At 45.2% G+C, this 134,809-nt stretch overlaps 3 protein-coding genes across 15 annotated transcripts in view; 1 reads left to right on the top strand and 2 right to left on the bottom strand.

Annotated features, from left to right (window-relative positions):
* CLBA1 (clathrin binding box of aftiphilin containing 1) overlaps nucleotides 1-10,498 on the bottom strand; it is a 16,195-nt gene extending 5,697 nt beyond the window's left edge. Inside the window, exons 1-4 of one of the 10 annotated variants that reach the window (XM_090141751.1) lie at nucleotides 10,378-10,487; nucleotides 9,255-9,360; nucleotides 6,919-7,002; nucleotides 3,282-3,766 (exon numbers count right to left, since the gene is read on the bottom strand). In XM_090141751.1, the coding sequence (XP_089997877.1) occupies nucleotides 3,282-3,722 (441 nt within the window). In that variant the 5' untranslated portion in view covers nucleotides 3,723-3,766; nucleotides 6,919-7,002; nucleotides 9,255-9,360; nucleotides 10,378-10,487. Of the gene's footprint in view, nucleotides 1-3,281; nucleotides 3,772-3,863; nucleotides 3,964-6,918; nucleotides 7,003-9,254; nucleotides 9,361-10,377 lie in introns of those variants that run through there. The other 9 variants (XM_090141754.1, XM_090141756.1, XM_090141753.1 and 6 more) reach the window with 9 other exon arrangements.
* A 48,039-nt stretch (nucleotides 10,499-58,537) lies between these two features.
* On the top strand, nucleotides 58,538-119,033 carry AHNAK2 (AHNAK nucleoprotein 2). 3 transcript variants are annotated; one of them, XM_090141743.1, is made up of 8 exons: nucleotides 70,436-70,826; nucleotides 80,132-80,255; nucleotides 91,651-91,721; nucleotides 92,338-92,427; nucleotides 93,136-93,192; nucleotides 93,757-93,898; nucleotides 94,624-94,805; nucleotides 95,655-119,033. In XM_090141743.1, the coding sequence occupies exons 2-8, from the start codon at nucleotides 80,246-80,248 to the stop codon at nucleotides 118,047-118,049; spliced, it is 22,947 nt and encodes a 7,648-aa protein (XP_089997869.1). In that variant the 5' UTR covers nucleotides 70,436-70,826; nucleotides 80,132-80,245; the 3' UTR covers nucleotides 118,050-119,033. The 3 variants fall into 3 exon arrangements, with proteins under 3 accessions (XP_089997868.1, XP_089997869.1, XP_031461415.2); XM_090141742.1 differs by lacking the exons at nucleotides 70,436-70,826; nucleotides 80,132-80,255 and adding an exon at nucleotides 58,538-58,631; XM_031605555.2 differs by lacking the exon at nucleotides 80,132-80,255.
* Nucleotides 119,034-122,210: 3,177 nt separating this feature from the next.
* PLD4 (phospholipase D family member 4) lies at nucleotides 122,211-134,162 on the bottom strand. Of its 2 annotated transcripts, XM_031592891.2 has the most exons (11): nucleotides 134,027-134,162; nucleotides 131,263-131,352; nucleotides 129,546-129,751; nucleotides 129,066-129,249; nucleotides 128,545-128,665; nucleotides 127,593-127,720; nucleotides 127,219-127,419; nucleotides 126,711-126,850; nucleotides 124,946-125,111; nucleotides 123,936-124,032; nucleotides 122,211-122,549 (listed from the first exon to the last, which is right to left on the bottom strand). In XM_031592891.2, exons 1-11 carry the CDS (start codon nucleotides 134,027-134,029, stop codon nucleotides 122,341-122,343), a joined length of 1,545 nt encoding a protein of 514 aa, XP_031448751.2. In that variant the 5' UTR covers nucleotides 134,030-134,162; the 3' UTR covers nucleotides 122,211-122,340. The 2 variants fall into 2 exon arrangements, with proteins under 2 accessions (XP_031448751.2, XP_089997870.1); XM_090141744.1 differs by lacking the exon at nucleotides 131,263-131,352 and having other exon boundaries at nucleotides 134,027-134,158.
* Nucleotides 134,163-134,809: the final 647 nt, after the last annotated feature.

Below are 134,809 nucleotides of genomic sequence, written 5' to 3'. Positions count from 1 at the left end.
GCCTACTAGCAGTCAAGACTCCTGTCTAAGCAATTCAGTCCAGGCCAAAACCAACATATGTTCACACATCAACTCAAAGCTTGTTTTACTAACAGTATTTTTACCACATCTAATGCAACCAAGTCTAACATAAATTATAGTTACTAATAAATAATTGCACTGTACAAGTCCTGTAAAAGCTGTACAGTAAAAGCTGAGGTCGCCATGTATCTGGATGCATTTGCATCAAATGTTTTCCAGCTTACATTAAGAAGTTTGGTCTGATTTACAAACTCATTCCTCTTCCAGCAGTGATAAGGAGGTTTGCAGGACAGACATGGCCACGAGTAATGTAACCTCATGTAAACAGGACAAGTGGAAGTAACAGGGTTATCCAAGGAACAGTAAACGCACAAGCAAGGGAAAACGTGCATAACTGACATCCTATCCTAAAGGGATGTTGTTGTGCCACCTCATTCAGAAGCTTTATTCCTTCAAATAAGGAGATATTCAAGTTTTCTAAATCAAAGTACTTAATTGCATTTAACACCCTGCAGCGTGACTGCAGTCCAGGAGCAGAGAGTCCAGCCAGCTTGTTTTCCCTGCCTAGCAATCAACAATCTGATCTGAAAAACAAAACTGTGGATACTTTGACAGGTTGGCTTTATTGGAATGACTGAAATAAATTGAGATATTTCCAGTTTCATTATACTGAACTCAGACAAATGCAGTGAATAGTGGAAGTACTGAGGGCGTGCACAGTCAGCAGAGCTGGCAGAGGGTTCTGTGCTTCTGAGCATGCTCCCAGAAGTGCAGCGTAGCCCACACTGCCGTCCCTGAAATTCAGCTCTTACTGAACTGCCTTTCCTGATGGGTGACTGCAGAGACACTCAAAAACTCCTGGATAAAACCCTCCAAATCTCGCTCAAAATATCACAAAACTTTAAGCTGATTTGCAAATTGCTTTAGCGAACTTAAACTATATGGAGGAGAAAAGCATTTGAAAAGCAGAATTCCATGACAGAACACTTGCAGAAGAACTAACAAAGGAAAGCAGAGATCTGCCTTGTTTGTCATTTCTTCCTGCAGCCTGTGATGTTGCACAGGCATGCACACAAGCCACTGGAGTACAGCTTATCAAGCCAGATGAAGAGCTCAGTTTACAGGAAAACCACAAGATCTTTTCTGGTATTAATTTTGTTTTTATTACTGCCTACTTCAGTGTGTGTTTTAACACAAAACGCTGGTGATTTCCATTTAACTTGCAGCTTCGTACTGATGATAAAAATACAGATGCAAAAATTTCAAATCTGCTTTTTAAAAAAATCCTCTATACTATAAGTGCTCTATCAGAGCACTTGCTTAACCAAGTACACTCATTCCTCTTACAATGGCTTGAACTTAAAGAACACAAGAAAAATCCTTTAAGTCCTGTGGGTCAGTCTTTCCTCCCGTGTAACTAGCAATAGGAAGAGAGGGAATGGCCTCAAGTTGCACCAGGGGAGATTCAGGTTGGACATTAGGAAATACATCTTCTCTAAAAGAGTGGCCAGGCACTGAATGGGCTGCCCAGGGAGATGGCGGAGTCGCCAACCCTTGATGTGTTAAAGAAACGTTTAGATGCTGTAGTGAGGGTCATGGTTTAGTGGGGAATATTGGTGGTAGGTGGATGGTTGGACTGGATGATCTTGGAGGTTTTTTCCAACCTTGGTGGTTCTGTGACTGTCGGCGAAGTATCCTGCTACTGCAAGGAAATGGTGATTGTTTTCATTTTTAAGTAGGGGACTCTGCTCCTGACTGTTATAATTTAATTAACTGATGCAATAGCTACTGGAGGTCAGACCTCTGACCTCAGATGATCTTTAGATCCTTTCCAACCTTCCTCTATTGACCATACAGAAGGACTGCACCCCAACCCGAAGAGTTTATGATCTCAAACAATATAAAAAGCACAGAAATGAGTGACAAACTACATGTGTGTTCTACTCCCAAAGAAATCTCCAGCAGCACTGCAGCTGCTTCTCTACCCTAAGAAAAAGATACCTTAAGTGTGTTAACTCTGCCTGAAGCTCATGTTGGATATTTCCTTCTGACTTCAATAAAAACACACACACACACACACAATTAAAGCAAAGGCTACAATTAGATTAGTATGTACAACTTTTAAGAACAAAAGCATACAATCTGTTATATTTCTGCCCTGGTTGCCACATACTCTGCTTATTCAGCATAAGACTGCATGTTTGAAATTCCAACCCTAGAATTTAACTTCTATTTATGCATACCAGCAACTCATCACCAGGTATGTTGTGATCTCTGTTCTACCAATGCTAGACAGCTCACCCCATGCTCAGCACTGAGCTTTCCTGAGTAAAGCCTCTGCAAAAGGCAAAGCTCCACAGGGAGAGGGAAGCCTGGCTCCACAAAACTCTGTTCCCTCCATGTTAAACTGATCTTACAACTATAAGCTGTGAGCTGTGAAGTACTATTAGCTCCATGAAAGCCTGAGTTGACTGCTCTCTTTTTTCCTCACATTTTAATTCATAAAAGTAGTAATAATGAAGTCTTGCCATTTTGTTAGTATTTCATTTCATTTCATTTTTCTTTTGTTAGTGTGCTTACCTGTGCCTGGTAAACATTAAAACGCATCAGTCTCAACAAGGTAGAACCCTTATGCTGAACAAACAACTTAGTAAGCATTCAGATTTTAGTTCCAACATTGTACAAGAGAATGTATCCCATGATAGGAGAGGAATGGTATTAAATTACTTGCTATTCATTTTCTTGTATCATATTAACTTCTACCCACGATCAGTCCAAAATGCCAGAAAGACTGCTGGGTTATTCAGGCAGCGTACTACACAACAGAAGCTAATGTTTATGTCAGTTTCTAACTCAATTTTATGTTGGTTTATTTCAAGAAGCTTGCAGGCAACATGCCCACTCTATTTTTGTTACCTGCCTTCCCAGCTCTTTGCTTCCTATGCTCATTTTGCCTGGCTTTGAACTCTCACATGCTTTAGGGCCCATTGTTTCTGAAGGGCTATAACCCATTCCTGGTGCCCAGAAGAAAAGCAGTGTGTTACATTCTTCAAAGCTCTCCAGCAGGACAACTGAAGTCTTTGTCAAACACTGGAAAAGAGTTGCATTTTGTTCCACTCGAGTTAACTAAAAAAGCAGCCTGACAGATTCTCTCCTTGGACAGAGTTATTCTCTATAGAGAAGACATTCAGATACAAATCTTAAGATGCAAGCAGCAGTAACAAAACTCTTCTGGTCTCTGGTTTACTGTGAACACTTACCTCATCCAGAGAGCTGGAAGCCTCACTGTGTAGAGATGGCTCAGAACAGAAGTGACCAGCAGCAGCACTGCAACATCCTCTGCTCACGCCTGTACCACCATCAGAAGTGTTTTTTGACTTCAGCAAAACGTCAGGACTGGGATGGAACCTCTGCCATTTGCCCAAGGATTCCTCGAAGCCCTCAAACTCCCCCCAGGAACCACTGGGCGCTGAGGTACAGCAGCTCTCACCAGACCCCTCACAGCTCCGCCTGTCGCCGTTCAGCACTGGGAGGCTCTGCTGCGTTACCTCGAGGTGAGTAATTCCTTCATTATTTGTCCCTGCGTTTGAGTTCCAGCCATTCTCACCGCCAGACATACCGCCCACCTGCAGCTCTGTCACACACACCTGGCGCGATGCGTCTGTGCTACTGCGACTTCCCGACTGCAACAGGTTCTGCATCGTGCTTGGAAAACCACCCCCACTCAGGCATCGTTTGGTGAAATCTGTGCTGAGAAACAAAACAAAACCAAACCAGCAGTTAAGCTCGATTGCATTAGAACTCTGAATGTTTCTAAAACATGACCAAGTTCTTCGTGTTACCCCTTAAATATCCCCTAAGTCACAGCAAGACGTCCTTCAGCCTCTCCTGCAGCATTGGCATGTGCGTGTTGTTCGGTCTCACTCCTGTGTAAGCTGTTGGCCCGCAAGGAAAGAATAGCAAATAAATACTTCTGTGATTAGGGCTGCGTAGGAATGACCACCGCGAGCCGATAAGGCAGCAGAAAGAATGCTCAGGTTAAAACAAGCACATTCCAGCACTGCACAACCAAAAAATCACAGCAGTTTGGAGTAAATTTCTGATAGCACAAGAAAAGCATGATGGTAGTAGCAATATTTCAGGAAACGTTTAACAGAAGTTGTTGGATATTCAGGGAGTGCTGGAGCGGGTGCAGGAGTCACAAAGAACACCTCCTAGGCACTACCCAGCCCCGTAGTTCTGCCACCCAGCTGGTGCTGGCTGCAAACAGAGCTCTTTTTGTCTGCCTGGGCTTTCCAGGTCCCAAAGATTACCCAAGAGGCGAATGTGACCTGCGGCACCGCAGGCACCCGGAGCTCAGTTCTGTGAAAAGCAACAGCACTCCAACTATTTAAGCAATTAAGGCTGATTTAAGAAGATTGATTTAACATCTGTGAGTTACACACACAATGCCGCATTTATTGCTTTGGGTAGATCGCGTCTCCTCCAGCACCCTTCCCACTGCTAAGCTGCAGTGAAGAGATGCAGTCACTATTAGATGTTAGATAGTCCTCAGATGGAAAAATAACAGAGGTTTTTCCCAAGTTTACCCCAACACAAGGCACAAATGGCCACGGGCACAGGCAGCCCAGATGCAAATGGGGACCAGGCTATGGGGCAACATAACACTGGAGATCCAGGGTTACGTGAGGGGCTGAGCTGGTTGGCAGGGACCTGCCTGACCTCCTCGTTCCCATCCAACCTATCATCCATGTTCTCTCTAAGCTCTCCTCCTTCCTCAGCTCTCTGCAGCCATCCCAAGCACACTTGCCCTGAGAAATCCCCATTCCTCCTTATTATAATATAAGGTAGAAATGTTTCACCCAGAGGGCTCTGAGGCCCTGGCACAGGCTGCCCAGAGAGCTGCAGGTGCCCTAGAGGTGCCCAGGGCTGGGTTGGACGGGGCCATGGACAGCTTGAGCATGGCAGGGCTTGGAACTGGGTGATCTCTAAGGTCCCATCCAGCCCAACATGGTTCCCTTCCATTTCTCTGGGTTAACAAATTCCTCACTCAGTGTTCCTGGTCCTCTACCACTCCCCATTGCCTCCCCCTTCAGCACACTGAGTTGGGACTACTGGCCTTCCTGCAGGCAGGAGTCAGCTCCCACCTCCTAGAAAGGACCACGAGGTAGATTTTAAAGTCAAGGCACAAAGAAGAAAAGTTCATGTTTCTAGTTTCTTGCTCCAAGCTGTCAGGCTAAGAACATACAGGTTGATGATGGCGATTTGTGTTTGTTTTCAAGCTAAAACGCCCACATAATCACAAAATTCCAAGATTCTGACTTAGGGAGAAACACAAACAAATAAAAAACAAAACTCCACCCTCACACAGGAACATAAACCTGTGATAAAATGATAGCAATAAGCCAACTGCAGACTGTCAGGATCTTTCCTTCCCCCACCTCCCTCCCCATTTTGCCCTGTCAGGCACTTGTATAGATGGGACTCCACCTGCCCATTGTGTCAGATAAAGCTGGAAGCTGTGGGTCAAGTGGCTGTGGCCATCCCACCCCACAGCCTGAGGGGATCATCCCTTCTTGCCCATATCTTGACGAGCATTGGCAGGGGATGGCGGTTTCTCCAGGGGGAAAACACAGAGAAAACCCCTCAGGGTGTTGGCACTCCCTGTCCTGGGTTTAAAATCTGGGCAGTCCCAAGCAACAGAGGATGGTTGTAAAGGCAGGGAAAAAGGTTTTCTGGAGCGAGGCCCAAAATAAAAAGCATTTTCTAGGCATTACAGTGCGTGTTTTTCAGCCCAGGCACAGATATGTGCGCTCCCCTCCCACACATCTGACTCTCATTTCAGGCTGTAGCGCTTTATCTGAGAGTGAGAGGCTGAATTTGGGAGCGATGCCCAGACTCAAAGCCAGAAGAACTTTACTGGCAGGTCTCTGAAAGGCTTTTTTTTTTTTTTTTCCTTTATTTTCTTTCTGCTTTGGAACCATTTCTTACCCTCCGTGGCCATCCCGTGGCAGCCTGAGGAAATCCGACTGGCTCAGTGAGACTATGATTCAGACTCAAAGCATCTGACACTTGTTAGGACAGCATCATTATCCTACACTGCAGTAAGTTTGTGCTTTACAGGCCTCAGTGGTTTTTAGGGGAGCTCAGCTTTTTTTTTTTTTTTTCCCAGCTGCTGAGATTGTTTAGCACAGCTTTGTATATCCACCTTTGTCTTCTCACAGCAAAAGGCAGCAGGCAGACTGTGTGAAGACAATGATGCTCCCTTTTTTGTACCACACTTTGCACCTGGAGAGGAACGGACTCACGGGTTTTGCAAACCTGCCTCTGCCTTGCCAAGCTCAAGCTGCCTTTAGTTATGTGAGCAGCACAGTGGAAGAGCAGCTGAGCATCAGAGGCTGCCCCAAGTCCCAGAAACCTGCAGTGCTTTGGGATACAGCCGGCTGCACCATCTGCTGGACATACCTACCCCAGCCTCTGCTTACCAGCAAAGGCAGCCAAAAACATGTGAAATCACCCCCCCAAAAAAACTGCTCAGGTGTGTTTTGTTTTAAAATCTGAAGCATGGCTGCCAACAAAGTCGATTCTGTTCGATCTGTCTGAATTTGTATCCCTTGACTCAGCCCAACTGAGCTGAACTGTTGTTAAAATTCATGTAATGAGTTCAGCGGATAAGGCTCGTGATTTTGTCTGACATACAACAGTCCTTGGGATTTACCCCATAACTCCTTCAAAAATCAAACAAAACAACAGTCTTTATATAAACTGCCAGTATGCTTAAATGCTTCAAACATGGACTGTAAGCTTATATTTAGACACTTCAATGTATACAGCAAGTAAATCAGAACCTCAGTATTCAAACACCACTACAAATGGCTGAATTAACTGAACACTCACCTGCAGCTTCTGCTACCACAATTCCTACTGGAAATTTGAGTTTAGAATAACTCTGCAGTATATGTACTTTTTCCTCATTTTGCCCTGAGGGGGGAAAAAAAAAAAAAAAAAAAAAAAAAAAAAAAATTGCAATAAAGAACCTCGATAGAATAGCTGAAAAACATTTACTTTCACAGAGATGAGTTCTAAGCACTGGTTTAATCGATCAGCTGTGGCTTCATTTGGAGGTACAGTTCATAACCCCACTGAACTCCCTCCTGGAGAAACAGCGACGTTGCCATACCTTCCAGCTTTGCATCATTTCAAAACATAAGTAAAATGCTTTGGCTTTTTCCTGACTGAGTAACAAGAATAGCAACACTTCAGGGCAAATTTTGCTTCTCCCCAATGCTAGATGGGCCTGGGTTTCCTGCAACCCCTGCAAAATAATGCTTTGTGGGATGGAAGCAGCTGGCATTAATGAGGCACCTACAGCAGTTAGAGTGTCTGGGCTAAAAGACCAGCCAGAACGTTTTCAACAGCAGGTGGCAGCTCTCCCTTATTATCTCTTGTATGCATGTAGCAATATACTGATACTCCTTCTGAGTAAGGGAAGTAATTCATCACCTCTACACACTGTGTTAAAGAGGTATTGGACCACCTGCTTTATGTGCTGACAGCAGAAAGGCCATTTCACTGGTGGGCTGCCAGTGTAGAAAGGTACTTTGGGAGTGGAAGACGAACAATAATGCACCTCCCAAAGACACTAGACATGCAAGTGATGTATGTGCCCTGGCTTTAATGGCTCTGTTTAGCAATTTTGTCCAGCTTAGCAGTGTCATTTTGAATCAAACCTTGCAGATGCTTCTGTGGCTTTTCAGAGTGATTTTGAAGAGCTCAAATTAAACGTCTTCTGGGGAGAGGCAGTAAAATGCAATTACACTCTGGAAGCTCACGGATACACTACCTTCCAAACCTAGATGTGGGCTGCATTACTTTATGAACCTCCAGGATGTTACCTACCTACAGAATCACAGAATCACAGAATGGCCAAGGTTGGAAGGGACCTCAAAGATCATGAATCTCCAACCGCCCTGCCACATGCAGGGCCACCAACCTCCACATTTAATACTAGACCTAACATGTGTAAAAATAAGACTCAAACCATTCAGAGTTCCTGCAACATCCTGGGGTGGTTATTGTGCCATACATAAAGCCTTCAACTCTTTGCTATCACTCCATCACTTTCTGACACTTCTAGATGGAAATCCTTTCCTGTCTTAAGCTGCTTTCCCTTCTGTTGTCAATCCCACCTGCTGAATCCCTCATTTCTTTTATCAGATCTCATTTTTTCCACTATCCATCTACAATCTTCCTTTAGCTTCCTTAGAGAGTTGCATCTTGGGGCACTAAGGAAGTGGTAGTGCTTGTTAATCTGCATGCCAGGCTCTTGTGTAGCAGAAATCTAATGGCAGAAACAGGAGACTGCTGTATAATGGCAACCTCGTGGCAGTTGCTGTTATGAGACCACTGGCAAGCAATAGTCCATAGACTTCAGGAGAATAAAAGTAACCTTCTTGAAGTCCCATTGCACAACAACCATCATAAACTGCTATGAATGCCCCCCCCACTATGGATGGCTTTGCCTCACAACCACACAACTACCACTGTCTTCACAGGATTGTTTAGGTCAGAAAAGACCCTTAAGATCATCAAGTTCAACCACCACTTAACACAAATCCATCACTAAACCATGTTCACAAGTGTCACATCCACACATCTCTTATACACCTCCAGGGATGGCAAATCCTTCACTTCCCTGGATAGCTTTTTCCACCACTCTTCCCGTGAAGGAATTCTTCCTGCTATCAATTCTAAACCTTCCCTAGAGCAACTTGAGGCCATTTTCTCACATCTTATCACCTGTGATCTGAGAAAACAGAACACTGCAACCTTCTTTCAGGCAGTCGTAGTACCCATGCTTAACATTCACTGCTCCTTGCTCTATTATAATTTCATATTAAGCTACTGTTCTGTGTCTTTTTCCTGCTGATGATCTGAAGTCATCATTGAGCAGCTCCATAAATCCAACAGGCTTTGCTGCCCACATGATTTTGTTGGATATCTAGATACTCATTTATTGAAAGCATGCCTTGTAACTTCTACCAGTGCCCTGCATGCACTGTAAATTGAGTTGTGATCCCTGCAGTTTGCAGCTCACTAATCCTCTGTTTTAATGCCTGATTAGGTCCCAAATCCATTATTGTTAGTGAGATGTCAGAGCAGGGCAGGCAGGAGGACTTCATCCTCTTGGCTAAGAGTTAAGCTGCTAAAGGTACACCTGACTTGTGCCTTACCCTGTATTAATTAGCTTGCCAGGAAATTTCATTAGTGCTGTTCAGTGAAGATGCTGAAAGGTCAGGTACTCAATTAGCAGTGCTGTGCTTCAGCATTAACAAACCTCTAGGAAAAAAAACCAAAATCAAACATACCATTAGCACAAAAACAGTTTAAAAAAACTTGAATGCTTAATGCAAGTAACATTTGAAAGAATACTGAATTCTATTATTAGCATCTCTGAAGAAGATGCAAGAGATTACAAGGACCTTGGCTCTATATTCCCCAAGCGAGCTTCAGGTGAACCATCAGGTATAGGAGTCTTGCTCTTGTGCTACCAATGCTATCACAGCCAAAGCTGCAAGAGGGCAGCACAAGTTTTTTTTTTAATGGTTTATTTGCTGCACTGCTGAGGGCTCAATTCTGAGAGCTAAACAATTCAGCCAGAAAATTAGAGAACCTCTGCTGCCACAGCTGGGTCTGGCCTGGGACTTGAAGTCTGGATCTAGGTTCAAACTCCCCAAATGCCCGAGTACTTAAGGTTGTGATAATCTCTATTTATGGTTAAAAGAAAGAAAAGAAAAGAAAACAAGACTGAAAAGGCTTAGCATACATTAGCAGCAGTGGCAGGCTTCTTGTGCTATTGTGAATGAGGTTAGCAGTGCTTTACAGAGTACCATCATAAGGTTGCAATTAGCAATGAGAATTATGCCACAGACATTTTACATTAAAGAAAACAGTTGTAGCAAAAGTCCTATGTTGAATTCCAGAAACATCAAAGCCTGCAGTTCGTATAAATTAATAATACAGCAAAGTGTAAGCTTTGAATGCATAGACACAGCAGTAACTTGTTTCTGAAAAAGCTCTTGTTTGAGAAGAATGGCCACACTTGATATTAATTTTCCATTTTGGGATGTTTTATAAAAGAGCATTGATTTATTACTAGCTTGCAGATGGACATGATTTATTTTGATATCGATAGGCCAGGGAAATACATGAATTATATGGATATGAACATGCCAGGGAAAGTCATTTTGCTAACTAAAACTGTACTTAAAAACAAATACACCGAGCTACTAACTTTTATAAAATACTTAACCATGTACAAGCCCTCCAAATATTCACCATCTACTTTCTACTCACCAGCTATTCATGTTGTATATCTTGTTTATGAGCAGGAACTTGCTGAATAAGGTGACTTGAAAGCTTCTGAAGCTTCCCAATTTTGACCTTATAGCTAACACCAGGATGTGATTCTCCTTCCAGGTGAGATTGGGCCATCAGCTACCACCTGAAAAAACCCTGAGTTCTCTCTTTTGAAATAATGAAACCAAGGTTTCTCTATTTAAATCAATTCACAGCAGGCAAAAATGCACTGAATAAAGAAATGCTTGAAGTAATAAAGTGAGGTAAATCCAATATTTCAGATCTTGTCCTTTTTTAATTTTAATGCATTAATTTTGCATTTCTACACAACGTCTTTCAACATAAAAATATAAAGCTAAATTTAATGCCCATTACTGCAGTCTCCACTAAATAAATAAGGGCCATGAAAGCATTTGACAGCATGTTTACAAAGGATTGTAACAGTACAAAGTACCTTCCTGCAGAATGTTCCAAATGGGTACTCAGAAGTCACTGACACCAGATGGCAAATGCATGTGGTCAGCACATTGGGCTCAATGTACCAGGACAGAAGGTGCTGGAAGGGATTCTTTCAAGCCATGGTTGCATTCAGGCTGCCATTTTTCAGGCAGAAGCCTCATGAAGGACTGCAGTGTAATTTTCCCAGGTTGAGGCTGTTGGTGTAACGGGATGTCGTGCTACCCTGTTCTCCATACTCCCCTAATGGGGCTAGAAATTGTTATTTCAAGATTATTTAAAAGGCTGTTAGTGAAATGGCAAGAGAAAAGCAGAAAAGCAGCACCTGTAACATGGGCAAAAGCATCTGAAGGGGTTCTATATGTTGAAAGTGATCTTCAGAACCAGTGTTCCTACTAATAGAGAGACCAAGGTGTGGTATCTGGGCAGCCTTGTTGATATGTCCCCATTCTGGGAATATGGATAATGCAGTAGAACATGAGCCATGGGCCTTGAGAGGAGCTGGGCTTCAACTGCTGGGAAATGGCATGTGGCTGCTGGCTGATCACCCCTTGTGCACAGGGCTGCAGTCTGCCCCAGTTCCTACCAAGCCATGTGCAAGGATGCTACAGACCTCAGCTGTGTGCTGTATCCCTTGTGCTGCTACACTATGGGTAGCACTCCTGAAGATCTTCCCTTTCTCACCCATGAGCAGAAGTTAAAAAATATGATTGCCTGTTACTTGTTCTCCTCCTGCATCTGAGCTACCCATGGGTTGGTGGTTCAGCCAAGGGATAAAATGCATGATTTACACCTCATCCCCCAGACAGCCATGACAGCAGTCTGCAATTCGCAGCACTCTAAATAAGAGTTGTCTGCCCCATCTCGGTTTTGTTGCTATTTTTACTCATTTCTTATGCTGCAACAAACAAACAAATAAATAAATATAAATCTGCAAAGCCCCAGCTAATTTGGCTTCATTTACTGAAACTATTTCAACATTCAACCAGCCAGACCAAATTACCAATTTCAAATGTCTAATCTATAGCGTGGATAGAGTCTTGAAACAATTAAATCTAGCAGAACTGGCGTGCATACTGAAATGCACAGCATCGTACCCCTTCCATCTCTCTGCTTTTTGCAGGAACTGAAGAGATGTTTTCAATACAATATGGAGTCTGAATTTTAGAACCATACTTTCTAAAGACAGTTTTGCTGACTGCACCCCAAAATTCCTGGCGCTCAAAGAACCAAGTCTCAGCAAGGAAAGTGAGTGTCTCTTTCTGGAGCATACATCTTGCATGGAAAATCTGGGGGATATGATTTTCCTCAATTTTTTCCAGGAAATGGCAGTTGCCTTCCTAGCTGTTGGAAGTCTCTAGAATCACTATGAATAAAACCACATAAGGTGTAACTGCAATTGCAACTTAAGGCATTTCCAGCCATCAGTGGATCACACTGCAAAGCACCAAATTTCTTAGATCTCTCCCATGAGGAAGGAGACCTCTGTTCTATAAGGAGTAAAATCCCATCAGCTGAGCCATTCCTGCTCACCCCATCCACATTTGCTGCTAAGTTAACAAGTGTGTTTTGTTTCTTGGGTGAAGCAGATGGAATCATAGAATATCTTGAGTTGGAAGGGACCCATAAAGATTATCAAGTCCAGCTCCTGGCTATGCACAGTCCAATTCCCATCTTCCCCTTTAGACCATTCACCAACCGTTGCAGCCCTATAAGATAGAAAGAACACATGCAAGACTGTGATCAGGCTTGTAGCAGCTTAATAGCTTTTGGTGTTGACCCACACCTTTCCCACAAATATAAGTTACCACGGCTGGTTAGCCCATCCCAATTGCCTGTGCCAGGTATGTTGTGTGCTGACAGAGCTCTTCCCTAAGGCCTCAGCTGCTGGTATAGAGGAATAAACCTGTTTGCTTGTTTCTTTAATAATTATTCCTTAATTTGCCCAAGGTTTTCTACCATTTTAGCACAGTTTTCTAGTAACTAAATTAAGGAAGTAGATTTGTGAAGACCATACTAAAAGATTCTTCTATTTTCTTAAATATCAGTTTACCCTAATTTCATATATGAAACGATTGTATGATCTGATAAAATTTGTGTTGTGCTTTGGTTGTTCCAATTGATCCAACAGCTTTTTTCAATTAATAACAGTTTTTCCGTAGTATAAAAATGAGTTGAGCCTTTTTACAGACTTGCAGCCTGAGCTTTTGAGTGAATGCATTCAGAATTTTATATTTCTGAAGAAGATTCGTAGCACTAAAAGAGTGGTATATCATAAATAATTAGATTAAATCATTCAGAGAGTATATATAAAGGAAAACATATGTTTGGTGAACACTTAATGCTTTTTCTCCCATTATTTGAGTAATTTTGAGAGGCATTTTTCATATATACATAGTGTTAAGTAAGAAATATTACAATATTTTGCCTTAGGGAGATTGTCTTCTTATCATTTGACATGCAAGAGGCACGAGGTGAAATGTCCAAGCTGTTCTAGATGTCATAGCTACGTAATACCACTTTGAAGTATGTTAATGCTCTTTTTGAGCTGTTCCACCACTGTCCACAGAAATCCTCCCATTACAAGTAGCCTTCAAATAACAGAAATAGCTCAAAGAACCACTAATCTTCAGGGCCATATGATGCTGCTGTATTCACACTGCAAAAGTGGAAGAGGAAAGACAAGAAGTTAAAACTAACAGATGTGGTTAAACTGTGGAAATTCATGTGTCTTGAATTCCATGGGTTTACTTTAATCAGCTCTGTGATCTGTTTTGTTAAGCAGTTGTAAATCCTCATGCATGGACTAGGAGGGATATTTAGCAAGGCCAATACAAGTAGGCTTTTTCTACAGTCATAGGCTTTATTTAGGAGAAAACCGGGGCTGTGAATTCAGTAAAGTGATTTTATGAAAAGATGCTGAAAGAAAAGATGCTGAAAGTCCCTTCCTCAAGCCCTTTTTATTCCTGCAGCCAGCTCTGGTACTCAGCAGGTTTCCCATCAGCCCAATCAGCTCTAGCACTGCAGAAAACTGTGCTAGATGTTTTTTCTGTCAGGTTAACCTGCTGCCTGGCTGGTGGCTGAACTGCCACACACTGAAGTGCAAGTTGGTGGGCAACGCTTTAAGCCACTGAGCGTTTTCAGAGAGCTCTGTGCCTTACATGGCATCAACACTGTACATTAAGTATTGTACATACACAAATCTACCCATTCACACACAGAATTATATTACATACGTAAATATGCATATTTAAATACTTACGTACTTACATCAACCTATAAAAACGATGCTGAGGAACAGTTTGTTTAAAAAAATGTTGCTATGGCTGCAGTGACTTTTGTGTATATTTATTGAAAAATGGGCTTATGCAGAATGAAGTGACAGGCTGATGTGTATCTTCCTGGGGCCAAATTGACAGTGGTGGTTGATTCAGCTCTGCTCGCTATTTTTGACAGAGGACAGCATCTCTCTGTGTCCTAGTTTAGCAAGTCCAGAGCTCATAATCATCTTCACGCAGCTGTGACTCAAGCAAACTCAGACTGTTTCCGTGCCTGAGAAAGGAAGAGGATGTGTGTCATTTCCTCATGTAGACAAATAAGGCTTTATTTTCCCATTTATTTTATTTTTTACAATTATTCTTATGTGATAGCAAATGGTTTGGGACCAACAGTGCAGTGCAAACTGCATGGCAAGATCCAGCAATGAAAAGACTGAAAGGTCCATGTTCCTTTAATGGATCTTCTTCTGGACTCAGACTTCAAAGTACAGATTGATAAAGCCATGAACTATTATACTAGTATTCATAACTACTGAAATGAATACCATCCTTTTCTTCCTGTATTCTTGAAAACATTAATGAATAGTCGGCCATTATACACTTGTCCAAAGAAACCAAGTCTAGGACCTGATCCAACAGTGATGTGAACATGGTGCAGATCCCTGCAGCCTGTTAGCAGAAGTCTATACAAGTGCCCAATTGTAGGTCAGTGTCCAAATTTTGCCCATAGAAGAGATAAGTGTAGTTTAAGGATCATGCTCTGCATAAGATGCAAAAAAATTTAATACCTTTGGAGGAGGAGAAGTAAATAAGTGGTCAGTTCCAACCCAGCCATCTTTAAGGGTCAGAAGTAATGTGTACACATACCCAGGAGCTGATGGATGCAAACATTGTGTGCAGGAAACAGATCCAGATCCAATGAGATTCTCTCTGCTATTTCAGATCCACTCTGCCAAAAGTTCATCTGAAATTGTTTCAATATCTGTGTCTTTATAATGGGGTCATTAATTACCCTCCATGTTGTTTACAAGACAGTTTCGGTGATTTGCAGACTTGGCTGACATCTGACAGTTCCCAGCTGACATCTGTGCTCCAGAGATGTACTTGACCAAGGCCCTGATGGCCCAAGAGCTCTGCATGGCAGCCCCCTGCGTGGGTGCCACTTCTCTGGAGGTGCGGGTTCTCCACTGCACAATCAGATCAGATCAGAGCTTACAAATAAATCACTGTTTTTCCCATTCACAACTAGAATAATGTCTTCTGGGTCTCTTCACTTTCATCCATGACGTTACATGGTGGACTAACCCGCTTTTTCCTATGAGATGTACCTCAGTAGGATTTTAAGTACAAGGAGTGGTTCAAACCACACACTTTTTGGCAGCAGAGGTAGAACCACAAGTACAAAAATGTTACCTAGCAAACCCCAACTGAAGAGATGAAGATAGAGAGATCAAATAGATAGCACTTAGTTGGCAAGAATTCGAACTGGTTTTGTCAGAAGATACCTTTCTACCCACAAGGGAGATACTGTCTGCCATCAAAGACTTCATAAGCAGATATATCAATGACGTTTGTGTGGGTTATAGTCTGTGCTCTTAACTGGTATCCCTGTTATTCACCATCAGGTGTAAATACCGAAATGAAATTTAAAAATGAGACCATCTGTCAATGCTTCCCAGGAGGTAGGGTAGCAGAAACACTGTAAACTCAGCACTTCAATTAGTAGAAGTATGGGATTCTGTAGTTTGAGCTAAAAGATCATTCTCTGCAAGAAAATAGGATGAGGCCTGGATCTGAACACCGTCTGTGATCATCACCATCACAAAGCTAATATGATTTTGTCCCTATGTTTAGAGTTTGTAAAGCCAGTGATTTCTCCTATGGTCATATTGATCAGCCAACAGGTGCTGGTGAGAGGGGAGCTGTATTGGTGCAAGCTCTCCCATGCCGTGACCAGAGAACAGCTTATGGCCCATTTTTTCTTTTTGCTTGAATGCAACCAAAAATGTAGCATTTGTGCTGAGCACTGTGACTAGCACAGTACTCTGTGTATTGAGTACTAGCTGGGAGATGGAGCAGATGTTGGCAGCTGTTACACACTCAACATATCAGGCTAAATACATGATCCAAACTGTGGATCCTATGAAAGAAATAGGCCCCCCAAACCCTCTGTGGCTGTGGGCTTAAATGGGCAGCTGTGGCTCAGAAAATCCTCCCTCAGCAGAGAACATCCAGAGTATCTAAACTTAAAGACTTTCTACTTCCCGATCTTAATACTTCTCTGACTTTCCACTTGTATGCTCTGGGCCTGCAGATCTACAGACGCAGCACTTGCCATGCACATCTCACCAACTAGATACAGGAAAACACTGAGGAGACTGTGTCTGCATTTACATGGATAAGGTCCCCCACTGACCTTCTTTTCCAGGCTGAACAGCCTCACTCTCAGCCTCTCATAGCAGAGGCACACTGGGCCCTTCAGCATCTCAGTGGCCACCTGTTGGACTCTGCATTATGCCCAGCTCTCTCTTCTACTGAGGGGCCCAGAACTGGACACAGAACTCCAGATGGAGCCTCACTAGTCCTGAGCAGTGCAGAAGGATTACCTCTCTTGACCTGCTGGTGATATTTTGCCTAATGCAGCCAAGAACACCATTAGCCTTCTTAGTGGCAAGAGCACATTGCTGACTCAGATTCAACTTGGTGCCCACTGGGACTCCTAGGTCCTTTTCTGCAGAGCTTCATCCAGCAGGGTGGCCCCTAACTATGTATACTGTTGGTGTAATATGTGTGAATATATGCTTGTACTGACAAACAGAGACCATCTTCTGACTTATTTGCAATTATACATTGCAATACCATAGCAGTTGAAGAGTGACATTGAAAAAAAACAAGAATCAATACCCATGTTAATAAATAATGGCTAAAACTTATACAGATCGGTTTTCCAAAGATATCAAAGTACTTGGCAAGCATGAAGCTAATTCATGTTTTTTCTATATAGTCGTATTGACTTCAGCGGAAGTGTTTGTGCAGAAAAAGAATATTTGGCTACTTCATACCAACGAAAGCAGAAAAGGTGAGTTAATCTTGCATAGTTTCTTTTGAGAAAGGACCTGGCATTCCCAGTTTGGCTGGCTGCAATATGGTCAGTTCATGTTTATCCTCTTTAAATTCTGTTAGACAAAGGCTCCTCCTCAGGTCTATGTTTCAGTGCTTTTGATATCCTGCTGGATTTGAGCCCTGTTTTTGCTAAGTCAGTAGAAATAAACAATAATTCAAAATCCTTATCTTTATATTCATCAGTGTGCTGGAGCAATTGGAAGGAAGAACTATGCTACCATAGAAAGAAGTCTCTGAAGGCAAGGTTAATGAAACTCCTCCAGACACCCTCTACTAGTGTGTGGCACTGTCTCCTTTTCTCTCATCAACCTATGCAATACCCACTCTCAGATATTATTTTCTAATTTAGAATCGAAGTTGAAGGTCTTAGGGTCTGCAAGGCAAATGAAAAAAGCAGGCTATGACTTATATATGAGACATATGTGAAGGTGAAAGAAAGACCACTTTTCCTTGATTCCAAAATGGTTATTCAGTCAATCCTCAAATCTGGGCCAGTCAAAATTGTTTTTCAATCAGGTTTCAGAGCAAATGACCAGGCACAGATTGAATGTGAGTCAGCAAAGTGCCCTTGCCACTAAGAAAGCTAATGGTATTCTTGGCTTCATTAGGCAACATATCACCAGCAGGTCAAGAGAGGTGATCTTTCTGCTCAGTTCAGCACTGGTGAGGCTGCACCTGGAGTGCTGTGTACAGTTCCAGATCCCTCAGTACAAGAGAAAGCTGGGCATACTGGAAAGAGTCCAGCAGAGGGTCACCATGATGATCGAAGGACCAGAGTACCTCTTCTGCAAGGAGAGGCTGAGTCTGTTCAGCCTGAAGAAGAGGAGGCTGAGAGGATTTCATCAATGTCCATAAATACCTGAAAAGAGTGCAAAGAGGAGAGAGCAAGGCTTTTTTCAGTGATGCCCAATGCCAGGATGAGAGGCAGTGGGCACAAACTGGAATACAGGAGGTTCCATCTGAACAACAGGAAGCACTTCTGTGCTATGCAGGTGATGGAGCACTGGCACAGGCTGCCCAGAGATGTTGTGGAGTTTCATCCTTGATGTTCTTCGAAAGCCTCCACCTGGACATAGGCCTGGGCACCCTGCTGTGGTTGTCCTCGTATAAGGAGGGGTTGGAGTAGAGGGACTCAGTGCTGAGATTCAAATATATCAGCATAGAAGACAGAAGAGAAAGGAACAGTACATGAGGAATCAGAGAAACACTGACAAATTCTAGTTGGAAGGCATCTTTAACTGTCATCTAATCCAGCTCTCCACTCACAACAGGATCAGCTGAATGACTTGCTCATGGCCTCATCTAGGTTTTTACTAGATTTTTACTGTTTCTCAAGATGGCAGTTTCCCATCCTCTGGGCAACCTGCTCGGCCAGTGCTTGCATATCCTTATAGTAATGTCTTTTTCTCTGACGTCTGACCAGTTTCTTGCTTACCTACTTGTGTCCGTTGCTTTTTGTTCTATTGCTGTGCACCTCCAAGAAGAGTCTGGCTGTGTCTTCCAGTACTCTCCTACATGATACTCAAAGACACTGGTAAAATCCGCTCAGCCTTCTCGTTTTAAGGCTGTATAAGCCTAGTAACCCCAGTCCCTCTCTGTATATTATGTGCTCCAGACCTGTACCTATCCTATCTGCTAAACCTTCACTCAGAATTTTTGATCAGGAACAGGTCAGTACAACTGGGAGGTACTGTGATACATGGTAGAATTCCTGCCCTACTACAGTGGGGAGCAACTGCACAGAGGTTGCTGGGGTAGCATCAGGGCTATCCAGGCTCCAAAACCTTCTTAAAGCTCCAGTTTTCAAAATGCAGCAGCCTCTGAATCAAAAGTGCTTGTGAATGTTGCTGCCAAGGTAGCTCTACATCTCTGCTCACTGCAGTTACTGCTACAGGAACTTTGCTGGCATAACATTTTCTCCTGGACTCTTTCTAGAGCACCTGCTCCATTTACCACGTGTGCAGACATAAGCCAGGACAGATGCTTTGGGAAAGAGCTGAAGCCCCAAGGCTCACAGGGCTGACACCCTTTTATCAGAAAAGAGGCCACCCAAGTTCTTGAATAAGGAGAGAGGCAGTAAAAAAATCTTTGGAAGGGGAGAAACTTCCTTAAAGTGTTTAAGAAAAGCCTTTCCAGAGACAATATTAAAAATACATGGGTGGGGTGAGAGAGAAAGAATTCTTATTTATGTATAAAGTTACACGGGGAGACAGTGTCCAAAATCACTGAAAAAAAGAGTCTGTGTGTCTCTGTTTTCCTGAGTTATGATAGCATGTGTTTAGTATTACGGCTAATCCCTTTGAGGAGCCAAAGTTAACATCTTCCAAAGTATAAAGTTTTTTGTTTTTTTTTTAAAGGCTGAGTTAAATTCTAATGCTTGAAACCTACTCAAACAACAACAACAAAATCTCTGGAAATGCTTTATTTAGCTTTCTGTAGTCGAAACATTTATGCAATTGGATAAGTAATGAGACCAGTTCACGTTGGTGAAATTTTGTGTGGCTGAGCAGAACAAATTATACTTTCTGTGAACTTGGAGAAAATATCCGTATTTTAAAAACAAACAAACAAACAAAAAAGTACCTCTCTTTTCCATTAAGAAAGGACAGCCACATAGACTCAGTCTAACAGGGTTTTGCTGCAGCTTAAGGAGAGAAGCATGAAGGTTTCCTAGGATGAAATATTGTGCACATCCCACAGTGCAGAGCTGTCACAGGACAGTTGGATACAATGAAAGGTGGCAAAAGAGGGCATCTCTGCAGGCACTGCGCAGGTCTCACATGCCAATATCTGATGTTCCAGTCACTGAAACTGTTTTCTGGTTTTTATGTGCTCAGCAGGCTCTGGAGTTTATATGTTGTAAGAGGGATACAGGAGCAGCTCATGACTCCCCATCCTTTCACTCCATAAATGTGTCTCCTGAGTGGCCTAAGTCATTTGTCTTAAACTCAAACATCCTTTAAGTTGCGGAATTACTAGTTTCATTTTTTCATCTCCCATTTGATGGCCCTTCTACTCAAAGCTGGTGTATGTGCAGTGCCTTGCCATGCTGACAAGCTGTCAGAGGCAGTATGTGGAGCACACATACTGTGCCTAGGCAGGACAAGTCCAGTCTCCTTGCTTGGTTCTACAAGACCCAGGTCTTCTGCTGTGATCCTCAGTTTATGACTAATAGGGAGTGGGGTTCCTTTTTGGATAGGAATAGCTGAAGAAAATATTGTGCTTCTATTTGTTGTTGTCACAGAGATTTTCTTTAATGATTTTCTTTTCTTCAAGGACTTAAAGGGAATGGTTGGGACTCAGGACACTTCATAATGCCTTGAGGGACACCAAAATCTTGGTTGCTTTCAAGGGTCAGCTCTGGCAGGACAAGGAAAACACAATGCTGCTGGAGTTTCTGCACCTCATCCCACTGTCGTCCAAGGACAGTTAATTCCATGCAATTTAAAGCAGGGAAATTGAATAAGAAAGCAGAAAGGTCCCTTAGTTAAAACCTGAGGGATTCGGTGTGGATCCAGTGGCAATCAGTGTCAGCCAAAGTTCTCAATCACCCAACCTCCATTCCCTGCAATCTGTTCCATCTCACCAAAATACTGCACAACAAATCACCTTCTCAAATAGTGTAGGGAGATAAGCTGTAATTCCACAACAAAGCACTGGCAAATAAAACGTTAGGGAGGTCTCCTTAACTGCAGAGCTATCCTGGTAGTGAGAAGATGAATTCTGGTTGTTTTCTTTACAAGCAGAGAGATTCTTTTTTGTTGTTGTTAATTTAGCAGAAGGAGCAAAACACCAAACTGTTGACTCGGTTGATCTTGGCACTTACCAGGCTGACAAACATTTAGCAGCTGATAGCTAATTTGTACAGCTGCTTTCATCTGACCGATCCAATAACTTTTCTAAAGCTGTAGGAGGAGAACACAACCAGATTCAATATCTGTAAAATTTTTCAGAGAATCCACTTCAGAACCAAGCCAGATCAAACACGGGCACATCCTTTCTCTGCACAGAACACCAGGAGAGAATAAACCACAGGAAAAAACATGAATTTTCCTTGTTTTCAAAACTGGATGGTTCTGCAAATCTTAATGAGCCAAAACAAAGACTGTGGAGAAAATGTTTTGCTACAGATCACCAATGCAATCACAAAGAATTATTCTGAGAGAGAAGAGTCACCTCACTGTGGTATTTGTTCATTTTTCCAAGTTTGGCTCCTAAGATTTACCTGCTCACATCTTCTTTCACATTCAAGTCTCTACCTTACACTCTACCTGAAGTTCAGAAATAAAACACTTTTCATAGCTGAGCATCCATCTGCTCTGTAGGGATGTGTGTTTGTGCAGTGTTTTGTGCAATGTTACAGATTTGTTCTCCTTTCTGATTATGCTGTTCTTTAGATTGCACTTCCCTGCTGCCATTTCCTGGTGTTTACGACTTACAGTGGGGGTTTGGATACACTAAAATGAAGTTGCTTTAGGACAATAAAAGCAGCAATTTCAAAATCTCTGTTTCTCAAGTCCAGTTACTAATCTTTCCTCTCATGCAGGCAGAGCCATCTTTAGATGAAAAAGCCCCATAGGGAATTAGGTAGGTTAAATACACACAAAGATGTAATCTGCAGCAATCTTCCTGAGAGGCTGAGTGCTGGATGGGAACAAGAACCTCCTAGCCAGTTTGTGGTCTAATCTCTTTAATCCCTGTTAGAGGGGTTTCAGAGGACCTACCAAAAGAGATGCTAGAGGAAAACTAGGCCATCCAAAATCATGATGAGAGACTGGTGAGTGCTCTGCCCAGTCTGTTGCAGATGTGACTTGCTCATAGGAGACTATCACACAGCCTGGAAGCAAAGCAAATGAATAATGACCCTCCCACACTCAGATGTGTAATTGACCATCGATTTATCCAGCTCCAGAGGCATGCTGTGCACATCCCACACACACAGCAGACCCACTCCTGGCAATCTTCCAGTTGACATGTCATCAATTTGACCACAATTTGTTTCACAAATAAGCTTGTGTTGCAAAGTATAAATACACACTGGAAGAAAGTCCATCTAGCAAACCCCTGACACCAAAAAGAAGCAGATTACTAGGTGAAGAGGTAGGAAACATGGCAGATATTCTGTTGCCTATTTCCTGCTTATGCCACCTCAGCCTTTTCAGCGCTTTAGGGACTGTGAACTATAGGTAGCATCTGAGCTATCCTATTTAGTAGCTCTCTGTGGACTTCTTTTCCTCGAGTTTGCCTAAACCTGTGTAGACTTTTGGCCTCCACAACATCCTGCAGTGATGAGTCACAATTCAGCTATGCATTGTGTGAACAAGTACTTCCCCTTGTTTATTTTAAAATAAATCTGCTACTTGCTCCTTTCTCTGAGCACCCTTCAGTTCTCATGTACAACAACTAATGTGCAATTAGCCACCTTCTCCACACCATTTGTGACTGTAAAACCTTCTTTCATTACACCCTCTAATCATCATTTCTCACATTCTTCCCATATATTACCATTCTGTTTGTACCAAGGACCCAACAAGATCAGGGGCAAATACAATCCAGTATTTTCTGCAGTAACACAGGGGCAAAATGTATCATCCATAAAGGCTAGCCTACTTGGAATTAGGTAGAGGTAGACAGATGAGTCTCCTATGGCATAAGATACAAGCTTGCTCTCAGTGCTTGCTGTAACAAATAGGATCTGCAAGCCACTCTCCCAGTCTTGTGTTTAATGAGGATCATACACAGATGTCTGAACCAATACTGTGGATAGAACTGCGTCTCCTGGCTAAAACCAAACCCACCACGACTTTTTTTTTGTTGTTCAGTAATGCATTTTTTGATAAACCATCTCAGCGTACAGCTCAAAAGAATTCAGAGGAGATCACGGATGCGCAGCTATCACTGGATTGGCTCTGCTTTCCTTTGAGTTGCATAAATGTACATTTTTGGAAGTTTAAAAAGTGGAAATGCAATTGAAACCACACAGCACTTTGGGCTATAACTCCAACATTGTTTGGCTTGGGGATTTGCTGGGAGAACAGAATGATCCTCAAACACTAGAAACTGTTTAGAGTTATAGAAAATTAGCTAATTATCCAACTTTGGGAGAAGATTTGCAAACAAGAAAATGTTTGCCACATTTGTTGGTATCTCATGACTGATTAACAAGCTTTTAACACGGAACGTTTATTTCAAAACAATCTGACTGCACAATTTGCAAAGAATCTGAGTCATGAGACTGACCCTAGAGTTACACCAAATGAATGTGACAGAAGCCCAGAAAACATGCCTGTCCCCTACATCCAACACGCAACCGTGAGGCAGCCGTGTAGACAATGTTGGGATATTTTCAGGGTTAGTAATATTAGAGCCAGGCAGATTAAGGCACACAGATAAGAATATGAAAATACTAAAAATTATAAATATTAATAGCTGCAGATGGGCCCTTAAAATGGTGTCAGGGGTCTGGCAGCATAAAACAGTCTCCTGACCCTGATGACCAGGCACTGGGAGACTCCAGGTCTAAAGTCTGATAAAAGAATTTATTCTCCAGAAACAATGGACTGAGGTTACACTTCAGCAGCAGTGTCACAGCAGTGGGATAACAAACTACAGGGGAATCTGTTACTCATCAAAGATTTAATCTCACTGAAATTGCAGTGCCATTCCTAATTTGCACCAATGCAAAGGTGGGCTGAATGGGTTCTGTGTTGTGTGAGTGCTTGTGTAAATAACATTTGATGTGTCTCACCAGCTATTCCAGCATTGAGATCCTCATTCATTAGGCCAGTTCTCCAGGAGGGAAAGTTGGTAACGAGGTCAGAAGGGTTCGGAAAGTGCTCTGTGGAGCTCACACAGGCCTAGTGCTCTGAGCAACATGGGCTGTGATGGTGTAGAGCCACAGACCAGCTGCGGCATGACCTGGGCACAGCCCTGGTCTCAGAGCTTTTTCCCAGGCTTACCTGCAGCCCACAGGTGGTGTTACCCAGGCCAGCAAGCTGCTGCTGAAATCCTTGCTAAGGAGCTGCTTCTGGCATCTATGGCCAGTGACACCTAATGAGCCTGGCTCTGGCAAGGGTGGGATTTCCTCTTGGCCTGGCTGGAAAGGACTAAGTGAGCTCAGATGCTGTGGAAATGGGGAAGATAAGGATACACGAAAACCTTTTGTTCTTCCTTGACACAGGGAAACAGAGTGACTAGGGACAGAGAGGGGAGCTAGGGGTTAGTGCTCAGATGGTTTCTTGTGTAGGATGGTGAGAATGTTCTCTGAAATGCATTAAATTTTGCACTTTGTGCTCTCCAGCCTTCTCGGTTTTTCTGAATCTTTCTAAGTACTGTTAGCCCGTTGCTCTGGGCAGAGAAAGGGGAACTTCTTTAATTAACCAAAAAGCAAAAATAGACTTTATGCAGTGCTGGGACCTGAGAATCTCGGTTCTGATGTTATTCTGGGTGAATCTAGTGGAGAAGAGTAAAGGCTCACCAAGTAAAGTGTTTCTAGCAAGGATAACTGAAATAGCTTCTGATCTGGACTGAAGGTGGTGGAGATAAAATCTGACCCCCTTAGCCTAAGCTGTGAAGCTGGCTATGAGAAATATGCAAGGGACTCACAACTACTATTATGTAGGAAGGGAGAAGGATGCCATGCCATAGAAAGATTCCTTATTTTGCTGCTCTGGCAAACAGCTGCCAGCGTCCTTTTAATTTTGTTTCCCTCTGCTTAATTTTTCTCCTCTCCTCATTTGGAAACTTCTGGCCTTTTACCTTCAGCTGTACATGAAGCTGTTCAGTCAGCTCCTGGGTAAGGAAAGGGTCAAAGCAAGGAATACCAGAAGAATGGCTCTGGAGAGCATCACTACAAATATTTTTGAAGGATGCTGAAAAACTGTTCTTGCTACATCTTGTGTGGAGCCATTGCAGTCAATGATAGATAAACCTTCCTGCCTGCTAGAGCCTTGGTATGGCAGTGAGCCATCTGATAACTGCCCTACAGACACGAGCCCTTGTGATCTCTGAGAAGAAAAAGAAGCCTCCTCCTTTATTCCTCTTTTCTGCTCTCCTGGGCTGTCTCTCCTCATTCACTAAGATTAAATGCTGGAGACAGGGGGGGAGAGAGCGAAAAACAACCATTCCTCCCCCTCCCTCTGAACTCCCATACCTCCTCTGGCTCCCCCAGCAGGTCTCAGCATCTTGTCTCCATCTCACTGACAGGGAGGATGGGAGATAGCGTCCTGTGCCTGTGAGTTGCTGGGGCTTTGAGCAGCCATGCATGAAGAAGGCTTGGGAGGTTTATTTTTAAGTCTCCCCTGGGACTTCCACTGCCTCATCTAAATGAAATGAATGCTGGCTGAAAGACTTGCTCCCCTGGGAACTGAGACCCTGGACTAAGTGGGGTGGAGAAGCATCCATCCATCTACAATAAGAGTATTTTCTTGCTTGTGAGCAGCTGTTTGCCTGCACAATCTTGGTGGTTGTGCTGCAGGAAAAAGGTCTGTCTGGGAAAAGAAAACTCTAACAAACAGTACGTGAATGGTCAGCAGGCTGGGTTTTTGGGCACAGGTACCTGGATCCACCTTAGTGCAGAAGATGGCATAGAGGCAATGGGGCAATGACCATCTGGAGGTGCTCTGGTAGGCATGTTTTGCTTTGTGTTCTTGCTCAGGTGGTATTTTCTAGGGAAACATAAGTCCCCCTCCAGCTTCCCACCAGCAGCCGCCATACCCAGACCTCCATTGCACTGCATTGACCTGAGCATGAAGTCTGGAGAGCACAGTTGGTATGAAGACATACAGGTGGTCCTCAGTCTGCCTAGAGATATGAGGGCTGCAGGTGCAGCCTGTGTGCTTTGGGTGATACCAGTAGTGATGACTGAACACTTGCTGTACTCGGCATCTATGAACAACGGCTCCATAGGTGTGAGGAGCACTCTGAAGATGCAGCAGCAGCTGCAGGAATGAGCATTAGGATTTTGCACGCCTCCATAAATAACAGCTGGAGGGATGGAGGGTTGCAGAGCACACTGCTGGGGTTGAAGACTGCAGGGGACACCAGGGTGTGGACACAGTCACATTCCCAGCCAGTTCTGTGCAGACAAGCTGGCCCCAGCAGACAGCCCCTGTGCCACCCACACACATTGTGGTGCCTTCTTCTGTGCAACAGACACTTGCCTGCCTTTCCACAAGATTGGAATCAGTACCTTCAGTCTTACACCGATCTTGATTTCTTGCTTAATCTTTCCTTTTACACCTCACATCCAAATGTGGGTTTTGGGAGTAGTTGTGCCCATGTGTTTTTGAGTAAGCTGGCACTGTTCCAGCCTGAGCTTTTGCCATTCTAATGGCTTCAGTTTTAATCATGAAGGACTTATAAATAATGAATTGTGAGAGATGACGTTTTCCAGTAAATCCTGCTGTGCCTACTTGTGTTTGGATCACTGCATTATGCTAAAGTCAGCTGCTAGGAAGCTGTTTGTGTGGGGAAGCATGGGGTGGGTGAGGGACAAAGGCAGAGGTGGGTTAGTCTGCCTGGATGTGTGATGGTTAAGGGGTGACTAGCACTGGGGTGACTAGACTGGTGCTCAGCATAGCCTGGTTGCTCCATGAGAACCACTGAAAAACCAAGGCTAGGTGCTACAGAATCTGGATTAGACAATTGTGGTGAATTCACAGTGTTAGGGGGGATGTAAATTACTAATGGACTTGCACAGGCTCATTTCACCCCATGAGGTGGCAACCAGGTTAGCAATCAGGGATGACTGCCTTCACTTCTACAATGAATCCATATAGATCTTGGGAGGAATCTGCTAGCCCCACTGTGAAAATATTTGTACTGCTTGTACCACTGGAACAAAACAGTCCTCAGGACAGGGCAGAAAGGGGCTAGCAGTAGGAGCTTGTCCTTGCTAGGAAACGTCTTCCATTATACTGGCTTTTCTCTGAAAACAATGTCATAGTTACACGAGGCCTGAATGGTGTTAATTCAGCAGCAATGGGTGGGACTTCCACAGCCTCCCTTGGGCGGCACCCAGAGTTTTGATGGATTTATCCTCAGGGTAGGTGCTCCACAGTTCCCAGTATATTGCTGAAGAGCAGAAACATGAGGAACCCAGGCACTGTCCAGCTCTGCGAGACCCAGAAGGATCCATCCACGTGGTTTTGCAGGTCTCAGGCTCAGAGCCGCACCGCACTGCTGCGATGAAGAGGCAGGCCTGGGAAAGGACTGCATGTGTCCCTGGGCTGCCTGCTGCTCACACTCACATCTCACCGCACAGAATGCCCCAAATCCCCTCCTCAGAATCAGGCCCTCCCTCCCCAGGCTGGCTTTTATGCCGCTCTCTCACAGCCAGCCATGTATAATTAATGCTGCTTGAAACAAAGGATGTCACCAGCCCACCCAGAAATGGGTTGATGTGAAACTCCTGCTGCTCACCCATGTTTTAATGGCTCTACAGAAATAACACAATTGTGTGCCAGCCCCAGACTAACTCAGCACAGCTCCCCAGCACGAAGGCAGCATCACGCCTGCCAGCCATGCGTCCTTGCCTCAGGCTGAGGCACGAATTTGAGTTTCCAAATATCCCGTGTCACCCCATCAACCTCACTTCGACTCCTTCCACCCCCATAGACCTTCTGTGTTACAGGAACCTGGATGGCAGATTTGAGTAAGAGTGGGAGCTGAAATACTGTCAGGGAGCATGTTCTTGAAATAAGAGATGACTTCTTAAATAGCGAGAGAGCTGTGGTTGTTTATCTACGTGTTCAAAACTTGTAATTTTTAAGCAAAACTTTGCTTTTGTTTTGATGTATAATGAAAAATGCATTGATATTTCAAGGTTATTCACATTTTTTTTTTTCCACTCAGTCAGGTTCTGTGTAGCTGTCTCTCTTTCCTCTTTGCTTTTCCATTCTATCTGACCTCTCCTATCTGACAATAACAGAACTGGAAGAGAGGAAGGGGAGGGGGAGGGAGGAAAAGGAGAGGGGAAAAAAAAAAAAAGAAAACTGTGACCCACTTTTTGTTTTTATCCACACTCAAACCACAAGGAATTGCTCCTGTCACCTTCAGCAGTAGGGTTGCTCCCATTTCCACCAGATCTCAGCTCTGAGCAAGCAGTCCCCATGCCTTCCCCTCCTGTCTGCAGTGTGTCAGCCTCCAGCCAATTCAGGGAGTGCTGCAGGCCCCAGCATTTAACCTCTCAAAGGACTCCTCTGTCTTGGAAACACAGCGTTACAAATCTTCCCTGCTTAATGTGAGCACTTGGCCTGGCCCTGAAATATTGAGTGGTTATGGCAGAGAAAGAGTCTGTGATGAGTGATCAATTTAAGATGGTAAACAGTCTGTCAGGGGCTGTTCCAGGAAATACTTTTTTTTTTTTTGAGTCATTTTTATGTGAGAACATGAGGAGGGTGAGCAGTGAAAGCTAACAAGTGTATTTGCCTGGAATTAATCACATCAGAGTGAGATATACAGACTTCCCATTAGCTAGCAATAACACAGAGGCATCCTGGAACCTGGATGTCAGGAGTAGATGAAGAATAACAAAGACAGGTGATGTAACATCTGCAGAAGCATCAGCTTTTCTGAGGCAGCTTTCACCTCTTAGGCTGCTCAGCTGACACACTGCAGTTTGCAATGGCACTTTTTTCTTCTCAGCTCAAAACAATCTGGGCTCAGACATCCCCAGCTGGTTCGGATCATTGATCCCTTTCACCACCCAAACCAGGGAGTTGAGGCATTTACACTGGTTTAGTCTCTCTCAGGTGATTCACTGGGTGGCCTCAGGGTGGGCAGAGTGGAGAACAGCAGCAAGGGGTTTCTGACCTCCTGTCCTGACTCTGCAAGTCGCACCTGGGAAATGCTGAGAGTGTTTTGTTGTTATTTGTCTCTGCCTGGAGGCTGCTGGGCCTCTCTGGATTGGTGCAGAGAGGGCGAGCTGCCAACAGCATTCGTGTAACTAGCTTGGCTAAGTCCTAAAGAGCTCCTAAAACAGCAGGTTGTATTGCTCCTAAAACCCCTCCTTTATGTGTTCTCTTTGTTTCCTGCATTATTTCTCCTCTTCCCTTTGCTGTGACTCAGTCCAGAAGGCCTGGGGTGAAAGCAGCACCCAACAGCAATGATGGGAGTGGGCCATCACTGCTTCCAGCTCACAGTCCCAGGGCAGATAATAAAGTTGTATCCCAGAGCCCATTAACCCATGGATGACTGCTAGTGACAATCACCCCATGATGGCAAGCTGGCATGGTCTGTATAGGCTGTTCTTCTGTATGTCTGTGTGTGCTTAATAAATTCAGGAGTTCGTAATTGCTACAATGAAAGCAAGCCAGCAATAACGGGATGCAATGTTTACACTTGCTCAACTACTTAATCTTATAATGGAGATTTTCTGTTCTCTTTGCTCTTGAACACTCCTATTCCCTGTCATTTCTTTTTACCCCTTTCTCTGGATTCTCTTATCTCTAAGTTGTGTTTTCCCTTTAGCACACTCCCCCATATACATATACATATACATATACATATACATATACATATACATATACATATACATACCCAAGTTCCTGCCTGCATTTCTCACCTAACTCCTTTACCCTGACCCAGCTTTGTGCCATCTCCCACTTTGAGGACTTGGGTCACGTTCCACACATTGTCTGCAATGACTGCCTGTATCCACCTACCCCACTGCACTGGGACCAGGAGGGCCGTGCAGAGCAGCAGGAGGGATTATTGAATGAACAAAACCCACTGGCTTGGACACATGGGGCTCATTGCAGGTTCAAAAGCGACACGTGAGTTCTGCTGACAGAATCTGGGCAGGAAATTTTAAAAATATGCCAACTTTCCTGTATAAAGTCACCTCTCACAGCAGTATATTCACGATTCATTCAGACATATCATTATTCCATACTTTTGCCATTCTTTTTCCAATTTATTTGTACTACATTTTTATCTTTTCTTTCCTGGAGAGTGTGCTATCATTTCATCAGTGCAGGGAAAAAAAAAAAAAAAAGAGAATTTGTTAAAAAGTAATGACAAAGAATCCTAACTCAATCTTTTGTCAGTATGATGATGACAGAAATTGTCATAACAACTCAGAAGTCAGGAAGATCAGTTACTGCCATAGTCAGATCCTTCTGCCTTTTTAGAGCCTTATTTGCTTTATAAACACCTCTTTTTACACTGTTAGGATCTCAGTATGAAGTAGTTACTGCTAATAACTAAGCTAGTTGCTGCTAGTGTATTAGTCTCTGCTTCCATAAGATCTAAAGATGCGTGCAGTCTAATTAGTAGCAAATTAAGCAAGGATTCGTTCTTTGCCCATACTTTTTTTTTTTTTTTTGCAGCAATGCAGACCTGCTTATGTATTTGCTATGGTGCTCTGCAAAAAAAAAAAAAAATACCATCAACCCTTGGTGTACCTGTACGGATAAGCAGCAGCTGTATCTGAAACAGCCTGAGAGGACCAGTAGCAAAACTTCCAAGTAGGACAGGGCTTTGTACCAGTGAAGCCTCAAGAGGTCTAAACAGGGTTAGTCACTGCAAAGGTATTTTTTAACAGATGAAGTGATAACTACAGCTGCATACTGCTTCCATGACTATGTCTTGTGTGACTAATTGGTGAAGGTAGAAAGTTATGCCACAGTAATAATTAGCACGTGTTGCCTCATTTTTTAGTTTATTTTTTCTTAGTGTGGATGGTGTCTGGGACGTCAGAAAATAGGCTTGGAAAATAAAGCTGCAGATCCCAAGCACACAGCTTAGCTTATCCTGCCAGAAGGATGCCAGAGCATTCAGATGTCCCTGGGTCTCACTCAGAGGACAGATGTGATACCCACTGTTAACCTTTTATGTTTTGGACAAGTCAGCTCTTGCCTCAGTTTCTCTATTTGTAAAACAGTGCTAATTATATGTTTATTCTCTTTGTCCAAATGCTTTGAAGACTACTTATAGTAACTGTTACCTGCAGGGCTGGTAATGGTTATTATAATGAAATTGCAATCAAATTATATATGATATTTGTATATGCATCATGATTAAATTATAATTAAAGCTGCCATTTAAATTTAATTTTCGCCTCACTTGACACAATACACAAAACATATCCCAAAAAGGGAAGAGGTCCCAAGTTCTTTTAGTACAGAGCAAAATTGCCCTTTATTTTAAACTGGAGTTTTAGTAAGAAAGAAAAGCCTAAATTAAAGAAGCGTATCAGGGGATTCAAGAACTGTTAGCATTCCATTGAGTATTTAATTTGCTTAAGCAGAGGTGCTTTTCAACACTGTATTGATGAATACATAAAAGTAGGAGAAACAGAGCTCAATCCTCTGCATCAAAAGGGAAGATCCAAGCTATAGTTTTTGTCCATATTTTTGGTCGAAGCTCTGCATCCCCAATTCATAACTCAGATGGATATGTTGACTTTTTCAAAACTGGCAAAGACTTGATTCCACTTTAACTTAAGTGTCTATTGGCTGCCAGTCAAGAGGAACTTTACTCCTTCCCACTGGTTTGCAGAAAAATAATAATTCAAGCTTTGCATTAATTTGAAAGCTCTCTCCTGAAATTCTGACTTCCAGTAGATGTTCAACTGAATAAAAAATATTAAATGTAAACCAGGTTGATTTATATATGGCTCAAATTCTCCAGGAGTATGAAGTCCAAAAACAGAAAAGCATTAATATAATGCAACCACTGTCAGATGCAGGACATAGTTCTCTAACTGAAGATGGAATAAATTGCTTTTTCAATTTACCAACACATCAGTTGTCTTTGTTTCAGAGGCTACGTGACATTTAATGAGTTTGTCTTCTTAATGGGCACTGGATGCATTACAGAACTAGGGTTAGAGCCAGAAGAGCATTTAGCTGCTTAATACATAATTCCCATTAATTTCAGTAAAAGTAAGGTACAAAAATATCTCTGTGGAGAGGTCCGTTTGCAGTTAGCTTCAGTGGCTTTACATGTTAGAGGAACTGGCTGCCCAGAGAAGTGTTGGAGTCACCGTCCCTGTAGGTGTTCAAGAACCATGGGGATGTGGCACTGAGGGACATGGTCAGTGGGCACAGCGGGATGGTTGGGCTAAATGAACTTAGAGGTCTTTTCCAACCTTAATGATTTTAATGATTGTACAACTCTCTGATTCTTTGAAAATCTGACTGTGTATTTGAAGTGATTGATTCAACTTTTGTTTCATTTCTCGGGCATATTCACCAAATTCCCTGCTGTCCCTTCAGACTTCCTGCTGCTCAGCTCCCTCCCAAGCCTTTGAAGAGCAGGGATGAGGACTGGGGTCAGTAGTTTATAGATCATGGGACTCCCTCCTCAAAAAGACACCATCCATCTGTCACCCAGCAGCATGTCATCCTTGCTGCCAGACCATACTGAGGTATCTCTCCAACCTGCAAGTCCAGGATGCTTGTGGAAAATGGGAACAGTGGATAGGAGGAGGATGACAGCACTCAGATCTTGCTTTGACAAGACCATTGTTTATATTACAGCTCACCCAAATCCTAGGGCTGAACCCATCCCTCCCGTTGAATGTTTCCTAACAGAATTGAGTGGAAGGCACAGCACACACAAAGCCCCCTCTGAAGGCAGGCAGCACAAAGAGCTCTATCAAACTTGGTTGTAGTACTTGGGAGCTATTTGTAACTGAGTTGGTGTGTTTAGAAAGCTGGCCTCTGCTCGCCTGCCTTCAAAATCCCCTCATTCTGCACAGAAGTGGTGCTGGGACACCACACCAGTTCTCCTGCATCCCTGATGATGGCAATGGTTCCCACAGTCACAGCCCAAATGTCATTCCTGCTTCAGGAGAAACTCTTGACATGTTTATCTCTTTGCACTGAGCCAGCTATCAACATGGCTCTGCTCTATGGCTACTATGATTAGATTAATTACTGTTTTGTGGAAACTACGCCTGGCGCTCACTTCTGGCTCAATATCTGGAGGAAAACGAAGGCTTTATTTAGGTTATCTGCTGTGAAGAGATAAAGTGCTCTGTGCACTTCTTGCTTAGACATGAAAACTTTGCCACCATCTGTGCTTTATGACAACTGTTCTGTGGTGTTGAAGGTGAACTGGAGGCCCAAATCGAAACTGGAGCTCTCTGTTGGTGGATGCTGCAGAGGAGATAGGCTCTGCCACCAACACATCTAAATCAGCAGGAGGGTCATCAGGAGAAGGGGAAGGCTGCATGGAGTAGGCCCTGAGGAAGAACCTGACCACTGCAGAGGACCTTAACTCACTGGAAATAGGGAACCTGAATATTGGAGTAGAAATGGAGTCCATGGGACACAGTTAGGAACCTGGCACACAGTTAGGAACTGAAGGAAGTTCCCAAATAGTCAGTCCATGCTTGGACTACAAGGAAATTATCTGATACTATTCTTTATCGTGCTTGAGAACAGTTGCATGTTTGCCCAAGAAAGACAGGCAGAAGGCTCCAACTGGCATAACTTGATTCTTGCTGGTTTTGCTCTGTGAGAATTTGCCCTCTAGGACCTATAAGATTCTTTCTTTCTTTTTTCTTATCTCTGCGGTATCTTGGCAGCCATTAAGCCTGAGTAAGCATTTCCCAGCTGTAATTTACAGAAATAAAGGTAATTATTTTTGACTTGAGTTGCTTTTGTCAGCAACAGGTGCTGCTGGCGTATTTCACAATGGTGTATCTGGGAGAGCTGTGACTGGGGAGAAGGCAAGGAGGTTCATTGGAGACCTGAAGGCCCCCGGGCTGAAACAGAAGTTTTTAAAGAAGGTGCAAACAAGATTTTCTCTGTAGGGAAGGAACATGGTCATGTACTGTGTCAAGGTACTGTGGGCAACAGTTGATAAAGGCACTTCATTCTGTCAAAACAATTTATTTAGTTAAAGCCAAGTTGGTGGGAAACATGGTGCTGGATCTGAGCCTCTCTTTTTTTTTTGTACATCTCCAAGTGAGCCCTCTGTGGTGCTGCTAAACTAATAGGGACGAATACTTTCAAGGCTCATGCATACATCATGCGCACCTTAAAATGAAGAGAGGTTTTGAAAGAAGTAGGAGAAATCAGGATTTAGCACGCCGGATAAAGGTGGAAGCTGCTTTAATTATAGATTCAGTCCACATTGTGTGAAGGATTACTCAATAATGAGATGGCCACTCAGTCCTCATATAACCTCATTAAAGACTGATACGTTTATCTTTTAAATATTTTGTCTTCACTGTGCCAGATCTTAAATGGCTCCCTCTCGGTAATGCAGCAGTACCTATTCAGCAGACCCAGCTTTTTTTAGGTTATTGAAGACGCATAAAAAAATGAATCTGCAGCATTTTAAAGCTGAAGGCTTAGCCTCTCAGAGGACCTGTGGGGCAGCTGCTGGACTTCTAAAGGTCAAATTCTGCAACCAAATCTCATTATGTTTTTAGCAAAAACATCCAAGTCTGGCTGGCTCAGTTACTCACCTGAGGAGTGCTGCATTGACAGCCGGGCATGGACATGTCTGCATTTCCATTTGTGATTGCTTTCCCTGGATCTCTCTAGATCTACAGAATCTTTCCTGGTGGCTGTGAAAGGATTGCTGTGAATGTGAACCCACTGGGATGCTAGGAAAATCTCCAAAGGTTGGAGAAAGGCTGGAGACCCACCACCAACAACACCTGAGTGTTTCTGGCAAGCTCTCCCTCATCTTGAAATGAGCTAAGATATTTTCTTATAGGAGGAGAAAAGGCCTACACCACTAATATATTGTAGCTGGAGTCAGTGCCATCTTTTCCACAGATTACTCCTGTGCCTCTAGACAAGTAGCTTATCTTAATCTTGCTCCATTCTCCTATAAAATAAGGATACCAATAATATTTTCCTATGGTTTGTCTCCATTCAAAGTTGAGGAAAGTTGGGAGCATCTCGATTGGAGTTGATGGAATTGCAAAGATGTAAAGAGGTGAGATAAACAGTGACTGTTTACAGGTCTATTTAGAGGTAAGGCTGTACCTCACTGCGTGACTTGTATACTTGTCATGGGATGTCATGGTCTCAGCTGGGTCATAAGATGATTCTATCCAATCACTAATAAACACCATGTTCATTGTTGTCTAAACAGGCCATGCAAAGCTTCTAACAGCAGAGTATTTTTCACCCGATAGTCTCAAAGCATTCTCAGAGCAGTCCTCTGATTTCTACCTTAAAAATCTGTGCTTTTCACTGGTTTGGTGGAAATAAAACACTCCTCCCCCTTGCCTCTCAGGGTAGAGAACTAAGGGGAAAAAAGCATTTCTATGTCTCTGCATTCCTGCCAAAGCGGTTATCAGAATCTTTAACATTTACGGCACTCTGAAGTGAATCACCAGCCTACATCTCATCTGAGCATCTATTTTTTCACCATAATCTGCTTTTAGAAGGGCTTTTAACTGCATCAGACTTTTCTCTTCCATTAAAATGCTGTCTGGATGATTGGAAAATAGAATAGCCTGTCCTCATTGCTTAGTTTCCATAGTGAATGTCTGGAGCAAAGGTCTGTGGGATTATTCAATTACTGCAATAATGGCCTTTGACCTGGTAAAACAATCCAAAAGGCAGAATTCGTCTATTGGATTATTTTGAACATTAATCATATTCTATTTAGAAATCACAGTAAAAATCTAGGGTTCAAGACAGACTGCAAACTATTTGTGTGCACTGTACAGAAGTGACTTAAATTTTTATGAACATAATTACACAAATGATATCTTCTGAGATTTTTTTTCCCTTCGCATTTATGTACTTCACCAACTGTTTTGGACTGCAAAGCCTCCCATCTAAGCTGCGTGTTACCAGCACTAACCACATTGACCAATGTGATGAGTGCTCTGTGTTGATACTAAACTGCTGATAAAAAATGTTCTGGATCCTGAATCTGCAGACGTGTAGGAGAACAACAACACCTTTTGCTCAATGCTGAACTGCTTGCTTCATGAATCAAATGAAGAGTGAACAGCCTCCAACATCTGTCTTGTCATTACCATGTGCCCAGGAAGGATATAGGGTTGGTACAGGGGGCAGTGGGGCCCTGTCAGTTAAGCACTGTAGTCAATCATGAGTAGGTTTTAAGTTCAAACGCCAAATGAAAAATGTTCACTTTTCCTGCAAACTACTGTAGGGTCATATTTCCACACTGAAATTTCTGGAGGTTTTTGTTGGCACTATGCTGTACCAGTAGCAAAGACGCATTAAACAAAACAAACAAAGGTCTGGAAAAGGGATTCATGCAGCAGCAACACTGGCTTCCCACCCAGCTGTTTTAGAAACTGCAAAACACATCTGCTGGTAAGCCTGATGGCTCTAACAAAGACGAACACCTGGTAAAAAGAGCATGGTGACCTGCTTCAAACACCTTCACCTCCTTGGGAAGGAGGATGAGTTGTTCTTCCTTGCCCATAAGGGAAATGGCACCAGGGACCCCAAATCCTCTGTTGGGGTCCCTGCAAGTGACACAAAGACCTGAATGCCCACAGCAGGCTGACACCCTATGTGAAGACCTTCAGTGTTGCCCGATGGACTTGCTTGTTACCTCTTGCTGGTGGTGTAACCATGCGGCACCATCTCCATTACTTAGAGGAGAGCAGTCCTGCAGGGCAGATGGGAATGGAGAGGGGAAGGCATCCTCAGGGAGACCTTCCCTGTTGTGTGTGTGTGGCTGTGCCCTTATACTCAGGACAAGAGAAGTCCAAAGGGATTTTAGATGCTCAGTCTGTCCTGGCTCTGCTCCAGGGCTGGATGACTTTCAGAAGTCCATTTCAGCCCCCCCACTTTTTTTTTTTTTTTGGATGATGCTGGGATAAAATTTGAGTATATGAGCAAAAAGTACCTTTTTCTTTTCCTCTGAATGAAAATGAGTAATTTCCCATCAGAGGCATACCCGATTAATTACTGATGTCACTCTCACAGCAGGGTATATGGCACTCATAGGTCAGGTATAAATGGGCCAACAGAATAATCTGATTTGCACTGGGTAAAATCAGAAATAATTCATAGTGGATGATGTGGCTTTGCTGAAGGGAAGATGAGATGCCTGCAGCATGTTAGCTGATGGGGAGTGCAACCAAAGTTGTTGCTAAAAACCCAGTTCTTCATGCATCTTTTGGCTCAATGCTGCTGCCTCCTGCTTAGCATCATACTCAGAGACGAAGATCTACATCCTCAGCTATGGATGAGCATTTTGGTCAGCCTGTTCCCACCCCTGAGCTTCTCCTTTCTGCACACTAAAGCTGTGAGTGCTCAAGGGCAGAGTGCACATGTGTTTCTGTGTGTGCACCTTATACAGAAAGGTACATAAAGGTGTCCTAGGATACCTTTGGGGCAGAAGAGGCTCCAACCTGTCTTATTCTTCTCTGTTCCCCCCCAAAACTCAGCAGAACAGGAGGGGTGCAATGAAATCCCTGGAGCAGATCCCAGTTCATGACACCAGTGGGAGTAAATGCACAAGAAAAGGGCAATAGCAGCAGCATTGCTTCAGACAGGGACTGAGATTATCTTGGCCTTTCTGGGTCTGTCATTCACACCTCCAGCTCCCTAGGAGCACTGACCCCCAGAGCAATGGACATTTTTATTAGAAGCGATGGTAACTCACTGATCAGGAGTGACATTTCTTCATCTTAGGACTGGAATTTCCAGTGCTTTCTTCTGCAGCAATGATTTTGCAGCACCTTTACCCAACTGCCCAACACTACACTCAATGCTTTTGGCCATCTAGCTGTTCTGGGCCACACAGCTGCTCAGGGCCATCCAGCTGTTTCAGGCAATCTGCACGCAGCTGGAAGAAATCAGAGAGTTTAGGACTGGAGATGTGCAGACATTATAAAAAAGTCAAGCAAGCACAGTAGCACAGGCTTCTCTGAAAACAGTGAGAGCTAACACCTCGCTGTGTAAGTGCTGCTTTTGAGTGGGCCATAATTGGGAATTTTTATTCAGCATTGACTCTCTTTTATCAAATCCTTGTCTGCATGAAGTTTTCCTAGGTGCAGTAGAATGAGATTCATATTAGCACATTTCTGCTCTTCCAGGCATTTTCACATCACCTCCCCTCTGCAGATGAAATGCAACACAGTAATGAGTGTCATTTCTGTAGAATATGCTGCCTTCAGACACAAACTCCATTCCTAATTATTTCTCCCCATAGGGAAAATAACACAACTGAAGACATCCTGATAACAGCACCATGCCTTCAGTAGGCTGCTTTGATCCTGAAGCAGCTCACAGAATTCCAGAAAGTCTGATCCTGAAGCAATGAACTGTAGAAACTGGGCCCAGTACTTGCAGGATGATGATGGTTATTTTTTTAATTAAAACAACTGTCATACATAGACAAAGCCTGAAAGCTTCTGATTGTCACATCTCCCATGACGTATCTGCATGAACATGGTGAGAGGCTATGAATAACATCCATGGATTAGCATACAGTCCAGGATTAATGCATTTTCTGAGAGGTGGCAACCTGCTGTTGACTATGCAGAGAGGGTGACTTGGGCAGACAGAGCCCAAATATCACACACCCCACCAAGGGAGAGGGCCAGCATCACGTGGGTGTGGGCATGGATATCCTACATGCTCTCCAAGCAGCAGCTAGAGCTCAGTGCCTCTAATTTCTTGTTTTCAGGGCACAAGCAGTCATGCACGAATGGAGAAAAAAATGCATGTGAGGAGGGATTCTCCTTTTCCTTTATTAATTGAGCTTAGACACAGATGACACCAAGGAGGGGCTTTGCAGTCATGTAACACAGAGTGCGTGGGGTATAGCCATGATAGCAGTTTTAGCTGTTGTAATTCAAGGAATGTATTTTAGCCTGGATTAGTCCCAACCCTTACTGTGACACTGACCATATCTAACATTCATGAGAGTAAACTGTAAAGCACAGCAGTGTATTTTAAGAAAAAAAAATGTTAGGTGTCTGGCTCTCCCAGTGTAGGATATACTTTGTGTGAAGAATTTACATCCCATAGAGCTCCTGTCCACCAATTGACTTGTGAAAGGATGAGCAGAGAGGCCAAGGTGTGGCACACAGCCTGTAAACCCTGGAAGCTCTCCTTGCTCTTACTCTGTGCTGGTGGAAGAATTGACTTCCAGCAACCAGCTCTCAGCCAGATTTCTTTTTACAATGGCTTTAAACACCACCAGCAGGCCATTGCTTTGGTGGCTCTGGTAGCTGCAGTTTGGCTTTTGAGCTGCCCGGCTCAGGGAATGGAAACCAGGAGAACATAAACAGAAGGGAAGGCAGGATGGTATTCCTCATCAGCTGGAAGTGGGTGTTTCCATAGCCTGCCTAGGAAAATCTTCTGAAAATCTGCTTTCATAAGCTCTCCAATCTGCTTTTCACTGCCTGGCTTGCAGTCACTTTGCTGGCTCTATAATGAGCTGTTACAAGAGAGGCTCCTGTAAATCAGATGACTCTGTTGTCATCTGATGCTTATGTTGGCGTGCTGAGTCATGAGGCTGGGGATGCAGCGTGAGGAGGTAACCACACAGATGGATGGCAGCCGGGCGCAGGCTGGAAGCTGCAGGAGTTGAGTGGATGTGGTGCAGGGATGCAGGGTCTTGTCCCAGCCCTATTGCTAATACAGCCCTTCTGTCTGCAGTGGGAATGTCTGCTGCTGACAATACCTACAGTGAGCTGCTCCACAGCTGTCACACACCCAGGTTCAGAGCAAGGTCGGACAGGGTGTCCCAGCAGGGACTTACACAGAAGGCACTGCATTTTTCTTTAAAATAAACAACAACAACAAAAAAAGCCAAATTATGTTATTTTCCAAGCACTGTTCCCTCTTAGCAGCCAGTCCCAGACCCCTCCCATTGGCTGCACATTTGCCTCCTTGAACTATAGCCCTGACGATTCCTCCTTTCCTCCACCTTTCTGGTCCAAGACATCCCATGTCCTGTTTCCTTGTCTCCATGTCCACGTGCTGACTTGGTGATAACTGCGAGGTAACTTTCAGGATTCCTAAGGATAGCAGTCCTCACTGAAGAGCCTAAAGCAGTGAAGAAATGCTACAGCCTCTCTTAGAATACCCCTATGCACTCGCTGTTAAGTAGTGCCCATGCTATTGGTTTTGCCCACCTCTCGCACTGAAACATAGAATCACAGAACCCTTAAAGTTGGAGGAGACCATTAAGATCATCCAGTCCAATCCCAACCCATCCCCACCATGACCACTAACCGTGTCCCTCGGTTCTTGAACACCTCCAGGGACAGTGACTCCCCCACCTCCCTGGGCAGCCTGTTCTGATGAATCAGCATTCCTTCTTTCAGAGAAGGAATTTTTCATATATCCAATCTGAATGTCCCCTGGTGCAACCTCTTTGTGCTTCCGCTGCTCAGGGTTCACAATGAAACCATGCAGTCAGGCAGAGTGGAAAACAGCCACGTTATCACTTCCTTTTCTATGAGGGTGGGGCAGCTTAGAAAAAGGAGCCTTTCACTTATTTGTTTTGCATCATAGAATAGCTGAAAAGTCATCAAGCTGAAGCCAGGACAGAGTCCTGTAGCTTGCTGACAAGCAGTGTTAGGATATTAGCATTCTGATATCTCCAGTGAAATATTTTGCAGGTTGCCTCTTGCAGGACACTGTCAACTTTCAGTTTTTCTTCTCGTTCCAGAATGCAAGGAGATCCCAGAGCATCTGGGAAAGCACAGGGAAAGCGATGACTTGGATGATTTAGCAGACAAAATGCTCACCCACAAGAAGGGGCACCCTGCTCCAGAAATCCATTTCCTTATTTTCTCTGCTAAATAATTAATGTAAAATACACAAAAAGTTTTGGCACCCACCTGCATAGGTGCCAATAGCCATTTTTGCTCTGGTGTTTTCCCTGGCTTAACCAGAGATGAAGTTCTTTGCTGCACAGCAGACCACTTTTCAGCAGAAGTAATGAGAAATGCCACCAGCCTCCACTGGACTAACTGGTTAGCAAACATGGATTTGAATCCATTCATTCACCAAATCTGGGCCCTTGTAAACAAAAGATCTGAGGAGTTCTGTGAAAGACATTGTATCTACAGGCCTTCAGAAAAGTGTCCTGGATGATAGATCCCAGCTGGGGGTGGTGGATCCCAGCTGGGTATTGACATCTCCTTGCAATCCTGAAAAGAATGCTGGTCTCACACAGGGACAAGTTCTTGTGTATATCCCATACTGGATGGTAATATCCTCATGGCAATGTCAACCAATGATGATCAATGTGAAGAAACCAACGTGCTTAATAGGATGCTGCAGATGGAAAGTGGAAGGGCAAAGAGTCCGTGGCCAGCAGCCCCTTGCTGGCTGCTGGAGAGAGCTCTGTTCAGGCACACAGTATCTGCCCAAAAGGCTTGGCAATCCTTGCCATGCACAGTCCTATGCTGAGCATAGGGCAAAGACACCTTCACTTCTCACAGATTAGAAGGGTATAATTTCTTAGGGGGACAGAAAGTCCTTCGTTACCTTCTAGTGTACAGGAATTACCTCCCCTCTCCCTCCTCCAGCCACATATTTCACCTACATGACTGCTATTGTGTTTGGAATCACCACTTTGCTCATACAGACAGAACCTTTTCCCAGGGAGATCAACACAAGAGCATCACATCTTATCTTTTTCTCTCTTTTCTCCAGAAGACAGCATTGAGCCAACCAAGGAGGAGAGCAGCCATCTCCGTGAGCCCTCCTGTCCACCTTGTGCCTGCAGCCCCAGGCTCTCAGTGCAGTGATGAGCAGTGGCTGCAGCGGATGCTGTGTCTGTGTGCGTTGGCAGCACGGCTGCTCCCAGAGCCATAAATCCTTTTCTGTGGTAGCTGAGTCACTCTCATACTTTCCTTTCGCAGAGGTACAGCACATAGGAGATGAATAAACACCAGCAGCCCTGCTGAAAGGTTCCCACCTTCCTGAGGATCAGGTTAAATGCTGTTGGGCGGCAGGACTGCCTTCTCTGTGCATCTCCCTCCTTGTGACCAAGAGGGGCAAAAATCCTGTGGCCACAACCAGTCTCCACCCAAGCAGGATGGGACAGCATGGGCACAACAAGGGTTGCAACACTGAAACGATCCCACAGCACATCTCTGCCATCTGGGTCTGATAACAGCCTCAAGCACTGTCCCTCCTCTCCCTGTACTACTGTGCAATATGAAAGTGTTGGGGTTTTTGGAGAAGAAACATTACATGCAAGTTGATCTCCATAGGATAAGTAATTATAATGTTGTCTGCTGGTGCCTGTGGGGACAGCAGTGCATTTCTTGGCAGCTCTCACGTGTTGTTCAAGGCAGATTTCCTGCATAGATCCAGGCACTGGCAGGCAGCCACAAGTGGGATGCAGATGAATGCGCCTGCTCAGGAAATGATAAAGGAACGAAGCGAATGCTTTTGTTTGTGAAGCAGCATCATCTGGAGAGCCGTCAGATCCTCTTCCAGATGTGAAGCATGGAAATCATGAGCAGCTCCCAGCCTGTGCCATTCATCAGGTGCTGGCATGGGGAGCAATAGGCAAAGCTCCCAGCCCTGCTGGAGGTCTCAGCCCAGCCTGGATTTGGTGTCAGCCCAAATCAAATAGGAACTTTCACCACCATTTTGCTTGTTAGGACACTTTTCATCCAAGTGCTTCTTACCACCCATAAGGCAAAGGCTGAGCGTAAAATGCAAACACAGGAGAACAAAGCCATCAGCTTTCCCTGCCTGGTCACAGGGGAGTTATCACAGCTGCATGAAATCTGCACTCACCAAGCCAGGGTGAGAGCAAGGGTATCTGCTGACACTCCAAAGGGTCTTTAATGCACTGTCACCTCCTGTGTGGACCCCTTGAGCATCTCATTGATGGGGGAGGGAGATGGCCAGGATTATCAACCACTTGTTATGGAACCATTTCTGTAAGAGTAAAATGTTTTGTTTTTGTTTTTCCACAAAGCCAACCTTAGAAGATCAAGGGCCTGATCTTGGTATAGATGAGATGAGAGAAAGAGAGAGCAGATGCCACAAAGGCTAACAGCATGGCAAGCATTACACATCCACCTGCAGTTGACAGAGAAGATCTGTTAGCAAAGATGTACTGCACAGTTTTCAGCACCAGGACAACACATGAGACCCTGAGGTTAAAAGGTTTTTCACACGTGGGAGATGAGTTCACAGAAATGAGTCACAATGAGCTTCACAAAGCAGGCATCCTCCAAGCAGCAAGCCCTGCAGCTCTGGCATTGCACAAAAAGAAGAGGCACCCACCAGGCAAAGCATTTTCCCAGGCATGTTAGATCCTGGGAGAATTGATCTGACCATTCTCAGAGTAGAGATCTTTCTGCATTGATATTTTCTCTTCAACTGGGAAGAGACTGGAAAATAGATGTAAAGAAAACTGACAGGATTTTGATAACCACGGACATTTCCCCATGCTCACAGAACATCTTCATAGCCCAAGGAAAATAACAGTGAAAAATGTCTCCATGTAGAAGGGAAGAAATTTCTGTTATTGATTTTCTGGGACCGAAGCACCTGAGACAGAAGGAGAAAAATGAGTCGTGCTCATAAGTGGACGAGTCAGAGTGTACAAATAAATTCTTATAAAGGTTTGGTATTCTTGGGGTTGATAGATTTTACTCAGAAACATTCAGATACATTTTAAAGAACCTTGCGAAGCTTTTGTTCCTAGAACACAAGCAAAGAGAGTCCTTCTGGATAAAACACTGGTACATCTGATTGTATCAAAAAGAGGGCTGAATTCAAATGCATTTTATGAGGAATATCTGTACTGTGCTTTTGTGTTACTATAGTTTGATGATGGTCCAGAGGATTAAGCTGGCCCAGGTTTTTTCCACGTTTTAGAGCAGTGAAATCTTTTGTGCCTAAGCCTTGATCTCTGTCTGGAGGCTTATCAAGAGACCAAAAAAGACAGCAGAAAACTCCTGTAAAATGCATTCAGAGTACTAAAATTTTGGATTCTGCATGTTCACAGCTCCAGCAGATGAGCAAATGACAGACATATTTAAAAAGAAGGGATGGAGCAGGAAGAAGGAAATTGAGCAGGTCTTTTTTTTTTTATTTTCAGACTTAATATTTTGTCTCTATTTTTTCCACGCACAATTACAAGCTTTGCATGCCTAGAGGTACTGTAGGAACAATTTCGGGCAACTTCTAAACTTGCTTCTGAATTATCTGTTCTGTTCTTGCAATATTGCTTAAAGCAGCAATACTACAGGATGACAGAAATGAATGACACTCATTTGGCTCCAGAGAACTTTGTTGCCTTACTTTCACATGGCTTTTGTGCCAATAAAAGTTTGTGCATCGGAGATCAAAGCATCTCCCTAAGCAGATTTTTACCCTGGGGAAGTGGCTATCTGGATGTTACCAGCAGAGAAGACTGTATAACTCAGCAGATCCAAAATCACAAATGTCAGGTGGGAAGAGTCACTGGAACTTGTCCATGACACAGACTAAAACACCTTACAGGCTAGAAAGTTAATTTAAAAAATCCTAGAAAATGCACAGAGGCACAGATAGGATGAATAAGACAATAGGTAATTCAGGAGAGGTTGCAGCAAGCCATCTTACAGCATCTCAAATAACTGAGCTGGCCAGACCATGAATCTAAGCAAAATAGACCTAGCAAATCAGGAGGCCACTGATGAGAGAAGACTGGGACAGGACTTGCTGGACCTTCTGCTGGGCATGGCAGTATCGACATGTTTCCTAGGACAACAGAGCTTCCTGCTGGCCCCAGTAGATGTTGGTGAAAAAACCTCACACGAGCCATTTTCTGTATTTGCATGTGCAGTGGCAGCCCCATCTGACCACTAAATAGTCATTTAGAAGCAGTGCTAAGGAATGGAGGGACTCACCATGAAAGCAAGGAAGAAGTGAAAGAGAAGAGAGGAATCAGAGCTTTAAGAAGAGAAAGGATATTTGGCTTCTAGAATGCAAATGCAGGGAGGAATGTTGGAATAGGAGCTGTCAGACAGTTGTGCAACTTGGGGAGTTATAATGCAGAGTGACAGTGACATCCGGTCCCATGGAAATGAAGGAACTTCTCCCACTTAAGAAACATGCCATTGGAGAGCAGCTGGAGTGCTAGAGAAAGCACTGCAAGTCTCACACAGCCAGACCCACTAGGAACAGATGCCATGGCCAACCAGCCTTCCTCCAGCTGTATGTTTCAAAGGACTGACTGTGTTCACCATGTTTTCTCCACATCTTAGAGGATCAGGGAGGTATTCGACCCCGTTAACCTTTCAGTGGTATGAGAGTTGCCATGAAAGAGGACAGCTGGAATTCCTTCCCCTGTATATACTATCAGTGACCAATGGCAAAGTCATTCATACACATTTGTGTTGAGATGCAGTGAGGGCTGACCCAGCCAAAACTTGAAAAAATTGCTCAGGATACCTCCAGGAAGTAGATTTCCAGCCCAAACTCTTTGCTAGTACTTTTATTTTTGGCAACACCATAGCCTCATTGTGCAGCTGCCCGTCGATCAGCTGCAGGAGGGGATCAGGCAGATGAAGCTGTCCCAGCTGGTCCATGCCCTGCTCTTGCCCTGTCTTTGCATTCCTGTGATGGCTGCCCTCCTTGAGCCATGATGAGGGATGTGGTGCTCTGGGTGAGCTTATTAAATCATGCTAGGAGAGCCCTACCCATGACTTGAACTAGGTCATGGATGTCCGAGCTTTTGGCTTGCTGAGTGAAGAGGAATTGTCTTGGGTCACAAACACATTATTGCTCCAAAAGTAATGCTTCCTATTTATTTCCGTGGAAATTATGGCAGATACAAAGAGCACAATTACACTGTGTGATAGAGCAAATTCTCAGCTACAAAACACCATTTTTCAATGTAGTCGCCACCATTAGGTATACATTTTCTCCAGCAATGAACAAGAGCCTACATGCTGTGCTCATAAATATCTGCACCAGCGGAGGTGACTCATTGTCACCAGTGCTGAAATGCACCACCCATCACCTCACTGTGCTCACATCCACTATTTCATCTCCATAAACGTTCAGCGATCATCAAGGAATGTCAATAGGTGCCCTCTTTCCCACACAGAGGAATTCAGTGACACACCTTTGCTTCATACACACTTCCATGTCAGATGCCATTCTGTCAGATTGCCCCTCTGCTGCCATCTGTCACATGGCAGCAAAATGTAAAGGGATGTTGGTGGGAAGGTTCGACCTCTACTGCCATACCATCAATATCCGCCTCTGACGTTTTGGGCCAACATAATAAAATAGGAGGCATTGCTTGTGGAATAGCCCTTATAACATATGGAATATTGATAATATATAATTAAGAAAACATTTTAATTTTTAATATTTTTCTCTAAAAAAATAAAGAAAAAAGAGAGGAACAAAAACATAAAACAAGTGGGATATTCAACCCTGTTTTTGTGAAACAAATGATTGCTCTGATTTGATGGCACTGCCTGGTTCTTGGTGAGGTCTCAAAGCGTTCATCACAGATTTTTTGATGAAATTTTACTCTTCCTGGCAATTGTTCATTGTCAAAAAGTGATGATGTGAACACAGGATGACTGTGAAGCAAAGGAACCCCCCCAGTACCTCACTTTAGGGACTTCTTAGACTCTGTGAGAAGCAAAGGGTCCAAAACTATTATACCATCGACCTCCTTCCGACATACAATGACGTATCCTCACAACAGCATTGCTCTCTTGGTGGTGGCCTGGTTGGGCCTCACAGCTCCATCACAACACAGCCAACTCTGCCTGCGCTGGTGGATCAAAGTCATGGCCTGAAGCAAAGGGACACTGTGCAGCAGATGGAAAAAGGCCGTAGGACAGGCAGTTTTCCCAACCACAGTCCATGGGGCAATTACCGGAGGCTGCTCTTCCCCTGGTACAACAATTCTGGGCACAAAATGTCACGAGAAAGATCTGTTATTGTCTTTTTTTAATTTCATTCTCCTTCACAGCCCCTCAGGGGGAGCGTTAGCACACTGGAATTGCTTCTCCCATTCTTCTGTCATCTGTTGTGTTTCCATGACACACTTGCCCAGAGGCCATCAGCCTCAGCTGCCAGACCCAAGGGCATCTCCACCTGGCTGGATGTAATGAACTGTGGAGGGAGGACATTTTCAGAGCCTGAGACATTTGGGTTTTACAAAGAAAAGGCAGACTGTCTGAAGGAGTTAATTCAGCAAGAATTGTACACAATGACACAATGGCCTCAAGAGACAGTGTTTATCAGACCTAGTGCTCATGTCTCAGGTTCTTCTGAGATAAGGAAGATATGGATCCAAACCCTTGCAAAACAGAGAGAGTTGGACCCAGATCATCCACATTCCAGGAGAGCCTCCAAACACCAGAGTGCTATTCTAGAAGCAGGCAACACCCTAAACCACTACAGTGTGAGAAATCCAAATCTGCCAGCATGGACTACACATGCTTCAAGGGCACCAAACTTCTCTGGAGATCCAGCAGAGATCCAGGGGCTGAGGAGGCTCTGGAGTCCAGAAAGACTGAGCTTGTCCACAGCTGTGCCAATCTCTTGGATAACAAAAATGAAGTGCCTCCAGAGTGTATTGATGCTCAGCATCAGACAACAGACAAGCAGAGAGTTGGGGTGTTAAGCAGCACAGTGCTGGATTAATTTCTGCACGCATCATGCTTCGAGCTCCAAAACTTCATTTGAATCTAGTTCTCAACTATGGATCTCTTCCAGGTCCTGCCTTGCTGTTTCCTGAGATGGATGGTGACATATTGTGACATTCCTTTCACTCCAGATTTTCTGTGTTCTACAGGAATTCTCTGCTGCTATTACATGCAAAAGTAAAGCTAAAAAAAAAAAAAAAAAAAAAATTCCAAGAAATATTTTGGCTTTGTAGGTGAAGTTTCAAGGCTGAAATGAATAAATAGGGGTAATCTTCCAGCTGAGCTGTGTGCGCTGTGAGAGCGCATGTGCTTGCACATGCATTTTTACTGGAACTGTTGTCATCTTCACTAAATATTTTAGTATATTAAAAAACATAACTTGTAAAAGGCTGTCAACAGTTGAAATAATAAATGATTTTTCATGCCTATGCTGCACTAAGAAAAATTCATTTCTCAGATGCCACACCGCTCTCCTGCTCAGCTGGTTTTGTAAATACAGAGAAACCACATCCTATGTGCACAAGAAAAAATCCCTGAGTCACCTCTCTCTATATCCTGATTCACCTCCCCCGCACTTGATCAGCGACAAGCAGTGGGGCTTTGGATCACCTCTGTCATCCATGGGTTTATGCCATCAGACATAGATAGCAGAATGTAAAGCTTAGGAATATAGCACTCTAACAAAGTATTTACCAACTGTTACTACTGCTCCAATCCAAGTGGTGCCTCCATAAGCTATGCTGAGGCAGTGAATATCCGGTTCTTAAGCCCTCTGAGCTCCAGGTGGGTGTGAGGGACTCACACAAGTACAGTGGTTGTGATCTCACTGTCCCTTCCTACAGCAGAAGCTGCAATGGTCATAGGCACTGGCCAGCATGGCGACAGCTGGTTCAGATGTGCTGGTGTATTTAACACAAACTTCAGTCCCACCTCTTGATCCTCTGCAGCTGCTCATAAGCAATCTACAGTACCACAAACAGCTGGAGTGAAATTCCTCTCACCTGACTGAACATAGGTCTCTACATCTAGCTTGGCACTCGGGCCTCTTGGTCAGGCCAAGGAGTCAAGGGTCTACAGCCTTGGAGTCAAGGCTGTGGGCTGCATGGTCCATAAAGATACTGAAGTCAAAAGCAGTCTCTTAGCACCAGCATATGGTTTGGTGACTACAATGGGACACAGGGTACAGACATTTATTCTGTAGATATCTTAAGTCACAGGAGTTAAACCCTACCCTCAGAAGCCACAGGAGTTAGCACACCCGTGCTCTCTGAGACACTGAATCCCCACAGTCCTGGTTGGGACCAGCTAACTTGTTTTATGGGGGTTCTGCCCATTGAGGCAATGGGAGGGTTGGGTATGAGCTAACCTGGGTGCCAGAAGCAGTACAGCTATGTGTGCCTTCCTGGGCATGAAATGCCAGTCACAGGGGCATCACCTACCATCCAGCCATCCATCTCCAGCAGCAAGCTCTGGAGCCCATCCTGACTCATCTTCCTCACCAGTACAGTTGCAGCAGGCAAAAACAAATCAGGGGAGACAGAAGAGGTGCATTCCCTGCCTTTAGCAGCAGTCACCTATTGGCTCACGCTGGTTGCTTTCACGGAATCATAAAGATTGGAAAGACCTCTAAGATCATCTGTTCCAATCATTGACCCATTCTCACCATGTCCCTCAGTGCCACATGGCTATGATTGTTAAACACGTCCAGGGACTGTGACTCCACCACTTCCCTGGGCACCCTGTGCCAGTGCATTGCCACTCTTTGTGAGAAGCAATTATTCCTAATATCCCTAATATCCAACATTTTCTCCTCAGCTCCGACTGGTGTCAGAGAACTCAGTCCCAGTGATCTCAGTGGGCACTGGATCGCAGCTAGCATCCATGCTTGCACAGCAGTTATTTCTGGCTTCAGACTAGTTACATGTGGAATGGACAACATAATTTCCAAGTTTTGTAAAATCCAGTATTGAAAAGCACAGAGGGGTTTAGGGATTTCTTTGCCTGATGTGCATTTGCATTAATGTATGAGCATTTTAACAAGGACGATGTTAAGATCTTGAAGTAATTTATATCTTGCTTTCCATCCTTGGTTCTAATTAGCTGACCATGAACCGAAGCTCATTCTCAGGCTGGGTTTCCCATTCCTTTGCTGGGAGACCAGGCATTAACTGTGCGATTTTTAACCATTAGCAGATGAGTGGGATCTCTTCTGCAGGCAGTGAAGGGCTTTGGATCAGGTCCTTTCCCACCTCCCAGGGAAGCATGCAGAATCTCACCCTGCTCAGCCCCGTCCCCCAGGGGCTCCCTGGCTCTCTCCATCCTGGAGGCTGCCGTGCTCGCTCTCAGTTTGCCCTCTCAACAGGAGCTCAGGGAGAGCAGCAGCCAATCGGACAGCCCGGGTATCCTCCATCAATCTCCCTGAGTGCCTTTGGGCTCTGCTTGGAACATCCACATCACTCCTTTTCTCTCTCTGCAATGACCTGAAGCTCTGGCTCTGCAAGCAGTGATCAGCCAGGCATAATGCAATGCAGGGCAGCCCGGAATAATCTGGTTGGCATCCGTGGATGTATTTTCACCGGGAGTCTAAGGAGTGTGCTAGCATTTAGTTTCAGTCTAGCTGCACTTCTCCTGCAGCACAGAGTCACAAAGTCTCCATCTCCTCCTCTGGACTGGGACTGATTCTGCACGGGGATCCTCTGCAAAGACAAAGTTTTCCTCTCTTGTTATTGCTGTACCTCCATAATCTACCAAGATGTGTGACTGCTTTCATCTAGTTCTTCCTAACTGGCCAGGATCTCCAGCCAGTGGTGGGCTTACATTTTCTATACTTTTCTGTATTCTGCTTCTGCTTTTCTGTGCTCTGCTAGCTGTGAATCAACCGCCGAGGCAAACCCTGCAGCTTCTAGGGTGTGGCTTTTTCTGATGCTGCATGAATCAGATAAGAAAAAATAGTGTTAAGAAAAGCCTCCTCTAAACTTTCCTCAGTGTCTGCGTTATGTTGAAGCTGAGCTTGAGGAAGCCTTTGACTCTGTATACAAATTAAATTCAATTGTGTATAAATTAACTGCTTCAGCTTGCATGCCTGAATTCACATGCTTGCCCTTCATTTCTCATAGCGATTCGGAAGTGAGTGGCAGGGTATGGTGCATGATACAATCTACCTGGCATTTACAGTAGCTAGAAGCTGCACTGCATAGTGTATGTTTGCAAATCCAACGTGTCCTATGCTCTGTATTCAATCTGTTGGCAGAACAATCCAGCGCTCTGGAAGAAGGGTTTTTTTTCCCTTGTGCTTCCCTGCTGCACAGCAGAAGGAAATTAGAAATTTAACCTATTTTTTAAAGGGGTAAATATACATGTCTGAATATAAAATATTGCTGAAACAGAACAGTGATGATTGCAAGAGTGAGTCAAAAGAGTAATGAAAAGCAGTTTTTAGCTGACAGAAGCGTATCAATAAATCACAAATCTGCTCTTTAGTTTATGCACGGATTAGTGTGCTTTAAAATAAGCAACTAGTAGTCTTAAGGTTGTAGCTAAAAAAATGCTAAGAATCTGAACTTCTTACAGGATCTTTTTTTCCTAAAACATACAAAATCTATGTTTATCTACATTCTGCAATAAATTTCTTTGCTATTTATTCTGGTTGTAATCTACAAAAAAAAAAAATCTGTAAACATTCTGATAGACTGAAAGTGGAGAGTATATATTTTTTTAACTACATCTGATTATTTCAGGTTTCTTTTGTAAATAATTGAGGATTATATTTTCCACAGCAATGGAAAATCAGAGATTGCTTGTTAGGCTCCCAGCAGACAAAGCAGCATCTCATTGCTTGAATTGCCTTGTTGAAATCATGGAACCAACTCAAAGAGTAAGTCATTGCTCTCTCCACCCACTGAAAAGATACGTTCCAACTTTGTGCTGCTTACCTGGTGCTTGGATTAGGTAACTGAATTGGTGTAGAGAGACTATAGTAAGTAATTTAGGGCTACACCCAGACAGTAATTCCATTTGATTTTCTCAAAATATACACAATGTAAGTTTGGGGGAAATATTTTCTTTTGTAAACGTGACTTTTTCAGCAGTATCATTTTCCTGTTGTTTCTCTGCCTGTGCAGATTTACCTATTTAGCAAACAAGGTTGTTTCATGGCTTTTACTATATTCTACATCAGAGATGTGTTTTTGGGATTTCTAGGTGCTACCTAAGAGAAACAGCAGTGTAAAGCTAGCAAGGCGCTCCACATTGCCACCCTGCAGGCTTTCCCCATCAGTTAGCAAAAAGCTTTGAGTATTTGTTGCTCAGGAAGCAGCATAGCAGCATACTCCCATGGGTCGGATCTCTCCAGAACCAGTTTTCCAGCAGTGTGAAAGGATGCTGCTGTGGGTCATGGGCAAGGGAAGCATCTTGGTGACCACTGAGGGCCATGTTGGGATGAGAGGCATCAGGGATAGTCGGTTGCATGCAGAAGTTGTCAGGCATCTGTTTTCCAAACAGTTATTGCTGATGTTTCTTGCCAGCGGGTTATCATCCCAAGAGGTCAGGGTGGGGCAGGGAGACTCAGGTCTGTTTTTCTCAGACAGGTAGGCTGGCCTGCTGCCCGCAGCATGTGATGTGTTCGGGAAAGCCTGCCAAGTACCAGAGAAAGAGAGAAGGGATGTTAGCATTGCAATCAGGCGGGCCCATCCGAGGAAGGGTGGGGAAAACCACACAGTGAATCCCACATCAAGAAGCGTATATTAATTCCCTTGTTTCCTCTGCAGCGTGGAAGTAAAGCTTGTTAAAAATAGGCTAATTTCGTAAGTTGCTATCTCTGTTGGCTATGTTCATCTGCACTTGCATTAGCTGACTGTCATGATGATAGAGGTGAGAAACAGATAAACAAAACTTTGTCAGTTTTCCTTATTAGTCAGGCATGCACAAGCCTGCACTCAGGCCTGGTGCCTGGAGGATGCCGGGAGCATTTTGCAGCTGCTGATCAATACGAAGACAATGTTTTCCATGGATAATTTTTGAGTGAGAATAATAAATAAGCAGGAAAATAGAATGTATCCATCAGCAAACAGTGGCATTTGGCCAAATTTGAAAATATAAAGATCTTTATGGCATAAATGTTTTTAACATTTATTCCTTATCTTCTCTGGGGCTTTGGCTAAATCCCCAGAAATTAATGGCAGCCATTAAAAGATTCAGCTCAGTGAGACACTTGAGCAAGTTAGGATGATCTTAGTGGCCTTTTCTAACATTAATGATTCTACGATTCTATGATGGCCTCCTGATGGTCTGTCAGTGGCCACATGACTGGATCACAGGGTCAAAACAAGACACTCATTTTAGGTTTTTGTTGAATGAGCATTTGGACCACAATATTGTTGCTTCTCAAGTGCTAGATTTATCTTTGCATTGTCTGAGAACAGCGCATGAATAGATTCATGAGATGGGCCAAAGCTGTAAAAATCCACGGGCAGGACTCCAGCTAGCTGGTTGAATTGATGTCCTGGGAGGTGTTGAAGAAACGTTTAGATGTTGTACTAAGGGGCATGGTTTAGTGGGGAAATATTGGTGGTAGGTGAATGGTTGGACTGGAAGATTTTGGAGGTCTTTTCCAACCTTGGTGGAAAAGGTTCGAAAGATAGAATCATGTCTATGATTCCATGACATTCAAAAAACACTAGCAGCTCTAACATAACCCTTCTTCTCTGCTACTGTCCGTAGCAGATGTGGCAAAGGCTGGGCATGTCCTCAGTGCTGCTGAATACGGCCCACAAATTAAGAGGATCTAAAAGAAAGCTGCATTTTTTTCCTTAGAAATATTTTCAGAAGATGTTTGTCTACGTGCTGCAGCAGCATTTCTCCCATCCCCATTACAAGACAGATAAACAAAACCTGCAGGAGCCAGGCTCCCAGTGCAGGCAAGGAGCAACATCCCTGGCTCTCAGGAGAGGCTCTGACCTGACATGCTATCATATTTCATTTTCCCTATTTTTAACTCCTTTCAGTGAGCATAATGTTAAAATGACACAAGCTACTTCAGTTTCAGTGCACATGTCTGAGTGTCTATACTCACTGTCTGTCCAAACATGCTTCCCAAGTATGTGCTCCTTCTACCCATGGTGACACCAAAATAACTGTGATGCCAGCGGAGACTGAAAGGAAATCTGATTCACTTGGCTCTGGCAGAGAGCTCCCTGCCAGCACAGTGAATCAGGCTCAGTAAATTGCATACCTCTGGCTTCTTTCTGTTCTCCCTCCCTAGAGCCATCTCACGAGTTTTTATTTTTGGTTATTAAGTTCACACTTCTATTTCCAATGGGTGCGCACCAGCCATTTTGGTGACATACCAGTGCCAAGTGGAAAAGAAACATCAGCATGACAGAGAACAAGGCTTTCTTTGTCCATCCACGGGAAAATAAGCTGAACTGCTGTTCTCCATCTAACTGAAAGGAACCGGGATGGTATGTACCCGATAGAGAGACAGCACACTGTGTTTGCCACTGCTTCTGATTCATAAGAGGACCAGACATACCCTAGAAGCAAACCAAAACCAAGTGAAAAATGTGATTTTTCTTGACTGCTGCATTTCAAAACTTCAAGGAAGAGGAACTGGCAGTGGTGTCTTTTGCAGGACCCTGGTACTGTGCAAGAGGCAGAGGAATGTGAAGGAAAGCCAAGGAGAGCTCTCACCATCTCCTGCTGTTCACTCTGGTGAGAGCTGCTGCTATCAGAGACAAAGGGCACTCTCAGTTCAACATAAGGACTCACTGTCAAGACAAACAATCAAATAAATAGCCAGGCTGGGCTTCTCTACAAAGAGGAGTGGCTGACAAAGATGCCTGGATCCTGTGTCCCCTTGTCCTCACCACTATCCCATCTCCAGCACAGTCATCTCTGGTAGCCTGGATCCCTGAAATGCTTTGGGGATGTGATGCTTAGCAATGGGACAGCCCCATGGATTTTTGGTTGACACTGAGGTTGCTGAAGGGTTATTGTCACCCTGCTCCAATGTAGGGTACACCTTTGAGAACAAGGTGGTGATGAGGAGAGGCAGGGGAAGACGTACCTGTCAGGACTGCTGCCAAAGAAAAGGCACCTGAAGCTGTTCCAACAGACAAGGGAGCTTCCTCCACCCTGACCAGCCCACGAAGGATCCCATTCATTCTGGAAAATGAATGCCACTGATCTATCAAATACTGAAGGAATAGCTATCTCTCCAGGTTACATATCTGTTTTTATGTCAGCACAGGCAATTTCATAATTTTACTTCGTTACAAGATACAGATGATTTTTAAAATGCCTTCAAGATCCTGATTTTTTCTAGGCTTAACCCTATGAACTTATTAAATAGTAGCATCTACGAACCAAAACTTACTGGCATAACGTCTTCATTCCATATAAAAGTATCTTTGGGGCCATAAGGGTTGCACAAGTGTAGACGTTCATTTCTTCATTAGTTTGTTTCTCTATGAGACTTGCCAGCTCATATGCCTGCACAAAGCCTTGCTGTATGGATAGCAGCCAGGTCTGAGGTTAGTGTAATTAGCCCTGGCTGTGCTTGCAGGGTTCTCCTTGGTACAACTGTACCATCAGATTTCTATCATTGTGAGTTCCTCAGTCAGAGCAGGCAGGAAAAAAAAACGTGCCCAACTGATTAAATTACCCTGGGTGAAATTTATGCTGGTAAATACATTGTAAATCATAGCACACACACTATCTGCACTCAGTGCTGCATTTATAGAATACATAAAAGACAAGGACAAAACTGCTTCATTGTTTCTTCACCAACACAAAGCTTTCCATCTCAACTCAACATAGAATTTCAGTAAGGAGATGCACAGGTGGGACAGACTGATGGATTAGCTCACTGAGAATGCACCTATGCCCCAAAAGAAAAAAAAAGAACAGCCTTATATCCTTCACCATTTTCTGAGGGCACAGAAGGCAGTTGCACAGCATAATCTGGGAATTTTTCCAAACTCTCTACTTTTTTTATAAGTTCACAACATGCGGCACGAAGCAGCATACTTTAAGCTAATGCAGGATCACACTTTCCTCAGGAGAGGCCCTGAGAATGTGTGTAAATACAGAACAGATTCCCTACTCTTTTGGTTTCAAGGGCTGGCCATATTGCAGCAGTGATCACATTTGTCTGGTTGCTGTATCAGTAACTCCCACTGAGACTAAGCACCAGCAGGAAAGGGGTGAAACTACTCCCAAAGTCCAGGGGGAATGCAAATCTTGCTGCCACTCGGTAGAGGAAAAATAATAGCCCCTCCATGAAAGCCAGTGCTACTACATGGGGTGGTTTGCCTCAGAAATTCACATTTGAGAGCATAGTTTTCATGCTGTAAAGGTGTCCTCTGCCACTATTTAACGTAACTATAAGAAGCCCTTCCACTGACCCTAAATTCAACACATCTGAGCAATATAGGGGGCTCTTCTATGGCACCCATTTTTCCAGTAGGATCAGTGTTATGGCAGCACAGGGATGAGAGATGGGGACTCTCCTGCTGACTCATATCGCTGACTCTGAGTTTATACAATCAACGGGGGATTTCACCACAAAGGTTGGACCCTTGATATGTGCCTTTGACAATACTGCTGCCTTCTCAGTGCCTCACCCTGAAAATGAAAGCCCACGTCTTTACTGGTCTCTTATATTTAATTACTGTCTGTAAAGCATTTGGAGATGGTTATAGTATGGATGTTATGCAACTTAACTCCAAGTCTGATGATTAGTATCACCATTCCCAGGCTATGTTCTCTCTTTGATATTAGGAACAACAGCAAGAAAGATGCTGATGATGGTGGCATTGGTTTTGGCTCCAGCTGATGGAATCTATAGTCATCTCCTATCTTTCAATCCCGATTACACCAGCAGATTTACTCTAGATTCACACTGGTGCAACTGGAAGATGTAGCTGGGCCACAAAAAGCTTTTGTGAGTGGGATTTGAAGCAATTATTAGAAAAATAAAAAGGATTAAAACAGAAGGCATGGAAAAAGGTGGAAAGGTGAGTCTCAGCAGCTAAGTGAGAAGGAGCTGGAACCCAAGCTTTTCTAAAATATAGAGCAATTGGTGACCTGGACCAAAGGTCAGTTTCTGAGCCCCCAGCTGCTGCTCACTGTATTAGAGAGAATGGCCAGGAATCCTAATGAGAAGAGAGAAGCAGGGCTGGGCTCCAGTCCCTACAAAGATGAGGAGGAGCAGGAGAAAATATGAGACTTGGAGTGCTGCATAGGTCCCGCATCACCAGAAAGGCAGCAGTAGCATTAAAGGGAGGAGGAAAAAAAACATCCTAGAAAATCTTTGCCATGAAAAATCATGAAATTATATCTCAAGCAGCCTACAAGCTGTCTCGAGGAAAAGTTAAATAACAAGACTTCTGTTCTTCTCTCCCTCCCTTTGTGTTTGCTGTTAAACCAGAGTGACCTTAGCAAAACAGCACAAAGAACAGTTGGACTCTACATAACTCAGTCTAAAGATTATCTACCTCCTTTGTACACTCAAATTCTGCCATGCTTTTCTCTTACACTCTGATCTCTGCCCAGTCTCACAATGGGAGTGAAATGGAAAGGAGAAGTGATAACCTCCTCAATAAGCAAGACATGATGGACGTGAAGGGACAGCGGTGCTTTGCCTGGCTGCTGCAACAGGCAAGCAGAGCAAAAGCTGTCATTTGCAAGTCACTATCCTGATTTCCAAAAGGGAAAAAGTTGTAAAGGATAATCTGCACCTCGCCCTCATCAATCCTGCAATTTGACTGAACTTTAGCAGAATATTTGCTGGGTTATGTAATAGAGACAGATTACAACAGCCTGCCACATCCTTGAAAACTGCAGTTTTAACCCCTGGACAGACTGCATCCCGGTAGGTAAAGATAGCAAGTCATGGAAATATGAGACTAGTCCAGATCAGACAAACCTCAAAAATACACCGTGAGGACCCATCTGGCAGCTCCAAATACCTGAGGACACTCTCCTTTCTGATTTGCCTTGGCTGTGCCCAACCTTTCCATCTTCTTCCTCCCATCCCGAGCAGTCCCAGAGAGGTTCCCCCCACGCCTCAGCTGCTCCTTTCTCAGGCTCCTCACCCTTCCTGGATGCCAGGGACCCCTTGGAGGTGACTCCTTGGAGCTGTCCCCTTGCAGACTGAGTCTTCAGCATCATCCTTCCTTTGTGTCCTGCAGCTGCAGGTGTTGTCCAGGTATTACCTTCATTCAGATTGCTCTGCAAGGACTAAGGGTGAAGATGTGGACTAAGGGTGAGATGTGGGCTGCAGGGCAGTGCAGAAACCAAGGCACCAGCCCTGCTACGGTCATTAACCCCAAACCACTGCATCTTCTCTGCTGCTGTAATCCCACTGGCTGGATGAATCTGTCACACAGCACGGGTGTATGTGCAGGTGCAGTTTCACCTCCTTTTCCTGCATAGACTTCAAGATCTCCCTACATCTGCCCAGCTATCGCTTGGGCAGCACTTAACAACGAGGGAAGCTCGAGAAGCTGAGCATTGGAGCTAATGAAATAAGCCAGAGGGACACGAAGAACGTTTCAAAGAGAAGAAAAACAACAAATGAAGTGCTGGCTCACGTTGAAAGGCGAGGTGGGCTGGCGGGAGCTCCGCACGCAGAGGAGCTCACTCAGGAGGGCTGACAAAAACATGGGCAGAGGGCGTTGGCTTCGGGCAGCGCTCACCCCGAGCTGCACACATGATGCAAGGCGGGGTTCGGAGCTGCAACCGCCCCACCCCGGGCCTGTGAATGACCCAAAGCACCTCATTCATCACACAGGGACAGCTGCTGGACTGGGGACTGAGACAGAGCTGCCCGCTGCTTGCAGGTAGGCCCTGATATTCCCCTGCCCGGCCGCCGGCCAGGCCTCACAAGGGCTCTGGATCCCTCACACATGCAGCTTCTTGCTCCTCTGGGCACGCAGCACAACCAGAGCTTCCACCTGCGTGCTGCACCTCTCTCTTTTCTCCATCTGCTGGGGCTTGAGGACTTGGCTGGGTGCGTGCTAAGGTGATAAGCTGGGTTAATTTTCCTCCTTCTGGCACTGCTCTCGTGATGAACATGAGGAAAGAGGATCCCCCCGTCCTGATGGAGCAACCTACGTGCTGCTGTAGCATGTATGTTTGCTTTCTCTGCAAAATAGAGAGTGGCAAGGAGCTTCTTGAAGCAGCTATGAATCATTGGACTTAACTGGCACCCACCCAGGGCCCCAGATGGGAGAAGAGGAGCTTTTTCTAAGCCCTTCCCACATTCTTGTGCAAATAGGAGGGATGAATGATCACCATCTCCAATGCCAGACAGTTTTCTGGGCCAAATTCACACATGAGTCTAAGGAAGCCAAAGGGAACTGAAACTGGTGTAGCTCTCCCTTCCTTCCGCTCCTCGCGATGACTATATTTCATATGTTCAGATCCTTCTGGGATTGCTTAGACTGACTTTGTGTAATTATTTTCATCCTTGGATTAAACAGGCCAAATATGTAAGCTGGATCTCAGCTTGCTGAGATCTTATTTTACACCATATTTTCTCCCTTTGGCATATACATTACACAGCAGCAGACTGGATTTAAGTAGGGTTTTTTTTCAGAATAAAAGCCCATCTTGGCTTGAGGGTATCAATTCTTTAGTAATTACTGCTGCTGTATCTTATGTGGGTACTTCAAAGGACCACAGAAAAGTCCTAAACTTTTTAATCTGCTCATACTGGCTCTCAGTAAACACACGCAGTCTGACACCCTCCAGTCTTAGAGCACACACAGCTCACTCAGCCTACAGGTTATGGGAAAGCTGTGACTTGGTGCATAAGCCTGTAACTACAGCCTTATCTCTGTCAGCTGTGCTCCATCCTTCTTTGCTTGCAATCACTGATGAGATGTGCAGAGGTGTACACATTCACGAGTGCACCTAAATTTGATGGATATCCCTCCTCTCAAATTAAAATGCTGATTCAAATCAAAGATAAAAGAATACAAAGGCTGTGGGATCCCTAGCAGAGGGTTTGAAATCAGCTTTCATCTGCCGTGTCAGATGTGTGGGGCCCGTAGATATAGGACAAGGGATGGGCTTTCAGTGAATTGTGCTTTGGAAAATCCTTCAGTCTCTTCTGCGTGGAGTTGCACAGTATTTACACATTATGAAATGTATGACATAGTCCACCTGTTGGAGATCAGGGTCAACAGGTGCAGTCAAAATTAACAATATTTTGATGTGTAGCACCTTTCTTTCGATTGGCAAAGTGCCACCTAGAGGTTTAAATCTCCCATAATAGAAAATTATTTGCTGAGAAGCTTTCATGAGCAGCCAGAGATTTCCATGCTTTCTAGGGAAGTAACGATAGTTTCGGTATCTCCAGCTGTGGCTCCTCTGCACTATGGTCTGTCTTAATTGTTCTGTGATCACTTAGAGTCTAAAATTAGAATTCTGTTCTTTGGTTATTGCGAGATCTTACAGTCCAGTATCTACATTTACTATTAATATATGGTCACAATTTTCTTCCAGGCTCTTCTCTCCAAATTTGTGCTAAACAATTGATGAAAATACAGTTGTGATGAGCAGAAACAGCACAAGGGGCAAATCTTAGCCACACATCTGAGCGGATAGTTTCCCACCAATCCCAGCTCTCCTAAACTTCTTTCCTCATTGCTCCACACAATAAATTCCATCTTCTCTGCACTGCTGATGTCTCCTAGGGGCTCAGGAGGTTTCCATTATGCTTCTTTTTCAGTCCAGGTGAAGATATGTTCTTGGCCAAGGCTCAGCTATGTCCAACCTATAAGCCCATTTCCTCTAGAGATATTGCAGGAATGCCTACTATGGCTTTTGTCCATTCTCCTCTGTGTCCCTGCAACCTGCAGGTCCTAAGCAGGGGCTGACTTGCTAGCAGCACCTCCTGCCCCGGGAGATGGGAGCTCAGTAAAGGGACATGTTCTGACCAGAAGCTGGTAATTTTTAATTAGAGAAAAAACGCTCTCTGAATTAATATAGGTAGGTAAATAAATGTTACAGCAGCAGCTGGGAAGGAAGGACTGCTTCAGGCTGCTGTGTGTTTCATGTTGGTTTTGTCAGGAGTGCCTACTCCTACACCACTCTCCTGTTCTGTTTAATTTTCATAAAATATTTGTTTCTTGAAATTTAGGATTGCTTGGCTATTAAGGCTGTAGGTAACTCCTGGCAGGATGACTTTTTTCTTTGTTGCAGATCCCTGGGTAATGACAGTGGGCCTTGTGTTGCCGATTCCCAAACTTGTTCTGGTTTGTAAGCACCCCAAGGGCTGTTCTGCAGTGCTGCTCTGTTGTTACTTGTTCCACTATTAAAAGTGGAATGCTCCCTCAGATTAAAAAAGTATAAACAAAGGAAATCAAAGATTAACGCTGTACCTGAACCTAATCCCTCTTCAAAGCTCTCTTTAAGATCTCCCTTGCAGTTATCCAAGACCTCTTCAGCCATGCTCATGTTCCCCCATTATACAGCCCTTGGCCCCACTCTCTCCAAGTTAAATGAAAAGTCAGCGGGTGCTATGGGGTGAAAATAAGCACCTCCTTCCTTCAGATCAATGTGGGGAGTTAGATTTGCAGTTTTCTCTGAGATTTAGGCATACTGAGACTGTAAATAAAACACTGTTCAAACTTGTTTGCAATATCCACAGTTGCCTGGATATGCTGATTTTGCACTAGGCTTGAGCTCCTGTTTAGCAGTGACTTGGCTGCCCAGTCTCATCTCTTCCTGGATAGCATGACTCATGTTAGAAATTGCTTCATGAGTTTCTAATAACTTGATTACAGAGCGTATACATATGGCACCTTTTCCAAGGTCTCAGACATTGTGAGATACAGCTAGATTTTCACAGAAACCACATGTGATATATAATAAAACTGAGTAATTGGGCATTTGGAATGTCTCACTCCTTTGTTCCTTTGCAGTTTTAAAGTTTCAGGCAGTTTTCTGAGGACTTTCCATTACCTCTGAGGGCTTCTAGTTTTCTGTGGCACTTGATTAGCTTGGAAACGGAAGTGGGAAAGCATTCTTCACTTCTTTCTAAAAGATCTTTACAGTAGGAATAAAGTTTAAACTCTGGGAGAGGAAAGTCAATGTTTTGTCCAGAGAAAAAAATAGCCATTTCATTTTGGGTGACAATTTTGTATCCAAATATAAATCACATTTCATTTGCTTTTCCCTACTATTCAGCAGGGGAATGAGAGGGCCTTCCCAGCAAGGAGGGAGGATGCTCAGGAAGGAGAGTCTGCAGTCTCAGCACAGCCTGAGATGAAAGGAGGAGGGGACATAAGACTGTCAGAGCGAATCTGGGTCATCACTATTGTTCTGTTGCTGTTTGTACCTGCTGGACAAAACCTTCTCCACCCTCTCCTCTGGGAGGACTAAGTCCCATGGAGGCTCTTTGTGCTGTTTTCAGGGCTGAGAGGGAGACAAATGTTAACATGAATGAGCTGAATTATTAGCCCCCGGTGCTGTACTTAACAGCACCACCAACCTACACCCAGTGAGGCCCATTTTCCACACTGCATGAATCACTTGCTCATTTTTTGTGCTCGCTAGCTTCACATTTTAATTTTCCATTCCTCTGGCTTTCCTCATGTGGATGAATAATGGACCATTTATAATACATCAACAATATCAGAGCACACAATTATGGCCTCAGTCAGTGTAATCCCTTCAGACAGCTCGCAGAGCACGAATGTGCTTTCTCTGTCAGGACAGATAAATGCCCATCATGCAGAGCCATGTCCTGCTCCTACCCAGAGAGTAGAAGGAGATGCCAGCCTGGCAACTTGTCCCCTCTGCTACCCTAAATATCTCTCAGAAGCTGAGTCATAAAGCAGAACCCATAATAGTAGGTGATTCTTTGAACCAAGGGACAACCATCAGCTGTGCTAACAATTACAGATGGAAACGGGCTACAGGCAGCAGTTTATCAGCAGGCAAGCTGTGCCCTTCTATTGCTGTAAATAAATGGCTGGGTAAACTTCTACTGAATTTGAATAATTAAGGCAATTCCATTGAAGTCTCCTGTGTGGCATTAGGGGCTGAGCCTGTTCCTGCTATGCTCCCTACATTGGCTGTAGGGCTCTGTGCAGGGGCAGCCCTGAGGATCGAGCCCTGCTGCTAGTCCTGTGCTGGATGCTGGCTCGTTCATCCTTATCTTGTGTGGATGCTACTTGAAGGATGGCACGCTTCTCTCTGTGCATCCAAAGATCTTCATCTAGTACTAAGAGATGAGGCTTAAGCATAGAACTTTTACTAATCACAGTTTTGCCTTTCTATTTCCTTAATGTACACCTTTCTCTGCTGAATTTGTTCAATATTTGGAAAAGGCATATTTTCCTGAAACCACGATTTTGAGTTTGGAAATCTATAGGGTGAACACTGCTTAACCAAACCACTCCATACTCAGTATACCATCAGCAGGAGGTGATGAAATGTGCTTATTTAGCATGAAATGGGAACAGAGCCACTGTCACATGTGCTGGCTTCTGACCACCCTGTGCACAAACCCAGGCCTGTGTTGCAGCTGCCTGTGGAACTTGGAGAGAGCCCCAGAGCCTGTGAGCAGGGAGCATTGCACGAGCAGATATGCCAGAAAACAAACACTCATGTGAACTAGTAGCTGACGGAAGAGCCCAGCTCACCTCTGGTGGCTCCCAGTTTGCTGTGTTCCCACAGAAAGGCTTTGCTTCCATCCCCCAGGCCATCTGGGGCTCTGCCATCTTCCTTTTCATCCCCCGTTCACTGAGTTTGCATCAGAAACTGAGGGCACTTCTGTTGCCCAAACTCCAATATATGTAATCTCTCCTCTTAAAACAATGAGAGTTATTTGCTCTCATTTTGGTATTCCTATCTATGGACAAATGCAGCCGGAAACAGCACGGCCCCATGTTTTGTACAAGACTGAACAGTAACTTTGTTTACCGTCATCATTATTATTAAATTAGGGGGAAATAATTGTGGCACATAAGGGTTCATTTAGTCACTTGGGTCATCTGCAGCTGAACTCAAAGGCAACAGTGCAGTGTGGGGAAAAGATTTTTGCAGCATCTCAGGGATACCAGGGCCAATTTGTGTAGCATACAGCTCCAGGAGGAGGGTGCCTTTCAGATGGGAGACCTTTCCAATAGTTTCACAACAGCAAACGTGGAGCAAAGAAGCCCGGATCTACAAAGCACCGAGACGTAAAGAGGAAGTCAGTGTCCTTCTGGGGCACTTGTAAGCTGCTTCAGCTGAAAAAGCTGAGGTGCCAATGTCAGATAAATGTACAAGTTATCTGATCTTGTATTTCCCCAGCAGTTCTGGCTTTTCCCCCCACGAGGGAATTCTGTCACTCTGTGGTGAGTGGTTCATTTAAAACAAAGACCTCCAACACTTGGATCTGCCCCATCACTTGACTTAACAGATACTTAATACCGACCAAGCAGCTACTCCATCAAGAAATCAATCATGCTGCTGATCTCCAGCAGCAAACAGCGTCTCCAATGTCACCCACTGAGTCCCTTCCCTGTGGCAGCCAACAACACGTACCAAGCCAGGGCACAATGGCAGCAATGACCCTGGTTTTCCACAGAACACCCTCGTTGAGTCCCAGCAAGGGAAGGACAAAACAGGGCGAACATTCCCAGCCTGGAGGTGGGCAGTTTGTGTGATAAGGAAGAAGGAAGCTGGGGCTGGGTTGTTTGCAGTTAGATTTTCCTGCTCATCTGGGCTTCCCAAGGGCCAGCTCTTGTCCACAGATTCGCTCAGAAGAATCACCTTTGTCATAAGCCCTGATCATACAAGCCCACACTCTATGGAGTGCTTGATAGAAAGGAAATGAGCCAAGAACACCATAGCGAAACAAACAATTTATGATTTTTTTTTACAATAACTGAAAAATTCTCTTTTCCAGTGGGGTCTGAACTATTGCATGGAATGTTTATACTTTACTTTTATCAGTGTCTGTTCTTTATACAAGATCTAAAAACATCAGGGATACATCCTTGTAACTTCAAATTTGATAGAAAAAATGTGTCTTGCTCAAATACAATAAATGTCCCACAAAAATTTTTATGGTACATTTCTCTTCAGAAATATCCAACTCAGTATACTGTCACTCAAAAATACAGAACTTGTTAATGTTGTATTTACAGTTTGGCAGGTTTTAGGACATTTTTCCCTTATGGATGTCCAAACTGAAGAAAAATGACCAATCTGAGCTGGTAATAAAAGAGAAGGATTTAAGGCAGACTAATGAAATCAGAGAAAACAAATAATTTGTTTTAAATCATTCCTTTCTCAGATACTTGAGCATTGCCACCTGGCACGATCGGGTTATTCGTTGGCAATTACACCCTTCTCTCCAGCTTGAACTTCTGTTCTTCTCTTGTCAGCTATTTGACGCTAATTTTCACTTTCCAAGGGCACTCTTGGTTCTGCCCTCTGTCCAATATTGCAGGTTCTAAAATATTAAAATAATAAATGTCCAGGGTCAGCCAGCTCTGAACTGTGGTTGAGAAGGGAATTAAACGCAGCAGAGAAAATGAATAGAGCTGGTTGGAGAGAACACAGTATAAATATTAACTTTTAATTAAAGCCCTTTGCAGCATGCAGTCTGGAAGCAGGTCTCCAATGGGAGAGGAGGAGGACACTGGCTTTTAGGTGAACTCTCCTCAGCTCCATATGCACTAATCCACAGCTGATGGGACAGGAAGGGAGCAAGTCCACAAGAATTATGGTTTTCTTCAATTCCTGCACAGGCCCTGCTAATTATAGCAGTTTTCCCCCAGGTCTATGGCTGCATTGGCCCTGGGTCCGGCTGGCTCCTTTTTTCTGGTTCATACTGTCCAAGCCATTTTGTCTGTAGGAGGTCAATGCCAGCACTGTCAGGGTTGGTGAAACTGCATTTGGAGGACAAAGGCAGATGGAGCATATGCCCCAGGACAAAGTAAAAGAAGCTATCCAGAGTGAATTAGTTTCCTTTTTCTACTCCTTTTTCATCTTCTCCTATTCATGAAATGATTAGTCTTGGAATTGTCTCATGTTGTTTCATTTCTAAATAATGCTTTCTCTGTTGTTGGCAAAGTTTTTTATTTACACTTGCAGATCAGCATTTTTAGCTTCCTTAATTTTTTTTTTCTCCTCATCAGCAAGAATATTAACCACTAAATTGAAAAATATAGATTTAGGAATCCCAGAAGAAAACATATGACTTTCTGAAAATACACAATTCTTCCCTGGGTTTGTTTTCCTTTAGCCCAAATTCAGTTTCTCCACCCCAGATACTGTGGAGTTGACGTATGTTTTTCTTAACAGAGGAGAAACCTGTCACTACATGAAATACTAGCATTTCCAGCCTGCTGTCAGTGCAACACACAGTGCTGGTAGAGCCCACCAAGAGCAGGTAGACAGTGGAGCTTCTTTTGGGTAAATTCTCAGATGAAAAGATCACAAAGAGCACAAGACTAACCTGTTCCAAAGATAGATTCCAGTTAAGTTACAAGATATGTGAATTACACCCATTCATTTTTTTTTTTCGAGGGGGGGGGGAATTTGTTTGTATTGCCTAGCTTCAGAATGAGGTCTTTGAGTTCAACACCAAGGCTTCTTAAAGGGAGCAGTGATGAAATCTCATTTCCATACCTGGCTCTCTCTCTGTTTATGAGGTTATACGCCTACCTGCAGATGGATGAGATTTACTCAAAAAAGGTTTGGAGAAAATCAATCAAATTCATGGCTGATGTATTGCAAAAGAGAAGAAATTCAGAGGAAATCTGTGTGGCTGGTTAATGTATCTTTTTACTTCAAACCTCAAGATTATAAAATTCTCTTGTCTTAATAACACGGGTGACAAAGATGTCAACAAGTCAGTAACTACAGTGATATTTATCTTCTTCTGGGCTGATCTGATTGTTGGTGACCCAATCCCTCCACAGACATCTATATTCATGGCTTGTCTGACATCTACCTTTTCTACACCTTCTGTTCACACTGATCTTGGTTTTCCCTTCCTTTTTCTTACTTCTCTGGTTCCTCCTCAGCTTATTTCCCTCTAAGCATGAGGTCCGCAAATTTTTAAATCATTTCTGAGTTAACAAGTCCACTTCATGTAACTGGTCTCTGCTACCCTTGAGGAAGTTGGTGACCTCCCATTTTTTCCCAGATTTCTTAATAGTCAAAATCATTAAAAAAGGAAAAAGAACGGAAGTGATCATCCTTACATCCTCCACAAAAAAGTGCCTGAATTTGTGTTTCAGAGCGTGCTTTATTGTAGTCTCTGTGAACATCCTGTCTCCGTCTCTTTAGAACAAAGGACAAAGAAGAAAATTCTCATTGTTTTTCCTCTCCTTTCTCAATTACTAATAATGCATCACGCCCTTACGTGCAGGCTTATGATCAATCCATTCACAAGTCAGGGTGTGAATAACGATAATAAAAGCAAGCTTATATCATTCCATTGTGTATTCTCAGCCTTACCTTTGAACCAAGGAAAGAAAACAAATTTGTAATACAGAGAGCTGTAAAACAGGGCTACAGGTGGAATAGAGAATTGCAAGATATAATTGTACTCCCCGGCAAGGCAACAGAGCAGAGAGGATCTTTCATATTGCCTCAGCATAATTTAGAGAGTTTCTCTTAATATTTAGTTATCTGTCACAAAGAATAAATGAGATACCTGGAGTATGCCCGGTGAATTAGTTAGTTTTATTGTGCTAGGATCATTTGGAGAACTGAAAATGATCAGCTCAGCATAATGTTTTTAATAGCTCAGAAGGCAAGTAATTGGTTTGATAAAGATTGTGCTACCCTGTTGCTTTTTTACAGATAAATCAAGCGAGCATTGTGTATTCACATCAGTCAGATAAAGATAAAACACTTAGATAGTCTTGAAACTTCACCATATAGATCTTCTATTGATTGGTAAGAGGGAAGATTTTAGGTTTTGAGTTATGTGGGGATAAATCTCTACTATATGAGTTTCATTCTGTAGAGTTACAGCAACACGGCACCGCTCAGATGTCAGTGCTTACGCATTCAGTCCTGAGCTGAAACTGGAAGAAAGCCAGAGACAATGAACATAGATGCCTTAAAAAAAAAAGAACATAAAAATTTCTTCCACGTTTATGGAAAAAACAGTTGGCTTCTGTCAACTTAGCCATGCATTTGTCTCATGTGGGCTTTAAAAATGATGGAAAGATGGAAGAAACACCCATCAATATAGAATCATAGAATCCTTAGAGTTGGAAGGGATCCTTAAAGGTCATCTAGACCAACTCCCTTACAATGAACAGGGACATGCACAGCTAGATCAGACTGCCTGGGGCCTGGTCCAGCATCACTCTGAAAGTCTCCAGCGATGGGGCATCCACCACCTCTCTGGGCAACCTGTGCCAGTGCCTCACCACCCCCACTGTAAGAGACTTTTTCTTTATATCCAAACTAAACCTACCCTCTTTAAGCTCTTTATTTCCCCTTGTTCTATCACCATAGACCATGATAAAGAATCTGTCCTCTACTTTCCTGTAGCTTTCCTTCAGATATTGAAAGGTGGCTATCAGGTATGTAGTATATTCAGCAACGAGTTTAAGCAAAGCACATATTGGGGATGGAACACACTGCTTCTGAATTCTCATGGGTCTGCAGCCGGCTGAAGTGCTGCTGGTTGCACCTCTGGTTCCGGAGGGGGAGCCAGATTTCTGCATCCAAACAGTCTCTGCCTGGAACCACCGTGTCAGGCTGGGCTCCTTGTTTGCATGTCTGCTTCTAAAAATATATGTTGTTTGTCAGGATTATGTTGAAAGATGGTTCAGAAAGTCTGAACGTTAGTATAATTCCAAGGACTGTAATCACACAGGGAGGTGGAAGAGTCATCACCCTGGGAGGTGCTCATGAAATGTGTAGATGTGGCACTGAGGGACGTGTCAGTGGGTGTGGTGGAGATGGGGGGGATGGTTGCACTAAGTGATCTTAGAGGTCTTTTCCAACCTTAATGATACTATGATTCTATGACTGAGCATAGAAATGGGGATATCAGAAAAACAAGCCAAAAAATGAGCTGAATTCTAGAGGTCTTGAAACTCAGGACGCTCCATCCCAGGAGCAGCTGCAGCAGGTCTTGCTTGATGCCTGATACAGTGAGGAACCTTGGGTCTCCTGCACTGGCACACTCACATCACCTCTCCTCCCTCCTTCATTGCCAGGCCTCTCTACACTGCCTGCAGCCCACTGAGTTATTCTGTTTCATGAGTGTGGATGTCACATGAGAAAATACTGCTTGCATATGAGCTGGGTTGTGCCTCACATGACATTTAGATTAATTGTATAAGATTATATATACTATTTATAATTGCATATCCTGTATCATAACTAATTATATAATTACTACATACATTATATATTAATATAATCATATGAAACACTGCCTACTTCATACACAGAGAAATTGTGTATTAAAGAAAGTTATATAGAGTATTGATTCATTTTCCTATATATGCAATCTTATATAACTAATATATAATAGTCTGCATTAATTACACAAAATTCTTTCCAGAATTGGCTATAATGTAAACACTGTAGCTCTGTTAAGACCCGGTTTTACAAAATACCTGTGTTAAGCATCCACTCATGATAGGAAGCTGAGCAGTACCCTCGACTTTCACTGACTAATTTCAGTGTGCCCACTGAAGAAATGGGGTGCATCCATTCTAAAGCTGGGTCTGAAAATACAGCACCTACCGAACTCGAGATCCTGAAACCTATTCACAGATGACAGCACAAAAACCCACAGCATATCTGTCACAAGACAAAAACAGCCTGTCAGCAAACACAAGTTCCCTTGGCTAGTATAGATTTTACCTGTTTACATCCTGCTTCAGTGTGCTGGCAAAGCAGCCAGGGCTGCTTATGTATTATTTGTGTTTCGCACCCCTTCACCTCTCACCTGTCTGACAGCATGCAAACAAACAGGCAAATGCTTCTGCAAAACAAGGAAACCCCAACTGAGACCTCTTACTGTGATTTTTCAAAACTTCAGGGAAGTGTAATCTGAAGAGGGAAGAATTCCTCAGATGGGGAGGGAGTAATCAGCTGTGTTATGAATTCCTTGCCCTTGTTGGGGGTGGGGAAATAGCAACAGGTGAGAGGAGAGCTGGGAGTTTGAGTAAAGCAGTTTCTGCTTGTGCTAAGTAGCTTTCTGCATGTGTTGGTGTTGCAAAGTGTGCTGGCACCCCAAGCTGTGAATCGTGGTAGCACTGAATGTGGTGCAAGGTCTGTCAGTTCTCAGTTCAGGCTTTTGGGAAAAGAATTAAACTGCTGGGGAAAAAAAAAAAAAATGACAAGAAAAACAATAATACGAAGAGGACAGAGGAGCAGCCTTGAAACCCATTCTTGCTGTGCTGTTTGTGACAGACTGTATCCTGCCTGTGTGCATGCTTGCATGAGAGTTTACTAATACATATAATGTTAATTACCCACTTATGTCCTGAAGCAAGGCTGGGAATGAATTTCAGGAAAAGAGATGTTTGTTTTGCACCATCGCCCACATCCCATACACTCTCGGTCACGAGGAAATTGCCCCGTACCTCCACCCTGCGAGCGCTCGTTCCTGCAGCTGTAGGCACCAAGCAGGGAGAACCCACAGACCTTACAGAAACCCCTGTTCCTCTGCCTCCCCCACCATGGAAAACTCACTCGGGAGCAAGCCCTGGGTCTGTGCACTGCTCCTGCCCCGGCTGAAGCAGTACAGCTGTTGCTTCAGTAGAGAAAGGGATTGGATTTCACAGGCTGTGTAATCTGCGACAGAGCTCTTTGGCTTGGGGAGAGTAACAAGCCTCACCCAGGCTCAGCCATCCCCTTTCTGCCCGTAGAGGAACGCCCCGGTTGACATAGAAGGAAAATTGTTTGCTGAATTTCTGCACAGCCCTCCTTCCAATTGCTGGAGAGAGGGGGGAGTGAGAAAGAGAGAGAGTTTAAGGCAGGCTCTGCACTGGTGTTCTGGGCTATTTCAACTTCAGGGCAACTTTAGAGAACTTCAGTTATTTTTGGTAAGTTTTTTTTTTTTTTTTCTAACAAAAGCCTCTCTCTTTCTTTTTTATCTTTGATGCACAAGTTTGTAGCAGACAACGGGTTTTCAGTACTGGAAGGAGATGTGGGCGTGTGTGTTTGGTGTTCTTTGATGCAGAAACTGAGCGTTCTGAGTATAAAATCATAGTGTTCCCAGCTGCTGGTGAAGTGAAACCTGCAGCCTCTGTGGGTTAAGTGTTACCACTGGGGGAAGGCACAGTGAGTGCACCAGCTGAGGTGCATCCCACCTGGCACATAGTTTTGCTTCTTTCTTGTGGATGGGAGGATATACGGTCAGGGATGAAATGTGTTCAGCCTGCCTGAAGTTTCTGAGCTGCTTTGGTACTGCAGGGAGTTTCTGTGCTCAGCCTCCCAAAGTTTTCCAAGGGATATTGGTTGTCAGTGCCATACACACCCCTCCATTCAGTAATCTCTATTCCAGACCACGCACGTTGTTTTTCTGACTTCTTCTCCCTGTACACTTAACCCATCGTATGATCTCAAACATAGCAAAACTCTTTCTGTAGGACACAGAGCCTTATTCCCAATTGTTCCAGTTGCTGCAAGGTGCAAACTGTAATTTATGTACTATGACATTGTTTTCTGATGAATATGAGGGGTTTCCCCATATATATGTATAGAGAGAGAGTTATGGCAATTAAAAGCTCCAGTCACATATATATACATACATATACATATATATATATATGTATATTCAGATGTTTATAATATCAGTGCTTCTGCAAGAGGAATTTATTTGTCTGGATATTATATCTCAAGAAATACCATTTGCAATATATATAGATATCATGATAACAGTTTGACTTGGAACTAGAATCTCTGTACGTCAGTGGTATTTGAGACTTAAGACCAACCTTGAAGAATTAAATAACTGAGGTAAGTGATGTTGTCCATAGAAGTGGAATCCTGAATGTCTTCACTGCAAGGCTGATGAGGCCAGGTGACAAAATGCTAGTAAATATGCTGAATAACAATTTTCTGTCCACCTGTCCAGGTCCTTTGCCTCATCCAGCACCTTCATATTTTTCTGAGCACATGATTTCAGATGCTTTGAGTTTTATCAGTTGCCACCTATCGAAAAGCTGAAAAATGTTCTTAAAGCTTTGAGAGAAAAGAGAAAAACCTTTACTCATGAGAAAGCACTAAAAGTTTATCCTTCTGCAACAAAAAAATACTGTTCTTACAAAACAAGAAACGCAGAAAGTTGAAAGGTGACTCTTTAATTAAAGAGATAGAGGACTTTGCTTACAATCACCTGTTGCATACACAAGGGTAAACTTTTTGGCATTGCTTTGCTCTGCATCTTACTACAGTAAAGAAAAACTATAAGGAATTGTACAGGTCCAAGCAAATTAAAGGAAAAGAAGCTTACGACAGCCAATTTATTTCCAAAATCTAGCTTAGCAGTTCAAAAGTCCAGTGTGAAATGGTTGCAGATGTTTAGCGGTGCAGGAAAACACATCATGTCTCAGAATTTATTAGGTTTTATTAGTTATGGTTAAAATGATAAGTGTGACTGGAGCTTATAATTGCCATAACTCTATAACAATGGAGTTAACAATAACTCTTCAACCATAAACTGAAAACTATAAATCTGTGTGAGGCCCTATGCAGTGCTGACATGTTCTGTGATGGCTGGAGCTTTTCCGTGGAAGCATGTAGATTTGTTAGTGAAAATTGCATTTTACTATCTTTGGTGTGGCACTCTCATAAAGTAAACTCTACTATTAGATTACGAGGCTTGTGTAAATCTCCAGCTGAAGCCAGCCTGCCTCTAGTCAGAGCCTGTAAGTAATTCATTGGGGATGGCTGCCTTCCAACCTCTATGAAGAGGGTGTTAAAGTCTTCGCAGGCAGACGGGGCAGCGGTAACTTCTAGCACTGATTTGCCAGGGCTTTGGAGATGGTGTGTGCTTTATGCTTTTAATTGTCTTGGACGCTCAATCTGCATTCACAGCTATGAGGTCAACGTGCCTCTGTTCACTTTTGGCTGTACTTGAAGCTCATCACCGAAACAAAATCCAACCGTCTGTAATCCATAGTCGAGGGAATCACTGTGCTCTGAGTTAACCTCCTGCTGACTTTGGTGGGTTCAGTGCCCTGTGCTCAGTGCAGGGAGGCTGAGCTGGAGCCACTCTTCTCCAGGGAACAACACTGGGAACTTCACTGACACTTTCCATATTGGTATCAGTGTCAGTGGAAGGGGTAGGATGTACGGTGTTGGGATCATGTGGAAGTATTGTGCCTTCTGTGAAGCTATAGGAATGTATATTGCCTTGGTTTCAACCTCTGAAAATGCACAGAGGCTTGGTTTTATCTTTCCTTGAGCCTTCTACTAGGGCAAAGAAGCCATTCTATGCAAGTATAGTAACCAATAGGCATAAGTAATTTTTTTTTTTTCTAGGATTCCTCTAATTAGGAGCTCTAAATAGTCAGAATACCAGCCCATGCATTCCAAATGTATGAAAGCTACTGGTTTATATTCTGAGTAAAAATTATTTTCCAGATAGCATCACCTGACAGCTGCTGCCTTTCCTGCTTTCCTTAGCTGTAACTACCAATCTGCCTGGCAGGCATTTCCCTCCAACACTGAGCAGAAGCACAGTGCTGAGCGGAGGTTAGACCCTGCTGGGACCATGCTGCTGTCTCCATGCAGGTGGCAGATAGGATAACACGCTTGTGGCAAGAAGGATCCCTCAGATGACCTGCAGCAATGGCAACTCCCTAAATCTATGTGTTCACTAATGCCTTGTGCTCAGGATGTTAAGGTAGAGGCTGAAATGCATTATTTTATACTGGGGAAACAAAACTGCATGCTAGGGGAGGACCTTTGGTGTGCTAAACACTTCTTGCCAACATATTTATATTCTGTGGGGAGGCTACAGGTAGCTAATTGAATATCTGGAAGGAAGTGCTGCCCTACTACAGAGCATAGGTCTATAGACAAGGAGGGGCCACGAGTTTGCCATCCAAATCTGGACAAATGCGTTTAGAGAGTGTGAAGCAAAATACATTAAGGTTCCTATGGCACATAATAAACCAGGGTTACCACTGGAGGATGCATTGGCTCCCACGTCCCAGGGACTGCAGCTCTGCAGGGAGTGAGTCCCAGGTTGCAGGAACAGTCCCTGTGAAATTCCACTAAGCAAGAATGCAAGTGCCTGAAGAAGAGCAGGCACCTAGCCTGTCCACTCCATCTGCCCAATAAAGATAGCAGTGTCTTCAGGGGGCAAAGCTATCTGTTTTTGTTTTGTTTTTAACTCAAAGGAGGAGATAAGGTTTATGTGATTTCCAAGCCCACTGATAAATGCTTGAGACTCCAAAGTCATAGTAACTTCACTGCTGGACAAATGTTAATTCTCCTCTGTAGCTAAGAGAACAAACACCACTTGATTTTGATAGCAGTGACTGTGTCTGATATTTGCAGAGTCGGGGAGCAGCTGTTATCCCTGCTGCCATCGGATTTTAAATACCTTTCTACCTGTCCACCGACCTCTCAACTCTCTCCCCTTGACTAGTGGTATGTTTGCATCTCAGCCTCCCAGCATCTAAAAGCCAAGATTCAAGCTTTCTTCTCATTTCTGCATATTGACAGAAAATCTTCACCATGCAGTGAGTCCTGGAAGCTGCCACACTCACCAGTCTAATTATCCCTGTTTTTCCTAAGTATCCTCACACTCCAGCACTAGAAAGTTAATGCCATTCCACTTTCCACAAGTCACTTCTTCATTTGCTTGCTGTGTGGTTTGCCACAGCACCCAGACTTTTGACTCTCAGCTAGTCTTAACTCTCCTTATTCTAAATAAGTACATGCCTGAACTTTTCCTTGCCTCATGTTGTTCTCATGGTAATCCAAAGATCCAGCTTTGACAGAATTATTTGGGGCAGTGAACTGAAAAATGGAAATTTCATCTCGAAGAAGAAGCTCAAAGAAATTCCAAGATGTTCTTGCTACATAGCAATAACTATTTTAACCAGTGTTGGCATTATATTCCAAAGGGAAAAAAATGCCTAAGAGGTATTAGACATAATTTTGAGAATTAGTTAGAAAACAGCTTTTGGTGAATCTCAAAGAGGTTAACAGCTCGCCCTCAGGTCGGATAAGCATCCCAAAAGCTGCGGGCTTTTTGCTTGCTTGAAATGTCTTTGTGTTTATCAGAAGGCTTATGAGCTGGAGATCTGTGAAACTGATGTGAGAAAGCTAGTGGTTTCGATTGGTGATATTCCTTGGTGTGAGCTGAACTTTCCCTGTTACCATTTCTAAAATCAGCCCAAAGCAGAAAATTTACCAGAATGCAAAAATGTCATTAAACATTCCCCAAATATTTTCATATATGCCAGAATGGGTCTGATTTATGTTCTAGTGAAAGGTTGCATTGATTTTTATATGAACTGTGTCCTCACCTTCTTAAGGTTGGCTTTTTTCACATAATGGGCTTGATTGTGAGGAAAAAAAATGACTTGTGCAACAAATAGCTTGAACAACTCAGTGTTGAATTAAAGTGAACTCAGTCAGAGCCCATTTTGGAGGCAAAGTGGGCATTTCCTCGTGAGAATGACTACATGTAGGGTTTGTACTCATGGTGATGGATGACTACAAATGCAAATAATGTGCACAGTTATGAGGATAACTAATTTGTCATGCTTCTTATGACCAGAGTGCTGGAGGTGTTGCGAAAGGCAACGTGTTCATAGGCCTGGCTATTACTCACTACTTCTGGGGAAAGTGTTGGTCTAGAAAATTATCAACTTTGATGTAAAACAGACTTCAGAAAAGTATTTCACACACCGGTATTTACAAGAGGACGTTTCAGTTATTCTGTGATTTACAGAGCTGGATGGAAGCAGAACCCCATAGATCTATCATGAGGGAAACACATTTAGTAGTAGCACTGAAATCAGTGATCTAAGTCAATATTTGGATTCTTTGTCCTCAGTGGATTTAACAACCATTTCAGTCAGTCTAACAGGAATCTGCGAATGAAATGGGTTGAGTAGAGATAGCAGGAAAAAATTATTTCTTTTTATAGTTATACCTCCTTAGAGATTAAAGAAAAGCTTTTGGATAACTGTACTGGATTGTGCCAGGAAAGCTCATCACAGGGCATAAATTACATAATTATAATGTATATGCTTATGCTTTACCAACACTGTATGCTTTACACTGCAACCAAAAGATATATCTGGGAGCAGGGGAGCCCACTGTGTGCTCCTCTGCCACAGCCAGTAAGAGTGCCTGCAGACCTTCGTGCAGGACAGCACACATAGATACAGCCTCATGAGCCCAAGGGGCTTCCCCTTGCACCAGAGCAAAGAGAATAAAGAAGAGGTACGAAAAACCATGACAATTAGCATTTTCTCCTTCCCACAAATCCTTCTTTTTTAAATACCTGATAAGAGATGGAGAAGGAAGGAAAACCATCATCCTCTAATCCCGAACAGGAGCTGGCTGTCACCCCAGCACAAACAGACCTGCTAACTACTCACTAGCTCTGTTCTTGTGAGCAGACAGAGATGGACTGTGATAAGTTTTTGGCTCTCGGACACACTTGAAAAGCCAGGGCTTGCATGCTCAGTCAGAGGGAGCTGGGACTGGCCAAGCTGGCACTGACCAATTGCAGCAAGAAGTAATGTCCTTAACCTGGCTCCACATCCATTGGAGAGAAGGAGTAATGCTTTTCTGCTCTGAAGAGGATTTGCAGAAGCAAACACCTCTGGGAGGAGGGCAGAGTCAAGTCTCTCAGAATTATTATTGTTTTACAAAAAAGCCACAACCCAGTTACGTTTCTCAAGATTTATGCTTGTCATTTATTGCTGCTGCAGGCTGATGGCAGGTTAATGTTCCCACCACGATAAGTGAAAAATAGCCACCTACTGGATATGCCTCAGAGGACTTACAAGCTTTGTGTCCAGCCAATCAAGCTAAACAGGGGTGGCAGGAATGAGGAAATAGTTTTACAGGGAAAGGAAGGAGGCTTTTTTGGGCTGTGTTTTGGTTTGTCTCATTGTCTAGAAGATCCGAGAAATTTGCAGTCATAATAAATCCCTGCTGGTTGGAGCAAAGCTGGGGATGCTGTAATCCAGCAAGAGGGCGCGTGCAAAGTGCTCGTGGTGCAGGCACACTGAATGGCCGCGTGAATGCTGTGAGCTTGGTATGTCACACCTGAATGCAAAATCTTGCTTTGAAAATGTGCATTTGTTTTCTGAAATAAAGGGAGTCTTGCAAAAAGAAGCTTAATATTTTAGGTAGACTGCAGCTGCTGAAGTTTTTCTTCCCACTGTCAAGTCGTGCCCTATGAGTGTTTGGAGGAAAGACGGACACAACATGTAACACTGCATTTCCTCATGATGTTTGTCCAGCTCCTCTGAAGTCCCCTCTGGTAGCCACAGCAGCTCACTGGCAGCAGAGTTGTGGCAACACAACACAGCACTTACTGCTCTCTGACAGACTTTTATACATACAGGCAGGAAAAACAGAGCGGCTTTTGCCTTGAGGATGAAAAATAGTTAGGGTGCTTTTAACTACTCAGAGACCTGAACTCACCTTGGGCTGAAAGAGGTAATGATATTCTGCTGGAAGGGCACGACTTGTTCTCATGAAATTAGATTACGTTGGTTTTAGAAAGTACATGGAACTGGCCCTCTGCACAGACTCCACAGGTAGTTCAGTGACCAAATATTAAATAATTGGACACTCTGTTCAAAAAATAAACAGATGGAAAATTAACACTAATGAGCCACCAGTCTTTAAGCAGAACTCAGAACATTCAGTCCAAGAATTGTCCTGTCAGATTCTCTACCTTTCAACACAGTGCAAAGGTACACAGCCTAGATTTAAACCTGTAATTATAAAAATAATGATACTGCTTCTTTTTTTAATAGTAGATAAGTGTTTGCTGGCTGAGTTGCAACTATGGTGTTTTGGCAATTAGCAGGTCTTTGCAAATATGTTTATATGCAATACATATCTATATAATATGTGCTTAGGCAAGTTTTGCACTGATAAGCAAGTTGGCAGAGAAATCAGTTTTCGTTGTCTATCAGGGCTGGATTCAATAGAAATGTTGGCTGACTTCATCACAAGCCTTGGAAACCATTAGAGTATTCAAGACTTAGGCAGTCAGATGCCTGCTTTTATTTCTATTGACAAAGGAAGAGGAGGGATGAGTAAATGTAAAACATTTCCTTTCAACATTGAGCTCAGAGAAGGCAGCGTGGTGCAGGAAGGAGGTGGGATCCAGGACATCTGGGTTGTGTTTATTGCTGGCTTTGCTGCCAACTTGCTTTGTGACTTTGCGCAAGTCACTTTTTTGCTTTACTACCTTACTTTCTGTGAGGCAGGAAGAGCTGGTCGCCGTCATGAGGTGCTCTGGGCAAGTGCAGGGATTTTCTTGGTGGCCATGACTAGATGCTGCAGCATATCTACGTGCATTATATCAGACGATGCTGGCTAGGTGATCAGTCCCCCAGAATATGCCGTTGGAGAGCCCAAAGTGAAAGTGCTCACTTTGTAGCACTGCACCAGCGTAAATACCTACCATAGGTACTAGTAACCAGTGCCTTCTGTTACTACAGATGGGAAGGTGATTCACGGCATGAGTCAGGTTTGCAGCCTCTCATCTGTGCTTATGATCTTACAAGATGAGCATGCTATAGTTTTATTGAGGCCAGTGGATGTTTTCCTTGAGTATGCACAGAATGAAATCTGAGTGCTTCATGATTTGATCCTGTGATACTAAATGACCAGCAGGTATCATCTGAGTCCTACAGAGTTTTGTAAACTTCCAGTTGTGACATTTTCCTATCCATTTAGCCTACTGGTGGGTCAGGATAGCTTTCATGAACGTCCCCTTGAAAATGCCTGGAACACTAGAGGTTGGTCAGACCGTCCTCTCCACAGAGCTGTATACAATCACACAACTCTCTATTGAGTGTTGGGAGAGACGATGGGAGAACTTGCCATGAATTGTGATAATCCTGTCTTTATTCAGAGTAGAATCTGTGAATAAAGATGCAGTGTGCAGTCTAGGGCCAGAGTAATTAACAGAAAAAACTGATCTTTTATGTGTCTGTTCACTATGCAGCAATAGTCTCTTTATTTTTTTCACCCATGAAGGAGAGAAATTATTAAGAGTAACAGAGCAATGCTGATACAAATTTTGCCTGGCATAATGTAGATTTGCTGTAAACTATTCTAGATTAGGAATCACTTTAACTGCATTGATCTTTCCTCCTGTGTGGGGTAGACATGCATTCTTCTTCCCACGATAACATACTTGGCAACCTGAATCAGGGTAGTGCGAGACACCTGAGTTCATCCTTATGTTTGGTAGTAGCACAGTCACATTGCCTCTCATCTTTGCTTTCCGCTATGCTCTGTCCACCATCCTCTCCCTTTGGCTCTCCCCATTAGTTTGATGAAAAAGCTCATTGGGATAGCATTGTTCTTTCACTGTGTATTTGTACAATGTAATGAGGTGTCACTCTTGGGACAGGCTCTTGGAAACTCCCACGGTATAAATCGTACTAGAAATTAATTAAGTGAATACCACTGTCTTAGATGTCAGGACAAAGTGTAAAAATTATCTTCAGTAAAGTGATATGAATGTTTTATAGTGTGATCCAAAGCTTCTCTAGACTTCATAGGCCTAAATCCATCCCTTAACACCCAGCCAGGACTTCCTGCAGTGTACTCCATTGCTACACAGACAAGTCTGTAATGTGAAATAAAAGTTGTGCTTGAATTGCTGAGGGTTAAAGCCGGTTATTCCCACAGTTACCATTTCCTAATGTTTTCCATTCTTGATGTTCTTCACTTTTAATGTTCGTAGTAGCTTGTGCCAAAAAAGGTGTTTCCTATCATGTTCTGCTCGCATTGTGTTGCGAGGATTTTGTTTTTATTCCATATTTTCAATCCCCAGAGAGCTAAGGTTAGTCATAAACTTGCTTTTGGCTATCAGATTCATGTGTGGTTTGCTATAGCAACAAACAAAAGCATTAGTCAGAAACTGGCATGAAGCTATAAACACATTTTTTTTGGTGATATTACCCAGAGTTAGCTTAATTTATGTGGTACACTGTTGCCACACAACTGAATCCCAGTTAGAGTACTATTGTAGAATATGAGCTTTATAAAAAATACAAAGACTGTGTTACAGTGAAATGATCAAATCTGTGAACTGATGTTGTCATTTGAAGATCGTAAGCTGAATTCTGCTATTGCACTGTTGTAAGTCAGTCTGAACTCCTTCATCATGTATACTTAGGTCAGAGGACAATATCTCAACCTGGATCTATCGAATAGGAGGAAAATCATCATCAAGCAAACAAAAAGGCACTTTGCCTTTGCTGTTTCAACTCCGTAATTTTACTGCAGCAAAATGATTAGAGGTAAGCATTATCAGATTGCAGTAGATGGATTCAATTCATTGCCAACACAGTTGGAAAGCATTATCTGCAGCATGGCAGGGACGGGGAGGCTTGGTTAAAGATAGCCTCTCTCCGGATGTGTTGATGCAGCACTGGGAAGGTGCGGTTTGTGCAGAGCCACTGTCTGTCCGGCTCTGGGGACGAGAGGAGTGGCTTGTGCAGCAAGCGCTGGCATCTCTGAGGAGCTGGCTGGGTTTGTGCAGCATTCACTGAAATCCCACAGCTAGACAGCTACCAGTCCGTGAGCCAGCTTGTTTAAAGGTTGCCTCAGAGGGTCTGTGGAAGTGGTGATTACTGCCTAGGCAGGGCAGGCACATTCCTTTTAATGCTTTATTCCAACTGTTTGTCTTCGCTGCACCTTTTCAGGAACGTGAGCCCTCCTTGTTTTGGACAGCTGTATTTAATGCAAAACACATGCATGAGAAATGTGTTTTCCAGTCTCCCTGGGCTGGCATTGTTCAGGAAAGGAGAGCTTAGACTTCCCTAGAAACTGTTTGGATACATTTTCAGACCCCTCTCTTCAGGCATTTAGCTGTAGTTTGTGACCTTCCCTGATAAGATGTATGTAGAATAAGATATTAATACTATCCACATGTGTCCAAGCAATGAGTACCAACTGTCCCAGAGCCTTTATATCCCTACATGATGCTAATACCAGTCCAGAAGTTCTTAAATGGACTGGTGGTTCCAGCTGCAGCAGATAAGCCTGCAGCAATGTGTACTTTGCATGGCACTCTTAAAATGGGCCTTTGACATCCAGGGATCAGGAACAAGATCTAGCACCAAGTGTTGGCAAGCTGTGTTCCAAGAACCAAAGAACTCTTTTCCCTAACTGTGGAAGAACATCCCAGCTGACCTTATATTTTCATCCTGGCCCTATTCACTGTGCTTAGCTTAGCATAATGGCCCTGAGTTCTGAGCGCTGGTGTCTTTTCGAAATCTTTTGAGGTTATCTTATCGTATGGATTTGCCTAGCACATAAGTGTAAAAGGACTTATTGTTCAGATAGCAACTCCTGAAGTAGGACTGACTGTAAGCAATGGATGGGTTGCATTTGTTGATTTCTCATCCATGCCCCATTGCATCAAACCATGCACTGAAAGATGCCAAACAATTTCTTGCACCCTTTGTCAAAAAGGGACAGACCTTTCCCACAGGAACGTTCAGAGGGTGTTGAGGCACTGGTACAGGTTGCCTAGAGAGGTGGTGGATGCCCCATCCCTGGAGACACTAAAGGTGAGGCTGAACAGCACTCTGACCACCTGATGGAGCTGTCAGTGTCCCTGTTCAGTGTATGGGAGTCGGACTGGATGGTCTTTAGGAATCCCTTCCAACTCAAGTGATTCTATGATTCTCTGAAGTAGTGTTCAAAGTACTTGTAATAAAGGAAAAACAAATTCTGCTCTCAGAATAGTTGCAGAATTCTTTCAAACCCAACCCCAAACAGTACTATATAAAGCAAATAGTTCAGTCATTGCTGAAATGTTACTGACATCCACCTTCACAGAGAACCTTGGAAATACAGAATTCAGAAATACTACATTAAGATAATGATGAAGCTTTTGTTTTTTGGCAGTAAATTGAAAATTATTCCACCTTATGATCTCAAGGTAGGAATCATTTTCCTTTTCAGGTTTCACTGAAAGCTTTATGTGGTTTATACTCTCTTTATACTCTCTTATATGTTACTCTCAAACTAGAACAGCTGTTCATAAAGAAAAATACTACAATGTGCCTTCAAAAGGAGCACATCCTGTTTTAAATGAATTGAAAAATATTTACCCTATGTGTGAACAGACTATTATGATAAAGAAAGTTACTCATTTCCATAAAATAGCATTATTTTCTTATGACAAGAGAAGCTCTGAATGTTTGCAACTGTTATGATTCAGCCCTAGGGTTGATAATCAAACCCAAAAAATAGCTTTCTTCGTGCTTTCAGACAACTCCACCCATCTCAGTTATTCCCCCAGTTACTACATGGATGAACCTCAGCACAGTTAATTTCTCATTACTTTAGTCTTTAATCGTAAAGAAATCCAGGATTGTAGTAACAAGTCTTTAAAAACTGCTTTTTTTTTTTTTTTTTTTTCCCTGTTGTTTATACTAGCCTCTGTGAAACATAAAACTGAAATCTACTTCCTTAACTAAATTATGCTTTCATCTAATCTGTTAGGCAAGCATGCTGCTTTGTTATTTTTGGGTGCCTCGGTGGCTGTCTAAAATGGTGTGGAGGGGGAAAATGAGATTATTCAAATAATTCTCCTTCTATAACTTAATACATAAATCCAGTGCTTTTCAGCCTCAAATATTTGATTCTAATTTCAAAGAGTACTGATTAAGTTCACAAATTGAATTTGTAAATGAGAAACTGTTATCAAATTGGAGTTTAGAATATGCTGAGGCAAGAGGGAATTCTGGTATATCTTTGCTAGGGAAAGCCTTCCAAAAAAGAGGTGAGCACCAAGTAACCAAAACAAAGAGGCAGTGTTTTTAGAAAGAATTTGGTAGGTCACCTGTTGAAATTTTTTTGAAAACTGAGTCTTTAGGGGCTGAAAACTCAGTCTGTAGTTCACATTTGAACTGCATTGTTGTGAATAGTGCTATATTAATAAATTTATTAATTGACTCAGTGTATGAATTTACCTGAAAATGAGCTTTTGTGCTTTTGTAAACTCTCAGTTTGTTTCCAGAAATTCTTAGTTTTTAGGGAGACTTCTCTACACTACACAAAAACAAGAGAAATTGGGCGGTGCCAAATACTGCCTTGCTAGCATCAGTGTTTATTGACAGAAAATATTTTTATCTTAACAAAGTGAGGGAACGACTAACTTTATCTTTGATGTAAAATATTTTCCCACCAGTATTTTCTGTCACCTTTTCCCCATATCTCTGGTATTACATATACATTAAGGAACTTAAAAGCTTAGAAGATATTTTCTTCTGTCGTGATTTACGTCCAAACAAGTTGCCCGGGGAACTCTTTCTCAAACAGAAAACCTGCTTCCAAGGGCAGTTATTTATATAAAAGCCCCCATAAAAGGTCGTGAAAAAGCTACAGGGTTTTTTCCTGCATTCCTGTTTTGAGAGGGGCTATACCCAGCATACCAGAGAGACATGCACAGTAACATCACTACATTAATACTGCTAAATCTGGGTACTTAATTTTGACTGAATTTTATCAGTGGAGTCAAGAGAAATAAAAGTCTTCTTAGCAAGAATCTTCAGCTTAAACTATGTAAATACACAATATATAAATATAACCATGAAATCACAGAATCACCACGGTCGGAAAAGACCTCTAAGATCTTCCAGTCCAATCATTCACCTACCATCAATATTTCCCTACTAAACCATGTCTCTCAGTACAACATCTAAACAGTTCCTGAACACCTCCAGGGACAGTGACTCAACCACCTCCCTGGGCAGCCCATTCCAGTGCCTGACCACCCTCTTGGAGAAGAAGTATTTCCTAACGTCCAACCTAATCTTTTTTTTACAACACATTGATTCTGGTTATGATGTTTCTTAAGTGGTTTTGAGGAGTGATCCCTTCTGAAATATCTGTTTCTAACTTGGACTGGTAAGTAGCATTTATAAAAAGCCTGTATGCATTGGCTTGGGCTTTTCACGTAATGTTCGTAGACCTTCTGAGACATGTTTTAGGGGAAGAACGTGCATTCTATCAAAAGCACTGAGAATTAGCATCCTTCTTTAATGTGCCAGTGAGAGAGCAGGCAGTAGTCAGCTTATCCTGCTATTTCCTGAGGGGCACGGTTTAGTGGTATGCTGGAGATGGGTTGATGGTTGGAATAGATGATCTTGGTGATCTTTTCCAACCTTAGTGATTCTATGATTCTCTAGATCACCACTGGGCAACTTTAAGAGACAGCCTTGGGCTATGGCCGCTACTTCTCAAGCAATACTTCCTCTGGAGACTGAGAAATTTAGTTTCCAGGGCTGTCAATCAAGACTACACAGGGAGAATGATGGTTTTTAATACATTTGTCTGATTGTTTCTAAATCTGGACAGGGCTGTGTTTTGGCAATGTAGCAGGCAGTCTGCTGTGGGAAAAACCTAGTTTCTTGGGGTGATGAATCAGTGAGGAGAAGGAATGTGGGAAAGTGAATTCATGTGAGCTTTATGGGCCTTATCTCTAATAGGCACCCACCTGCCGCTGCTTCTAGGCAAGCCACGATAAGAGTTGAATTCACAGCTATCTAGTGGGGAAGATGGCAAGAAGAGTGCTGCCCATGGGAGGAAGGCAGCTTCACGCTCACTTTCATAAGGCGTTATATAGATGGAGGAGTTTATTTCTGAGGAACATCAGAAACATCCCTGGTTGTTTTGTTGGTGCCAAGAGCATTTTCCAGCTGCCTTTTTCACCCTGTCATTTTCAGCTGTATTTTAGCCAGCAAGACAAGGAATAAATCAAGAGAGAAAAATTCAGGTATCAGCCACTGTCGTCCTCTTTTGCTGTTTGTTTTGGACATCATTCTAGCATGGTTCTCACAACAAACTTGAGTAGGGAGTTTCTTTTCAAACACCCTGTCATTCCTGTAAAATATTCTTTTTCAGTACTAGGTGAAATATTGGACTATTCAAATATTTTACTAAATATTTTTTTCTAGCACCAGAAGAATTGTCTGGGTCCAGCTAAATGCTTTCGCTGATCATGAGAACTACTGAAATCATGTTGCAGTAATTTTCACCCAAGTACTGGAAAATGGTGATAGCTGGATCAAACCCGCTAACCCAGGATCTGGGAAATTTCGATTTGGCAAAAGAAAAAAAGGGGAAAAAAATCCCCTGTGCTTTTCTTGCTTAAATATGACTCAAGCTGAGAGTCTGTGCAGAACCCTGTTAGGGTGCTTTTGTTCTGATGGTCTCTAATGTCCTGTGGATTCTATTAAGTTTATCTTTACGATCAGAGGAAAGATGTACGACTATAAAAATAAAGAGCTCCTTTCTGATTGCTATCACGAAAGGTTTTGCTCACATTGTGAAGTCTGAGCAGGCATGCTTTTAATAGTTTTAAATCTGTGGACAGAGCTTATCAATAAACACACACTCATGGGAAAGCCATTCACTCCCCTTTTCATCTGGGGGCTGTGAGTTTCTCTTTTTATGGTAGTGTTTATATCTGTTCTTGGATGCCAGTGCTCCTCCACATCTTCCCTGATATTTGTCAACCTGTAGAAAAATGCTCTGCAAAATCCTATACAGCCCAGTCTGGGGTGTAAGAAACTTTAGTTCCCTGAATGCTGCTCTAACTTGCAGAGCAGAGGCTTGTTCTCTTTGATGAAAATAGGAGCTAACTTCACAAACAGCTCTCTGGCTGGGAGAGGAGGCTGATGATTGTAATATGTGCATTTTCTGATTTCAGAAGATTTTGAGATGAGATGATTCGAAGGCTTTTAATGAAGTACTCTAACTGCCGACAAGGGCAGCTTAACATACCAAGGCTTTGATTTGAAACATCTTGTCCATGCCTTGAATGGAAGGAAACTATTCACACGTTGGTTATTTGGGAGTAGCCGCTCCTTCAGCGCTGCTCCAAGCCCCTGCTTTCAGCTCGAAGGCTCAGTTACATTCATCACGGTGCAAGTATGCAGCTAAGTGACAGAGTGCAGCCAGGGGGTTTTACCAAACCAAATGCAAAACAAAGGCGGGAGTAGAGCTCAAACACAGACCAAACTGGTTCTGATAGCATCCTGCAGATAGGAAGGCCTGTTAAACCCCTTCAGCTGCATGTATCATCATTACTGCCATTCCACAGGCTAGACCTTTGGCCTTCATCCCACAGAATCCTAGAATTTCAGGGCTTGGCGGGGAGGGTCCCTCTCCCAACACAGGGATTGCTATCCCTCGTTATATCACTTTTTCTGAGGCAGAATGGCTGTTTTTTCCACTGTGGCAATAGTTCTCTCTGGGGCTGACAAGTTAGTTAACCTAGGTGGAGCACTGGGTGCCCCTGCTCTCTCGCTGGCAGTGGTTCAAATGAAGTAACATAGCATTCCTGGCAGAGGGTGGGAGAGGCAGCTTTCTGCGTGACATTGCACCCGCACCTCCCCACTGCCAGCAGTGCTGCCTGGATAGAGTGACAGGCAAAGCATTCCTGCTGCGGTCCTCCCATGCCCCACAGCTCTGCCCAGCAGTTGCTGTAACGCAGCCCATGGGATCTGGCAGGACAATGGAATGAAACCAGTTCTCTGAAACGTGCTTGCAAGTTTCTGTAGAAAATGGATGTCTTGGTTTTTAGCTGATGCTTCTCCCCAGAATAGTTGGAGCTGCTTACTGGTGATGCCTTGAGGAAGCATCCCTAATGATGCATGTGTATGGTTCACTTGCAGTTCCTTTCAGATTCTTACCTTCACCAAGCATTGCTTGCAGGATAGTTTGTCTCACAGACAGCACTGTTTGTTTGGAAGACTGGCTGTTCCACCATATTGCCCAGGATGATGTGCATGGTGGGGATGAATAGCCATAGCCAAGGCCCTCATGCTTAGCATACCCCTGTATATTCTTAATTGCTGGGTTTGGGGTTTTGGGGGGTTTTTTGTTTGTTTGTTTGGTTGGTTGGTCTTTACATTAAACTTTGGCATGTATATTTAAGGAAATTTGCAGCTGAATCCAAGCTATGGTGTTAAGGCAGATGCTCTTTGCCACGCAGTCTGCAGACAGCAAATCTGCCATGTTTCTTTTTAACAACAGCCCTTGAAGGCTTCTAGTCTTTAATGTAGTTTGAGGTCATCACTTCCATATGTAATTTGAGCTGTAGAATAAAGCTCTGGGGGAAACAAAGAGAAATAGTAAAACATTTCAGGCCACTGCTGATACTGAGTAACTATTTTTGTGCTTGTATATCTCATTTGTAGAGCATTATTTAGCAGGGGGATTTGGCAAATTGTGGCTCATCAAGCCAATTGATGCAGCTAAGAGAACACAAAGATCTCCTTGTGGGTTCAGAGATCTGTAGTACAGCTGAGTTTGGAAAGTAGTGAATATAGTTTTTTAAGTGCCAAGAATTCATTTTCATTTGAGAAAATGGTAGCCGAGATAGAAAAGATTTTTTGCAGTCAATGTAACCTTGTGAAGGCTTTTAAAAAATCCAGTTTTAGACTATTTTTCAGTCGTGAGCTTAAATACTTGATGATGCTGCCTAGCTGAAATAACATTGTAATGAGTTGGTTGATCTACATTTATTCATCACTCCACAGTCTCCTGGAATATCCTTGGAAATCCAAAGAACCCAGTGCAAGACACATGCATTAATTAAGTAACCCATCAAAATAATTGAGACCGTGGATTGAGATAGATAAAAATAGAATTGGATATGGAAAACACTGAGGATGCCAAAGAAAAAGTAAAATATTTGAATGCTGCCTTTTTGCTTATTACCTCACAGTGAAGATTTTCTCTTAGCAAACTAAAGTCAGGTGAACTTACCTATCAGAAAATGTACTCTTGAGAGGCTGAGTTAAATGCCAAGCATGTGCATAGTGTTCCTGTTATCAAGTGCTTTTCTGAACTGGGAGCTAGAATTTTAAATATTCTAATTATTCTAAATATTTTCTATTTCAAATATGAGAAGTAAATCAGATGGGACTGTGGGGCTCAGAGTGAAGAAAAGGAATCCAAGCAATTGCAATACCTGAAAGAGGGGGAGAATGAGCCATAGACTAAAGGTTTGGGCACAGTGTTTGTTTCAAGAAAGGCATTCCATTTAGAAAACAGGAGCTAAGCAGTATCTAAGCATGAGTCCTGTAACTGGCTGTGGACTCGAGGCTGTTATTTCCATAAAGCCAGGTCAACACTGGACAAATGGAAAGGTTTGTGTTTTACCACAGCTAAGAAATGGTAGTTAGTATACACCAAATCCTAGTAGAGAAAAGGCACAGCTCTGTGTCTTTCATATATTAACAAAGAATAATAAATGAGTGAGCAAAGCATAAACATGTCTCATATGTTTACCACAGCTCAGGTTCTGTCTATTAAGAGAAACCCAGTGTTGAAGCAAAGTTGGATAATTCATGCCAGTCAGAACATAGCAGAATGAAACCTCTTCTCCTGGATCAGGATCTTACCTGAGAATGAGCAATGCTTAATCCTTGTCAAAAATACGTGCTATATGTCAGACTACTTCTGTTCACTAAATTCATTTGCAAACATAACTGTACTACGAAACCTTAAGAAGAGCAAAGAAGGGAATACAATCTGTAAGCATTTGATCTGGAATGAACAGCAAAATAGTTTAGTTTCTTTTTTTTTTTTTTTAACAACACATCTGGTATTATCATTTGCTGTTATACTATCAATTTGATTTTAAAGCACTCAGGTTATGATAAATTTACATGCTGGTGTCCCAGTTGAGGATGCGTTTCTGTTTAGTTTATACAATACATTAACGCACACTTTTGCTCGAATTAGATGACACTGTTATACTTCAAATTGATTGTAATATCTCAAATGTGTTTTTGGAAACTGTTACCCACAGAATGCATATACCAAAAAAAAAAAATAGAGCTGGTTTTACCTTTTTGCAGTTTTACCCCAAATAGCCCAGCTGGATTGCTAAATTAGAGATAAAATATTTTTTTTAATTGTTTTAAAAAGCAAACACAATTTGCAGTCATATGATATGAAAACATCTCATTCTATATAACTCCTACTGCCTACTTTCAAAAAATTCCCTTGTTCTGAAGTCAGTTAACTGGCTATTAGAAGCAGTCACTGATGTAAATTCCATCTTGTTTATGAAAACATTCTGAACAAAGCATTGATTGTCCAGGATTTATAAAAAAAAAAAAAAAACCTCAAACCTATAAAACTTTGGCATCACTACTATTTGGGGCATGAGAATGACATGCATATAAATCATAGTTTACTGGCACAATCTTATATACACAGAAAGAAGCTTTGCTGAAAATGGAATTTATTGAAGTACTGTAATTCCCCTCTTTTATAGATTTGCTTTTAAGGAAAAAAAATCTGAAGCAAGTCATAGGCCTACCCTACAGTGGGAATGAGGGGTACAAGCCTTCTGTGACATAGGTTGACTATGGTAGGAGAGAGAATTAAAATAGGTAGAGCCTGGGGAAATCAGAAGGTGGGTGAAAACTCACAGATTTGCTCAGGATGTTTCTGATGACATTTGACATTTTGTCAAGCCTTGATCCCTGGTAAGGACAAGGAAAACAACCACCTGTCAGCAGGTGTCCAAGTGAAGCCACCCGTGTGCCTCATGCAGCACTGTTTTGCCTGCTAAATGGCTGAGGAAAAACAAGAAACATCTCTCCTGATCTAGGCACAGATGATCATCTAGGCCAAGTCTACCTTTCCACATCCACGCTAAACAAGACTTGGCAGAGTCATTTGTTGTTTTAAAATGTAATCCTGATGGGAAGTAAGTGTTCAAGTTTCACTGTGGGAAGTGATGTAATTATCCTGGGGTTATGAGTAGCCCACTCTTAGCAACAGGAGGATTTTGAAGTTAATGGCTGCCTAATCATTCTAAGTATCCTTTGTTTAAAGCAACTGGTTTTAAAAGTTTTACTTCTGCTAGAACCTGTAGGATGTACCCTACTGGATGGTGAGATAAATCAACTGTGCAAACTGTGCAGGACCATTCAAATCCCAAGAAAGGAGAACCCCACAGTTGCAGTGCTCTAGTTCTAAACAAATAAAACATCACTAGAGTAAAACAAGAGAAACAGCAGTGAACCAGTCCAAGAATCCTTCCAGATAATTCTTTCCTTTTACTTTTCCAGTAGTAGAATCATTGGCATCCACTAGGGATTGATGCAGAATTAGCCTTAAAGTGCTGCACTGAAGAGCAAACATTCTAGCAACCCAAGCACTATTCTGTTAAGTCATTCTAATGGACTTCAAAGCCTGTGGGTGGGATTTTCCCAAGTGAAAAATATGGCAATGCCACAAGTCTAAGTCCCTACTATTTCTTGGAATTTTAGTAACAGCCATAAAATTTGCTGTTGGCACCTGAATCTGTAGAAGCACTAAACAAATTAGACAATAAAACCTCAGTCCTGCAGGTCTTCTCTCGGTATGATACTTATTAATGTGGATGTGGTGAACAATTTCGTGAATGAATTCCAGAAATTTAAACAGAAATGTCTAAAATCAGGTTTCTAGATGCACATTGGAACACTCATTTTCTAATTTTGTTCAGCTTCTGAAAACTGCATATACCAGAGCTTTTGAAAAAATCAAATCAGTTTCTGTCGGCACTTAATCTGAATTTTGGCCTGCAGGAAGACCATTTTCTACAGTTTTCTAAGTTGATCTTAGTTCTTTGGAGCTAAAATGTCATAGGACAGATAATTAAGATGATTTAAATGATGAACTTGGCCTCGGACTGACATGGAACATTTCCATTGGAAGCACAATATCACCATTCATTTTAATGAAGTAGTCCACCACTGATTACATGGCAAAGATCTTTATGAACTTGCCAACACTAAGCAATTTTCATATGCAAAAAAGATAAGGAAAAAAAAAAGTGTAGAACATCAGTAAACTATGAAAACAAGCTATCAAAATCACAGCCATTTTAACAAGAGCTTAGCAACTTGTAGAGTGATTGTATGCATATATGAGACATGCTAGCTTGTCTGCACATACAGGATGCAATATCCACAGTCAGAAATATTATTTTCCAGCCCAATAATTCTTTGTTTAAACTAGACAATGAAAGAGTCATGCAGTGTTGCTTGTGGCTGTCTTGTCTAGTGTTCAAGCATATTTTTAAGCCAGGGGATATGTTTAGGCAAGCCAAAACTATGTATGATAATGGCAGTTGCAGAATTGAACCCGAGAGAGAGAGAGAGACAGCCCAGTGCCTTGAAAATAACATATTGTGGAGACAGAAAGGAGGTATGATCATCAGGACAAGAATTTCTCTATGCATGTAGAATATCCTGCACATCAGGGAGTGTTCATCTCAGCCACACTGTCAGCTACTGGGTAAGCTTGAATTGCTGAAAATGATGATATATCCATTCTAGTTTCATTCTTTGTGGCCCAACTTCAGGCATTTCAAAATAATCCTACTTTCAAACAGCCTGTCTCTTTTACCCCATCCCTCTGTGCCCTGGATACTTCTAAAACCCATGAAAAGAGAGTCTGTATGACAATCAAAAATTCATGATGCTTACTCTCTCAAAAGCACTTTGGAAAGATCAGCCTGATGAGATAAGGAATTTGAACAAAAGCAGTCCTTTCTACAGCCAGCCATGCACATTTCCCAGGTGTGCTGCTTGGGGTTGGCTTGGCAGCTCTTTGCTCTCTGCTTTGCACAGCTGATATCAACTCCAACAACCTGTGTGCTGCTTTCAGGTTCCGGACGACAGCTGAGACCAGCAGAGCCTCCGGGAGATGCTGATGCTGATGCAGAAGATGAAGATTCTGTGAGTTTTTTTAGGTTGTTTAATCTCAAAACCTAGCAAATCATGGCTGCTGATTGCAAACTCATTTCTTTAAAGCTTTATCTATGGTTCACCATCGACTGACTCCACAAGGAAGTATGCTGAAAGTTTGTCAGCCATATTCCTTCTGGGACTCCTATATGGTTTGCTTGTTTACAGAGGACAATAAGGTTTGAAGTTACATGATACAGAGTTTAACCATGCAAAATAAGGAAGAGATGGCATAAAGATGGCCTTTTTTAATTGTTACTAATTGATCTGTTAATACTTTCAGTCTGTCCAGCCCACAGATGCATGCAATTCATAAAGAAAATCAAAGTCATTCTATCAGCTCTTCTGTCAGTAGGTGCCATTTTTTCCACATGGAAGAATTCAGTGATACATCTTCTCAAATGTTGTGAGCCAACATAATGAAATAGGAGGCATCACTTTCAGGGCATCCCTCATATTGTTGACCAAAGAGTTACTGGTTTATCTTCATTAAACATTACTAATGAAAGATGCTTACACAGAAGGAGATGAAAAAATCTCTCCTAAACAACTGGGTCACTGTTTAATAGTGGATGCATCTTTCCCACCCCTCATTTCTTTCCTGCAGGTTAATGAAGTGGCAGTAGAAGACATCCGTCCAAGGCCACAGGGATCCTCACCAGTTTATGAATATTCCGTAGAAGAAGAATACTTAAAGGTAAGAATGCTGAGGTTTTATGCAGACATGGCTTTATTGGATTGATTCAGAGGGCTTTAGCTCCCACCGGTAGCCAAAATTCCTATGTCACATACATAATGTAGTTGCAGCTGTATTGTCTTCCTACCTACCCTCACCAAAATCCAGATCATGTTCATTGATGTTGTATTGCATTTGTTGTTGGTCATCTTTTTGTTTCTCAGCAAAAAATACAATTGACTGCGTTCTTTAAGGAATATGGAACAGAAAGCATCAAGAAATGTTTTCTATAATTAAGATATTTAACTGGTTGAATCTAGTATATATTTCAAAATCACCTGTATCGGTTAATTTTTCAAGAGTAAAGATTTAATTATTGCAGTCATGTTAAGTAGGCAACATTTTGAAATTGATGCTGAAAGTCAAATAAATGAAAAACATGTATATTATTCACAAAGATGAAAGCACAAGAAAGATGTTGTATGAGAAAAATTATCAATGTCTTAATACAGCTGGTCTCCAGCACTCATTTCTTTCAAAGGCATCTAATTTATTGTTAAATCACTACCACTGTACATCTGACTGGTAGATTCCTGTTTTGCCTCTGTTGCTAATAAAGTCAGTCTCGATTCTTGGTCTAAACTAGGCTTTATAACTGAGGCAGGGCTTTTGTTGTATGTTATAACAGCACAACTTCTCAATACTAAATAATTGAAATCTGTGTTTCAGCTGCAAGAAGAAAACAAAAAATATACTACCGACAAATCAAAACAGAGTCATCCACAGGTCAGTCTAAAAGCATTCAACTGTTTTATGAATGTGGTTTGAAAAAAAGTTCTGTTACAACACACAGATGTTGATGGGTGAACAGAAAGAAAAAATGGATAAAGAATCACTTTATACTTATTTTGGCCAAGATCTTAACAAGTTGTTCAAATTTGGCATAGATATGTGCATTTAATCCCTAGTGTGGAGTCCTTCTGTAATTCTTCTAAACACTCTTTAGTCTTCTCTGATTTGAGTACAGCTCAGCAGTAGCTCTTATTCTGGCTGATTAACTCTAATTCAGGTGCCTAGCATCTTCACAGAAAATGAAATCTTTCAGCCCTAAGAAATTCCATATGTTTCACATTTTAAAATTATGATCTATTTTGCCTGTGGCTCTGAGGCAGCATGGCCTAATACATATGCTTAATTTAATTTAGAACACCCTCACCAAACAGGTGCATTCTCTGCTTTAAATATACTTTCCTGAGCTACTGAAAATATACTTGAGGACAGTAATTGTATGATCTCAAACACTTTGATATAAAATAATAATTTTAAATTCACATCTTTTTCCATACCTAGGAGACAATGGAAGTGACCTTGAAAACGGAAGTGGAAGCTGGTGCTAGTGGTTTTAGTGTGGCTGGTGGAGGAAATGAAGGAATATTTATTAAAAAAGTTCTTAAGGAATCTCCTGCTTCAAAAGTGTTTAGTCTGAGAGAAGGTACAGTCTGATTTTATGATATATTTTTAGTCTTAAAATAATGAGGCACGTAGCTGTGTTCGCCTATGGATACCTTCTGATCTGTCATCTCTTTGTATAATTGAAATAATAAATGCCAAACCAGCTAATAATATAACCTTTCCATATTAATAGTTCTAAAATTGGTTTCTTCAAGATTAATGAAATGTGAATTGTTTTTGTATACTTATTTTCACTCAAACGGTGAAAAGAATATGCAGAAAGTAGTATACACGCAATTAAAATGAAAAGAAAGATCAACTTACTCCATTCACAAAGAACCTACCTTTGATTCTTTTGCAAAATACTATGCAACAAAACTACAATAAATCATGATTTAATTAAGAACAAATTCTAAATTTTGAAAATTATAAGAAAATAACGTTACTGTCAGGGTGATCAGACCCTGAAGCGGGTTGCCCAGAGAAGTTGTGGAGTCACCATGCTTAGAAATATTCAAAACCTGACAGACCTGAGCAACATGCTGTAGCTGACCATGCTCAAAGCAAGACCCTGTCCAAACAGAGCAGTTTGACTAGATAATTTACTATTCTGTGATTCTAGACTGTGAACATAATTTTGAATTTTAAATGAATGGTAGGTATTGATTATTTTATTCTGTGTGTGAACATGAACGCAACAGAATTTGAAGAATCACAAGAAGATAGAAACTAATTAAAATAATATCCATCTGATTCCTCTTGCAGGTGATCAACTTCTAAGTGCTACAATATTTTTTGATAATATCAAATATGAAGATGCACTCAAGATTCTTCAGTATTCGGAGCCATACAGAGTCCAATTCAGCCTGAAAAGAAAAATTGCTGGGAAAGAAGAGCTAGAACATTTTCACTCTACAGCACAGTACAAAAAGGAACGATTAAGTCAGGTCAGTGCTTGTCTTATTTACCAAGTTTGGATAACACCATAATGACATGCTGTGTGGAAATATAGAATAGAAAATACATTCACCTGTCTTCTTAAGACATAGCCATGTGTTTAAACTGAATAAAATTAATACTTGTTGGCATAAAAGCTACAGTATTGATGTAAAGTGGTGAGTCAGCATTGGTATTGTTGTTAAGCCCACTGACAAAATGAGCGCAGATGAACTGTACTGCTTACATTCAATATTCTTTAAAAATGTGAAGTACCAGAAAATATTTTTCTCAAAATAACTGTGAGAAAATTTCTATTAAATATATGTATAATCCCTGATATTTACATACACAAGGGCTCCTCACAGATCTTCACTGCATTCATAGAATCACAAGGTTGGAAAGGACCTATAAGATCATTTAGTCCAACCGTCCTCCCATCACCATTACTACCACAAGCTACTAATCCATATCTCGTAGCTCCTCATCCATATGCCTCTTGAACACTTCAAAATTCTTTCTGTAAATTTTCTCTTCATATCATACAAAAATGAATAATATTTTTACAAACGTTATTATAAATATAGATTATAAATATAGACAATTATTGAACCTTCTATTTACTGCAGTGTTTTGCAAAGAAGGTACACCATAAATCTACATATTACATTCACGAAATCCATTTACTTAATAGTAATCTATTTAATTATCTACTCCATTTTTATAATTTTTTAAATGTAACAGGTAGATAATGCAAATACAAAGCTCAATTTTCTACATATTTTGTATTTCCTGTTTTGTTCTGTGTTGTTTCCATATTATTTTACACTTGATTTAGTAACTACTATTTGTTCTTTCAGGATAAAGAACTCAGTGAAAGCATTCCTGAAGAAGCACTGCACGTTTCAGGAAAAGCTACTTCAGAAGAAGACAGAGAAACATTAATTGTAAACCAAAGGGTTGGAAGAAGCAAAAGACCCAAAAAAGATAGATTATCATGGCCAAAATTCCAGTCAATTAAAAATAAAAAGATACTGGGACACAGAAGATCTCACAGTACATCAGATGCATATGAGCCTGCTATACAGGATATTTCCCCTACAAGCACAGATACAGAATCTCAACAAGAAATTCATATCAAACAAAAAAAAGGAAGCCAAAAGAAGCTGAAGTTCCCTAGTATTGGATTCAAAATGCATAGATCCAAAACAGAACATCAAGACAAGCAAAAAAAAGAAATAAATACTACATTGTTATATGAAAAACAGAAAATACACAAAGAAGATATCAGCCTGGAAGGTCCTGAAATACTGACTGTTGAATATACTGCTTCTACTTCTGAAATGAAAACAGAGGAATTACATGAAACTTCAACAACAGACTTAAAAGATGTGGAAAATGGTATTCCCACATATGCAAAAAAGTGCCCTGAAGTTGAAATAAGCATTAAAAAGGAAAAGGAATCAGCATTGAAGTATACTGTACCTGAAGTGCAAGATATAACCAGAAAGGTATCAAAGCCAAGTTTAGAAGCAGATCTGAAAGAAACCCCAACAAAACAAACACCAAAAGCCTCAACAAAATCCCGAAAAAAGAAGCAAAAAGGAACAGAAGATAAAACAGAAGGAGAAAATGGAATTAAAGTAGACATAATGGATCACACTGCAGAAGTATACATAGAAGAAAGAGATTTAGAAATAGGTAGACCTAGAGTTGAAATACAAACACCCGAGACACTGGAAGACAGAGAAAAACAAGCAGAAGATGACAAACAGATACCAACAATTCAGAAAACAAAATTTTGGATGTCAGTGCCAAAAAGAAAAGAAACAGACACTAAAAAGATATTAACAAAATCAGAAATAGATGTTCCAGATTCAGGATTGGTAACACAAGCTGATAAAGAAATGGAGAAAGGAAAGAAAATGGATCTGCAAGCTCAGATACCTGATACAGAAAAAGAAGAATCTACATGGAAAATAACAATACCATCAGTCGAAATGGTGACATTACCCACAGGTGATACTAAAATAGAAGACAGCAAAGTAGAATCCAAATACACAGTAAAAAAGGAACAGACAGAAGACAGAAACATACAAAGAAGTGACAGAAGTTCAAAGATAGAAATTACTGCAAAGAAAGGAGAAAAAGATGTTGATGGAAAAGAAAGCAAACAGAGATTACCTAAGTTTAAATTACCTACATTTACATGGGGAACAAGTAAAGATGAAACACTCAAACCAGAAATTCTGTTAAGTGAGACAATCACTGACAGGGATGCAAAAGTCGAGGTGGACGTCAGCATGCCCAAAGTGGACGCCAGCCTCCCCGAGGCAGAGGTCAAGGCCGGCGCCGTCGACGTCAGCATCTCGGCCCCCGACATCAAGCCGCCCTCCGTGGAGGGCTCCCTCGACCTCCAGGCGCCCAAGGTAGACCTGAAAGTGCCCTCCGCCGAAGGCTCGCTCGACGGAGCCGAGCTGGAAGCCGCGGGCCTCAAAGGCAAGTTTAAGATGCCCAAGTTTGACAAGCCCAAATTCGGAGTGTCGGTGCCCAAGGCGGAAGGGCCCGAAGGCGAGGTCAGCCTGCCCACCACAGAGGTCGAGCTGCCCTCCGGCACCGTGACGGTCACAGGGGAAGGCCCCTCACTGGACCTCAAAGCTGACATTGCCGGTGCCAAAACCGAAGGGGCTGGCTGGAAACTGGAGAAGCCCTCCCTCAAAATGCCCAAAGCTGACATCAAAGCTCCCAAGGTGGACATCAGCCTGCCCTCCGTCGACATCACGCTTCCGAAGGCCGGTGTCGACCTGCAGGCGCCCGAGGCGGCGCTCAGCCTCGAGGGGGAGGTAAAAGCCCCAGAGAAGGAGGCCACCAAGGCAAAAGACGGCAAGTTCAAAATGCCCAAGTTCGGCATGCCTTCCTTTGGCTGGTCCAGCAGCAGAGAGGCCAAGGGCACCGTAGCTGCCGATGTGGACGTGAGCCTCAAGGAGCCCCAGGTGACGGCACCCTCGGGAACCGCCGACGTCGACGTGACCCTGCCCGGGGCCGAGATCCAAGCGCCCGGCGCCGAGGTGACCATCGAGGCGGCCGCGGACGCGGAGAAAGGCCGGTTCAAAATGCCCGACGTCAAGATGCCCAGCGTCAAGCTGCCCAAAGTCAAAGCTCCCCACGTGCAGGTCAGCCTGCCAAAGGCCGAGATCTCGCTGCCCAAAGCCCAGGGCGAAATCCCGGAGGGCGAGCTCGCCCTGCAGGGCCCCGACGCCGAAGGCAGCCTGGACGTGGCTGCCGGCAAAGCGGAGGGCGGCGGCATGAAACTACACATGCCAAAAGTCAAGGTGCCCAGCGTGGCCTTCTCCAAGCCGACCGTCAAGGCTCCCAAAGTCGAGGTGGACGTCAGCGTGCCCAAAGTGGACGCCAGCCTCCCCGAGGCAGAGGTCAAGGCCGGCGCCGTCGACGTCAGCATCTCGGCCCCCGACATCAAGCCGCCTTCCGTGGAGGGCTCCCTCGACCTCCAGGCGCCCAAGGTAGACCTGAAAGTGCCCTCCGCCGAAGGCTCGCTCGACGGAGCCGAGCTGGAAGCCGCGGGCCTCAAAGGCAAGTTTAAGATGCCCAAGTTTGACAAGCCCAAATTCGGAGTGTCGGTGCCCAAGGCGGAAGGGCCCGAAGGCGAGGTCAGCCTGCCCACCACAGAGGTCGAGCTGCCCTCCGGCACCGTGACGGTCACAGGGGAAGGCCCCTCACTGGACCTCAAAGCTGACATTGCCGGTGCCAAAACCGAAGGGGCTGGCTGGAAACTGGAGAAGCCCTCCCTCAAAATGCCCAAAGCTGACATCAAAGCTCCCAAGGTGGACATCAGCCTGCCCTCCGTCGACATCACGCTTCCGAAGGCCGGTGTCGACCTGCAGGCGCCCGAGGCGGCGCTCAGCCTCGAGGGGGAGGTAAAAGCCCCAGAGAAGGAGGCGACCAAGGCAAAAGACGGCAAGTTCAAAATGCCCAAGTTCGGCATGCCTTCCTTTGGCTGGTCCAGCAGCAGAGAGGCCAAGGGCACCGTAGCTGCCAATGTGGACGTGAGCCTCAAGGAGCCCCAGGTGACGGCACCCTCGGGAACCGCCGACGTCGACGTGACCCTGCCCGGGGCCGAGTTCCAAGCGCCCGGCGCCGAGGTGACCATCGAGGCGGCCGCGGACGCAGAGAAAGGCCGGTTCAAAATGCCCGACGTCAAGATGCCCAGCGTCAAGCTGCCCAAAGTCAAAGCTCCCCACGTGCAGGTCAGCCTGCCAAAGGCCGAGATCTCGCTGCCCAAAGCCCAGGGCGAAATCCCGGAGGGCGAGCTCGCCCTGCAGGGCCCCGACGCCGAAGGCAGCCTGGACGTGGCTGCCGGCAAAGCGGAGGGCGGCGGCATGAAACTACACATGCCAAAAGTCAAGGTGCCCAGCGTGGCCTTCTCCAAGCCGACCGTCAAGGCTCCCAAAGTCGAGGTGGACGTCAGCGTGCCCAAAGTGGACGCCAGCCTCCCCGAGGCAGAGGTCAAGGCCGGCGCCGTCGACGTCAGCATCTCGGCCCCCGACATCAAGCCGCCCTCCGTGGAGGGCTCCCTCGACCTCCAGGCGCCCAAGGTAGACCTGAAAGTGCCCTCCGCCGAAGGCTCGCTCGACGGAGCCGAGCTGGAAGCCGCGGGCCTCAAAGGCAAGTTTAAGATGCCCAAGTTTGACAAGCCCAAATTCGGAGTGTCGGTGCCCAAGGCGGAAGGGCCCGAAGGCGAGGTCAGCCTGCCCACCACAGAGGTCGAGCTGCCCTCCGGCACCGTGACGGTCACAGGGGAAGGCCCCTCACTGGACCTCAAAGCTGACATTGCCGGTGCCAAAACCGAAGGGGCTGGCTGGAAACTGGAGAAGCCCTCCCTCAAAATGCCCAAAGCTGACATCAAAGCTCCCAAGGTGGACATCAGCCTGCCCTCCGTCAACATCACGCTTCCGAAGGCCGGTGTCGACCTGCAGGCGCCCGAGGCGGCGCTCAGCCTCGAGGGGGAGGTAAAAGCCCCAGAGAAGGAGGCCACCAAGGCAAAAGACGGCAAGTTCAAAATGCCCAAGTTCGGCATGCCTTCCTTTGGCTGGTCCAGCAGCAGAGAGGCCAAGGGCACCGTAGCTGCCGATGTGGACGTGAGCCTCAAGGAGCCCCAGGTGACGGCACCCTCGGGAACCGCCGACGTCGACGTGACCCTGCCCGGGGCCGAGTTCCAAGCGCCCGGCGCCGAGGTGACCATCGAGGCGGCCGCGGACGCGGAGAAAGGCCGGTTCAAAATGCCCGACGTCAAGATGCCCAGCGTCAAGCTGCCCAAAGTCAAAGCTCCCCACGTGCAGGTCAGCCTGCCAAAGGCCGAGATCTCGCTGCCCAAAGCCCAGGGCGAAATCCCGGAGGGCGAGCTCGCCCTGCAGGGCCCCGACGCCGAAGGCAGCCTGGACGTGGCTGCCGGCAAAGCGGAGGGCGGCGGCATGAAACTACACATGCCAAAAGTCAAGGTGCCCAGCGTGGCCTTCTCCAAGCCGACCGTCAAGGCTCCCAAAGTCGAGGTGGACGTCAGCGTGCCCAAAGTGGACGCCAGCCTCCCCGAGGCAGAGGTCAAGGCCGGCGCCGTCGACGTCAGCATCTCGGCCCCCGACATCAAGCCGCCCTCCGTGGAGGGCTCCCTCAACCTCCAGGCGCCCAAGGTAGACCTGAAAGTGCCCTCTGCCGAAGGCTCGCTCGACGGAGCCGAGCTGGAAGCCGCAGGCCTCAAAGGCAAGCTTAAGATGCCCAAGTTCGACAAGCCCAAATTCGGAGTGTCGGTGCCCAAGGCGGAAGGGCCCGATGGCGAGGTCAGCCTGCCCACCACAGAGGTCGAGCTGCCCTCCGGCACTGTGACGGTCACAGGGGAAGGCCCCTCACTGGACCTCAAAGCTGACATTGCCGGTGCCAAAACCGAAGGGGCTGGCTGGAAACTGGAGAAGCCCTCCCTCAAAATGCCCAAAGCTGACATCAAAGCTCCCAAGGTGGACATCAGCCTGCCCTCCGTCAACATCACGCTTCCGAAGGCCGGTGTCGACCTGCAGGCGCCCGAGGCGGCGCTCAGCCTCGAGGGGGAGGTAAAAGCCCCAGAGAAGGAGGCCACCAAGGCAAAAGACGGCAAGTTCAAAATGCCCAAGTTCGGCATGCCTTCCTTTGGCTGGTCCAGCAGCAGAGAGGCCAAGGGCGCCGTAGCTGCCGATGTGGACGTGAGCCTCAAGGAGCCCCAGGTGACGGCACCCTCGGGAACCGCCGACGTCGATGTGACCCTGCCCGGGGCCGAGATCCAAGCGCCCGGCGCCGAGGTGACCATCGAGGCGGCCGCGGATGCGGAGAAAGGCAGGTTCAAAATGCCCGACGTCAAGATGCCCAGCGTCAAGCTGCCCAAAGTCAAAGCTCCCCACGTGCAGGTCAGCCTGCCAAAGGCCGAGATCTCGCTGCCCAAAGCCCAGGGCGAAATCCTGGAGGGTGAGCTCGCCCTGCAGGGCCCCGAAGCCGAAGGCAGCCTGGACGTGGCTGCCGGCAAAGCGGAGGGCGGCGGCATGAAACTACACATGCCAAAAGTCAAGGTGCCCAGCGTGGCCTTCTCCAAGCCGACCGTCAAGGCTCCCAAAGTCGAGGTGGACGTCAGCGTGCCCAAAGTGGACGCCAGCCTCCCCGAGGCAGAGGTCAAGGCCGGCGCCGTCGACGTCAGCATCTCGGCCCCCGACATCAAGCCGCCCTCCGTGGAGGGCTCCCTCGACCTCCAGGCGCCCAAGGTAGACCTGAAAGTGCCCTCCGCCGAAGGCTCGCTCGACGGAGCCGAGCTGGAAGCCGCGGGCCTCAAAGGCAAGTTTAAGATGCCCAAGTTCGACAAGCCCAAATTCGGAGTGTCGGTGCCCAAGGCGGAAGGGCCCGAAGGCGAGGTCAGCCTGCCCACCACAGAGGTCGAGCTGCCCTCCGGCACCGTGACGGTCACAGGGGAAGGCCCCTCACTGGACCTCAAAGCTGACATTGCCGGTGCCAAAACCGAAGGGGCTGGCTGGAAACTGGAGAAGCCCTCCCTCAAAATGCCCAAAGCTGACATCAAAGCTCCCAAGGTGGACATCAGCCTGCCCTCCGTCGACATCACCCTTCCGAAGGCCGGTGTCGACCTGCAGGCGCCCGAGGCGGCGCTCAGCCTCGAGGGGGAGGTAAAAGCCCCAGAGAAGGAGGCCACCAAGGCAAAAGATGGCAAGTTCAAAATGCCCAAGTTCGGCATGCCTTCCTTTGGCTGGTCCAGCAGCAGAGAGGCCAAGGGCACCGTAGCTGCCGATGTGGACGTGAGCCTCAAGGAGCCCCAGGTGACGGCACCCTCGGGAACCGCCGACGTCGACGTGACCCTGCCCGGGGCCGAGTTCCAAGCGCCCGGCGCCGAGGTGACCATCGAGGCGGCCGCGGACGTGGAGAAAGGCAGGTTCAAAATGCCCGACGTCAAGATGCCCAGCGTCAAGCTGCCCAAAGTCAAAGCTCCCCACGTGCAGGTCAGCCTGCCAAAGGCCGAGATCTCGCTGCCCAAAGCCCAGGGCGAAATCCTGGAGGGTGAGCTCGCCCTGCAGGGCCCCGAAGCCGAAGGCAGCCTGGACGTGGCTGCCGGCAAAGCGGAGGGCGGCGGCATGAAACTACACATGCCAAAAGTCAAGGTGCCCAGCGTGGCCTTCTCCAAGCCGACCGTCAAGGCTCCCAAAGTCGAGGTGGACGTCAGCGTGCCCAAAGTGGACGCCAGCCTCCCCGAGGCAGAGGTCAAGGCCGGCGCCGTCGACGTCAGCATCTCGGCCCCCGACATCAAGCCGCCCTCCGTGGAGGGCTCCCTCGACCTCCAGGCGCCCAAGGTAGACCTGAAAGTGCCCTCCGCCGAAGGCTCGCTCGACGGAGCCGAGCTGGAAGCCGCGGGCCTCAAAGGCAAGTTTAAGATGCCCAAGTTCGACAAGCCCAAATTCGGAGTGTCGGTGCCCAAGGCGGAAGGGCCCGAAGGCGAGGTCAGCCTGCCCACCACAGAGGTCGAGCTGCCCTCCGGCACCGTGACGGTCACAGGGGAAGGCCCCTCACTGGACCTCAAAGCTGACATTGCCGGTGCCAAAACCGAAGGGGCTGGCTGGAAACTGGAGAAGCCCTCCCTCAAAATGCCCAAAGCTGACATCAAAGCTCCCAAGGTGGACATCAGCCTGCCCTCCGTCGACATCACCCTTCCGAAGGCCGGTGTCGACCTGCAGGCGCCCGAGGCGGCGCTCAGCCTCGAGGGGGAGGTAAAAGCCCCAGAGAAGGAGGCCACCAAGGCAAAAGATGGCAAGTTCAAAATGCCCAAGTTCGGCATGCCTTCCTTTGGCTGGTCCAGCAGCAGAGAGGCCAAGGGCACCGTAGCTGCCGATGTGGACGTGAGCCTCAAGGAGCCCCAGGTGACGGCACCCTCGGGAACCGCCGACGTCGACGTGACCCTGCCCGGGGCCGAGTTCCAAGCGCCCGGCGCCGAGGTGACCATCGAGGCGGCCGCGGACGTGGAGAAAGGCCGGTTCAAAATGCCCGACGTCAAGATGCCCAGCGTCAAGCTGCCCAAAGTCAAAGCTCCCCACGTGCAGGTCAGCCTGCCAAAGGCCGAGATCTCGCTGCCCAAAGCCCAGGGCGAAATCCCGGAGGGCGAGCTCGCCCTGCAGGGCCCCGACGCCGAAGGCAGCCTGGACGTGGCTGCCGGCAAAGCGGAGGGCGGCGGCATGAAACTACACATGCCAAAAGTCAAGGTGCCCAGCGTGGCCTTCTCCAAGCCGACCGTCAAGGCTCCCAAAGTCGAGGTGGACGTCAGCGTGCCCAAAGTGGACGCCAGCCTCCCCGAGGCAGAGGTCAAGGCTGGCGCCGTCGACGTCAGCATCTCGGCCCCCGACATCAAGCCGCCTTCCGTGGAGGGCTCCCTCAACCTCCAGGCGCCCAAGGTAGACCTGAAAGTGCCCTCTGCCGAAGGCTCGCTCGACGGAGCCGAGCTGGAAGCCGCAGGCCTCAAAGGCAAGCTTAAGATGCCCAAGTTCGACAAGCCCAAATTCGGAGTGTCGGTGCCCAAGGCGGAAGGGCCCGAAGGCGAGGTCAGCCTGCCCACCACAGAGGTCGAGCTGCCCTCCGGCACCGTGACGGTCACAGGGGAAGGCCCCTCACTGGACCTCAAAGCTGACATTGCCGGTGCCAAAACCGAAGGGGCTGGCTGGAAACTGGAGAAGCCCTCCCTCAAAATGCCCAAAGCTGACATCAAAGCTCCCAAGGTGGACATCAGCCTGCCCTCCGTCGACATCACCCTTCCGAAGGCCGGTGTCGACCTGCAGGCGCCCGAGGCGGCGCTCAGCCTCGAGGGGGAGGTAAAAGCCCCAGAGAAGGAGGCCACCAAGGCAAAAGACGGCAAGTTCAAAATGCCCAAGTTCGGCATGCCTTCCTTTGGCTGGTCCAGCAGCAGAGAGGCCAAGGGCACCGTAGCTGCCGATGTGGACGTGAGCCTCAAGGAGCCCCAGGTGACGGCACCCTCGGGAACCGCCGACGTCGATGTGACCCTGCCCGGGGCTGAGTTCCAAGCGCCTGGCGCCGAGGTGACCATCGAGGCGGCCGCGGACGTGGAGAAAGGCCGGTTCAAAATGCCCGACGTCAAGATGCCCAGCGTCAAGCTGCCCAAAGTCAAAGCTCCCCACGTGCAGGTCAGCCTGCCAAAGGCCGAGATCTCGCTGCCCAAAGCCCAGGGCGAAATCCCGGAGGGCGAGCTCGCCCTGCAGGGCCCCGACGCCGAAGGCAGCCTGGACGTGGCTGCCGGCAAAGCGGAGGGCGGCGGCATGAAACTACACATGCCAAAAGTCAAGGTGCCCAGCGTGGCCTTCTCCAAGCCGACCGTCAAGGCTCCCAAAGTCGAGGTGGACGTCAGCGTGCCCAAAGTGGACGCCAGCCTCCCCGAGGCAGAGGTCAAGGCCGGCGCCGTCGACGTCAGCATCTCGGCCCCCGACATCAAGCCGCCTTCCGTGGAGGGCTCCCTCGACCTCCAGGCGCCCAAGGTAGACCTGAAAGTGCCCTCCGCCGAAGGCTCGCTCGACGGAGCCGAGCTGGAAGCCGCGGGCCTCAAAGGCAAGTTTAAGATGCCCAAGTTCGACAAGCCCAAATTCGGAGTGTCGGTGCCCAAGGCGGAAGGGCCCGAAGGCGAGGTCAGCCTGCCCACCACAGAGGTCGAGCTGCCCTCCGGCACCGTGACGGTCACAGGGGAAGGCCCCTCACTGGACCTCAAAGCTGACATTGCCGGTGCCAAAACCGAAGGGGCTGGCTGGAAACTGGAGAAGCCCTCCCTCAAAATGCCCAAAGCTGACATCAAAGCTCCCAAGGTGGACATCAGCCTGCCCTCCGTCGACATCACCCTTCCGAAGGCCGGTGTCGACCTGCAGGCGCCCGAGGCGGCGCTCAGCCTCGAGGGGGAGGTAAAAGCCCCAGAGAAGGAGGCCACCAAGGCAAAAGATGGCAAGTTCAAAATGCCCAAGTTCGGCATGCCTTCCTTTGGCTGGTCCAGCAGCAGAGAGGCCAAGGGCACCGTAGCTGCCGATGTGGACGTGAGCCTCAAGGAGCCCCAGGTGACGGCACCCTCGGGAACCGCCGACGTCGATGTGACCCTGCCCGGGGCCGAGATCCAAGCGCCCGGCGCCGAGGTGACCATCGAGGCGGCCGCGGATGCGGAGAAAGGCCGGTTCAAAATGCCCGACGTCAAGATGCCCAGCGTCAAGCTGCCCAAAGTCAAAGCTCCCCACGTGCAGGTCAGCCTGCCAAAGGCCGAGATCTCGCTGCCCAAAGCCCAGGGCGAAATCCCGGAGGGCGAGCTCGCCCTGCAGGGCCCCGACGCCGAAGGCAGCCTGGACGTGGCTGCCGGCAAAGCGGAGGGCGGCGGCATGAAACTACACATGCCAAAAGTCAAGGTGCCCAGCGTGGCCTTCTCCAAGCCGACCGTCAAGGCTCCCAAAGTCGAGGTGGACGTCAGCGTGCCCAAAGTGGACGCCAGCCTCCCCGAGGCAGAGGTCAAGGCCGGCGCCGTCGACGTCAGCATCTCGGCCCCCGACATCAAGCCGCCTTCCGTGGAGGGCTCCCTCGACCTCCAGGCGCCCAAGGTAGACCTGAAAGTGCCCTCCGCCGAAGGCTCGCTCGACGGAGCCGAGCTGGAAGCCGCGGGCCTCAAAGGCAAGTTTAAGATGCCCAAGTTCGACAAGCCCAAATTCGGAGTGTCGGTGCCCAAGGCGGAAGGGCCCGAAGGCGAGGTCAGCCTGCCCACCACAGAGGTCGAGCTGCCCTCCGGCACCGTGACGGTCACAGGGGAAGGCCCCTCACTGGACCTCAAAGCTGACATTGCCGGTGCCAAAACCGAAGGGGCTGGCTGGAAACTGGAGAAGCCCTCCCTCAAAATGCCCAAAGCTGACATCAAAGCTCCCAAGGTGGACATCAGCCTGCCCTCCGTCGACATCACCCTTCCGAAGGCCGGTGTCGACCTGCAGGCGCCCGAGGCGGCGCTCAGCCTCGAGGGGGAGGTAAAAGCCCCAGAGAAGGAGGCCACCAAGGCAAAAGACGGCAAGTTCAAAATGCCCAAGTTCGGCATGCCTTCCTTTGGCTGGTCCAGCAGCAGAGAGGCCAAGGGCGCCGTAGCTGCCGATGTGGACGTGAGCCTCAAGGAGCCCCAGGTGACGGCACCCTCGGGAACCGCCGACGTCGACGTGACCCAGCCCGGGGCCGAGATCCAAGCGCCTGGCGCCGAGGTGACCATCGAGGCGTCCGCGGACGCGGAGAAAGGCCGGTTCAAAATGCCCGACGTCAAGATGCCCAGCGTCAAGCTGCCCAAAGTCAAAGCTCCCCACGTGCAGGTCAGCCTGCCAAAGGCCGAGATCTCGCTGCCCAAAGCCCAGGGCGAAATCCCGGAGGGCGAGCTCGCCCTGCAGGGCCCCGACGCCGAAGGCAGCCTGGACGTGGCTGCCGGCAAAGCGGAGGGCGGCGGCATGAAACTACACATGCCAAAAGTCAAGGTGCCCAGCGTGGCCTTCTCCAAGCCGACCGTCAAGGCTCCCAAAGTCGAGGTGGACGTCAGCGTGCCCAAAGTGGACGCCAGCCTCCCCGAGGCAGAGGTCAAGGCCGGCGCCGTCGACGTCAGCATCTCGGCCCCCGACATCAAGCCGCCTTCCGTGGAGGGCTCCCTCGACCTCCAGGCGCCCAAGGTAGACCTGAAAGTGCCCTCCGCCGAAGGCTCGCTCGACGGAGCCGAGCTGGAAGCCGCGGGCCTCAAAGGCAAGTTTAAGATGCCCAAGTTCGACAAGCCCAAATTCGGAGTGTCGGTGCCCAAGGCGGAAGGGCCCGAAGGCGAGGTCAGCCTGCCCACCACAGAGGTCGAGCTGCCCTCCGGCACCGTGACGGTCACAGGGGAAGGCCCCTCACTGGACCTCAAAGCTGACATTGCCGGTGCCAAAACCGAAGGGGCTGGCTGGAAACTGGAGAAGCCCTCCCTCAAAATGCCCAAAGCTGACATCAAAGCTCCCAAGGTGGACATCAGCCTGCCCTCCGTCGACATCACCCTTCCGAAGGCCGGTGTCGACCTGCAGGCGCCCGAGGCGGCGCTCAGCCTCGAGGGGGAGGTAAAAGCCCCAGAGAAGGAGGCCACCAAGGCAAAAGACGGCAAGTTCAAAATGCCCAAGTTCGGCATGCCTTCCTTTGGCTGGTCCAGCAGCAGAGAGGCCAAGGGCGCCATAGCTGCCGATGTGGACGTGAGCCTCAAGGAGCCCCAGGTGACGGCACCCTCGGGAACCGCCGACGTCGACGTGACCCAGCCCGGGGCCGAGATCCAAGCGCCTGGCGCCGAGGTGACCATCGAGGCGTCCGCGGACGCGGAGAAAGGCCGGTTCAAAATGCCCGACGTCAAGATGCCCAGCGTCAAGCTGCCCAAAGTCAAAGCTCCCCACGTGCAGGTCAGCCTGCCAAAGGCCGAGATCTCGCTGCCCAAAGCCCAGGGCGAAATCCCGGAGGGCGAGCTCGCCCTGCAGGGCCCCGACGCCGAAGGCAGCCTGGACGTGGCTGCCGGCAAAGCGGAGGGCGGCGGCATGAAACTACACATGCCAAAAGTCAAGGTGCCCAGCGTGGCCTTCTCCAAGCCGACCGTCAAGGCTCCCAAAGTCGAGGTGGACGTCAGCGTGCCCAAAGTGGACGCCAGCCTCCCCGAGGCAGAGGTCAAGGCCGGCGCCGTCGACGTCAGCATCTCGGCCCCCGACATCAAGCCGCCTTCCATGGAGGGCTCCCTCGACCTCCAGGCGCCCAAGGTAGACCTGAAAGTGCCCTCCGCCGAAGGCTCGCTCGACGGAGCCGAGCTGGAAGCCGCGGGCCTCAAAGGCAAGTTTAAGATGCCCAAGTTCGACAAGCCCAAATTCGGAGTGTCGGTGCCCAAGGCGGAAGGGCCCGAAGGCGAGGTCAGCCTGCCCACCACAGAGGTCGAGCTGCCCTCCGGCACCGTGACGGTCACAGGGGAAGGCCCCTCACTGGACCTCAAAGCTGACATTGCCGGTGCCAAAACCGAAGGGGCTGGCTGGAAACTGGAGAAGCCCTCCCTCAAAATGCCCAAAGCTGACATCAAAGCTCCCAAGGTGGACATCAGCCTGCCCTCCGTCGACATCACCCTTCCGAAGGCCGGTGTCGACCTGCAGGCGCCCGAGGCGGCGCTCAGCCTCGAGGGGGAGGTAAAAGCCCCAGAGAAGGAGGCCACCAAGGCAAAAGATGGCAAGTTCAAAATGCCCAAGTTCGGCATGCCTTCCTTTGGCTGGTCCAGCAGCAGAGAGGCCAAGGGCGCCGTAGCTGCCGATGTGGACGTGAGCCTCAAGGAGCCCCAGGTGAAGGCACCCTCGGGAACCGCCGACGTCGACGTGACCCTGCCCGGGGCCGAGATCCAAGCGCCTGGCGCCGAGGTGACCATCGAGGCGGCCGCGGCCGCGGAGAAAGGCCGGTTCAAAATGCCCGACGTCAAGATGCCCAGCGTCAAGCTGCCCAAAGTCAAAGCTCCCCACGTGCAGGTCAGCCTGCCAAAGGCCGAGATCTCGCTGCCCAAAGCCCAGGGCGAAATCCCGGAGGGCGAGCTCGCCCTGCAGGGCCCCGACGCCGAAGGCAGCCTGGACGTGGCTGCCGGCAAAGCGGAGGGCGGCGGCATGAAACTACACATGCCAAAAGTCAAGGTGCCCAGCGTGGCCTTCTCCAAGCCGACCGTCAAGGCTCCCAAAGTCGAGGTGGACGTCAGCGTGCCCAAAGTGGACGCCAGCCTCCCCGAGGCAGAGGTCAAGGCCGGCGCCGTCGACGTCAGCATCTCGGCCCCCGACATCAAGCCGCCTTCCGTGGAGGGCTCCCTCGACCTCCAGGCGCCCAAGGTAGACCTGAAAGTGCCCTCCGCCGAAGGCTCGCTCGACGGAGCCGAGCTGGAAGCCGCGGGCCTCAAAGGCAAGTTTAAGATGCCCAAGTTCGACAAGCCCAAATTCGGAGTGTCGGTGCCCAAGGCGGAAGGGCCCGAAGGCGAGGTCAGCCTGCCCACCACAGAGGTCGAGCTGCCCTCCGGCACTGTGACGGTCACAGGGGAAGGCCCCTCACTGGACCTCAAAGCTGACATTGCCGGTGCCAAAACCGAAGGGGCTGGCTGGAAACTGGAGAAGCCCTCCCTCAAAATGCCCAAAGCTGACATCAAAGCTCCCAAGGTGGACATCAGCCTGCCCTCCGTCGACATCACCCTTCCGAAGGCCGGTGTCGACCTGCAGGCGCCCGAGGCGGCGCTCAGCCTCGAGGGGGAGGTAAAAGCCCCAGAGAAGGAGGCCACCAAGGCAAAAGATGGCAAGTTCAAAATGCCCAAGTTCGGCATGCCTTCCTTTGGCTGGTCCAGCAGCAGAGAGGCCAAGGGCGCCGTAGCTGCCGATGTGGACGTGAGCCTCAAGGAGCCCCAGGTGACGGCACCCTCAGGAACCGCCGACGTCGACGTGACCCTGCCCGGGGCCGAGATCCAAGCGCCCGGCACCGAGGTGACCATCGAGGCGGCCGCGGACGCGGAGAAAGGCCGGTTCAAAATGCCCGACGTCAAGATGCCCAGCGTCAAGCTGCCCAAAGTCAAAGCTCCCCACGTGCAGGTCAGCCTGCCAAAGGCCGAGATCTCGCTGCCCAAAGCCCAGGGCGAAATCCCAGAGGGCGAGCTCGCCCTGCAGGGCCCCGACGCCGAAGGCAGCCTGGACGTGGCTGCCGGCAAAGCGGAGGGCGGCGGCATGAAACTACACATGCCAAATGTCAAGGTGCCCAGCGTGGCCTTCTCCAAGCCGACCGTCAAGGCTCCCAAAGTCGAGGTGGACGTCAGCGTGCCCAAAGTGGACGCCAGCCTCCCCGAGGCAGAGGTCAAGGCCGGCGCCGTCGACGTCAGCATCTCGGCCCCCGACATCAAGCCGCCCTCCGTGGAGGGCTCCCTCGACCTCCAGGCGCCCAAGGTAGACCTGAAAGTGCCCTCCGCCGAAGGCTCGCTCGACGGAGCCGAGCTGGAAGCCGCGGGCCTCAAAGGCAAGTTTAAGATGCCCAAGTTCGACAAGCCCAAATTCGGAGTGTCGGTGCCCAAGGCGGAAGGGCCCGAAGGCGAGGTCAGCCTGCCCACCACAGAGGTCGAGCTGCCCTCCGGCACCGTGACGGTCACAGGGGAAGGCCCCTCACTGGACCTCAAAGCTGACATTGCCGGTGCCAAAACCGAAGGGGCTGGCTGGAAACTGGAGAAGCCCTCCCTCAAAATGCCCAAAGCTGACATCAAAGCTCCCAAGGTGGACATCAGCCTGCCCTCCGTCGACATCACCCTTCCGAAGGCCGGTGTCGACCTGCAGGCGCCCGAGGCGGCGCTCAGCCTCGAGGGGGAGGTAAAAGCCCCAGAGAAGGAGGCCACCAAGGCAAAAGATGGCAAGTTCAAAATGCCCAAGTTCGGCATGCCTTCCTTTGGCTGGTCCAGCAGCAGAGAGGCCAAGGGCGCCGTAGCTGCCGATGTGGACGTGAGCCTCAAGGAGCCCCAGGTGACGGCACCCTCGGGAACCGCCGACGTCGACGTGACCCTGCCCGGGGCCGAGATCCAAGCGCCCGGCGCCGAGGTGACCATTGAGGCGGCCGCGGATGCGGAGAAAGGCCGGTTCAAAATGCCCGACGTCAAGATGCCCAGCGTCAAGCTGCCCAAAGTCAAAGCTCCCCACGTGCAGGTCAGCCTGCCAAAGGCCGAGATCTCGCTGCCCAAAGCCCAGGGCGAAATCCCGGAGGGCGAGCTCGCCCTGCAGGGCCCTGACGCCGAAGGCAGCCTGGACGTGGCTGCCGGCAAAGCGGAGGGCGGCGGCATGAAACTACACATGCCAAAAGTCAAGGTGCCCAGCGTGGCCTTCTCCAAGCCGACCGTCAAGGCTCCCAAAGTCGAGGTGGACGTCAGCGTGCCCAAAGTGGACGCCAGCCTCCCCGAGGCAGAGGTCAAGGCCGGCGCCGTCGACGTCAGCATCTCGGCCCCCGACATCAAGCTGCCCTCCGTGGAGGGCTCCCTCGACCTCCAGGCGCCCAAGGTAGACCTGAAAGTGCCCTCCGCCGAAGGCTCGCTCGACGGAGCCGAGCTGGAAGCCGCGGGCCTCAAAGGCAAGTTTAAGATGCCCAAGTTCGACAAGCCCAAATTCGGAGTGTCGGTGCCCAAGGCGGAAGGGCCCGAAGGCGAGGTCAGCCTGCCCACCACAGAGGTCGAGCTGCCCTCCGGCACCGTGACGGTCACAGGGGAAGGCCCCTCACTGGACCTCAAAGCTGACATTGCCGGTGCCAAAACCGAAGGGGCTGGCTGGAAACTGGAGAAGCCCTCCCTCAAAATGCCCAAAGCTGACATCAAAGCTCCCAAGGTGGACATCAGCCTGCCCTCCGTCGACATCACGCTTCCGAAGGCCGGTGTCGACCTGCAGGCGCCCGAGGCGGCGCTCAGCCTCGAGGGGGAGGTAAAAGCCCCAGAGAAGGAGGCCACCAAGGCAAAAGACGGCAAGTTCAAAATGCCCAAGTTCGGCATGCCTTCCTTTGGCTGGTCCAGCAGCAGAGAGGCCAAGGGCACCGTAGCTGCCGATGTGGACGTGAGCCTCAAGGAGCCCCAGGTGACGGCACCCTCGGGAACCGCCGACGTCGACGTGACCCTGCCCGGGGCCGAGATCCAAGCGCCCGGCGCCGAGGTGACCATCGAGGCGGCCGCGGATGCGGAGAAAGGCCGGTTCAAAATGCCCGACGTCAAGATGCCCAGCGTCAAGCTGCCCAAAGTCAAAGCTCCCCACGTGCAGGTCAGCCTGCCAAAGGCCGAGATCTCGCTGCCCAAAGCCCAGGGCGAAATCCCGGAGGGCGAGCTCGCCCTGCAGGGCCCTGACGCCGAAGGCAGCCTGGACGTGGCTGCCGGCAAAGCGGAGGGCGGCGGCATAAAACTACACATGCCAAAAGTCAAGGTGCCCAGCGTGGCCTTCTCCAAGCCGACCGTCAAGGCTCCCAAAGTCGAGGTGGACGTCAGCGTGCCCAAAGTGGACGCCAGCCTCCCCGAGGCAGAGGTCAAGGCCGGCGCCGTCGACGTCAGCATCTCGGCCCCCGACATCAAGCCGCCCTCCGTGGAGGGCTCCCTTGACCTCCAGGCGCCCAAGGTAGACCTGAAAGTGCCCTCCGCCGAAGGCTCGCTCGACGGAGCCGAGCTGGAAGCCGCGGGCCTCAAAGGCAAGTTTAAGATGCCCAAGTTCGACAAGCCCAAATTCGGAGTGTCGGTGCCCAAGGCGGAAGGGCCCGAAGGCGAGGTCAGCCTGCCCACCACAGAGGTCGAGCTGCCCTCCGGCACCGTGACGGTCACAGGGGAAGGCCCCTCACTGGACCTCAAAGCTGACATTGCCGGTGCCAAAACCGAAGGGGCTGGCTGGAAACTGGAGAAGCCCTCCCTCAAAATGCCCAAAGCTGACATCAAAGCTCCCAAGGTGGACATCAGCCTGCCCTCCGTCGACATCACGCTTCCGAAGGCCGGTGTCGACCTGCAGGCGCCCGAGGCGGCGCTCAGCCTCGAGGGGGAGGTAAAAGCCCCAGAGAAGGAGGCCACCAAGGCAAAAGACGGCAAGTTCAAAATGCCCAAGTTCGGCATGCCTTCCTTTGGCTGGTCCAGCAGCAGAGAGGCCAAGGGCACCGTAGCTGCCGATGTGGATGTGAGCCTCAAGGAGCCTTCAGGTGACGGCAACCTGCCTGGGGCCGAGATACGTGCACCTGACATTGCTGTTACCTCTAGTTCATCCTGTGTGACGGAGGATTCTCCTGGCAAATCTAAGGGTTCTTTATTCAGTATGCCTAGAGTTTCACTTTCTAGAAGTTCAAAGCATGAGCTTCCAAGTAAGTCTAGTACTGAATGTTCTGAGTCAGAATCTATTTGTTATTCTGTAACAGAGGAGTCTCCTGCTGTGATTTCTGGCAGTGTCGGAGGTAAACTTGTTCCTGATTTTAAGGGAGACAGCTCTTCTAAAAGCAGTAAATTTAGAATTCCTAGTTTGGGTTTCTCCAAAGTTGATATTAGTTCTTCTAAATTTGATCAAGATTCCCCATTATCAAAAGGGGATATAACTCTTACCAAATATCAAATGAATGTAGCAGAATCTGAATCAAAAATTTCACTTACAGATTTTGAGATTTTGAATGGGGAGGGTTTTAGTGAGCAAGGAATTATGAAGCCAGGAAGAGCAAAAACACCACCTGCTGAGCTGTGTGTTGGTGACACAGAATACACGGTTAAAATACCTAAGTTCCGAAAACCCAAGTTTGGATTTTCTTGGTCAAAGGGTAAACCACCAGAAATTGATGTGAAGGGTCAAAAAGTCCAGAGCTCTCTGCCCATACTAGAAACTGATGTTTGTGATCTCAAACAAGAAAAATGTGGAGATGCTTCAGTACAGAAATCTGACAAAGGGAGTAGTGAAGAAAGGGCGGAAATGGGTGTAAAGATGCCAAAAGTTAGAGTTTCAACTCCAGAATTTCCCAAATGTGAAGTTGAAGGACCCAAAATAGAAATGGATATTAGCATGCCTGCTGGTGAAATCATACTTACTGCTTGTGAACAAGATGACCTGAACCAGAAATCATCTGCTGATGATATTCCTTCCTCAGATACTAAGATGACAACTGAAGCCTTACTTGAGGTGAAGAGTCCTGAGACAAGTGTTAAAAGAATATCAAGTGAAATTGCCATGGGTGGTGTAGAAATAAAAGTTGAAGGAGCTGAAGGGAAAACAAAAATGTCAAAATTCCAAATGCCAAAGTTTGGAACGACAAATTCTAAAGGTAAAGGATCAGAAAAGGAGGTCAGCCAAACCAAATCAGAAGCTAAGGTTCCCCAACTAAAAGCAACGATAGAAATAGCTGACATTGCCGTGGAAGCACCACATTTGGAGGTGGAATGTGGTGAAGGAAAAGTATCTTCCAGCTCTAAATTGAAAATAACCAAAGCTGACAAGAAGGCTCCAGAAGCTGATACTCAATTCCCAACGGGTGAGATTTCTATCTCAAAAACAGACAATGATGTTCAAGATTCAGATATGGCACTAAAAATTAAAGAAGAAACAAAGCACAGGAATGAAGACGGAGAAGAGAAAGAAGGACATTTCAAAATGCCAAAATTCAAACTTCCATCCTTCAGTTGGTCACCAAAGAAGGAAGCAACTGTTAAGGCAGATTCTGGAGCAAATTTAGAAGACAAGCAAGTTGCTGTAACGTCAGGTGGAATAGACACAGAAGTGGAAGGAACTGTAGTTGATGATCAAGGACCCAGGCCTGTCCTTGATCTGGAAATAACTGCTGGAAAAGATCAACCAAAAAGTCCAATTAAAAAGCCTCAGTTTGTCATGCCTAAAATTTCACTTTCCAAGATCAAGATTCCCAAATCTCAGGGACATTCATTAAAAGTTGAAGCTGGAAGTACTGTTACTAAAACAGAAAGAGATGGAGTTGATTCAATACAGATACCTGATATAGAAAGAAGTCATTCCACACAGACAGAAGAAGGGGCACAAATAAGCATAAAAACAGCTGCAGTTAAGATCCCCACTTTGGAGCTTTCCAGAACAGAAGCCTTCCAAGCTGATTTGGGAGTCAGCTCAGCCAAGATTGATACTGCTCTGACTGTCTCAGAGGATAGTTTTCATCAGGTTGTCCTAAAATCAAGTTCTGATAAAGATTCAATTCAAAAAACAGGCATTGAGTTCACTGAAGGAGAAACTTCAACTGAACTGGGGAGCACCAAAATAGCAACAGAAGGATCATTAGTTATGGATGGAAGAAAAATGAAATTGGAAGGTCACGATGTACAGATTAAAATGCCCAAATTCCAGAAGCCAAAGTTTGGAATCTCTCTGACAAAAGGGAAAGGCCCAGAGCCAGAGATCAGCTCTCCAAAATTAGAAGCTGAGCTACCTCAGCTAAAAACGACAGCAGAAGTTGCTGACATTGCTGGGAGAGTGCCAGCATCAGAATTTACATCTGATATGTCAGATCCTGGGCTAGAGGTTTATGGTTCAAAGGCAAAAACACCCCAAGTTCTGATGGCTGTCATTGAAGCTCCAAAGGTAGACATAAGCCCCCAGTCAGAGTCTAAAGCAGTGACAGAGGGAGACACTGAGAGCCTTACGGAGAAAGAAATCAAAACAGAAGAAGAAATGAAAGGTGAAGAAGCTCAGACTGAAGAACATCAGGGGTGGTTTAAAATGCCAAAATTCAGAATACCTGCATTTGGCCGCACATCCTTAAAGGAAAAGAAAAGTGATACTGATGTTGAAAGAAGTCTAGAAAAACCTCAGGCAGGCATTCCTTCTGCCAAAGTACAAACTGAAGCTGAAATTACTATTGAAAAAGAAGAAACTCCAAAATTAGGAGATTCTGTGGAGAGTTCTGTTATTAGCTTGCCAAAGGTAGAAGGAGATATTTCATTCTCTGCAGAAAGCATAGATAGTAGAGTAAATATTCCAAAGACTGAAACTTATGCAGACATAGTTAAGCGTGGTGCTGAAGGACAAAAAATGCACAGTTCAGAATTCACGGTGTCTTCAGTGGAATTATCTAAAGCGGAAATAAGTGCTTCAGTAATTGACAAAGATAACAGTTCACCTAGTAAGTTTCCTATGGGTACACTGACTCTTCAAGAGCCAAAAGTCAAATCACAGGATATAGATACTCCAAAAGTAGAAAGTTCCACTGAACTAAAGACTTTAAGTGCAGAATTTAAAACATTATCAGGTGAAATTACTCTGGACAGAACACAGGAAAAAACAGATGCAAGTCTTGCAAAGGAAGAATTAGACCTTCAAAATCAAGGGGCAGTGATTAAAACGGTAAAGATAAAGACAAGTGAGATTAAAATTACAGGAAAAGACAGTGAATTAAAATGGTCTACGGGTGAGTGGGCTACTGCTAAGGGATCAGAAGATGCTGTTTATGTTGCAGCTAAGATGGAAGATGTAAAGGTAGATGTTCCAGAAGTGAAAACGGATGTTGAAATTGAGAGGGTAGATCCTGCAATGGAATGTCAAGTGAAACGTGTTGAAAAGGACATGTCTGCAAATGTGGAAGCGCAAGTAGACGACAGAGCAGAAACAAGTAAAATTAAAACATACAAGTTTAAGATTCCAAAGTTCGGAGTATTATATTCAGAAGCGAAGGGTTTTGAAGATGATATCAGTTTGCCAAAGTCAGGAGCTGTTTCAATGTCTAAAACTGAAATAGGCAGAGTGGAAATGCAGTTACAAAAATCAGAAGGGTCCATTGGCCCAACAAGTCCAACTACAGATCACAAAGAATCATCTGCTAGAGTAATAGTGGAAACAGTGGACAAATCACAAGATGGTCCAGAAGTAAATATAAAAATTCCCAAACTAAAAATACCAAGATTCACTTTCAGAGTTCTCCCAAGTGAAGCTGATGTTTCATTGTCAAAAGTGGTAACAGATCCAAAAGGAACTAGTGCTGACATTGAAGTGGTGCACTTGCAAGCAAGCTCTGCTGTCCCCGAGGAAATACCAGAGACTCTGGAAGGAGATATTCAAAGAGCAAAAAGCAAAATTCTAACACTGATTGAACCTGACATTAAAACAGCACAGATGACTGCTACCATAGATTCCTGCCTTTCAAATGCAGGGCAAGACATTCATTGGTCATACATAGAAGGCCAAGAAGTGAGAGAGAAAGTAGAACCTGAACATGTTTCTATTGAAAGGTGTGAAATTTACTCCACCCAGATACTGAAGGAATCAGAGATTCTCTCATCAGAAGTTAAAACTGCTACTTTGGGATTTTCATTGCTCAAGGCAAAGTTGCCTGAATCACACAGCAACTTAGAAGTGCAAGTCCAGCAAAGCCCTTCAATGGAAAATGCATCAGTGAACAAATCTGAACATTCTGATGAAAGTTTTGCAGTAAGTGCACAGAGGACTGTCATCGCTGAGCTTAAGCTATCTGACAAACCACACAGTGAGACTGAAGAACCTAGCGCAATGATAGGTTTACCAACATTAAAAACAAAGCCTTCCAGTAAACCTGAAGAGAGTCATCCTGATAAGGCACCAGAAAAAATAACTGCAGCTCCTCCCTCTAAAGATGAGGATATAGTTGAAGCACAAGAAGATGAAGAAAAGTATGTAACTAATGAAAAAGAAAAGGCGGACAGCAAAAGGTCTCCTGGAAGATTCAAATTTTGGCTTCCAAGTATTGGCTTTTCATCTTCTGGTGATGAAACAAGCTCAGATTCAAAAACAGAAGTAAAAAAATCAGAAGAAACAAGGCCAGAAGATATGAAACCTGCTGACACATCAGTTAGTGATTCTTCTAAGCAAACTGAAAAAACTGGATGGTTTAGATTTCCCAAACTAGGTTTCACATCTCCTTCTAAAAAAGCTAAGACTGTTGACAAAGAAGAGACAGGTCATAAAGAGAGAAGAATATCAGATGAAGATAGCCCTTCAGATAAACCTGATGTATTTTTTGATGCACAGGAAAGCTTATCACCCAAAGAAATAACAGAGAGTGAAGAACAAGAAATCGACGGGACTTCATCTAATATTCCAGTTTCTCAAACTATCGTTACATCTTTAGCAAGGACTGAACTAATCTTGTTGGAGGAAGAAAAAGCTAGTCAACCTAATATCCCCGGAGATACAACCAAATGAAGATTGTCTTTTGCCAACTACCCACAGAAAACAGAATAATCTACACAAGAGAAAAGAAAAAAAAAAAAGTTTTCCTAATTTGCCTGTAACCAAAAATTAAACAAAACCTACAGGTGATATTTACGAAAACAGTTCCTTGAAGAGAATTTACCACATCTTCCTGTACTTGAATGTGCTATACTGTGTAGTAATAAAAATAGTGATCTTTCCAAATCTGCTCCAAAGGCAAGAACAGGTACAGTACAGGAGAGTTCATAGTTCTAATAAGGTCTGAAAAGATACCTGAACCATGAAAGTAAACCTTTGAAAGACTCAATGACAGGAAAATGTCTTGTTATATATGCTTCTCAAAAACACACCAGTTAGGATTAGATTATATATTATTTGCAGAGCAGAGTATAAAGTAGTACTATGAGATTTATATTTACCTGTTTAGATTTTGAATCTCTCTGGCTTATTTTTGCTTTCTTACTAAAGCATCTTTCTTTATTTCAGCTAAAGTAAACATATACTTCACAATCATTTTAAAAAACAAAATAAAAACAAAATACTAGTGTAGAAAGACAGAGGCTTTACCCCTTCCTCTCTTCTCATGTTTTTTATTATCGTGGTGGGTCATATTTAGCCTTAAAAGATTAATAAATAAATAAATTCAAGACCAAAAAAAAAAAAAACCATTTAATTATTTCTCATTTTTAAGGTACCCAAATAATGGTGATAACTATTATAAAAATGTGGATAAATAAATTTTTATGTGTATATTTACTGAATAGTTAAATGCACAGAATGATCTGCCACGCTTTGGTGGAATTGCTTCAGATATTTTCTGGGAAAGGAGATGTATATAGTTATTTACCTCTTTGTTTATATTAATGCTTCTCTCAAGTGCACAGCCAAAACCAGAGTGCATATATGATGGCCTTCATATGTATCATTAAAACACTATATTCTTAATTCACAATAAATTCACTACATGAAAAATAATGCGAGTAGCCTGAATTATTGCTAATGCCACTACTGTTGGCTCACTCTCAAAACTACAGCTGGAAATGCCAGCCTAATCATCACCCACTCTCTGCTGAAATGACTGCCTAATGGCAGCATGGTTTCTAAATATGATGGTGTTGGATACAGACTAATCTGAGACTTTTCACCCATTGCATTTCTGAGTTTTGTAGATTTGCGTGTGCAGTCGTGCTTCTTTATGGTGCTTTTCTCATCCTGTAGTTTCTTTCTCTGTATTCTATTTACAACAGGGAAAAGAGACAAAGCAAATTGTTTAGAAATTTAGTTATAAAGGAAATGTACTTGGTTGTGTAACCATGTGGGACTCGAGGTATTCTCCATTTCTGCATCTCTGCAGAAAGGATGAGGTCAATTAAAACTGAGCTCTGAGACAGCAATAACCACAGAGCAAGACTCACTACTCTGTTTTTAAAAGATGAATGCACTAGATGAGGAAGGAAGAGGAGAGAAAAAAGCAGCAATAAAACCTTCCTCCAAATGGGCTCTTGTCAGCTTTAGAGAAAGCAGAAGTTAGGAAAAAGAGTAACCAGATTAACAAGGCATAACCGAAGGGTCTGACCACAGGAGTAGCTAAAGACTGTGCTCAAAAGAGTGCAAGGAACACAGAGACAAATCTTCAAAACACACATACTTTTGTCAGCGGGCTCCTGTGGTTCTGGCTCCACCTACCTGGTCTGAGAATGTTGTTGTTGCTGTTTTTTTTAACTGTGTTAGGTTTCCTCGGTTAATGCTACTTCATTTTTAACACCTGGAATAGTGGGCTGTTCAACTAAACATCTGAGTCCAGCCTCCAGCCAAACAGTCGTACAACTGCACGTGCAAAGGAAGGTGTAAACACCCTGAAAAGAAAGATACTTTGCCTCCCCAGCCCTGCAGTATCCCACATTGTTGAGACATGAATGCAAACAATGATAGAATATCTTGAGTTGGAAGGGACCCAATGGGATCATTGAGTCTAACCCCTGACTCCACTCAGGCCCACCCTAAAACCAGATCCTGTCTGAGAACATTGTCCAGACACTTTTTCAACTCCAGCAGCTTGGGGCCAGGCCCACTGCCCTGCAGAGCCTCTTTCATGCCCACCACCCTCTGGTGCAGAACCTTTTCCTATATAATAATACGTCTTTTGGTTGACTGATTATATTTTAAGTAGAACCTCTGATATCAGAGAATCATAGAATCATTGAGGTTGGCGAAGACCACTAAAATCACCCAGTCCAAGCACCAACCAATCCCCACCATGCCCACTGACCATGTTCCTCAGTGCCACATCTGCCCTTTTCTTGAACACCTCCAGGGATGGTAACTCCACCACCCTGAGCAGCCTGTGCTAATGCCTCACCATTCTTTCTAAGAAGAAATTTTTTTTAATATCCCACCTGAACTTCTCCTGGAGCAACTTAAAACCATTACCTCTCATTCCAGAAGCTAAAGTTAATACTGAATTAAATAAAACAGATATCTGGGAGTCAGTGCCCCTTACGGAAGAGCTATATTCCAGAGAATATGGAAATACTATAAAAAATTAGATATGCATTGATGTATAATTAACATATGAAAGGTTTTCTCAATACCTGGATGAAAACAACTCAGGTGTGCTTTTTCTGGAACAACTGCAAAGGGCAAATTGTGGGTGGGGAGATTGCAAACACATAATGGTAATGCTTTGGGATAATGCAGGTGACTTAGTAGTCCTATCCAAACATAATGACCTACAGAGCCTGCTGGGCATTTACAGGCATTTCACTGAGCCAAGCACTCTTGGAAATGAGATGACTGGGAAACTCCAGACCCAAGTAGATCAGTATTAAAAAAATATCTAAACTGCCTGCAGCCAGATTTTAGTTGACCTCCAAAATAGAGAAATCCATCTGAAGGTAGTAGATGGTAATTAAAAATACTGATTAATTACATTTAGGAAAGTCTTTACCTTAAAGAAATCACAATATCTAAATGAGACAAGCGATGGGTGGGAGGATAAGGATAAATACTGCAAGTGGAAAAACGAAAATACTGAAAGATTCAAGGCCCAGTTATAATTTTCACCATGTTCTGCCTTTTTAATGCTGATCAAGCAAAGAGAAGATACCAAGAAACCAAATTCAAGTTCCAACGAGATCCAGTTAATTGTCTTAACTGCAAACCTCTCCTTCATCTGTGAAGAAAGAATCAAGACAGGTGATGGCTGTAAAGAAAATAAAGGTCATTCTAGTAAGCAACCATTTTTCCTTTGAAAGTTGAACCTTATCCCAACATTCCATTCTCTTATCTTACCCAGAAACTGCTCTGCCACACAACTTATCCAGCACTGTCAGGTTTGAGCTCACAAGGGAAGGAGAAAGAAGTTTTCCTGTTCAGCAAAATTTACCCCCTCAAAAGCAGTGAAAACATAGCTTCGAGTGCCATCTAGAGGAGCGCACTCCTCTATCGGAAATAGTTACACTGAAACACGTGAAGTCTCAGAAAGATTTTCATCACTGCCTGTTCGCGTGTGCTCCTTGCAGTGGGTCACATCTGAGCAGATGTTGTTCCTGCATACACGTATTCCTACACTTTGTGGCCGGATGTATTTGTTGGTGCAGGATAATAAGCCTGTGAAGTACAACTGGTGAGAAGCAGTGATTTAGAGTCATAGAATCGTTTGAGTTAAGGGCCACCTCGTCCAACCCCCCTGCAGTGAACAGGGACACCTACAGCTCCATTAGGTGTCAGAGCCCCATCCAGCCTGATTAGATTCAACATTTATAAACACATACATTTCTTGTGCCACAAGTGCCTAGATGCTTTTTAAAAATCTGTCCTTGCTGTTATAAGTGATTATTTGCATTGCTCAAATCTTACAGTGACCAGGACTTTATTTGAAAAATGTTTAACACGTGTAAGCAAACACTGTTAGTGCAACATTCTGGTTGAATATATGGCGTCCCAAGATAAGCACAGTACAGCATTGTGATGTGCTTCTCTAGTGTATTCTGATCATATCTTCCATGTTCTCTTTAATATCAAACAGACTGTGCTGCAACACCATATGCATTTCATTAACTCTGAGATGGGCTAATGGTACACAGCAAAGGAAACATCACACACTGGCTGAGGAGTAGGAAGGGAGACTCAACTACTAGAAGTTCCCACATTGTCAGGCAGTGTAGACACCACCAGGAAGAAATTTCTCTGATAAAAGACAAAGCAGAAAGCTGCTCTTTTTGCACAGGGAACAACATCCAGATACGTATTTCTTTCTAAAAAATGTATTCTCCTGTTCACTTCAGAGTCTGTCTCTCCAGTTGCAGTCTTTCTGACCTTGCACATCCTCCACATTCACTGAATATTTGGAATTCCAGTCTCGCTCAAAAATGCTTTTTAATTGTTCCTGGACAGGCTGATGCCTTCTCTGCAGGTTGGTTGAACTCTGCTTGATAATGAGTCCCACGCCAGCAGTGTTAGTGAAATAATCTTCTGACCAATTGGAAGTCCCTATGTAATGCAAAAGGGGCTAATTAGAAAACATTCAAACAGTGATTTGTTTGATCTCCATACTTGTTAAGTACACATTGCCTTGCTTTGCTGAGGTGCTGTACAACTGCAAATCTCACGAGGGCCAACAAGTAGCAAAAATCAGGTCAGCTCTTTCTTATTGCACATCTCAAGTTTTGGAAAGTCGGTGTGGACTGCTGCCCTAAGGCTTCTGATTCCTCACCCTGTGTTATCTGCTCATTATAAATGTAGGAACAGAATGCAGTGTTTGTATATGCAGAGGGTAAAAGCTGGTGTTTGATATGGGGCTCTGCATTTAAAAACAAAAAATCCTCAATCTACCTAACTGTTTAATCTGTGGGGAAGCATGGGACCAATAAAATAGCCTCAAGCACTTTGTATTCCATCAGAAGCAAAGGCCTAGCAAAAAATGAGCTTCAGAACAGATCTTTATATGTTAAAGGAAAACAAGAGAGAATTTGGATCCCTGATCAATACATCCTCAGCAGCTGTTCTGAGCTCAGCATGCAGTGCCTGCTTTTAGTCCAGGCAAAGCTGGGATCCACCTGTAAGCATTGTGTAGGGGTCTCTCCAAAACCACCACCATTCAGAAAAATCAAACATTGTGTAAAAAATACATATTTTAGCACTTAGCATTTCTTCTGGTGTTCGCCCTTGCCAGAAAAATCTGTCAGTTGCAGAGGGTGTTTAGGCATGAAAACAACTTCTCTGCACACCTCGCTTCAAGAAACAACTTAAGAAGCAAGGTGCCATTAAAGGTGATTGGAGCTGCAAGTCCTCAGCCTGTCAGAAGGTCAGGCTGGCTGTAGGCTGCACTGCTGAAATGACAGACCCCTTCTGCATTCCATTTTAGAGGCATTTGAATAAAAGAGCACAAAAATAACACCATCCCAATTTTCAGGAATAGAGCAACAGCTGACACTAGAGTTTCCTCATTTCCATTCCTAGAATCCTGTTCAGCAAATAGTGCGTGGAATTAAACCCTGCCAGCAATTCCTTTTTATTAAAGCACAGTGATGTTCTATACCAGAGCATTAGCTATCACTGCATCATTCTGAGCACACGGTTTGTGAAGTTCCCACTGTGCCTGTTACAAACTGCATGCTCAGACTCAGCATACTCTGTTCTTAATGGTTCACAGTCATATGAGATAATCTCCTCCTGAACTTAACCTACATTATATGCTCTCACTTTTCCACCTCTACTCCTATACCCAAAGCAGACATTCTGACATAATATTTTGTTATGTTTATCAACTTTCTATGGCAAAATGAGCTCTTTTTTGATATTCAAGCCCATCCCATCCCAGTCTCAGCCCTACAGATCTGAAGATGCTTTAAGCTGTAGTGATCACAGAATACGCACCAATATAGGCTGCTTTATCTGTGACCATAAATTTGTTGTGATTCACTCTCCCATGAGGAATATTTGTGTGATTCAAAACTGGAACAATGAAGAGTTTCTGGATGGAGAGAAATTAAAACATACATAGAAATATCATATGAGAAACAGGCCAGTGCAGATTTCCTCTATTTTCATAGAATAGAATGCTAGAGAAATAAGAGAGTAATTCACACACTGGTATTAAATGTACCATAAAAGAGATTTTACTCTTATCCAAGAAAACTAACAAATACTATTTCCACTATACATAAAATTTGATAAGCAATTGAGATCAGATAAGGATAATGTTTGCTTCACAATGTTCCATTATTGACACAGCTATTATCATTACAGGGCAGACAATTAAATGCAGTTTTAGGCAGCTGTTTAATAGATCTGCATTTACCACTGATTGCCGCTCTTATTTTGAGATAAAATGGGCTGATCACATGCACAGGGAGTACTGCAGATCCAATAATGCCAAACTTTCTATGTGAAATCTTACTAAAATCTAGATTTCTGTTCTTTTTTTTCCCCTTTCCCTTGGTGCACTGTGCTGGGAGCTTCCATATCATAGAATCATTATGGTTGGAAAAGACCATTAAGATCATTTGTCCACCCCCAGTCCACCCTCACCTGCCCACTGGCCACATCCCTTGGTGCCACATTTACCCTTTTCCTGAGCACCTCCAGGGATGGTGACTCCCCCACGTCCCTGGGCAGCTGTGCCAATGCCTCACCAATCTTTTGGAAAACAAACGTTTCCTAATATCCAACCTGAACCCTCTCCTCACCCTATGCTTTCCATTCTAGTGCCTACAGCCTGCGTGTGATATTTACTGTAGAAAAAAGTGCCTCAATATATAGAGGCAGGTAGAAGAGCTCTCAACTACCAAAAAACTGATCCTAGAGCCACCTGAGATAGGTCATACAGACAAGGACAAGACGACCATCAAGTCCTCATTCAGATGGCTACTGTCACGTTATCATACCACGCTGACACTCATGTGGGTGTGAGGGTTGTTGAGAGCACGCAGGGACCTCAGGTAGTGGAGCATGGATGGGTCGGTGTGGGTCCAGCAGCTGACCAGAAGCCGGATTTGTACTCTATAGTTGAAAGCCACACGTCTCAGAGCATTGTCAATGGCTGGCCAGTATCTAGAGAAAAGCAGGTAGGTAGAGAGAAGAAGATTTTTGTAAAGATCTCTTCTTGCTCCCTTCAGCTTTAATTCAGCTTCCATTTTTTTGGCATATTGGTTCCTAGTTGATTAACACTCAGGCATTAGGACAGCAGTTTTATTCCTCTGCCTCAGCTGCTGGAAAGACCAAAGCTGAACTAATCAGCCTCAATTCACCCCACTGCAGCTGGCTGCTGTGGAGATAGCCAGAGGCTCAGCACTGTTTCCCCACGGTCTTTCAAACTCCTGTTCACATCAGATCAGGTCCTAGATGTCAAAAAGGGTGGATTTAAGGCTTCAGATGGAGTATGAGTAGTATTAGCACTTCCATTCCTAAGGGGGAGAAAAGAGTTTCTGTGAACCTAATCTTAGTTAAAAGCAGGAAATGAGAAACCCACAGGTTCAACAACACAGAAACTGAAAATCCTCTCAGCTGTTGGATTTACAAAAAGATCCTCCAGGAGGAAACTGGCCTTAGAGGTTTTATTTCCAGGACAGCAGAATTATCTCTATCTGTTAGCCTTCACACTTCATGTTAACACTCTGCTTCACAGCTGAATGGCACAGGCTACAGTCATTCCAGAGGACATGATGCATGATAAAATTATGGCAAACTGGTAACCCAGGGCTCACTTTATTCTTGACAAGCCACCTCATATGTAATTGGTTTGCTTGAGCTACTTTCTCAATCAGATTATTTAGATGATTGGAAAGCCCACAAATGTCATAAGCAGGTAATACTCAAAGCCCTTTGTTGCTCATATACATTCTAATTCAAGCATATCAAAGAGGATTTGGAATCTCTGTGGCTGGCCCATGACTCAACAGCTTTCTGTTACTCAGATCAGAGCTGACATACAAAGTATGCACAGTTCTGCTGGGACCTTGGGAGGCTCAGTGGTCCACCAAACAATTTAGTCACTCCAGGTGACCACTGCACCTCCTCTGTGAGAGCTTTTCCTCCACACATCCAGCATTCCCGACAAACAAAGATGTTCAAGATGAGATAGTAGAAAAGGAAAATTAAAGCTCAGAACTTTTTGTGGGGAGTACCTCAACTACCATTGCAGAGATGAGCAAGAACAGTTAAGAACTGGGCTCTACAGCATGATTCAGGTGTATCGAGCAGGCAGTAGAGCAAGAAGTCAAGAGTCCTCAGAAGTGAAGAACAGAAAGAAAGAAACAGAAGCAGAAGAAGGGGGCAAAGCAATATTTTCTTTGAGAAGTCTATTAACATATATATTTCTGCTGAGCTGGTGTACTTTATTTTTAATAGAGCTACACCCAACTGCCCCTAGTCTGGCATTTTGCAGTTTTCTTGCTGCTTGAAGGGCAGAGGAGGATACTTCAAAATGCTAGAAAAGCACAGGGGTAGTATGGTAAAACATCCTTCCTGTACATCACAAGTTGCAAAGTCTACAAAGCAGTCATGAATGTGGAGGAAAGCCTCAGCTCTTTCTACTCAAAAGAAGTTGGATTATTTTCATTGCAAGTTGGTGCTGGGGAGAGAATCATATATTTTCCCTTGAAATAGCACAAGTTTGGCAGCCAACCAGTTTGGTCAAGATTAAAATCATACCTTTCTGGGTGAACAAAACGGCTGGTAGGGAAATAATCCATAACAGAAACATAGACAAATTTATGTGCCGCACTGATAACACTGATAATAGCAAAGAGGTCATGGGTGCGACCTTCTGGACAAAATGCAGGAGGAGAAGCCTGTCAGAAGAAAACATGCAGGTCAGTGACTTCATTCTTTTGTTAAACTGTAATGGATTCACATTTGAGTCTGTTCAGTTTTCATTGCAGAACCATAAAGTATTTAAGGCAGAGTATTCCTCATGCTTTCCATGTCCCAGTGGGTCAGCTACTCACTGATACATTAAGCCCACAGGACACCTGCACCCTATCCTTACTGGACAAGCTGATAGCCCAAGCCATGTTAACCTGTATTCCTTCAGTAGTAACCTGTTGACTTAATCATTATCCATCTAGAGCAGAAGTAGCTAAGGAGCACTAAAAACACTTTTCTGGTCAAACCTTAAACATAGCTTATAGTCTGTCTTGTTATTTTAAAGTATACTTACAGAAAAATAGACTTTTGTCAAGGTTCCATTAAGTTCTATTTCCAGAGGCCGAGAATTGTTAATATGGGTAGAATAGTTTTGAGGCCAAGGGGATGGGATGGTAGCACTAGCATGTCCAAGATCCCAGTAAGTTTTAAATGTCTTCCAGAGGTCTTGGGCTAAGCAGCTGCAGTTGTATATCACAGCACCAAACTCTTTTACCTGCAAAGACAGCACACTGTGTCACAGCCCCAGAAAGAACCTCCTCCTCCCTCAGTGGGTTCTTTGCTGTTTGTCCCTCTCGGTCAACATTTGACATTGTTAGGATTTTCTGTTGTGTTCTTGGACGTTAATTTTCCCCCCCAAGTGTTTGAATATGCAACAGCAGCGCTTACCTGAGATAAAGATCTCCAGTCCATATTTGCACTACCAATATATATGTGTTTCATGTCTATGATCCAGAATTTGCTGTGCAATACTCCTCCTGTCAAACGTCCAAAGTCAATTTTTTTTATATGAGCTCCTGAAGATGGGGAAGGAAGAAGTAAGCTTAGATAAAGGTAGTATACAGCACTGTCTCTCTGACAGCCAGGATGTGCAGTCGCAGCATCACAAAATCATTAAGGTTGGAAAGATCAATTAGATCATCTAGTCCAACCATCAGCCCATACCTGTTATCGCTCTAGACCATGTCAGTGCCACATCTGCCCTTTTCTTGAACACCTCTAAGGACAGTGACTGCACCACCTCCCTGGGCAGCCTGTGTCAACGCATCACCACTCTCTGAGAATAAATTTTTCTTAATATCCAACCTGAAACTCCCCTGCTGCAACTTAAGACCGCTACCTCTTATCCTATTGTTATTGCCTGAGAGAAGAGGCCAACCCTCACCTCAACACAATTTTTCAGGCCACTGTAGAGAATGATAAGGTCTCCCCTGAACCTCCTCTTCTCCAGACTGAACCACCCCAGGTCCCTCAGCCACAGCCCATAAGATTTGTGCTCCAGACCCTTCACATCTCTGCTGCTCTTCTCCAGGCAACAAGTCTGGATCTCTAATGCTTGCAGCCATTTGCCACCAAAACTCACAAGCACTGATCGCTGGACATAAACTTGAAAAAATATACATACGAAACATGAACTTTCAGAAAAAAAAACATGGAGGGCACGACAGCATAGACAGAAATTGAGAAGCAGTGAATACGCAGCGCTCATTCCATGAACAGCATGGCTTCAAGTTCAGAGCCATGGAAGCACCATGCTGGCATAGGTCTCAGTGGCCAGTTTATCTCAGATGCCTTTTAGCAATACTGAAGTTGAGAGGACACCACTGAGTGAGATAATTACCTTTTCTCTCTAAAAGCTCAAGGTCAGTTGAATTCATAGCCAAAGTTGGCATACTTGCTGCAATGTACAGAGAGACATTCTCTGCAAGTAATTTCTCAAATCTCTTCAGAATTTCTTCACCCTGCACAATGCATTGTGTGTTATTTGTTGCATTTTATTATATAAGTAACAGAGACAGTGCTGGACTGGGCTGTCCCTTGAAAGGAGGCAGGGCTCAGCCCCACATCTGCCACTTCTCAAGTGCAGGATGTAAGTCAACCTACACCACCAGGCCACCTGGGAGGAAGGGGCTGGGGCACTGAGGATGATGACGAAGAACCTCAGGAGGAAGGCAACAGCTCTGCCCACAGCAGCAAACAGGACTGTGGCATCTGCTCTCTGCAGAGGAGCCAGAGTGTGCAAGGGAACAACTCTACAATAGGAGTCCCCCTTTTAAGTGGCTTAAGGCAGGTCATACAGTCAGTCTGCCATCCGCCACATAGACATGAGATGTACAACCTCAATCACTGATTTCAGCCTACCTGCTTTGAAGATGAGTCATTAACGCTGATGTCTTTCCCAGTAAGGGACCAGTAGTAAGAAGCCACATGAATTTCTTCCTGGGCTACATCAAGGAGGTCCATCCAGGCACGGTACAAGGGTTTGGCTGCAGTGCTATTTATCTCAAAAGCTAAGTCGTAAGGAACGCTTTCCACGAGTTCAAAGCTGCAACAGCAATTGTATAGTGTGAAGCTAGCAGCTGTGACCCGAGCAGGAAACCACACACCTGCCATAATGCACAGTACTTGCTGCTCACCCTGCTGCCTCTCGTTCTGCTGCAAAGGGAGGATGGTTAGGGGTATGTTGAACCTTCAAGCAAAGGACCATAGTAGAGCTGTGTTATTATTCCTACCACCCCTCCAGCAGGAGATTACTAATAGTGACCCTGCATCCAAACAATGCTGTTGTAGCTATTTCTCCACCTGGTGATTACTTCTCCATGAGCCATTAGGCCAGCTTACCTGCAGGAATCATTGGATCTATTTGTGTCCTCCTCAGTTACTGTGGTTCTGTGGAGATCTTCATAGAGTTCTTCATCCTTCATCTCCTGGTAAACGTTGACAACTGTTTCTTCTCCCTTACGATCAACTGTGCTGTCTGCTCTCATGAAGTAAACAGCCATCAAGGCAACAAAACCAAGCATCAAAATTACCCCAGAGATTTGAAACTGGAACAGAATCCAAACAGGATAAGAATTAAGCACCCACTTTAGTCACCCATACAGCAGCTAATGGATAACTACCTGTCACAGGTGAGTAAATTTAAACCATTGAACATCAGTGCTTTCAGCTGCTGGCAGACAGTATTCCTAAACACATCACTTCCTGTGAGGACCACAACCTAAATAGGGATTGGTTTGTGTAAGGACCATGAGTTTAGTTATCTGTTAATTTTTTGTGTGCCAGCATGTCAAAAATGAGCTTTTCCTCTCAGACCTTCAGATTAGTTTGACTTTGACTATTTTTAGTTTAGTGTGGGAAAAATGGGTGTTCAACAGTAACTCCATCAAAAAACAAAGCAAGAAAATCCACAGCACAAAATTAACTGTGAGATCAAGTGCAGTAGGTCCATAAAGAGGAAATTCATAAAATCATGGGGAAAAAAAGGAGCTGGGAGAATTCCCCACCCCATGGAAGGCAACGTGCAATTCAGAGCTGAGCATTTGGACCCTTCCAGGCAGGAGAAGTGAGTCTGGGAAGGAGAAGTCAAGAGGCTGTAGCTGTAAATGTGAACTCCTGAAATGGCACATATGAAAATTGAGTGGAAGCCAATTTGCTCTGAAAGCATCTGTTTCTGTTTCTATGTGGATAGAGTCTCTTACTTTTCATTTTCTATGCTTTTTTCAAGATCTACAGCACTGCCATCAATTTCAGGCAGTGATTTGACCTAGATAGAGAAAAATGCTTTTAAACCAACTATCAACTTAAAATTTTGCCTTCCTGCTTGTTCTCCTTTTCATTGATGGCAAAGAGAATCCCACCACTTTTTAATGGTTGTGAATTTCACCCTGGGAACAGTGAAGGCACAGGTTTCAGAAGACATTTCTCAGGCCAGAGGAGTGTTTTGAAATCATATCTTGGCTGTCACCATACGCTGATGCTGTAATGCCAGGTGCTACAAGCATGCAGAATTAATCGAATGATTCCAGAAGCTTCTTATGGTGAGACCAAGCCTGAAGGACAGTCTGCCCAGCGTCAGACAGCACAAGGCTCTGCAAGGTAGGGTGAAAAGGGGTGAGGCCTTAGAATGAATTTCAGCATGTTATATAGACCAAATCCCTTTTGTATTCCATGGAATACAGTGTGTTCAGATGAACTGTGTGTAATCAGTGCTTATTTACATCAGGAGAAGAAATACCAACACCATTTACTCACTTGGCTCTCATTAGCATCTGTGCTAATGAAGGAAGTGAGGCTATTTCTGCACGAGCAAGGCTCACTCTTCTGAGTGAGGGCTGCAGGATTGGGCTCCACATTACTCCTGCTTAGCAAGGTTTAATCATCCTACTGGATAAATCAATGAGGGGTTTGTCACTCACTTGCTTTCAAGTAGGATTAAAATCTACAAAGATTACCACAAGAAGCAATAAAATCATTCTTCTTTATCTGCTCTGTCTTTTCAGAAGCATCAACGTCATCTCAGCTCTTGTGAGCAAATGTAGTGCATCTCAATAATTACCATTTTGACATCTTTTTGATTGTTCACGCTTAATTTCACGTTGGAGGACTCATTAGCCATCAGGGATGCTTTTAATACTCTTTTTACAATCTGAAAAACAGAAACGTATGCAAGGGAGAAAATAAAGCTTTATGGCAGCATTTGTAGAAAGCCAGTTATAGATTGAAAAAGCAGGTCACTGCCATTGCTTTATATAGTGCTCTGAGATTAAAGTACGAATGTGTGCAACATTCTCTCTGTGTTATGGATCTTGAGTGACATTAACAGATTCCAAAGGGGGTGAGAGAGACAGTCCCCTGCAGTTTTTCCCTGTGCTGTCTACACAGAGAAATCTCTGCAGTAATTAATGTGTAAACAACTGCATCACTGCCTCTTCAGGTTATCCTCTGACGCCTGCTTTGTCCTGCTGTAGGCTAACACATTTGCCTACACTAATAGCTAAGTGCAAAAACCATGGGTGATGCTGTACGGCATCAATGTCATTGCATGTGTGACTATTATTACAGAATCACAGAACAGTTTGAGTTGGAAGGGACCAAGCAGGACAAGGGGAAATTGTTTTAAGTTGAAGGAGGGAGGATTTAGGTTGGATGTCAGGGGGAAGTTCTTTACAGAGAGAGTGGTGAGGTGCTGGAACAGGCTGCCCAGAGAGGCTGTGGATGCCCTGTCCATCCCTGGAGGTGTTCAAGGCCAGACTGGATGGGGCCCTGGGCAGCCTGGTCTAGCATTAAATGTAGAGGTTGGTGGCCCTGCACGTGGCAGGGGGGTTGGAGATTCATGATCCTTGAGGTGCCTTCCAAACCTGGCCATCTAGTCCTACTCCCTGCAATGGGCAGCTCTCAGACTCTTTCTTTCTTCCTAATGTGCATGAGCTGTCTTCAGTGCTGGTGTCTTTTTCAGAAGGGATTCTGTTAATGGGATGTGAACAAGATAGGGCAAAATCTAAACTCCTTCCTTACTCCTCCTTCCTTCTATAATCATGAGGCAAGGAAATTAGTTAACTTCTTTTCCAGACAGGATTGTTCCTACTCTTATCACCAGAAGAGGCAACCACGGGAGCAAATCCCAAACCGTGTCCCAACTCAAAGCAGGTGGTAGGGCCGGGTAGTTAGCCACCTGCCTGCTCTGCCTTCTCAAACATCCAAACCCTTCACACGTGCCGTTGAATGATGCCTGTGTGACAGCACTGCACAGACACCAGAGGTGAACTTACCCACTGGACTCAGTCAGCAGTTGTTTATCATGCTAGAAGCAAGAAGCACATCCTGGGATATGGTAGATCTCAGGAAGTGATGCCAGATGTACCACCACCTGTCAGGTCCCCAAACTATAGCTTCCTATCCCTTAGCCACTGGGCATTTGTAGCCTGAAGATGAACGTGCTGTGATGATACAAGATACCCATAGTTGTGTGGGTGGTCATACTTGAGCTAGTTGTAGCTAGTTTTGTCTTGCCAGGCTTATCCCATCCATCTGGTCTAGGATTATATATGGAGGTTGGCAGCCCTGCCTACAGCAGGGGGTTGGAGCTTGATGATCCTTGAGGTCCCTTCCAACCCAAGCCATTCTATGATCTTGGATGCAGCACAGGCATAGCCCCCAAAGTCTTCTTGTGGGGCCAACACAGAGGAACAAGGGGGAGTGAATAAAAGAGATGGAGGATGCACTGGGAGACATGGGAGGTGGGTGTGAAACACTGACTTGGGGAACGCAGAGAGGGTCACGTGGTGACTGTCAGGTCCTCATGACCTTGAAATCCCATTTCATGTTTTAAGCCCAGTAGAAAGACATGCTCCCCTAGCCCAAAGAGCTTGTAGTCCAAATGGAGAAGGTTGTGACAACAACACAAGTCTGGGTTGAACGCTGAGCCAGGAGACTTAGTGGGAAGAAAATGTGGGGCTATCAAGGCTGAAGAGACCAAGGAGTTTGGTAGGAAACTGAGGCAAAGGGGTTTTGAAGGAGGAGCAAAAGGATAACAGCAAAACAAGGGCAGCAGCCCCTCAGTCCAGGCCAGCGGAAGCCCAGCGTGGCTGCAGGTGTGATGGCTTTAAAAGGACTGAGCTTTGAGAAACAACTTGTTTCAGTTCTCTTTTTCAGGCAACAGCCACAAAATGGCTTCAAAAAAAAAAAGCAGCATTTCTCTCGAAATATGAGAGTGAACAGATCTTGTATGTGCCATAATAAAGTCATCTGCCATTTGGTTTAAATGAAGTCCTTTTCTTGATGGTTTTGGCTGGGCTGTGTTCCCAGCTGCTGCGAGGAACTTGTGAGAACTGTATTAAATACATGGGGGGGAGGAGGGAAGCAGGGAGGGAGGGCACGGCTTGGAGTTTAATTTTCACAAAAGAAAACACGGTAGACAGGCAGAATGCTTAAGAGTAATGCTGTAGCGGGTCATAATTAACGATGGCTCCCTCTAAGCTTTCAGGGCTTTACCAGCTGCCAATTTCAAGAACAATAAATACAAGCACTGCTTAGTGCTGCTCCATAGGCAGGAACACAAGTCTGCACCACAACCTGCACAGCACACACAGGTGACTGCTGTTTCCAGCGTTAGGTTGATTTCTCCCAGCTCCCCAAATATTTTTTGCTATTTCTTGTCTCCATCAGCATCAGTTCTCTTCTTGGATTTCAAAGACAAGGATGAGGCTTTTTCGGTACACACAGTCTTCCCCAGCAGATGATTGGAGGTTCTCATATGTACAAAGCGCATCCCTCCTCCCATTGCCACCCCAGCACTCTCAAGAGCTCTTCCATGTACTCACCATCCTGGAGGACCTCCCGTGTGGCTGTCCTGCAGTCAGATGTTACGTCCAACCACGCACACAGGAGATGGTGCACACACACCAGCAGATTCATTTCAGGTTCTGCTTTCTTCCTCCTCAGCTGCAGATTAGTTCCCCTTAACCTCCGAGTTTCATGACGCACACTAATAGTTAAGAGTCCCAAACTGCCATCTAGATGTTGCTACCCTGTTCTTAGATGCTTATCTCCACCTGCTTGATATAATTGTACTCAAACAGGGAAAAATGGATACAAAAAGAAGGTAGTGGAGCAGATGCGAAGCCTGCTCGCCATCCTGCTCTCTCTTGAGTTTACTGCTTTATGCAGACTACCCACCAGCAGGACCACCCCGCTATTAAAGCAAGGCTGGGTCAAGGTGAAGGCTGCTGCAATCCTTTTAGGCTCAAGTTAGCAGAAAGCTAAAGTCAGCATTGTGCTGGAGCCAGGTTTTGTCTGCCCTCAGAGAAGTGGTAACTCCAGTGAGCAGCCATGCGAAAGGTCCAAACTGCTTCTGAAAAGTGCCCATGTTCCCCCTGCTGTGCTCTGCAGACAAGCCGGTTCTTACTGCTCCCTTCAGTTTTGGATCATAGAATCACAGAATATCTCAAGTTGGAAGAGACCCACAAGGATTGTCATCAAGTCCAAGTCCACAGCATCACCCAAATCCAACCCTATGTCCGAGAGTGGTGTCTCAACACTCTCTGAGCTCCCTACAGCTTACAGCTGTAGCTGTGATTTAGGATGGAAGTGGGTTTGAGGAGCAG

This window comes from Phasianus colchicus, chromosome 5, assembly GCF_987193195.1.
Source record: "Phasianus colchicus chromosome 5, bPhaCol1.hap1.1, whole genome shotgun sequence".
In the NCBI taxonomy this organism is placed as follows: Eukaryota; Metazoa; Chordata; class Aves; order Galliformes; family Phasianidae; genus Phasianus; species Phasianus colchicus.
This window is presented reverse-complemented; position numbering and strand designations above follow the sequence as displayed.

Coding starts and splice junctions, on each gene's coding strand:
- PLD4 (XM_031592891.2), bottom strand. Junction 127,721..128,544: donor TGAGCTTTTAGAGAGAAAAG/GTAATTATCTCA, acceptor CCCCATCTTCAG/GAGCTCATATAAAAAAAATT. Junction 122,550..123,935: donor AGATAAAGCAGCCTATATTG/GTGCGTATTCTG, acceptor TGCATTACATAG/GGACTTCCAATTGGTCAGAA.
- AHNAK2 (XM_090141742.1), top strand. CDS start 58,553: ATGACCCAAAGCACCTCATTCATCACACAGGGACAGCTGCTGGACTGG. Junction 91,722..92,337: donor ATGCAGAAGATGAAGATTCT/GTGAGTTTTTTT, acceptor TCTTTCCTGCAG/GTTAATGAAGTGGCAGTAGA. Junction 93,899..94,623: donor AGTGTTTAGTCTGAGAGAAG/GTACAGTCTGAT, acceptor TTCCTCTTGCAG/GTGATCAACTTCTAAGTGCT.